The sequence below is a fragment of the Podarcis muralis genome, chromosome 6, assembly GCF_964188315.1.
Source record: "Podarcis muralis chromosome 6, rPodMur119.hap1.1, whole genome shotgun sequence".
In the NCBI taxonomy this organism is placed as follows: domain Eukaryota; kingdom Metazoa; phylum Chordata; class Lepidosauria; order Squamata; family Lacertidae; genus Podarcis; species Podarcis muralis.
Window position 1 is genome coordinate 28,683,641 of NC_135660.1, and position 121,896 is coordinate 28,805,536.

Genomic DNA, 121,896 nt, shown 5'->3' on the forward strand with positions numbered 1-121,896 from the left:
TATTTCCTAGCGAGCACCCAGCCTACACTATGTTAGATAAAAATACAATTGTGCAGTTTGTGCAGTACGAGGAAGAGAAATGTCATATGTTTTTATGCTGAAGAACTTCAGCGTAAAATAAAGATGCCCACTCTCAATTCCATTTATATTGCAAAGGGAAAATGAGACAACGCTGGGAACAATTTAAGAACTGCACAATAAATCAGTCAGATCCTGTATGAATAATGCAAAACCTTTGAAAATGTCATCATGGAATTACATGCTGAAAGAAGCAACATTGTTTGGATTCCTGATCTCAGGATGCAATAACAGATATGATGTTATTCCTAAAGTTAAAACACAGCACATTTGGAGGTTGGCACTTGCTTCTGGGCACCGACTTTAAAATCAGATATAGAACCTGGCTACCCCAAGACAATTTTTCTTCATAATGACAAGGTGGCACCCTTCCCTATTCCAACTGGATTGCCAGTTGAATCTGATTTCAATACAGGTGATGCAGTAACTTCCTCCCCTACACCTGAGGGCAGCAAGCAGGCTGTGTGGTGCGCACAACTCCATCATTTAACAGAAGGGAAAGGTTGGATTCATGGAAAACAGTTGGTGGGCTGCCACTGGTGCCTGAAGTGGTCACCTCACTCTGCCTAATGCCTGAGCTCACCCTGGTCTGGAAGATATTAGAAGTTAGTTATGAGAATCACAGAGGCAACGGATGTGAAGAAAAGAAGCCGGGTATGTTTAAATTAAAGAAGAGAAAATTAAACAGACATGGCGTTTCAAAAACTAAAAAATCTAAAAGAAGAGGGAGAGATGGTCTTCTGCCAAAGATTAGACGGCAGAACAAATTGTTGGTTGATCTCACTTCTGTATGAAGAGTGTTACTTGCACAATATTACCTGCTCTACATCCTAAGATTCCTGGGCAAGTGATAACAATTAAAACACAATGTTGAAAACAAGCTACAATCACAAAAATGAAGTGGGTCCTAAATATATACTCTCGGGTGTCAAAAGCTAGGGTAACAAGGTACATCCTCAGCATTCTCCAACAGCTGTATAATGAAGATGCCAGATGTACCTCTTTGGGGAGGCAGTTCCACAATTTAGGAACAGCCATAGGGAATGTCCTCTCCTGGGCCACCACAACTCAAGCTCCTGAGGCTGGTAGAGCAACCATCTATGGGGAAGGAGGCAGTCTTTCAGGAATTTAGGGCCTGAGTCATTTAGAGCTTTAAACACTAACATAAGCACCTTGAATTGGGCCTCATAACAAACTGGCAACAATTGCAGCTCTTTTCAAAACAAGGATTCTGTGAGAACTAAATACGGAACTGCAACTAGCAATCTGGTCACTACATACTTTACTCAAAAGCTCCTGATGACAAGTCCCAGGTACCAGGAAAGTGGTAGAAATCCTCCCTTGATATTATTTTCTTAAAATATTCAGCAATAAATCCAGGTTAATGCATTTCAAACCACAGGATAATGCAATCTATAGTGCTTCCCTCTTATACACCAAACCTTGATTGCTCTTTAATTAAGTCAGTTTATGGAGAGTCAGCCTTTATAGAATGAAGTTCTCTAGAGAAGCCTGTCAGCAGATGGTGCTGTTATGCACAAACAGGAGACATTACAAAAAGCGCCCAAAGGCACAAGACCATTTGAAAAAATATATCTTGATTGGAAAGTCTTGTTACTAAAAGCTTTGGAATACTAAGATCCATGCTAGCAAATGGAATGAAGATTTTAGAATGCTTGTTGAAAGAGAAAACAGTGCTAAAAAGACAACAGAGAAGGTGCCTGTGATATGCAGTGGGAGATAGTTCCAATGGGTATGTGGAATTCCAACATCATGCAGAACAGATTTCCAAGATAGGATAGGTATCTGTTGGATGCCCTCTCCTGCAGAGCTCAGTGAACAGTTGGGTATGTGGGAGATGAGATGGTCTTTTAATATTGCTGCGTTGATGTTATTGAGTGGTTGTATGTTATGGTTTTATTTGTCTGTTCTACTGTCTATGTTGCCTAGGGATTGAATAAATGAATGAATGCATAAATAAATAAACTCTTTTTCTTATGTACACTGTGTATTTTTGGAGATGCATGTGCTCACCAGATATCAAAGCTTAACTGAGATGGTCCTTGTTTTGACCACATCTGTCAGGTTTGGAATCGGAACACTCTACACCATCAGCATTTTGGGTAGGAGCTTGTTACATATTTTTCTCAACTGGTTTTATTTTCCCAAGGGCAACATTGCAAGGATGCTTTTTCTTCTTTTTAGGAAGTTATAAAGGAAAGTTTCTCTCTCTCTCTTTCACAGGTCTTTTGCTTTAATTTACTTACTTAAAAAAAATGCAATTGGTTTTCCTTTGAAAAAGAAATGCTGTCCTAAAACTCCCACACACGTCTATTTCCATCAGTTTTGCCTCAGGCTATTTACAAGGGTGAAAAATACTAATAAAGAATGACTCTTGCTTTGTAATTATGAGGGACAATGGTTATTTCTGAAAGTTTTCCCTTCCAGACAGAATGGTTTCACACCCACACATTGAATACGCATTTGAGGCCCATTAAAAATTTGGTGGATAACATTTCAGGCCTTGGCTGAAATTGTAAGCGAGTCTCGCAGGTGAAGTTAAAAGAAATCACTATATTTTGAAAGAGCGTATCTGAAGAGGCTAGTATTGGTACTGGCTCCATATTAACTGTGGTTAACAAACTTGGAAGGGAGTCGCACCTGTAGGCTAAACAAAGTTCTTCTTAAGCTAGGAGATGGGAGCTCTTTGGCTTGGTTGGCTATTGTTCCCTTGTTTGAAGGGAAGCTGATCAGGTCAGTGATTGGAAGTACACAGAATCAGATGTTCAGTGGGAGGATCTGAACCTACATGGTGCTGGCGCAACCCCCTCCCAACTTTTTTTAACCCCTATTTTAACACTGGGTGGCCTTTGGAGCAGCACAGGGCATATCAACCTGATCTAGAGACCATAGGGCAGATTAGGGCTTGGAGGTCAGAGTGGGGTCAACGTACAGCCCTAATTTTCATAGCTTCTCTGAGCGCTTTTCATTTGTAGCATGCAGCATTTGGAAGACAGCAGAGAGGCAAAGAGATTAAACAACAGCTGCCATGGGAAGACAAAGCCACCTACTGTTTTGTTGTGCCCATTAAGAATATATAGTTTAAAAATACATAAGTTTGTCCCATTAGGAAAGAAGTCTCCCTTATGTATGCTGTACGCAGTGCTCAGTGCAACACTTCAGTAGCTCACATGCTGAGCTGCTTCTTGCTATCTGTACACCCAAATGGTTTCTGAAGGAAAGCTTCAATTAAAATGGTCATTTTCAAGGACACCAGCTGGTGATCACCACATAGCCCTGGAAATGGAATTATTAGAGTAACTTCACTTTCTCTCCCATAGGATTCATATGCAACACTTGGGAGTCTGGAGAATTTTTAAATGTCTGAATTGTTATTATGAAGGCCATATGTCCTACTTTAAAGAAGACATTCCTCTATTTGAAGAGTTGGCAGAAGACAGTCCTCTGTGTGAATGTGTCCTCTTATCTGAAGTCCAGGTTAAAGTCCAATCTAGTTTCAAGATGAAGAAGTATAAGAAAGAAAAACAAGGGGCTTAAAGCTTAAATTGTTGTTGCTGCTGCTGCTGCAACACATGAATTAAGGAAATAATGACAGCCCCTCAAATAGAGGACACCTTCAAGTAGAAGACTGCCCTTTGCCAAGCCTTCAAAGTGACTAAAAGTAATAATAAAATGCAATAAATGTGATATAGACAATCCAAGTTGAACTTTAATCACCTGGACAGAAATTACATTGTGAAATGTAATTCTATTTAAATTATAGTAATTATTTCTTAATTTCTATTTATACATATAATTTAACACATGCTGATTTTGTGCAAATCTGTGTCCTTTTTTGGCCCCCGCTTTGGTGATGTGTTTCCTCTTTTTTGATGATGCATAAGTGGCCAGCCTACATGTTATCAGTCATTTTATACATGTAGATAATGTCTGGTGTGCCTCTATTGGCCATTTCAGGTCATGAACCTATCCAGATTCTTTTAGGTTCACATTTAGAACAGTCCCTAAACCAGCTGCCTCTGTAATGTGCACTTACTATAAACAACATTCAGTCTGAGTCTAGGGTTTGCTCTGCCCAGCTGAACGACTGTTTGGTATGAGCTCAATGATAATTGCACCAAGCCTTCTGATAAACTCAGACCACGACAATAACTTAGTCACATGCCTCCATGCTACTGTACTCGGATGTCAAGTGATTCTCCTGGCTCTTGTTCCAGAAGCAATGGCACTGCTTCCTCCTACGTGTATGTAAGAATTGAAGCTTTATTCAAGGCTTACAACAATTCAGGCCAGGCAACCAGTACAGATCAGCAATGACACAACTAAAATTTCAAAAATGACACGAGGAGTTCAGGACCAGACAAATGCTGCAAAGATGTCTCAACAACTGATTATGCCCCTCTCGCTGGCATTTAAAGGAAAGTCTCTCCCAATAAATCCAGTGCACTTAGAGGAATGCACTTCTCTGAGTGGGGCTGTGGTTCTGTTCCCAGTGGTGGAGATCATGCTAGGTTGTTGTTTTTTGTTTTGTTTTTGGCAACAGCATGTGAGTCAGCTGTCCAGCCTCCCCTCCTGATTGGTTGAAGCCCTCCCGTTTCTATGGAATCCTTCCGCTTCTTGGATGGGGCCTGACAGGGAGCCAACCAGACTGCCTCATGAAAATACTTCAGCATTTTAGTGTGAATTTCTCCCAAAAAACATAGCGTTGTTTGTAGTTTTGACTAATATAACACATTTTGGTATGTTTATTTTCACCAGTGTGTTTATTTTTATACACCGTTTAACCTAACACATGCACTTTTGTACACCTTTCTTGGCTGGAGAACTGCATTGCAAAATTCAGAGAAGTGTGAATTATGAAGGATGGAAGAGCGAATTGGATGCATTCAGCTCTAAATGCTAATTGAATTGAATTTCTACCCCATCCCCACTTCCAACTAATATTTCTAAAAGACACTGGGCATAAAAGGTGTCAAGCGTAAGCTAAAGTTAGATACCACCAAAATAGATGGTGCGTCTGTGTGTCCCCCTCCCCCCAAAAAAACTTTTAAGTTAGACTCTCCTCCATCATTTCTCCTTATTAAAACATGGCAGCTTTTTAGTGGAAGCAGTTATCACAGAGCTTTCTTTTTAATCTACTTCAGTTGGAATACTGAGTCAACCCTCTTTGAATTCAAGTGTGCCCAGCACAAATCAAGCTATGTTGCAAAATATGTGCCATTACATGGACTAGTAAAAGCTGCAGTTGGTTTGATATCCCTGTGATGTCGATGCAAATTGAAAATTTCACCGAACACACAACAGTCAGTTCTTATGGGCATGGAGACTCTGTTATCTTACCCTTTCTGAAGAGCTCTTGAGCAGCTGAGTGTTCTGGGTCATCTTTATTGAATGAAACATTAATGCTTTCTATAAAAAGCTGATTAACAGGACGGAGATATATTTTTCGGTGCCTTAAGTGAATCCCCTAATAGGATTTGCTGTTTTACAGCTGTTCGGAGAGCAAACATGCAAATCCAGTTGACGAGGAGTTGTTTCTTTCTCTTCTTCTTACAAAGCAAGTCATTCTGATCACGTAATGCGGTTGAGAAATTCTAGAGGCGGCTCACAAGTGCATTGATTTAATATTTACCTAAAACCTTTCATCAAGGAGAATAGAGACACTGCTGGGCATGGGGAGAAATCTGGCATCGTACGTGGCTAGGTGTGGTCGCACACTGATAGGTAGGAAGTACCAAAACCGGGAAGCAAATTAGCGCTACCAGGAATGCCTTTGGGATTCATCTCTCCATCACCACTGCTGTGGACTTTTCGGTGCCACTATATTTCTTTCCTTATTCTACCCCCTTTCTGCCCCCCTCTCCTTTCTTAGCCCTTTCTGACTCTTTGTTGTGCCTTTTAACTTTTTAAAAACTTCACTTGCCCTCCCCTTTTCTTGCCCCTTTAGTGATCCTCTAGTGATAAGGAATACGATTCAAGAAGATGTCTAGAGAACGACAAATGTTTTAAGTTGAGATAGGTGGTGTATGTTTATACCTTGGGTCAAATGGAGCCTATGGGGCCGGAGGGGTGTGTGTCAAATGCAGCCCTGCTGACCCTTCTGTCTGGCTCTGCTTCACACCCAACTTGTGTTCTTTTGATTGGCTGGAATATGTTCTTAAACTGATGATGCTTCTTTCCTGCCTGGACGGTGGATAGAGAGGGGTGTTTAGAAACTAGCCTTCATTGCAAAGGTAACATTTACAGTCATTGCTCTACTCCATTTTAACTCTGGTCCCACCCTCCATTGGAATGTGGTCCCTAGAAGGGAAAGCAGCTCCTGGGCTGAAAAACTCTCCCTATCCCTAGTGGGTTTTTTTTTTTTTTGTTTCTTTTTAACAGAAGAGAGGATATCAAAAACACTTCTGCAAAATTCAGATGAAGAAAACTCTCCCCACACATGTACGGTACCAGTTTAATCATTGGTTATTTCCCAGTTTCTGGTTATTAAATGAAAACCAGCAGTCAGATGGGGATTTTGAAAAGGACTGAGCAAATTATTGAGGGCATCAATCGCTGGCAACAGAGCCTGTTTCAATCTGGTATTTAGCTGTTATCCAATGACACTTGGAATGATTCCCAAAGCTGTGTATATTTGATGGATGCACAAAAACAGTGTCATGGGTCGAAGTGCTCTATTAGATTCTACCCCCCTTTTTTAAACCCACCTTGCTCGTGATCAAACTTTTCCTCCCCACCTAGTTATTAAAAACATTGTGTTATCGCCGCTGCTGCATTGTGTGGCAAATCACCGTTTAAATCCAAGAAAATAATTTGCAATGTCATGTGGGGAAGGGAGGAATCCTGCTGTGTCGATGACAAGATAAAAATGTATTGTTCTTGCCATTAGCCATAATACCAACAGCCGTAGCAATAGATTTTCAATTTCAAATGATAAGAAAGCTGCAGAATGAACGTTAGGCTTACACCCACTGAATATTTCATTAAGGCAGGAGGTGGCCCAAGGTGTGTTCATCCATAAATTTTTGTTTAGCTTTAACAAATGCCAGCACAAAAGAAGCTGCCTTTTAAGCAGACTTTGGGTCATTATTAAGAGCGCTCTCTCTCTCTCTCTCTCTCTCTCTCTCTCTCTCTCTCTCTCACACACACACACACACAGAGAGAGAGAGAGAGAGAGAGAGAGATATTCCAGTGCTCTTGTTGTTGCAATAACTCTGGGGTAGGCATGTCTCACACCGCTTTAGGCAAGAAAACAAGTAACGGAGTAGATCTTCACTGTCACCTCTGCCAAACATAGTGCTGTAGGTCATTAGGTGTTTTTTCAAACTCTGCCTTTGGGTAAGATGGCAGATGGCTTTAGCTGAAATCTAAGTAATGAGAATGGTTCTTTTTTTCAGGGAGAATTTACTTCCAGTTATTAGCTAATCCTCCAAACCATGCTGATATTTGAACATAGAGTACCAGGAGTAATTTTGGCTGAAGCTACAGAATAACGATTAAAAAAAACCAACAACCTGTTTTTACATTCGCCCTTAGCAGCCAAATTCCTGGCCCCAAAAGATAATTTTCAGAAATGTTGGCGTGCTGAATCATTACCTAAGATTTCTGCAACCAAGTTGTTTCTGCTACTTGGTATCCAGTGTAGGCATCAGGGGTGCCAACATGAATAATTATTAGGGGGCCCAGGTAAACCCCCAACCACGTAACACGGCACTCCCCCATTTGAATGGCAATGTGCATCAACCTGGGGGGGCAGCCCCCTCAAATATTTTAGGGGGGAGGCCGAAGGGACCTCAACCCTTAGGTGTCAGCTCCTATAGTAGGCATCAAAGTCAAAAGTTACAAATACAAAGCTGAACTCTCATCACAATCTGAAACATGTCAGTTAGCACCCTATCTAAGAAAAGCTGAGGGTGCAAATTTAAGAACACCCCAAGAGTACAGCTGCAATACTTCTTCACTGAGCAAGGGGTTGGACTTGATGACTTTCAAGATCCTTTCTAAAGATCTCATTGCAGAATTTTTCAGAAGTAGTTTTGCATGGAGTGCCTTGCCTTCGGAAGGGAGGTTCGCCATAAAATGTGAAAGACAGACAAGTCTCTGTAAAGGTACAGGAATGTTGTTATTATTATTAGTAGTGATAATAAATTCAATTTCTTACTCTCCCTTCCTTATGAGGTCCCAAGGTGGGTTACAACAATTTTAAAAAAACAACAATATTTAAAAACAGTTAGAACCTGTTAAAATCCATAGAAAGGGGTGGATCCTAAATTATACATCTCAGGTGTCAAAGGTAAAGATGGTAAAACATCTGATGGAAACTACATCATGAAAGTGCCAGATACACTTCTTGGGGATTCCACAGCTTAGTGGCTTCCATGGGAAATTCCTTTCTCCAGCTGCCACCCCTGAAATTCTGAGAGTGGGGGAACTGCCATGCAGGTGGTCCTTTGATTTTAACTCTCAGGAGGGGTCTGTAGGGGAGAAGACCCTTTTTCAGATATTTGGGGCCCAAGTCATATAGGGCTTCAGACGTAAGCTCTAGAGCACTGCAATTATGTGAGGATTACTGTGCCGACTGCATGTCCCATTCCTTTCTGTTATCTTCACACTTCATGGCATACAGCATGGCAAATACGTACGCACCTGTCACATGAAGTGTGAATTGCCCCTACGCTTCCCTGCAACGCTGAATAAAGAACAGGTACTAATGTCATCGCTGGAAGTGCACGTATGCCATGTACTGTGTAGCCCGCAGTGCTTTCCTTCAGGTGAATGTTAAGCTGTTCTTGCACAAGCCTCTTGTCTGTTCCTAAATTAGCGAGGTCACTAAGCCGCATTACATGGTTCATAGGCTATCGGGCTGCTATTTTGGTGGCCAGAATAGATCTTCTGCACTGTACACTCAGTCAGCACTGCTCTGATTCCTGCAAGAGCCTGCTAGTCCAGCATCCTGATCTCACAGTGCCCAACATGATGCCTATAGGAAACCTGCAAGCAGAACCTAAGCACAAGAGCACTCCCCACCCTGCCAGTTTCTAGCAACTGGGATCTAGAAGCATTTCTGTTTCCAACCATGGAGGCAGAGCATAGACAACATGGCTAGTAGCCATTGCTAGCCTTATCCTCCATGAATTTGTCAAATCCTCTTTTAAAGCTGTCCAGAATTCGGCATCATTGGTGATCCAGCTGTGCCCCTATCTGGACAGGGGTAGCCTCTGTTGGAAACACGCCCGGGGAAGGCCCCCAACTTCCCAAGACACTGGGCCATCTCTCCGGTGGTCCTCCCTGGCCGTAAATCTCCCTCAGTCCAGAGAGACCAGTAATAAGCGACCCCTCCCTCCTGAGAGGAGCACGCTCGTCTTCTGGCATATCATAGCAGAAGAAAGAATCAATCGTAGTTCTAAAACTCCTTTATTTACAGTCTATATATACAGAGAATCCATCAGCATGTCTGTGCTCTTTGAGCACTAGTACAGAAAAGCATCACATTCAGAAGTGAAACTAACTTCCAATGCTACTGAGACTTCCTGCCTCACGCTTTCTCAGACACTCACATGATATATACTAAACATAGTGCTACTGCTGGAGCACCACAGATGGATAAAAATCCTAGCAGCCTCACCTGTCTTCTTTGCTCTGGTAACCTCTAAATTAGATTACTGCAATGCTTTATAAGTATGGCTGCCTCTGAAGACATTTTGGAAACTTCAGCTGGTACAGAATTCAGTGGCCAGGTTACTCACTGCGTCAAGACAGTTTGAGCATGTAATACTGGCCCAACTTCACCGGCTGACAGTTAGTTCCTGGACCCAATTCACAGTACTGGTTCCAACCTATAAAGCTCAGTACTGCAGGACCACAAGGACCGCCTCTCGCCATATGAACTGATCCAGACCCTGCAACCACTACCTGAAGAGGATGTAGGTTAGGCTTGGCCATTGTGAATGAATGGCCCAAGGTCATCTCAGCTTCATGGTTGAATGAAGGGTTGAAACTTGGTCTCCTTATCCTTCCTCCAACACTTTAGCCAAATGAAGTCTGGTATTTTCTGAAGTTCTTTCCAAAGAATATGAACTTATAAATGACTGTAAATTAAAGCTGTGTATACTCCGGCAATTACACAGTGTCGATTTTATTTCTTTATTCTTAGCAGATGTGTTTTGAATGAGGAACAACCTTGGTGACACTCCGAGTGTAAGGAGTTTTCGTCTGGTGGGAGGAAAATTCAAAATTGTAAAATGGATGGCATTTAAGCCCTTGCAATTTCATCTCAAACAACATGATTTTGTCTACTGAAGCACATCTTAAAATCAGCACTAACCCATCATCTTTTTATCTGCTAATGGATGGTAATGTCATTGGCGCTGGTGTACTTTGCCGTGTGTGGGATTTGCAAATGGTGACAAATTGAGAGTAGTGTGGGAAGTGCTAACCCCGCTAACCTCTAGTGACTGAGACCCTTCTGCAAACTCAAAGTTTGCTCAGTTGTATTGATATGTTAAAGGAAGTTAACGTAAACTTATTTTTAAACAATGGATTCTGCAGGGAGATGCTCATTCCATTCTAAGCCAAGTGAAAATGTGTGTGGTGTCATTTTCAATTGTGACTCTTCAAAAAACCACCGAACTGCATTACCACATAAATTACACTGGCCCTGTTTTAAACACTGGCCCTGTTTTAAAGTTCTCAGTCAAAGCTTTACTGAAACTATAAGGTGGGATTAAGATGGATCTGATTTTGTTGTTGTTGTTTAGTCGTTTAGTCGTGTCCGACTCTTCGTGACTCCATGGACCAGAGCACGCCAGACACTCCTGTCTTCCACTGCCTCCCGCAGTTTGGTCAAACTCATGTTGGTAGAACACTGTCTAACCATCTTGTCCTCTGTCGTCCCCTTCTCCTTGTCCCCTCAATCCTTCCCAGTATCAGGGTCTTTTCCAGGGAGTCTTCTCTTCTCATGAGGTGGCCAAAGTATTGGAGCCTCAGCTTCACGATCTGTCCTTCCAGTGAGCACTCAGGGCTGATTTCCTTAAGAATGGATATGTTTGATCTTCTTGCAGTCCACGGGACTCTCAAGAGTCTCTTCCAGCACCATAATTCAAAAGCATCAAGTCTTCTGATTTTTATCTTGCTTAATTAAGCAATTTTGAAACAGCTCCTGTTATTCTGATATTGCAATAATGTTAACTAACACATTTTCATTTAATGAAATAGTTCTTTCAATTTGGATTACTTGAATTCCAAAATGCTTCATGAGTATCTATTGCTTAACAAAGTAGACTCTTAAATACTTCAAAACCTTCAGAAGTAAGCAAAGCCCCACCACTTTTGAGATTATCTTCATATTTTAAATTTATTGAATCTGTGACACCATCCCAATCTTCCATATTTAAATAGTCACAACACATAAAACACCAAAACTTGGCATTTAACATTATTGGAGTATATTCATTCAGTTCAGCATAACAGGTTGAGGGAGAGAGTTTTGGAAGCTAGTGACTCCACTAAAGCAAGGACATTTGACCTATTAAGATGTGCAGAACTTTACACAGAAAAAAGACTGTATAGACTCTAACAAAGCTTCTATTAATACTTGGCAATTTATGGCTGTGATGCTATATCCAACTGCCTGGTAGTAAGCCCCATTGAACTAAATGAGACTTTACAGTAAGCACAACTAGCTGATTAAGAAAAGAAAGTATGTGGAAAGGACACTCTAATCAATAAAAATATTTTCCAGAATATTGTATCTCATTCCAAAAGCACTATTACATTATATGGAAGACAAGATAGCAAGAGGGGACCTTCTCTGAGCGCCCCCTCTGTAATGAAATTTGGAGGTTTTTTCTACAAGGAAGAGGACCTTTTGGGCAGTGCATTGGTAGAATGCTCACCTTGAAGAGGCTCACCTGTCATCATGCAGTGAGTCAGCTCAGCCCCTTTCTGGAATAACCTCTTTCGGGGCTTTACATTAGCCTATGCCAGCAGAGAACATAAGAACCTGGACCTGAGTTGTCTTGGCTTCAGAAGTGGTCCAGATGTCTCCAAAGTAGAGCTATTTGCCTCGGACTGTTTCTATTTTCTTACATTTGTAGCCAAAGCAGCATTCACACAGTTCCTAGGTGGTTACCCAGCCAGGCATTGAGTGGACAGGGACCTACTTAGCTTCAGCAAAATGGCGGCTTCAAATCATAGCCTGGAATGCATGGCCCATCCAAGACTTTTACAAAGCCCTACTCCATACCACAGCTAGATCTCTACCCTTGTTGCTCTGTAACCTAGTAATATTGTCAAAGCTGATATAAACTGTAACATCCTCATTTAGGCTTTGGAGAGAAGCATTACAATACCACAGGGCTTATCTATATGTTTTCAGCAGTTAAGCTGTCCAGAAGTCAGATGGGTTTGTCAGTGATGGATAACCAGTGGGGACAACGGATGCCTCTGGCTCATTACTAGAGTAACCCTGTCATCAAAGTTTAATCAGGTTACGATAATTTACTGACACTAAAAGAGCGTGCTGCGGTCAGGAACAAACTCTCTCAGGATGAACAATTGGAATCCATCCTGGCTTGGATGCCTAGAAACAATACCAATTGTTTTTGAAAAGTGTCCCTTGTTGCCATCTGTATTGATGTGCTGGGCACTGCACATGTTGAACGCAAAGAACAGCTGTAAGTAGGTAAAAAGGGAGTCATAATAAATATGGCTTCTCCATATTCTTCCACATACTTCTAGTAGGTTACTTGTCCTTTTTAGTGTGTCATTTTAAGTGCTTATTGAGGAATTGAAAGAGTGGCTTCATAGTATGACTAATACGCTATCCATTCCTGGAGGCAGTAATTAGCACTGTAATCCTGTCTCAGAAACTGGCTTTTAGTGAAATCTTGGTTTGGTCACATCTAAAGTGGCAGTCCATAATAAAATAGGAAGATTTTTACTTTTCAGTGCCAATTCAATTTTGAATTTCCTCTATCTGTTCTTGAGGATGCAGCCTTATGGACACGTTTGATGCTAGCAGTTCGGGAATTCCAGGAAACCAAAACAAAGTGCAGTTTTGAAATCAGTATTTAAAATCAGTGTAGTTTTGAAAGGTTCAGTTTGCCACCTTGATTCATAATGGTTTCCAATTGTATCCAAACATAGATGGGGGAAACTACTCCTTGATGTCCAGGACATTATGTAATATTTAGTTAAAATGAGTATCGTTTTGAAAGGCTTAGTTTTGATTCAAAATAGCATCTAATTGTATGCAAACATAGAAAGAACCTGCTCCTTAATCTCTGGAACATCATGCACAACTTTTATTCAATATATTAAAAAGTGTCCAAATGCATAGCAGACAAACTTTCCACAATACAGTATACAGTAGATGTAACTTGATTTCCCATGTTTATGCTTGAGGATGCAGCCCTAGATCATAGCAATCAAGACTTTTTAAAATTCATTGATCATAAACAGTGCCTTGATCTGAATCTAGAAGATATAGTTCACACAGTACAATCTCTGGAGAATTGGAGTAACGACCTCGGAGAGACCAGTCTCTGCAAAGAGGCAAATTACCATGTTTGGCATCAGCTGAAACCTTTAAGGACATCAATGGCATGGAAAGGTATGTGCTCTACATCCATCCACTTTGAAGACAGGTATCATTATGGTGTTGGTGTCCACCTTCAGAGGAACAGTGTGAGCATGGAGACTACTCATTGCTCATCTTCAAGATCTGAATGCAAGTATTATTATTATTTGTGTGCTTTTTCATTGGCTTCTTGAAGGCATTTTAAGCTAAATTCAAATCCAAGTGGGGAAAAGACACTCCCATCAGAAAGTACAGTATCTTGGGGCGGGGGTGGGACTGTAAGCATAAAAATGTTTACCATTTACCAAAAAAACTGAAGTTGAACCTACATAATCATATTTATGAGAAATACTTTGGCCATATTACGTTTTACGAACAAGCAATGTACCTGGAAAAATAAGCCCATAAATAAAATCAGTACCATTTTTAAAGCACGTAAGTAGCTTTTTGCAATTACAGGGAAATGTGCCGCCTCCATTCATCATGGCACAGCAAAGCAGCTGAAGTTGAACTTTGCCTGCCAGACACCGAAACCAAATCTTGAGATCACAAACGCACTCATTAAAAAATGATTGCAGGCTAGCACAATTTATCAAAAAGCTGAGTTGTGGCCCAGTAGCTAGAGAATGGGAACAGCTATTTGAGAACTACGGGGAATTATGACTCTTAAAGGCAGATCTACCCTACAAACAGACATACCAGTTTAAATATAATGCCTTTCCTCAAAGAATCATGTGAATTGGAGCTTGGTAAGGGTGCTGAGAATCCTCTGTTGGACCCTTCCTAGTACAAAGAAAGGGAATGTGTTGTAGGTGAATTTCCTGCTGAGACGTAGTTAACAACATAACAAAGATTTGGGAGGAATAGGAAAGCCATGGCAGTGCACTAGTAAAAAGACATCCCAAATTAGCTTTTAGCATTGATGCAGAGGATTCTTCCTGTCCAATGGCACTTTTGTTTCTTAGAGAAATAACTTAAAGGTAAAGGGACCCCTGACCATTAGGTTCAGTCGCGGACTCTGGGGTTGTGGCACTCATCTCGCTCTATAGGCCAAGGGAGCCAGCTTCCGGGTCATGTGGCCAGCATGACTAAGCCGCTTCTGGCGAACCAGAGCAGTGCACGGAAACACTGTTTACCTTCCTGCTGGAGTGGTACCTATTTATCTACTTGCACTTTGATGTGCTGTTGAACTGCTAGATTGGCAGGAGCAGGGACCAAGCAACAGAAGCGCACCCTGTCAGGGGATTCAAACCGCCATTCCGATCGGCAAGCCCTAGGCACTGTGGTTTAACTCACAGCGCCACCCTTAGAGAAATAACTTAGAAAACAAAAAACCCACAAACCATCCATATTACATTTTGTGCTTCTTTTGGACCTAGCTTCCTCAATATGAACAATTCATAACAATTATGAACGGGTGAAATCTTGTGAGGAAAGCTGCTATTGTATGAGAGCAGTCAGCAATGTTACAGATGGAGATGGCAGCTTTCGTGACAGCAGGTTTCATACCGCATGAACTAAAAAAGCCAGAGAAATGGAGAAAGGAAAGGGGATGGTAACATGCACATGATCCAGCAAAAATGAAGCACTTGCTCACCAATCACATTAACTGCAGCTGGTTTTTAAAAAACGTGTATAAGGGCATTTGTGCTTCTGTGGAACAATAAAAAATAGAGACTGTGAAACAGAGCGTGTGAAAGTTGACTGCAAAGAAGCTGTGTTGCACAACAAAACTGTTGTACTGTAGCCTTGCTGGCAGGTTCCAATGGCTTTTGTGTTGGGCGGCTAGTCTGGAGACTATGGCAATGACTTCCGGCCGTAATGGCTATTGGAGGCAATATGCTGTGAATCACAGGTGGGGAAAGTGCTGTTGCACTCAGGTCCTGCCTCTGCTTTCAGATGGGTATCTAGTTGGCTCATTGTGAGACATTGGGACATTGGCCTGATCCTACAGGCTCTTCTTATGACTTTCATGCTTCACATTAGGCAAGGCCAGGTGAAACCCAGTCACTTGTTTTTGTGGGTTGGGGAGTGAGACTATGCCTTGCTTTCCTTTGCTCGTCTGACCTCTGATGTTACAGATGTTCGTTTGATGAGCCTAGCATTCAAATAGAAGATATGCACATAAATTCCAGTGCAGATAAACCCACATTGCACAGGTGACCCCTGGATTTTACTTCGGAGATGGATTTTGCAATCTGGGCCTACTACACACACTGGATTTTAGGCACTTACAAATGTTGCACCACATGTCAACATCCACATGCTTTTTGTCATTTCAGTCAGACTGAACTGCGCCCAAATTTCAGTCTAGCAATTTTAATAGTTTTGTCACGATCTGAGTTTTCAGGCTTTCAGAAACATCTGCCATTGTTAAGAAACTGATAATTAAGTTACAAGAATGGGAATCCAGCTGCAGCATGGCTTTTCAAAGAAAATAAGTCTCAAAATATTGGCAGTTCTCTGCAGGGCATCTCCCTCCCCCCCAAAAAATGGGAGTATATATTGAATATATCCTATTGTGCAAAGCTTTAAATTGTTGCCTGCAGTCCTGTCTTGATCCCATTGCATGTCACAGAAGTCCCAATGGCTTCAAAGGATCACAAAGGCTATGTGTGCAAAGGCTCAGCAAGGCAAGGCCTGTGTTTTTCTGCAGCTATTATTGGGTAGTACAGACATGGCTGCAATAGAAACAGAGCATACACCAAGTATTGAGTAGAATTATACAGCACATTCAATAACAATATGTCACAATTTACACTATTTACATTGAAAGAATTAAACAAATCTACCACAACCAAGGAACCCAGAACAGGATTTTGTTTCTTTGGGAAATAAAAGCCATTTGGCATTTGTATTCCCCAACTATACTATAATTAACTCTTCCCCCTCTCTGCCCTCCTTTATTCATATAGTACAAAATGCAATGTACTACAATTAAAGCACCTAAGTGCATACCCTTCAACTTTTCTCCGATGAAAATAGGGATGTCCCATTCATTCCATAAGGATAATTTTACTATTTATACCCCTCACATCTTACTGAGTTGCCCCAGCCACTCTGGGCAGCTTCCAACACATTTAAAAACATAATAAAATAGTAAACATTTAAAAAACCTTCCCTATATAGGATTGCTTTGAGATGGCTCGGGGGGTCAGATAACTTCTCCAATGAAAATAGGGACATCCTGAGGAAAAGCGGGACATTACAGGATCAAATCAGAAACCGGGACGGCTCCTCTAAATCAGGGACGTCCCTGGAAAATAGGGACACTTGGAGGGTCTGTAAGTGTAGCCTGACCCCATGTGTGCTTTTTTGAAGGTGGGGGGATCTAATTGAGTTCAGTGGGGCTTTCCCCCTCCCTTTAACATACAAGGGCTGAGCAAGATACCTTTTGCTACTTTTTAGTTTCATTCCTACACACATTCATTTCATATCATTCATGTAGTCAATTCTGCCCACATTTGACAAAGGGCCACAATCCCTTTGAGCTAAATGGAGAACCGTGGTGCCCGTATTTATTTATTACAGCTATTATTACAGCTATATATTGCCAACAAAGGTCCATATAGTTAAAGCCATGGTTTTCCCAGCAGTGATGTATGGAAGTGAGAGCTGGACCATAAAGAAGGCTGATCGCCGAAGAATTGATGCTTTTGAATTATGGTGCTGGAGGAGACTCTTGAGAGTCCCATGGACTGCAAGAAGATCAAACCGATCCATTCTTAAGGAAATCAGCCCTGAGTGCTCACTGGAAGGACAGATCGTGAAGCTGAGGCTCCAATACTTTGGCCACCTCATGAGAAGAGAAGACTCCCTGGGAAAGACCCTGATGTTGGGAAAGATGGAGGGCACAAGGAGAAGGGGGCGACAGAGGACGAGATGGTTGGATAGTGTTTTCGAGGTTACCAGCATGAGTTTGACCAAACTGCGGGAGGTAGTGGAGGACAGAGGTGCCTGGCGTGCTCTGGTCCATGCGGTCATGAAGAGTCGGACACGACTAAACGACTAAACAACAACATATATTGCCTTTCCTTCATTTTGCTCAAGGAAATTGTTATGGAGGGCTTGAAAGATGCACCAGTTAGGAAGACAGACAAGAACTGTATTGGTTCTCTCTCCAACAATAGAAATGACACCCAGCTTCATCCAGGTACAACTAAGTCCAGTGCCTCCTAGTTTTATACACACACACACACACACACACACACACACACACATGCCAACCACCCAGTTTGGGCATTTATTATATATACTATATTACATTTATTTACCACCTTTTTCTGCCAATGAGCTCCAGGTGGTGTACATGGTCCCCCTCCCCAATTTCATCCTTACAACAAGCCTGTGAGGTAAGTTAGGCTGAAAGATGGTAAGCTCCATAACTGAGGCTTAGAGGTATAGTCATACACTGGTATATTCAACACGTGTACAGGATTACACGGAATCCATACTCCATGTCCACATATCAACTTTTAAATTAACCACGTGTAAAGGTAAAGGGACCCCTGACCATTAGGTCCAGTCATGACCGACTCTGGGGTTGTGGCGCTCATCTCGCTTTATTGGCTGAGGGAGCCGGTAGACATGGTTTCGAACTGCAGGAGCAGGGACCCAGCAACGGGAGCTCACCCCGTCGCGGGGATTCAAACTGCTGACCTTCTGATCGGCAAGTCCTAGGCTCTGTGGTTTAACCCACAGCACCACCCGTGTCCCTTTTAACCCCGTGTAGTCATTCGCAATAGACTTGTTCACGTTGCACTGAACACAGGCACAAGATCCCTGTACGCAAGAACCTAAAAAGAGCATGCTGGATCAGGCGAATGACCCATCTAGTCCAGTATCCTGCTTTCACAGTGGCCAACTAGATTCCCGTTGGAAACCTTAAAACAGAACCCACATACGAGGACACTCTCCCTTCCTGTGGCTTCCAGAAACTGGTTTTCAGAAGCATTATGGCCTCCAGCTGTGGAGGCAGAGCATAGCCATTTTGGCTAGTAACCATTGATGGCCCTTATCCTTTACGAGTTTGCCTCATCGCCTTTAAAGCCATCCAAGTTGGATGCCCACGAGTTCTAGCATCAGGAGAGAAACTTTTCTGGCCCCCTTTCTCCATGTCACTTTCACACACACACACCACAGAAGTGTTTGTACGAAAGTGTGTACACTTGTCAATTTGCACGGCTCAGCTATTGTGTATACAAGCACGACGACCGTACACTCCCTGAATGTTTGCATGTGAGTAATTGTAAAACTCACTGCAGATAATGACAGCAGTCACGAAATTAAAAGACGCCTGCTTCTTGGGAGAAAAGCAATGACAAACCTAGACAGCATTTTAAAAAGCAGAGACATCACCTTGCCGACAAAGGTCCGTATAGTTAAAGCTATGGTTTTCCCAGTAGTGATGTATGGAAGTGAGAGCTGGACCATAAAGAAGGCTGATCGCTGAAGAAATGATGCTTTTGAATTATGGTGCTGGAGGAGACTCTTGAGAGTCCCATGGACTGCAAGGAGATCAAACCTATCCATTCTTAAGGAAATCAGCCCTGAGTGCTCACTGGAAGGACTGGAAGGACAGATCCTGAAGCTGAGGCTCCAATACTTTGGCCACCTCATGAGAAGAGAAGACTCCCTGGAAAAGACCCTGATGTTGGGAAAGATTGAGGGCACAAGGAGAAGGGGACGACAGAGGACGAGATGGTTAGACAGTGTTCTCGAAGCTACCAGCATGAGTTTGACCAAACTGCAGGAGGCAGTGGAAGACAGGAGTGCCTGGCGTGCTCTGGTCCATGGGGTCACAAAGAGTTGGACACGACTAAATGACTAAACAACAACAAATTGTAAAACTGTCAGCGAGCTGCTGCACACCCACTGCAGGCTCGCCGAATGTAACGCTTGAACAGCCTTAAGGACGACATTCGTGCATGCCTACAGGCTCCTCGCACGTCTCAGCGTAACGTGTGAACAGCCCTAACCATAGTGGCTGACCCACAGGGTCACACCCAGTGAGCTTGGAGGGCTGGAGTGGGGATCTGAATCCGGGTGTCCCACTGGCCTTCGAGCTCTTCCCTCAGCCAACAGCAGCCTCTAGAGCGGCTCTTGGCGCCAGAAGCGAGCGACTCCCATGTGGCTCCTTCTGCCTCCTCCTATTCGCAGGAGGGAGAGCCTGAAAAGGAGGCGGGCGCGGAGAGGGCGGCAAAGGGCAGGGCTGTGGTGTGCCGCGTACTAAAGCCGGCCAAGTAGGACGGGGGGAACTACCAGAAGTGGCGGAGCGTTGTCTGCCTTGCCTCTCCTCCTCCTCCTCCCTCTGCGGAAGAGCATCCCGCCCTGCTAATGGCTGGGAAATCCACGCTGAAGGTCCCTCCGAGGTAAGGAGCCGCGCTTTCCTCCGCGCCCGAGCCCACCTCTCGCTTCTTCCCGCTTTGTAGCCCTTTCTGCCCAGCTGCCTGCGCGCGGGACCCTCCCTCTAGTCTAGGGCGCCCGAGGAGGAGCAGCAGCCGCCGCTGGATCCGCTGCCCCGTGCCCTCCTCCCAGGGTGAGGGTGGCTGGGTTGGAGAGAAGCTCGCCTCCCTTTCGCCACTCCTGGCCAGCAGCTTCGGAGGAGGGTTTGACTTTAAAAACACGCAAGACACGCGCACACACACGCACACACATCCTAGCTGAAGTGCTCAAGTGTCTTGCGCGCTGCCTGAGGCGTTCTTCAAGGGCGCATTTGGAGATCCGTGACGGAGACCAGCTTGCGAGGGGACGGTAAGGGCTCCATGCGTTCATGGGACGGTCGTGGGAGTTGTGCTTGAGTGTGTGTGTTTGTGTTTTGTGCAGAATGACGAGCGGGAATTTAAGGTGGGGGGGGGGAGCATCGAAAGGCTCGGCCATCTTCCGAATTTTAAACTAGCTGCTGCCCAACTCAGCCTTTTCTTCCTTCCTCATCCCCAGCACGTTAGGAGGACACTGCTGATAAATAAGGTTCTTGCTGTTCGCCTGCATCGAAATCCTTCCTAAACACGCGAGCGAGCGTTCACACACGAAACACCCAGCCTGGCATTGCAAGTGGGACGGTTCATTAGAAGAGCTGTGTTTCATTCATGGTTGATCATGTTGCTCATAAATGCAGGAGGAAGCTTTGCTTTTCAGAGGCTTGAGGGAAATGCGACTCTTGGCCGCAGAGCACGTGGAAATGGAAGGAATTCGGAACAGTTGAGCAAAGCCGTGGTTGTTACATGTGATATGTTTGTTGAGAATGTTCTCTGTTAGGAGGTGAGCCCTCCAGGAAATGAATAATAATTAGGTTGGAAAATTGCTTCTTGCCTTGCATGAGGTATCAGAGAATACTAGCAGTGGACAGCTTCCCTAGTAATACGGTTTTGTTTTTGGTTTTTTTGGCGGGGGGGGGGGGTGCCTGTGATCTTCCTGCGAAATTATTTCCATGAATGGGATTGGCTTTCTCCTGGAGCACTCCTTTTGAGACTGCTCTAATGATATGCCCATGTGCCAGAGTGAAGTTAACGTGAATTTTGATGTGCTTTAAAACCGGGCAGGCAAAAATGACAACACCAAACACACACCTGAAATGCCATCAAGTTCTCTTCTTGCTTTCAAGTCTCAGCGTTAAAAAAAATGTGTGAGTGGCATTTTGGTAATAGGAACTGATAGGATACTACCCTGGTTATTTATCTGTGCCACATTTTCATTAGATGTAGAAACCATAAGCAGCATTGCTTTCAAAAGCTAGCCATCACCATGTAAACAAATCTTGAGTTTTAGTAGCACACACATTCCCAGGTGTGAAGGGCACTGCAGCAATAACGTTTTCTTGGGGCTCTAAGGGAATGCATGGTTTAATGTGTCATTCAGAATTAAGCAGGTGGAAGTGATCTAGGTTTTCAAAGTCAACATCACAGAGTGTCTCCTTTTGAGTATTTTCTTAAAAAGACAACACCCTTGTGATTTTGTGATAATCTATTTTTTGCCTTAAATGTTTTGTGCAAACAGTACTAAGGACACAGATAGGAAGCCAGGCACTTTCTAATGCATATAAAATGCAATGTTAATGTCCATTACTGTTTAGTTTTGTTCCAAACAATATATTGTTGCTGGCCTACATACATCTCTCTCTGACCTACATACACAGGTTGTGAGCACAACTGCTACAAGAAGCAATGGATTTATGGTGTATCCTTTTGGCTAATGAAACAGTTTTCACTGCTTTGGGCTAACCCAGCTCATCTAGCAAATATATAAAATCGTTGTGCAGGGTTAATGGTGTCTTGGAGGTGCGGTTAAAAATAAACAACCGGACATCTTCAAGCCTCTTCATCCCTTCTTAATGGACAGCATCTGTCTCATTCATACACACTGCAAGTAGCTGAACAGAATACAAGGGCAGCAGTCCTGTGTGTTTTGCAAAACATGTCTCATATTTGAACAGCAGAGGGTGTAAATTAAGAGCCAGTTTCCACTGTGAGAACAAAACTGATAAGGGGAAAAATGGGATATGGTTGCTGCAGGCTTTTTAATGGCTTCCTTTTTCAATATGATTTAGCTTTTTCATTTTGACAAACCAGTATTTGAAAAGGCAGTTTAAAGACTAACAAACTGTATTTGCTTATAAGCAGTGAGATCTCTTTCATCATTCCATCACAATTCCTTAAAGCGAAAGAAAATTAGCTTTGTAGTAAAACAACTCCAGAGGTAAACAGAAGATAAAACCATGAGATGCCTATAAAGAGCTCAAGGAGGCTGTGCTCCTATGGATTTGAGAGATTATGTTAATATTGCTGTTAATCGCTAGCTTGTTAATAGGATCAAGAACCTTCCCACTTATTTCAGATTGTAGGGAGCCCTAAGCAAGCACCAGCTCACTGGTGTATTTATGTGTGTTTTGTGTCCATATCTGTGTCTGCCAAAGCACACACATGCCTTTGTTGTGCATTATGGTTTTAGCACATGCACTGTGTGTACACATGAAAAATGTAATGTATGCAGCGAGACTGAGATACGGCATATTGTGCTTATTAACTACTGTACTTCAGTTCAAATCTCGAACAGCTGTACAGTGGTACATCGGGTTAAGTACTTAATTCGTTCTGGAGGTCCATTCTTAACCTGAAACTGTTCTTAACCTGAAGCATCACTTCAGCTAATGGGGCCTCCTGCTGCTGCCGTGCCGCTGGAGCACGATTTCTCTTTCTCATCCTAAAGCAAAGTTCTTAACCCGAGGTACTATTTCTGGGTTAGCGGAGTCTGTAACCTGAAGCGTCTGTAACCTGAAGTGTATGTAACCCGAGGTACCACTCTATTCAGAGCCATTAAGACTGCAATCCTATGTTCATTTGCCTCAGTGGACTCAATGGGGTTTATTTCTGAGTAAGTAGACATTATGGAATTTCAGTGCAAGGCTGCAATCCCAAGTAAAACACTTGCCAGAGAGTAAGTCCCGTTGAACTTAGGGGGACTTAATTCTTAAGTCCCACCGATTTCCATGAATCTGTTTAAGGTAAATGTGCTAGTCCCTTTCACATCACTGATGTCAGGTTAGGGGTGAGGAACCTGTGACCTTTCAGATGTTGCAGGACTACACCACCTCTTATCCCTAACCATTGGTCTTGCTGGCTGGAGGTAATGGACAACAACATTTGGCTACCCCTCCCTAAGTAGTAGTTGAAACAATTTCTGGCACGAGAAGGTTGTTGTTGATCAGGCTTCTAGAATTCTGCATTCTCTCATCTATGTAGTGTCACTCCTCGACATTATTGAAATTCAGTTGAGTCACATTTAAATTTTACAACTTCCTTATAAAAAGTGCTTCTACTTGCCTTGGCAAAGATGTAATTGCATGATAAGCCCTAAAAGTGAAACGATTCATCTCCCTATGATGATCCATGCCCCTTTACGTGAAGATACCATATCACTCTAAGGCAGTATAAAACATAATCGGATCCACAAATCAGTAAAGTTGCAATAATTGGATTTAAGCAACTTGTGTCTGGGTGTTATGACTTGCTGCACCACCTGGAATGAGAGGTATAAAACTGCTTCTCAAGAGCAGTGTCACAAAGGGTGATTTTATTAAACTGCTGCTGCATGAATGTTGTGGTAGCATAATAGATATAAATCTCTGCCAGAGAATTAAAGTCCTTGAATCTTACCGTGTTTTTTAAGTCAGCGGAGTAGGGACACTGTCCCTGTCACACAAGTATTTTCTCCACCAAATCCTATGCAAACATCCTTGCACCAGTGCAGTGTCACAAAAGTATGGTGTTGCACTGGTGCGGTGATATATCCAGCATGTTGCACAGATGCATTAGCACTTAAAAAGGTAAAGGTACCCCTGCCCGTATGGGCCAGTCTTGACAGACTCTAGGGTTGTGCGCCCATCTCACTCTATAAGCCGGGGCCAGCGCTGTCCGAAGACACTTCCGGGTCACATGGCCAGCGTGACAAGCTGCATCTGGTGAGCCAATGCAGCACACGGAACGCCGTTTACCTTCCCGCTGGTAAGCGGTCCCTATTTATCTACTTGCACCCAGGGGTGCTTTCGAACTGCTAGGTTGGCAGGCACTGGGACCGAGCAGCGGGAGCGCACCCCGCCGCGGGGATTCGAACTGCCGACCTTTCGATCGGCAAGCCCTAGGCGCTGAGGCTTTTACCCACAGCGCCACCCGCGTCCCGTTTGCATTAACACTTGGGTTGGGCTATTTCTTGGTATGTGCATGTTCCTCTTATTTATATTATTTTTTGCATATTATGATTTGTGTGGAAAGTGTGCAAAGTGGTTGTGCACTTTTTGATGTTTTATTGTTTATGACTACTTTTGTTATGTTTGTAATTATGTGATTTCCCCCCATGTTGCATGCCACCTTAAGCATGGTTTTTACTGGAAAGGCTGCATTCAAATAATAATTTTAAATAAAAGATTGTGGTGTATGTAAGCAACTTGTGACAGAGCACATACAACTGTGGAACTGCCGGTTGTGCAAAATTTGCACATATTAGATATTGGGGGCAGGAGCGGCAATACCTAGCACAATCCTACGTCAACAGGTACAAAGAATTTCTAGCTTATACAAGTGCAAAGATGGGTCCTCCAGGTGTGATTGCACTTCAGCTTCCATCATCTGTGACCACTGATCATGTTGGCTGGGGGGCTGATGGGAATTGGAGTCCAGTGACCGCTGGAGAGTCATAGGTTCCCCATGCCTGTCCTCCTGGAATGTTGCAAGAATGTAGAGCCGAAATGTAAAATTTCAGAGCCAAGGCAGAACTCTGGATGCTGACTTACTTGTACCATGCAAGCTGGTGGCCAATACCAGTAAGACTGGGTTCTTGGTGTCATTTAACTCAGGTGTATTAAGATAATCAGCTGCTCCATAAATGGTCATCATGGCAGAATGAGCCAACAGTTTCTCCCATATGTAGGTTAACTGCCAAGCAGTAAGCACCCAGTTGTTAAGAAATTACAGCTAAAAATGCCATTTAATCGTGGCCTCACTTTGCAAGCTCTGGTAAGTGGCTCTTTCCAGCGTGCCTCATAAATCATACTTAATGATGTAGTGTTGTTAAGTCCCTTTTTCACAACATGAACTATGAGAGCAATTTGTTGTGAAATTGATTAATCACGGGAGAGCATACAGCCAATTGTTGGAGCAGAGGAGGTAAATCAAGCTTTGCAGCATTTGCTTTTAGAGGTTAAGCACTGAATGTTTTCCTACCTTGATTTAAGTAAGGTATGAACTAATGCATCCAGATCTATAATTTAAATATGGTAGTTAATTTATTTAATTTAGTGCATAAGTTAAAACAGATATTCATTTATTTAACGTGTTTATAGCTCACCCTTCACCTGTTCCAGGGGTTCCTAAACTCTGGTTCCGTTGGGCCACCTATGGCCTGTGGGCTTGGTTCGGGTGGTCCATGGCATGTCCTTGAAGAATACTTCTGATCTGAATCCTGTAATATTCTATGGAATTCAAATAGCTATAATGTCCCTTAGTGTCCTGAGCTGTTCATAAGGACCTTGTTTGTGAGGACTGTTGTGTGTCATAATGGAATGCATATCTCTCTTGTCCACTGCATATCTTTTGCGTCTGTTCATTTGGGGATTATAGGGTTCACTTGTAAAGCGTGGCGTTGCTCCTAAGGCTCCTTGGGGAAGATGGGATTTTATTGCCAATGGGTAGGAGTAGCATGAGACTCTTAATCACAGGGTTGTGGGTTCGAGTCCCATATTGGGCAAAATATGCCTGCATTGCAGGGGGTTGGACTAGATGACCCTCGTGGTCCTTTCCAACTCAACACTTCTTTGATTGTATTATTCTGTGTTGCGTGTCTGAGGGGCTCCATGACTTCGTGTAGCCTACCGGCAGAGCCTGTGATTGGAAAGCAGTGTCTATATCTGCAGTAGCCAGCCTCAGAGATGCCTGGGAAGAACAAGTGATTGCTAAAAACCACTCTAAAAATTGTAGCTCTGTGTGAGGAATAAAGATTCCTAACAACTCTCAATACCCCTAAACTACAGCTCCCAGAATTCTTTGGGAGAAGCCATAAAAGTGCTGTCTTAGTGCTTTAGATGTATGGTGTGAATGTGTCGAGAGAGAGAGAACAGAATGGCAGAAAGAGAGAGGAATGTTTTGCTTTGGCTCTGCCCAGAGTTTGCTTGTGGCGCTCTTGAGAGAAGAAAATGTTGCCCACTGCTGGCATTAGATTGCCAAATAGTCTGACCTGGTGTGGCAGCTTCCTACGTCAAGCATTTAGAGCCAGCAAAACTATTGTTCTATATCTGCAGAATCTGGGTAGGCAATAACTTTCTCTCCATGTGGCCAGGCTTGTGCTCTCAAATTATTTTATTCCTATGGTGTTCAATTTCAACCCCATTATAAATTATAAAGAAGTGGGATATGCCGGAGGCTGTTTTCTTAATGGAATAATTGCCTATGGCATCAAACCGATAACAAGCTGTATGTGTAGAGTTTAGCTTGATAGTTTAGGAGCAGAACTGCAGGTGGTCATAGAAACAATATCTTATTAGCTAGCAATGCATAGATAATCAGAGTGCAAATTAGAGGCAGGTGTTCAGTTGTTGTCCATCTTGCCTAGGTTGCATTTTGTACTGACCTCTGGCCTCAGCTGTAGGACAGAGAGATTGCAAAGGAGCTGAACACTGTGTATTACTTCCTTTGGATTTCATTGTGGAAGATAATCCACACCTGAAGCATTTATTTCCAGGGAGGGTAGCTGAGGAACTGAAGGAGAAGTGAAGAGACATGAAGTTCTGGGGCTTATAAGTAGACTACAAAATTAACAAGTCAGTGGATCCAGATGGCATCTACCCAGGGTTCATAAAGAGCTGACCTTCTAAAAAAAATATGCAGCTTGCCATAAAAATTGGCCTCGTTGCTGAAAGTCTGAAATGTAGCCAGCATAATGGCTGTATTTGCATGTCATGATAAGTTGCAGATCCTCCTAGTGGTGCAGCAATAAAACTGATGGCACATTTGCAAAGCTAAGCAGGGTCTGGTATGGTTTCAGATTGGATGAGGATTGCATTGCAGGGGGTTGGACTAGGTGATCCCTGTGGTCCTTTCCAACTCTACCATTCTATGATTCCATGGTTTAGGTTGTTGTTGTTTAGTCGTGTCCGACTCTTCGTGACCCCATGGACCAGAGCGTGCCAGGCACTCCTGTCTTCCACTGCCTCCTGCAGTTTGGTCAAACTCATGCTGGTAGCTTCGAGAACACTAATTGCTCCTTCCCATTCATGTTGGGAAGCAACAAACTGTCTTAGCCTTACGTGTGAACCAGGGGTTGTGGTTTGTTTTACTCCCAAAAAACAAATACCCACCACCAAAAACGTGGTAGTTCTTGGTTTACCAGTTGTGGTTCATTTGAGCAGAGCAAGCTACAATCTCTGGTTTGGATGTAACACTCAGCCCGGTGATCATGGCTTGTTTTCTCTGCGGATGAGTGGGAAGGAAAGGGGAAGGGTAAACTGGTCACCATTGCCTTGTGCCGCAGTTTATGTATATTGGGATGCGCTAATCCAGCCAATGCCAGCTTTTTAAAAGGGATATATGGGAATCCATGAATTTACAGGTTGGTTAGCTTAAATGTTCATTCCGGGTGTATTAGTGGGAAGCATGATTAAAGATAAAATTACTAAGCATACAAAAGAGCAAAGTTTGCTGAGGAAGAAGCGGCGTAGCTCTGCAGAGGGTGGCTCGATGAAATTGTTCACTCAGCATGTGGCCACATTGAAAAAACAAATTCCACGCCAGGGATTATTAGGGAAAGGGCTGACAGAAAAGCTGCCAGTACCATGCCTTTATATAAGTTTGTGATGCAGCCACGTTTGGAATGCTGCATACATTTCGTTCAGCCCATCCCCAAATGATGGTATAATGTTCCAAAAAGAACATGAAAGGACCCCCCCCCCCCCAAATGATCCAAATGTCCTCCATGAAAAGGCTGCAGCACCTGGGGCTTTTTTTTACATTTAAGGGGAAAAGTGACTCAGCAGGGGAGGAGATGGTAAATGTTTAGGAAAAATTGGTTGGGGATAACTTTCCCCCATCCCCTGTCTCATAATGCTAGGGATCATCCAGTGAAATTGAAAAGCAATAGAGCCAGATGAGGCAAGAGAAAGCACTCCTTTGCACAATGCAGGCTTGATTTATTATGGGATTCACTTTCGTATGCTTTGATTTCCACTGGCTTAGAGGGATAAAGAGAACCCATGGGATAAAGGAAACTCAATCAACAGCTATTAGTAATGATGGCTTTGTGCAGCCTCCAGAGTCAGAGGCAGTATACCACTGAATACCTGATGCTTAAGATCAACAAGGGGCAAGTGCTCATCTGCTTTCAAACCCAGCTTTCAGGCTTCCTGGACTGAAACAGCAGGGCTCTTACATTTAGGCACATATGAATATGTGGGCTGATGTTTTAATTTTGTTGTTGTTTAGTTGTTTAGTCGTGTCCGACTCTTCGTGACCCCATGGACCAGAGCACGCCAGGCACTCCTGTTTTCCACTGCCTCCCGCAGTTTCGTCAAATTCATGTTGTTAGTCATCCCTTAGAGAGAGTTCAAACTCAGCTACATTAGTAAATATGTCACAGCACTGCCATCAGATGGCACTATAGAGTTCCGTCTTTTGCCAACGTGAATACGCATTTTCCTGAATTTTTTTTTATGTGTCTAGATCCAGCCCTGCTGCGCTGTGTTAGAGGAGTCAGAATAGGTGAATCAGTGAATCTTCTTTCTATCGATTTCAGATGGCCTCACTGTCCTTTGTGGCTTTACACCTATGCCAGTACCAGTTGAAGGCATAGAACAAGTTGAGCAATGTATGTTTTGTTGCCATTTCTAGAGTGATGCGTATTATTAAGCCCATGAATACACCTGGCTAACCTTACACCTTTGACTGAAGGAGGAATATAAAAGGCTCTTGATCTTCTTTCAAGAAATGCCAGTGAGTTAAGGCTGTGCTTGGTTATTTAAAAAAAGATTTGATATCTTGTGAAGCTGTGTTGAAACATACACAGCCAGAGCTATTTGTAATCTTGACATTTTGACTTGGAAACACCATTTCTTTTTAAGATTTTGGTGGAATTCAAAATATGATTGACATGTAGGTAGTTGGTTAGAGTGTGGGGCTGATAACACCATGGCTGCAGGTTCAATTCCCCTGTAGGACTGCTGCATATTCCTGAATTACAAGGGGGTTGGACTAGATGATCCTTAGGGTGCCGTCCAACTCTACAATTCTATGATTCTATAATAGTAAAGGTAAAGGTACCCCTGCCCGTACGGGCCAGTCTTGACAGACTCTAGGGTTGTGCGCCCATCTCACTCAAGAGGCCGGGGGCCAGCGCTGTCCGGAGACACTTCCGGGTCATGTGGCCAGCGTGACAAGCTGCATCTGGCGAGCCAGCGCAGCACACGGAAACGCTGTTTACCTTCCCGCCAGTAAGCGGTCCCTATTTATCTACTTGCACCCGGAGGTGCTTTCGAACTGCTAGGTTGGCAGGCGCTGGGACCAAGCAACTGGAGCGCACCCCGCCGCGGGGATTCGAACTGCCGACCTTTCGATCGGCAAGCCCTAGGCACTGAGGCTTTTACCCACAGCGCCACCCGCGTCCCCTATGATTCTATAATACTTAGAAGTAATAAAGAAAGTGTGGATGACTGGCATGGAGTTGCACCACTCCTTATTTATTTGTAACATTCTATATGCGCTGCTTGTCAACCCCCCAAAAAGACCCCAAGCCATCTTGCATTGAAAACAACAACTCTTCACCTGCAAGAAAAATCCGAAAAGATCTGATGTTCAGGTTTTACTTGTGATCTATGGGTCATATTTGGGGTCAGAATATTAGTTTTTAACTAATCTTTGCATGTGCAGGGGTTTTCCTCCAAACCTCTGGAGAAGATTTCAAGGTGGTGCAGGGACCAGAGAAGAAGTTCTGTTTCAACCAGGCTGTTACTTGCCTGACAGACCCAGGTGCTTCATTTTATAGTTGCCCTGTAAAAGAGGCTTTCTTGAATATGTTTGAAAATTGCATTGCTTAATCAGTCACACGGGCTTAGTACTGTTTCAGTTCTGTAAAAAAAAGAAGAAGCATCCCTTTTAATCCAGAAGTATGCCATCAAGATGAGGTCTCCCTTTTTTATTTAATGAAACAGAAGCAGGCATTCAGGGTCTGGAAAAGAAAGAAGCAAAGAATGTGTGTTAAACTACAGTTACAATGGCACAACTTTTCTATTCAATGTTCTCTGTTCTGTGTGCTTTCCAAGACGATGTGTAGCTGAAAGGTGGTATTTCAGCAGGTGCAGAACTCTGACATAGACAAAATGCTTCTGCAAAATCCCATTATGTGCACCTAGTGAAGGCAATGCTACATTTTTTAACAGAAAGCTTGTGTTTAGTAAAGGTTGGTTTAGCCTTGACCTGTAATACCAGAAGGGCATATCTTTTTATTACTTACATTCTCTCAATTAGACCACAGACGTACCCTTGAGAACAAGCGTACAATAGCCGTAGTCTGCGATCTGAAAATCTTACAGAATTGGGCCGCAGCTAACATTTACATTATGCATGGGATTCACATCCAAAACAAACCATGAAAACATTTGCTAGAGGTATTTATAGCTGTCATTTTACTAACCATCTGTGCCTTCACGGGAGTATACACATGGTTAGGAGCGAACAAAGCTCATGATAGCAGTCGGTCTTAACTTTAAAATCACAAATGCAACTGTGGAAACACACACACATTTCATTTATCCAGACTTCAGACGTCTATATCATAGAGTCGGTGTTGTATAGTTTATAGTTCTGGATATAGACTTGAGAGACATGGGTTCAAAACTTCATGAGGGCTGCCATCATAAACACCTTTCCTGGGGATTAAGTCCCACTGAGCTCAGTGAGACTTACTTCTGAGTAAACATGTGCCAGATTGCACTGTTAGTTATAAAACTCATCCAGTAACCTCACACCAGCCATTAGCATAACCTACCTCACAGGGTGATGTTGTCTTATATCAAACAATTTTATCCCGAGAAAATGAGTTTGTTTTTCTAAGCTGGGGCTCCTACCAAGCCACTTGGAACAATCTGCTTTCCTGAGAACAGAAAGCGGAATTCACTTTGAAAGGTGCTTTAGATAAAACTCTCATAAGTAATTTGTTCTGCTTACAGCATACATTACCTTAAGCTGAAACAGTGCATGAGTTAGCACACTAGCTTCCCTCCACCCCTTAGATCCTGAATTTACATTCTGTTTTACCTAAATAAACCTTACCAGGGACTTTCCAAATTAATATTTTCTTTTGCCCTATGGTTATTCAGAGGCTCTTGTACTCACAAAAAGTCTACCATCTAAAAAAACAATTTGGTTTTGATATAATGCAGAGGAGAGAAAACATACCTCCCTGCATAAAATAAAACAGGCATGCATAGGTCTACTTTAATTTTACTCCTGAGTGTTGGAATATCCAGCAAACTTTGTTCATGTAAGTGGAAAGAAAGTAGTGTTTCCTTGGAATGAGGGACAGTGGAGACTGTGGTGTCTTTATGATATATGGTTTATTTACACATATATACAACCTCCAAATCAGTTTAATGATACTTTCTGATAATGTTCTGCAATTGCTGCAACCTGAGGAATGCACTCAGTTTAACACCATGTGGCTATTATAATTCTTAAGGCAGCTACTGTCACGGTCTACAGTTTTTAATCTTTTAATTATCATCCATAACCTTAGCATTTCAAAGAAGGAACATTGCTGCACCATGAAAGGGGATATCTTGATAAAGTCAGCTACTGAATCCCAGTGAGCATAGTGCTCTTTTAGAATTAAAACCAAGATACAATGGATCTTGCCCTGGATCACATTCATCAGTGGAAAATGAGATGAGAAACAGCACAGTTACTTTGCAGACATGGAATTCCAATTCCAGCTGAGTTCACTGTTCTAAGAACAGTGACGAGTTCACATCTACAGACTTCTGAGGGTCTTATAAACCTTTAAGGCCCAGTTCCGATGTAATGGGGAAACAGTGGTTTTTCACTGTATTAATTAACTATGACAGGTTTTGAACTCTTGCACTCCCCTTTTCCCACTTTGCCTTCTTGCAGGTCAGAGGAAGAGCTTATTTCCAGTTCCCAGGTCCGCTTGCACAACTAAACTCCTCCCATGGGACAGTCCCATTGCATGGACAGACTTCGTTGAATTACACCCACTGATGTATCTTTTATTGGATAAATTATATTGTGTTTGCATTGATGAGTAGTCTGAGACAAAATAATTCCCTGCCACTATTCTCTAGCTACCTGGAGAGGGGGAGCAATGCTGTTAGGATCCAGTGGAGCAAACAAAGAAACAGTTTGTAGTGAGTTTGAAATCAGAAGCAGAGTGAGTTGAGAATTCAGAGCTGTGATTTTTAGTTGTTTTGTTGTTGTTGTTGTTGTTGGTTTTTTTTTTTTTTGCTGTCTACTTATTTTGTACATCAAGCAACCAAGAAAACAATCTATGTGGGCATTTCCCCATCTCTTGGAATTAAGAACATACTGTCTTTTCAGGATTCACGTTCAATGTATTGGTCCACATGCAGCCAGTCCATGTCTCCAAACATCTTTCTAGCACTTTAGACACCACTGCTGATTCAGATGGAATAGAGAGATAGAGTTGGATATTGTCTACATACAGTACTGGTGACACTGCACTTCAAATCAGAGACAGAGAGAGAATTGTAGAGCTGGAAGGGACCACAAAGGTTATCTACTCCAACTCCTTCAATACAGGAATCTTTCACCCAACGTGGGGCACGAACCCATAGCCCTGATATTAATAGTCTCGTGATGTACCAGCTGAGTTATCCTGACTGTGTCTCCTGATGACAGCTGCCAGCGACTACATACAGACAGTAAATAGTATGAAGGACAAGATGGAACCCTCTGAGATGCCATAGGAAAGCTCCCATGTCCTTGAACAGTGCCCCTCCATAACTTCTTGCTGGAAGCAGCCCTTGAGGTAGGAACAGAACCACTCACAACCTCCAATTCCTTGATACCAAAAGCTGCTGAGAAGCCAAGAAGAATGAACAGGGTCCCATGACCAGTTCTGAAGACAAACTGAAATGGACCCAGATAATTCAGCCTCCACCAAGCATACCTGAAGCCACCTTCTTGAGTACCCTGACCCAAAAGGGGATGTTTGCCCTTTCGTTAGAGAAAAGATACAAAAGCATGCTCTGCTGGTCTATAGTTCTGCATTAAAAATTGTGGGATATGATTCTCCTGCAGCTTTTATTACATTACATATAATTTTGGCTTTAGGACATTGATATTACATCTTGTTTTATATATAAGCATATAATAGCAATACTATAATTATGTCACAGATGATTAGATGATTGCTTTTTGAACCTTTGCAGGATTATAATTATGCCAATTACGCCAATGGTGGAACTATGTGTTATGAGATGATAGGTTCAAAGTGTATGACTGACAGTCACCCTAATGCAGCAAGAGAAATCTGCAGTTGAAAGTGGGCTTCCGCTCACAAATCTTCCCACCAGCCACTCCACTCAGTGAATGGTCAGCACTATCAGTACTGGCAATGGTGACCAGCTGTTGTGGAAGAGAGGGAAGCAGATGCCACGCTCTGTTCAAGTGGCTATTGGGTCTCAGGCATCTGACATGCAATCAACAATGTCACTGTTTGTGTTGATGGGTTGGGGTCATTCTCTCATCCCTTAACACTTATCATGGTCACAGCCCTACCTGACATTCACACTTTGAAGTTTGCATAGACATCTACATGCATAAAGCAAAGTGTTTTGTTTCCATTCACATGACCCAATTACCTTTGTTTTTCACTGTGTAGGTTCCTTGGATTAAGCCTATGTATGTTGGGTTTCATGTATGCATATCCCCTATGCATGCTAAGCCTAATGCAGGCATAGGCAAACTCAGCCCTCCAGATGTTTTAGGACTACAACTCCCATCATCCATAGCTAACAGGACCAGTGGTCAGGGATGATGGGAATTGTAGTCCCAAAACATCTGGAGGGCCGAGTTTGCCTATGCCTGGTCTAATGCATAAGCAAGGGCCGGGATGCAATTTCCCACTTCATATAGGATTTGAGATCAGTGTTGACGTGTTCACAAAATATAGATCTTTTTTTGCAATCCTTCGGGTACAAATTGTGGCCTTCCAATATTAAGGCTTTAAATTCTCCTTGGGACTATACAGTTTTGGATTATGCCATTGATTAGGAAGCTTATCTTTCTCTATTAGATACTTTACATATTATATCTTTATTTGCTTATTATATCTTTCTTTGAAATTCCATACTTTGTGAAGCATTTGTGAGAGATTATTGGGGACTGGAAGTATGAATGATAATATAAAAGATAGCTAAGGGCAGCAAGTGTGAAGCAGTGCACAAAAAAATAATCTAATTGCATGAATGTTGTACCATTGTGGTTAAAGTTGCCAGCTTTTAAGACAACATTTACTATTTAACAAGCGTTTGGAATGAAGAATATCTTTGACATCTTTGACACTTGTCAAAAAGGGAGTGTCATGAATAAATACGCAAAAATAACCACAGCTTCCCAACTAGGTTGACATTTATGGTAATCGAAACAAAATAAAAAATAAAAAAATTATTTCCAGTAGCACCTTAGAGACCAACTAAGTTTGTTATTGGCATGAACTTTCATGTTCATGCACACTTCTTCAGATACAGCTACCTACTTGTAACTAGATTTATGGTAATGTTAACAGTGCTAAGAAGGATGTGCCCAAAATTGAAATGCAGAATAGGAGCTTTCATTATGGTCAGCTATGAGGAAATCATTTTGAGCAGCCTTAGCCAATCTGGTGCTCTCCAGATATTTTGGACCACAACTCTCATCGGCCTCAGCCAGTTTTGTAGTCCCATGCATCTGATGGGTACCAGGTTGGCGAAAGCTGATTTAGAACATTTTGTCCAGAAACTGCTCAAAGGACCAACACACTGCACATACACAGCTTCAAGTAAATCCTTATTAAGAGAAGATTGACTCCACAGAGTGGTGTTGTAAAGAGCTTGTCTTAAAAATGGTTTCTCAGCTTGCATGAACAAGTCACATTGGGTGCGTATTGAGAATTGTTTGTCGAAAGAAAGGAACACTTCCATTGCTCACACAATTAGTCACAGCACTAAGAGCAGCAGGATACTTACTTATCCCCATGGCTAGAGAGCCTAGATAGCACCACATTTTTCCAGCGGTGTTAAATGAGCAAGGATACAGATTGCTTAATCAGGATGAGCAATAGGAAAGTGGATTCTTTGTCAGCAAGGGAAGCTGAGCCATGGAGACTTTGCACATCATAATAAGGGCATGTGATACTAATTCCAGTGATTTGTTCTAAATGCTCGAAATACACCATATGTGTACATGTTGCCTCAACTGGTCTTACAACAAGCTTGTGAATAACCTTCCTAAGTCCAACCAGTGATTTCACAAGCATTGGAACTTGACCTGGGAATATCCTCCTCTTACCTGTGAAGTTACGTTAACTTGTGGCTGACTGGTACACCAGCAGTGTAAAAATAAAAAATGTTTTGTTGGGGGTAGCCAATAAATAAGCAGGGAGACAGTACTCCTTTCCCAATTTTGAACCAATCAGTTGTTCCATATCCAGTTCTAACTGTAGCTTCTTGTCCCACATAGAGATTTCTCAGGAGACAGATGAGGTGATCAGGCACTCTCATTTCTTTAAGAGCTTGCCATAGTTTGCTGTGGTCGACACAGTCAAAGGCTTTTGCATAGTCAATGAAGCAGAAGTAGATGGTTTTCCCAGTAGTGATGTATGGAAGTGAGAGCTGGACCATAAAGAAGGCTGATCGCCGAAGAATTGATGCTTTTGAATTCTGGTGCTGGAGGAGACTCTTGAGAGTCCCATGGACTGCAAGAAGATCAAACCTATCCATTCTGAAGGAAATCAGCCCTGAGTGCTCACTGGAAGGACAGGTCCTGAAGCTGAGGCTCCAATACTTTGGCCCCCTCATTAGAAGAGAAGACTCCCTGGAAAAGACCCTGATGTTGGGAAAGATTGAGGGCACAAGGAGAAGGGAACGACAGAGGGCGAGATGATTGGACAGTGTTCTCGAAGCTACCAGCATGAGTTCGACCGAACTGCGGGAGGCAGTGAAAGACAGGAGTGCCTGGCGTGCTCTGGTCCATGGGGTCACAAAGAGTCGGCAAGACTAAACAACAACAACAAAGCCAATAAATAATATGAAGCCACAATGTTTCCCTCAGGAGTTGTGGTGGGCATTCCTACCAACCCACCCAGTATGCAGATTGCAGGGCTTGAGCCTAGGCATATTAACTCTCTCTCTCCCCCGCCCCATGTGTCATGCTCCCATTTCTGTTTAGCTCCCCTATGGCTGCTATCGTTAAAGAAAAGAACACATTTAATGCATTCGTGAATTTAACATTGGGAGTGTTTTGGCCCTCGGGCTCTTATTTTCTCACTTTCTCCAGTTGTTAAAATGGATGCTAACTTTTTAAAGAGATGGCTTTTCCACAAAATTGTTTCTTACATTTAAAAATTGCAGTCTGGATATGTTCTCGTGTTGTCAGAACATTTGACTGACAACAGCTTGCGCTCCAACACTCTTGCCATTGCTGCCAAGGGGAAGGGCAATAGTAGAGGATTTGCTTTGAATGCAGAAGGTCCCAGGTTCTGTCCCCAGTGTCTCCAGCAAGGGCTGAGGAAAAACCCTGTCCGAAACCTTGGAGAATCTCTGCCATTCAGTGTGTAGATAATACTGAGATTGTTGGACCAGCGGTCTAACTCAGTATAAGGCTGCTTCCTTTGTTCTTAATGGAAGAGCTGTGTTCGTGTGCACATGAGACTGCATTACCGGATCAATGTGCCAGGCCTGGGAAACTGGCTCATGGTCACTATTGCAGTTGTTAATTTATTTTTACCCAAGTTTGTGCCGTGTTCAGTTGCAGTCCAGTCCAGCACTGGATGTTCATACAGAGAGCCTGCCAGTCACAAAGCAGAAAAATGAGGATGCATGAAGAGGAGAGTCAAAATTCTGCACTTCTAATTCCTTCAGAGACCAAAGATAGCAACCCTACTTCACCTTCAGAGGGTCTTAACTTTTTTCCTCAAACAACTCATTTGGCCCATATCTTATCATATTATCTGCTGTACTTCTGGCCAAGTGGAAGACGTATCTGGATTTAGAAGTTATATAGCCATGAGCTTCAGCAGTGCAAGATATATCTCATTCTCCAGTGACCCTGAAAACAAGAGATTTAAATGTCACTCTGATCTTCAGACTGAGATGTGGCCTGCTTCTTTCAGTGTCACTCACAAAATACACTGACATTTTAGGTTTTCTGCTATCATATTGCTCTATCACTTCCTATTAATGCAAACTTTTCTCCTTTTTTCTTTTCTTGACTTGCCGTTAAATGAGTTCATTTGTTATTTAAATCTGTGGTAGAAATTATCTGAGCCAGAGGTTGCCAGACTTTTTGGGCCTGTGGAGACAAACCGAAGAAACTATCTGTTGGCTATTTCAATGAAAGAAGGGGTGGGAAAGGGTAGCTCATGGGCTCTGAGAAAGGCCTTTGTGGGAATATGTGGGCCCACAGAACCTCGTTTGCAACCCCTGTGCATATACATGATGACTGTTTGACAACATACCTTTAAATGTAATATCATGCATGTTTTGTTTCTTCATACGTACCTCTTGTCAATTAGTTTGTAGAAGTGCTTTGTTCTGGGGGGGGGACGCAGGGGTATGCATACCCCTAAACATTTTGTGAATCTAAGTTTGGCCTCATTGAGGGGCAGTATTTCAATATGAGTAGGAAAATGAGAGTAGCCCTAAACATTTTTTTAGGAAACAAAAGCTCTGGTTTGTAGAATACGTATAGTATTAAACTACAAGCAGCAGCAGCAACACATCTGCTCCTTGGGTGTCTCTGCATCAGTCCTATGGATTGACTTAAGCAGCAGTGGCCCAAGCCCTCAATTCCACTATAGAATAAAAAGTTTGATCCCGATCTTAGAGAGATAGAAAGACATTTATTCCAATCTTGGTAGCTTTCTTCGGTCAGGAGCGTCCATAGGATTCTGTACAAATAGTGTAGGCTCTTAACTGCCCATTGCAAAAGGGTACCTGTAAAGTTCATATACTTAGCAGAAGTATATTAAAGGGGGGGATCTGTCCTGTTTCAAGGGAATGTTGCCCCTTTAAACCAGTATTAAACCACTTAGGAGTTGCTGTGTCAGACCCAAAATCCACATAACACCTTTTAATTTTTATCCTGTTCCGTTCCGTTCCGTTCTGTGCTGCTTTATTACCGAAGCCACTAAACTGTAAGCTGTAAGCCAGGGCTTAATGTGAAATAGCAGCATTCTGGTTTGCACTGCTCATTTGTTTCCACCAGCTCTTCCCTGTGAGGAAATAAAACAGAGCGGTGGCTTAGTGTTACATGTGAACCAGCACTCATTTTTTGTTTGTTTGTTTCTCTCCTAGCAGACCATGGACAGAAGCCAAGGTTTATTCCGGAATAACAGATTGTGGTTTCTCTGAAGGGAACAAACCATAAGCGCTTGTTCACAAGTAATGCTAAGTTAGTTCTCCTGGGCTCCCCCCCCTGCTTGGTCTGACATGGAGAGGAGAGGGGTGGGTGCAAATCATTCATAGCAAGCCATGATATATTTTAAGCCATGGTTTATTGTTACATGTGAACTGGGCCTCAGCAGGCCATTTTATAGGATTGAATTGAATATGTATATGTTTGAAATAATGGTAGAAAAATTCAGAGTACTAAAGAACAGATAAACTTTTTTGTGTGTGACTTGTATTGTTGGAGCGTGTTTGTTCCTTGATTATGGTCAAACCAATTCATGGTATTTATCATCTTTCCTCATAGAAAAGCAATTCATAACTTTTAAAAAAAGCTGTATCTGCTTATATTTAAGTGTCTGTACGGACACATACATTTGTGTCAAGGTAAAAAGAGCAAGTAGCTGTAATGTTGGTAAAGTTTGACATTGAAATTCAGCATATTGGACTGTGATAAGAAATGTGAAACATTTCTCACAGCCTGAAGACAGAAAGTGTTGTGTGACTACCACCAAGTCTTAAAGGCCAAACTAGACAATACGGGGGCAGTTACGTATGTTTACCTGTGGAACTGTTCCAGTTATGTAAAAGGTGTGATAGTTCAGTTTTTTAAGAAAAAGGCATGTCCAGGAGAGGAGTACAGAACTATCCTTCCACTTTAGCCCCTTTTAAAGTGTTTTAAGGCCATTTCCAGAATCTTAAGTTCAGCTGAGGAGAAAAGCACTTGGCAGAGAAGCTGTGGGGAAGAGAGCTGCAGGTGGTGGAACCATTCTGAACTTGTCCACACACCCCATTTTTATTTTAAAACTGAATCTCATTTTCTTTCCTACGTGTGGCTGAGTTCCATATTAAAACAGGTGGAACTGCTGCTATGCCGCCAAGTCACATCCACACCATATGCTTAAAGCACCCCTTTAGCAGTCATGGCTTCCCCACAAAGAATCCTGGGAGCTGTAGAGAAGGGAGCATGCTGAGAGAAGGGAGACCTCTTGCAAAACTACAATTCCCTGTACTCTTAGCAAATACAGTTCCCAGGATTCTTTGGGGGAAGCAATGACTGTTAAAGTGGTGTAATGATGCTTTAAATGTGTGGTGTGGACATAGCCCCTGTTTGGCTGGGGAGGGGGAAGTTGTCGTTTCCCCCACTTCCTGATTTCCTTCAACAAATGATCCAACTATCATGGTAGTGAGTTTGACTTTTGCCGGCCATTGCAAGTAAGGATTTGGAGATTCTGTTGAAACATGGTGCCAGAGATGAGTCAGAGCAGCTGAGAATAGCTCAGCCAGCCATGGAAAGCTCAGCATCATTATAAAAGAAGTCAGAGAAAACAAATGAATGACTAAGATGAAAAGCATTGGCAAGCAAGACATTTTGCTGCCCGAGGCAGAGTAGCAAATGGTGGCCCTTCCCTGCCCATCTTCACTCAAGGCCAACCAGATTCTTTTGGCGCCTGAAGCAGAAAATCCTACAACTGCCTCTCCTGCTTTCTGGCAAGTAAAAATGCAGTTGCGATGAATAAAACCACCAGCGGTTTTCTGGCCCTTTGTGATACCAAAATCAGCAGTCTAAGGTGGCAGCCTCACTCTGCCTGATGGTTGGTCCAACCCCGACCTGGAAAGGTAAGATGATATGCAAGGGAGTTCTGTGGAACAGATAATCAAAGGGCTGCAGCCAGAATACATAGCTTGAAACAAGTGTTTGAGAAAATTAATGAAGGGGCATAAGAAGAACAAAAGGAGAGCTCTGCTGGATTCAGCATTATGTTCTCACAGTGGCCAATCGGATGCCTTGAGGAAGCTCACAAGCATGGAAGGAACACAGAATCACCCCTCCCCATTTGCTCCCCAGTGTATCAGTACACAAAGGCATTCTGCATCTGATACCGGAAGTAATATACAGCCATCATGGCCATTGATAACCTTACCCTCCATGAATCTGGCGAATGCCCTTTTAAAACTATTGAAGTTGGGGTAGTGGATACCATAATTTAACTATGTACAGTGTGAGGAAGCAATTCCAAAGAACTTTGCTGACTGGTCTGAAGTTCTAGTGCTATGGGAGGTGTAGAAAAATAAATAAACACTGTGGACGTTCGGGTTGCGAACGTGATCCGTGGGGGAGGCACGTTCGTAACCCGAAGCATTTGCAACCCACAGCGCCATGTCTGCGCACGCACGGGTTGTGATTCGGCGCTTCTGCGCATGCACAAAGCGCAATTTAGCACTTCTATGCATGCGCAAGTGCCGAAACCCAGAAGTAACCTGTTCCAGTAGTCCCGGGTTCGGCGCAGTGCGCAACCTGAAAACACACAACCCAAGTATATATAACCCGAGGTATGTCTGTATCTGCTCCTTAATTCCCCTCTCACCCATCCCCCCATGTAAATTTGCTCTCCAAATACTCCAAAGGTTAGGAGGCAGAGCATCCCCAAGCAATGAAAAAACAAAGAATGTGGGCAGAGCCCTCTGGCAAGAGCCACCTCTACAGGTTCATAGGGGACGTCATGTGACCATTATGTAGCAACCGTGAGTGTATGGTGAAAGTGCCACCCACAGCGCCAAATCAGTGGAGTGGGTTTGATGAGGGCAATGATTTATAGATTTGTTCCATGGGCTGCCATCATGAGTTGCTAATCCATCAGTAGCAACATTTTATGACTGGCGTCGGCTCTGCATGACAAGCTGTGCCTGAGGATGATAGCTCCAGACTGTCCTCTATGTCTGCAAATTCTGGATTTCACGCTTGCAACACTGTGTACTGTACCACCACACCACATTAGCCATGATGATGAGGAAAGCCTGCTTGGGCTCTGTAGTCCAGTCATTCCCATTGCACTTTTTGTTGTTGTTTTGTCTCTGAATAGCTGTACAGTAATTTGTCTTTTTTTCCTGGTTGTGAATCAGGGGACTGGGATGAGGCATAGGAGCTTTTGCCAACCTTGTGCCCTCTGATGTTTTGGGACTATGAGCCAGTAGAGCTAGCTGGCTGGAGCTTGATTGTAACATTAATCCAAAATATATACCAGGTTGGCAAAGGCTGAAGCACAGCATGAAGTTTGTTTGTTTTTATCTTGGAATCTGTCAAGCTGAATGAATGCTGCCACTACATATCAGTTGCGTCCCTAGAACTGTGCTTGAGGGGGAAGGGAACACTTAATTGTATTGTTGAAGGCAGACAGATGCCATTATGTCCAGCTAAGGTCTTTATTCTCAGTTTTTAAAAGGCACCAGGGAGTTATTTTAGAGCATACTTCCAAAAGCAGCAAGATGAACCAGTCAATAGACTTGCGCTGCTAACCTAGAAAACAGCAGGGATTGAAGTGATCTGTGTTGGGTAGGACTTAAAAATGAAGCCATATTTGATTTATTTATGCCAATGAGTCACTGAATGATTTTCTCTCTTCAGCAACTTTGAATCTCCGCTGATGTATGAAGTTTCAGAGCACCAGAGCAGTGGCACAGATAGTTCAGGAAGCAGTCTTGGAAGCTCGGTCACAGCATGTAAGAAGGTAACTTGCGTTATTTTTAATCAGATTGCATTATTAAAATAAGCTCACGTTATTCTTAACCAGCAGGTTGACTGTACTGCTGAGCTGTTGTCTCAATAGTGCTTGAAGCTATACGGTAAATAAAAAATATGAAATGGAAAAATTAGCATGAACATCTGGATATGGGCAAAAAAGATGGCAAGTCTTGCATTGGCTGGATATTCCAAAAATGTTTGGTGTCTTGTGGTTATGGACAGCCTGATCTTGCTGTGCTCCTTTTGCTGTAGAGACAAACTGTGGCTTGTGCCAGTGAAACTCTCAAGGGCAAATGGTTCTAGGAAAGTGAACACAGATGCTCCACCACTGGAGTTTCTGTGACTGGGCGTGGACAGAAAGGGTAGACTTGAGTCGAGGAGATGAGTTGCCCACTCCATATATGTCTGGAACCTCTGAGCTGAATCATACGTATCATCAGCTTGATTTGAATGGGTCAAGCATTAAGTGTACTTACCAGTGATAATATTCACAGTCGTTAATCTTCTATTTTCGGTTAGCTGAAGTAAATAAGATGGAAATTGATTTCCTGCAGATATCCTTCTGAGAAAAAACTTGCTAAGTGGGAAAAGCTCCAAATGTAATTAAGATTTAAGATTAAGACAGGCAATTGAGCTAATATCTCAACTTGTACTCCACATTTCGAGTTCAGAAAATAAAAGGAAGCAAGGCCAAATAGACACGTGGCAAACTACGAGTGAGCTCTAGAGCGAAGGAGCACGCATACCACATATTTGCTTTATTTGAGTCAGGCAATGGATGAAGCATTTTATTATTATTTTTTGTTTTCTTACATTTATATTTCACCTTCCTTCCATCCATTGTGAAACCTGAGACAGTGTAGATGCGGTACTCAGGTAAGTCTTCAGTCCGGGCACTGACCAGACTAACGCTTCCTAGCTTCAAGGTGGTGGTGGCTTCCTATGCCTTCATGTCATGCCCTGGACTCACGTTGCTCACGTCTAGGTGCAACCAGACAAGATCAGTGGAGGGCAGAATCTTTCTCTCCTTTGGCAGCTTCTTTTAAGACAGCTCAACTGAGAGCTATAATGGTGCCTAAGCAAATCCTCACAGTGGATTCAGGTTATGAGTCATATCTGCAGCTAGCTTTGCTTGAGACTGAGAATTCCATTTTTTAAAAAAAAAGCTTGACATTGGTCTGCACTGTTTTGTTAGCTATCTACAATTTGTCAGATACTTGAAAAGGATTTCTGCTGACCCATGCACATCTCTGAGGGCTTTAGTTTCATTCTGACATTATGAGGCCCTTCTTAAGTTCTCCTGCCTGCTGAGGTGAGCTGGCTGGCTGACCGGAGAATGGCCTATTCTGTGATTTCACCCTACTTACAGAATGCTATTCCTATTTCACTTTGTGATGATTGATCCTTGGGCCAGTGTTAGAAGTGATCTGAAAACTTTTCTATAGGGCAAGCTATAGATCTCCAAGTCCCCCATACTAGATCTTACCTGTAGATAGTTAGTTGCATTCATGCAGGTTTCCTAAATTTCAGTGCTAAAGATGTTGGCATCTTAAAGCTCTTCAATCTCAATTGAATTTTTTTCGAGCTTTTGAACATTTTAACGAGCTTCGAGTCTAGTGGCACTGTGGTCTAAACCACAGAGCCTAAGGCTTGCCGATCGGAAGGTCAGCAGTTCGAATCCCCACGACAGTGTGAGCTCCTGTTATTCAGTCCCAGCTCCTGCCCACCTAGCAGTTTGAAAGCACGTCAAGTGCAAGTAGATAAATAGGTACCGCTCTGGAGGGAAGGTAAACAGCGTTTCCGTGTGCTGCTCTGGTTCACCAGAAGCCGCTTTGTCATGCTGGCCACATGACCTGGAATCTGTCTGCGAACAAACGCTGGCTCCCTCGGCCTATAGAGCAAGATGAGCGCCGCAACCCCAGAGTCGTCCGCAACTGGACCTAACAGTCAGGGGTACCTTTACCTTTACCTAATATTCCAAAGTGAGACATGGACAGCATTGCAGGGGATTGGACTAGTGAGTCTTGGGATCCCTTCTGAATCTACAATTCTATGATTTGATGCTCTGGGAGAGGAACATTCTATCCCCACACTGGGAGCACATACATTTCCTTATGAGGGAGATTCCCAAGCTCCTTTTCTGTATTTTACAGGCAAAGCATGGAAACAGCAAAATGTGGCCAACTTTGACCCCTGTTTCAGTGTGGGAGAGCCTCTCTGTTTTTACTGCAGCCTCTTGACAGCTCATTTAATATTCTGTGTAACCAAAAATAAATATTCCAATCCACATAAATATGATTCACCTGCATTTTGACAATAGCAGGAATTGATGTAAATTGAAAGGGTTATTATAAGATGTGTTAACATGGGAAACATCTCTGAGTCCTCATCATAAGCTATTACAGTCCATCAGCTTCTCTCCACACATTTTATTAATTTAATGGATTTCTTTCATTCTTTAAAAAAAAAAGTAGATTTATCATTTGCAATGGACTGGCACTGGCAGAGAATAAATTACACATCCCATCCAATTCACTTTTTTAAGCATTTGATTAGTTATTCCTGACATGAACGGTGCCTTTTACGCAGCATTCAAGGTGCCAAAGATCAGTTCACTGTCCCCATTTCAAAAAATGCTGAGAACAAGCCACCAAGCTCTCGTCTTGTTTTGCCTGTTTTATGCTCATCTCTTTTTGATGAGCTTTAATTAACTATAGCAATTAAGACATCCAGGCAAAAACATGCTGCTATCTCCTGTGTGGAACAGAGCCCCTTTAGAGCTCCATTACATATTAAAGCTGTGATTCTATACTGATTTACCTGGGAGTAAGCCCATTGAATTCAGTGGGACTTACTTCCAATAGACATGTGTAGGATTCATCTGTAATATTAGTCACTTAGAGAAAGATGAGGTTATACTTAATTTATGGGCTGCTTTCCCTCCCGGGCAAAACTATTAAGTTTTCATTGCATGTATTGTTAGAGACTGTTTGTGTTCACTGATTGACAGTTGACAACACATTGGATAATGGTGACAGTTTAGTCTAGACAGAAGTGGCAAAGGGTTTTTGTTTGTTTTGGGGGGCAGTGGAGACATTGTCACTTAGACTTCTCAGCCATGAATTCTCTTAATGATCTTGGAAAAATAACATTATGGATTCTCAGTTTTCTGTTTGTGGAATGGGAAGATAATTGCATACAATTTTTGAGAGGATGGAGATGGGATTTTGATCATGGAATCATAGGGTTAGAGGTGTCCACAAGGATCATCTAGTCCAAATCCTTCCTCTTAACCAGGATGTCACCTTTCTCAAACATTTCTGAAATGCCATTGCATGCTCAAGGAAGCAGATTCCAGACTCTCCTAAGCATCCCATTTCATTGCTTCAACCACAGTACCTGGGATTTGAAATGCAAATAGTATTTCAGCAGGAAAAGCTCTCCCCCCCCCAAACACACACCTTTTCCCAGGTCTTCTGAAAAAAGCATCTCATTCAACTGATCTATTAATATGAAGAGAGGAGTTAAGGGATTATATTAAGCAAACCAAGACTGAATCAAGCCTTTTCCTGTTAGGTTTATGTCAAGGTTCGGCCTTTGAGTTGTTAAAACTTTGCTGGTTTGTTTGAGATAGGGAACCATTCTGCCTCAGAAATAATGAAAGATTTTATTTGGATGCTCATACTCAGATGGGATTGTTCTACTAATTTCTCTTGAAAAATCCTTTCTTTTCTCAAGCAATTGTCTCAAATTTTTGTGGTTAAAAACCCCCGGGGTGTGATGAATGCGATACTATTTTGTGCAAAAATGCCGACAGTGGGAATTAATTATTTGATTAGGCAATACCATCGTCAATTTGATATAGTAAGCCTTACACTCTAGATAGCTTTAAATGGGAGAATTGTTGTTGGAGAAGCAGTAGCATCAATTGTTTAACATGCCCTTCTGTTTGAAAACCTTTTATTAGACCATAAAGGCATGGCAATTTTTCAGAGTAATATCAGGACAATATGGGACGCGGGTGGCGCTGTGGGTAAAAGCCTCAGCGCCTAGGGCTTGCCGATCAAAAGGTCGGCAGTTCGAATCCCCGCGGTGGGGTGCGCTCCCATCGCTCAGTCCCAGCGCCTGCCAACCTAGCAGTTCGAAAGCACCCCCGGGTGCAAGTAGATAAATAGGGACCGCTTTCTAGCAGGAAGGTAAACGGCGTTTCCGTGTGCGGCTCTGGCTCGCGAGAGCAGCGATGTCACGCTGGCCACGTGACCTGGAAATGTCTCCGGACAGCGCTGGCCCCCGGCCTCTTGAGTGAGATGGGCGCACAACCCCAGAGTCTGGCAAGACTGGCCCGTACGGGTAGGGGTACCTTTACCTTTACCTTTATCAGGACAATAACAGAGCAATGCTAACAGTGAATGACACCACTCAGCCTACCACCTCGTTCTATAAGATAAAAGAACCCTGAGTCTGAATTAGGGGGAGGGCTTTAGCTTAGTGGAAGAATAACTGCTTTGTGCTGCAAAGATCCCAACTTCTCATGGTAGGGCTTGGGAGAGGCGCCATATCTGAAGCCCTGGAAAGCCACTGCCCATTGGTGTAGATAAGAATCCTGAGCCAGATGGACCAGTGGTCTGCCTTGGTATAGGACAGCTTCCTGTGTTGTACTTAACCTGAGAGTGAGCCCCATTAAACTGAATGGGACTTATTTCTGAGTATATACATGCACAAGGATTGTTCTTGCTTTCTGGAGACAGGAGGAGGGCTGCCAAAAAATGCATGTTTCACCAGCTCATATTCTCCTGACATTCCCCTCCATCCCTAAAGAGCCAGGTCATTTTGTTCAGTCTTAGCCAGGTGCAGGTACCCTGAAGGCAACGAAGGACTGAGACGTGGTGGGAAGGGAACTTATTTCCTCCCTTCTCCGCTTCACCCTAGATAACCTCCATGCAATCTGATTGCCATTCGTTAAATATCCTTGAATCCTCGTGCAACAGTTCCACTTGGGAGTTACCTGCGTATTACCGGCGGCAAAAATAATTTATCATTAGGGTGCCTAGGATGGCTTTTGACATGATATGAAATGATGGGGGTTGGCTGTGCCAATCACTTTCACATAGTCTCTCAACCTTGATGTCGAATGTAAGGCAGCTCTTAGATTTAAGCTGCCTGGAATTAATATTCTTAAACAAGACCCTCTAACTTGCTTCTGGATCAGGCTGATGGCTGTCACCATCAGGAATTCACCCATCCCTGTAGCACCAAGGAATAGTTTCAAAGCAACAGGGCAGCAATTCCTTCCCATTCTTATTGCATGTTTGAAAACTGAATATTTCACATACTTTATCCCAAAATCTGATGTGTTGTGATCGAGTATGAATATATATATTTAAAGGGAGGTATTCAGCTATGCTTTAATCAGAGCAGACGTACTGAAATTAAAGCCACATTCATTAATTTCAGTGGGTCTACTCTGAGTAAAGCTTAGTTGGCTATCATGAAAATCCTTATAATTTTATGTAAACGGCATTGTGCAAACTGTGGGGAAATACATCTATTTTTCATTAGGATTCCAGTGTACCAGGTAAAGGCTGTGTATGCATATTAGCATATTTTGCAAATAAAAAAGTTGCCAAGAGCGGATTCAAGGAGCAAATCCCATCATTCTTGCATCATAAACTGCTTTATTATAATGAAGTCAAACGACTCAGCTCTCCTACGCAAACAGGTAACAAATAGCCACATCTTATTTCCATTACCATGATTGGATGAATAGCTGACCGTTTATCTTCCGGCACTTACTCCATGTTGATTGCCTATTTTAAAGAGGCATTCATTTACATGAATTAACACATGTAGGTCCATGCAAATTGCTGCTTCCCTGAAATTAAGCTGAAAACATTGCTCAGTACAGACACTTGGAGGGAGATAATGAATAGCATTATGAAGTCTTTTTCAGTAAGTGTCCCTGCTGTGGCTGTTACTCCTTTAGTTAAATCATTATTAGAGAACCTGTAGCCTTCCAGACGTTGTTGTCGAGCTACAGCTCCCATAATTCCCGGTTGTAGGCCATGTTGGCTGGCGTTGATGGGTCCAACAACATCTGGGGGACCACAGATTCCCCACTCCTGCTTTACACCATAGGACCATATATACTCCTATGTGGAAAGGCAGACTTTTTTTCCATGGCTGGGGGGATGTTATGTCTAGTGAGAAACTGATTATGAGAGCTAATCTTGCTAAGACTGATATACTGATGTGGTATCCGACAAAACTGCCAGGTGGAAGTTTCATAATTATTTTGCATCCATCTCTTAATTACCATGCTGCTAATGCAGCAAAAACAATGCAGGAGGAACTTACTAGATACCAGTCTCTGCAGCCACAGCAGGCGCTGTGATTCTCCAGCGGTTTCGCCCCTGGAGGCACACCCCATTGTCTTTCGAGACAGACAGGTGCTAACAATAATAACAATAATAACCTCGTAATTATCTCTATGCACATGGATTTCTCCCCAAACAATTATTTCATACATTTCAGATTTTCCTTTTTTTTTTTTTAAATATTTATTAAGAGTTTCAAAGTTACAGTTCAGATTTTCCCATGCCAATTGATGGTTCAGGAAGGGTTTCAAATCAATCCCTGCCCCCCGCTGTATTCCAAACTCAAAGTGAAATGCATGAGAGAGACAGTTACATCCCTTTATACAAACAGCAAAGTCATTCTCCAAGTTGTGGATTCTTGTGTAACCAAAACACTGCAGCAATATTTTTTTTTACAGGAACCATTTGCTTGTATTATTTGTATTAAGCACGAGTCATCCTGATTATTTGTGCCAAACAGAATGATTACATGCTTATTAGTTCAATTTATTCAGTGGGACGTACTTCTTGAAAAGGCATGTATAAGATGTGCCATGAAGCTGCTATGCTACCTGTACTTACCTGGGAGCAAGTCCCATTGAATTCAAAAGGATTTGCTTTTGCGTAGACATATTTAGGATTCCAGTGTTCAAATGTATAATTGCCTTCAACTAGTGAAATCCCTAAAGAGAAAGGACTTGCATCACATTGTTTATATCTTACTAGCACATAATGTTCAGTTCATTTCCCATCACAGTTCATGTGTATGAATTTTTATGTACATTTCCAATCACTTTAATATGGTGTTATTTATTGTGTTTATTTTCAAAGGTGGCAAATGGCATCCCATTCACATTATAGAATCAGAGCCTAGAATAATAAGTATACTTTATTACAATATGCTTAGCACCAAATATATGTGTGGTGTCACTGCCTGCAATTTTGAGCTAGTCACCGTTTTTTAAAAAAGAGGCATTTCAATGAAGCGTGGCTTTAAAAGGAGGGAAACCTATTTTAATGCAAAATGAGAAAATCTCTTGCATAGAAACATATAATGAGCTGGAAAAAAATTATTTAAAGGTATCAATGCATTATTTAAAAAAAGTTTTGCTTTAAAGAAACAGGGACTGAGCATTCTTTGCTTAGTTTGGGTTCGAAAGTGAGCTTGGGCAGGCTCCACGTTTGTGCTCACAAAAGCCTCGCCAAGAAGTTCAGTCCTTGAGGACACAATGAGTTTTTGTTTTGAACACTAGCCAGATGATGGATAAGCAAGGCTGAAACATGAGAAAGATAGAGCTGAAAGCAAATGAAACCATGGTTTAGTAAGCTAGGAATTTAACATTATGCTTACACATTTGCCCTTCTTCCCCATCCCTCATTCCTTCCATGGCTTTAGGTCTCGTATCATGATTACTTTCATTTTTTATTACATCAAAAATGATGTAAATTCGAGTTTTAATCTTGGATTGTACACTACAATCTGAAACCATGCTAATGCCCTAATGTAATTTGAAGTCCAAAGATTAAACCACAGTTTCCCGTGTCAGGTTCTAGTTTAAGGTAATCACAATTCAGGCGTCAAAGTCAATGTACAGGAATTGAAGGGAAGGAGCAAGGAAGGAGCATGCAGGCACAATGTTTGTTCCGAGTTGAATAAACCATGTTTTATTAAGCCAAAATATTGTTGCATTGAGATGAACCCAATCGCAGCGTTCAGATACATGAATTGTGCTAGTCATAGTTAAGAACCTACATGATGGTTTGAGCTTCCAAAGTGAAATTTTGGAAAACGAGCCTTTAAAATAAAGTTTGACTTACACCACCAGTTTTCCTGGTATAGGTTCTGCTGGGTTGCCACGTCATGTCACCGAGATGCAAGAGGATTGGATTTTCTCTCCTTGCCCTGCCTCACCCCATCCCTTTTGGGGGGGACTTGCCACTTTAAATTGTTTGATGACTCAAAAGCAAAATTGATTTGAAAACTTCCACTGATGCAGGCATCTAGGCTTCATGACTTTGATGGAAGGAGGACTATGAAATCTTGTGTTTCCACAGGTTCTCTGCAGTAACAGCCTGCTAGAATCAACAGACTACTGGTTCCAGAATCAGAGGACACCATGCCAGATTGGCATCGTGGAGGACCAGTTGGAGAAGAACTATGCCTCTGTAAGTCCTTGAGCGATCCAAACCCTAGCAGGAGAAGGAATGTGCAGTCAGAACAGCGAATAAATCGTAAATCTGAAAATGTATTGGCTTGTTGTTTGAAAACCACTGCCTATTAGCAAAAACACAGTCAACTATTTAGGCAATCAAAAATGAAATTTCGCAACTCTACTGCGTGTTTCTGATTTCTGCTATCAGTGCTGGTTTACATGAAATTACAGGATTACAGAGCAGGAGAAGGGGTGGCATGTGAGATTGATCTCAAGAGAGAAGACTACCCAGAGTAGAAGGGAAACAGTGTCAGTAATGTGGCTTTTGTTAAGATGAAACTTATATAGTATCTTGGCCGCATTCAACTTTTAAAATGTTACTTTTAGGACTGCTTTTCATATTACATTTCTCCTCTAATGGAGTTTGCTCTGTAGAGTGATACATGTTTATAACCCAGTATAGAGAAATTGTAACATGAAGAATGGTTATTTGGCTTGAGAGCTAGTTAAGCAACCATAGGTATACCTTTGCAACATTAATATTGGTAAAGAGAACTGTACTTATTCTTCCCAGATTACTTGTTTAAAGATGCTTTCCTTATGCAGCAATGGGGGACCTGTGGCCCTCCAGATGTTGTTGTAGTCCAGCTCCCTTAAACCCCAGCCAGCATAGCCAATGGGCAGGGATGATGGGAGTTGTAGTCCAGCAGTATCTGGACTGCTACACATTTCCCACCCCTGTCTTTAATGCTGTGTTCATGCTATCTCTGAACCACTACCAGTAGCAACTATGGTTACTGTAGGAATAACTTAATAAGGCATGCATTTTGCTGCCCACTTTTTAATCAACAAGAACAATTGTTTATAATGGGGAGTGGAAGCAAGCTGTGCATCCCACAGGTCTGTTTGTGTTCTTACATTGCTTTCAAGCATTGTTCCTAGTACTTGGCATGCCAACTGAGAATTAGTGGTGTGTGTAGTTACTTTATCTTGCAACAGTGAGTATGAGTCAAGCTACCCTTTATTTTTTATTTTATTTTTTAAAAAAAGCTTTGCATCTTTGGGTCTTTGTTTCCTCCCCAAACCTAAGCTGTTATTACTAGAGAGGTATTTTTAGTTTAATCCCTAGCTCAGTCTTTAAAACACCTTAATTATATTCTGCCAAGGAAGAAGAATAAGTTAGCTGGTGGTTAAAACCGTGGCAGTAACAAGCCACAGCCCTTTTCCAAATATGGTACATGAGTGAACACAAGGCCTTTTAAAGGCGTGTCATCACGTGGCCTTCTCATTAGTAAATGTGAAGGAATACAGCCAAGATACAATGTCCTCTCTGTTCCAGCGTTGCACATGTCCCTTATTATTATTAGATCACAAAATTGTTTACTAGCCCATCTGCTTCACACATGCCTGTGTTAATCATTTGCTGCCTGTAACAGGGAGAAAATAACCAAATTGTGCTTGACTCGTCGCCTAGAGACAGTTCTTACCTGCTTAAGTGGCCAAGCAACAGCTTCCGTATAATTCTGGGTTGTTTCCGCTAGCAAAGGTTCTCTGTGTCTCATTCCACGGTGTTGTGGCCATCCACGGTGCCATCCTCTCAAAGCTGGAGTGGCTTCATGTCAGCAAAAGATTCTCCCCTGGGTGTCTGTAAAGGAGAGCCCATGGCTAGGGCTCAGCCTGGCCCCATGCATAATCTCCAGTCCCAACAGATGATTAGGGTGTTGTTTACCTGCTGTGCCTTCTTCTCTCATGCAAGCCAATATATATATGCTTGGTGTGGTGGTTAACAATATCAGGTTCAGACGGGGGAGACTCCACTTCAAATGAGAGCTCAGCCGGTGAATTCTCCTGCCCCAATCTCTCACACTTACTCGCTAGCCTGTTGTTATGAGGGAGGAGGAAAATAATTTATCCCTGATCTTTGTTGTGGAAGTTTGCATTAAAATGTAAATATTGCAAACTCTAATACATAAGTAATCAAATAGTGCTTTCATACCCTGCTTCCCTCCCCCCCCCCAACCATTCAGTGTGAAAAGAAACAAGTAGTTCAGGAGCAAATTTTGCACATTATGCTTAACATATAGCAGGCAGAGGGGAAAAAGAAGTTCTTCATTTCTGCACAGATTTAAATCTGTGTTGTTTAAATACAGCCTCAGTTGTTATTGGGACCATGAAATGCAGAAATTTGGCTCTTCCTTCCCCAGCTGTGACTCCCCCCCCCCCGCCTCCATAAAACTCCTGTCCCCAGACTATGTGAGTTAGTAAAAAGGTTCCAACTGGCCCCAGTGGAGGTTATTTTACTAGCCTTCATAGCTGTTTAGGAGAAAGGCAATGTTAGAAACTGAAATATGAAAGCTAGGAGCTAAATGGCACCATAAATCGAGGTTATGGGCACAACAACAGAATGTCTAGGCACACTTTTTTACAACAAGAATACAAAGCTGAAAATGAATGAACTGCAGCTAAAATCTTATGTTCATTTTTCACATGGTCTAGTTCTCATCTGAAGACTGCAAAAAAAGCAATACTTCTCCTGCTGCCCCCCTAATATTCTTATGAGGATCCTATCTTCAATCTTCAGAAAGTGGCTGGAAGTAGGGAGGCAGAAAAAGGTCCTCCTTTCCTTCCAGCAGGGGCAGTTTTAATCTGAAATCTTAGGCGCAGTACTGTACCCAGAGCTCAGAAATTGCCCGCATTAATGAAATTCCCTGTCGCAAAACACAGCTAGAGCAATGGGAGTTTTGAATGCTGGGGAAAGGACAGTTTTTAGCTGGTATCATAGATGGGAACAGTACTATTAACAATCAGGTTTTCCCTTGTGCCTGTAAATAAAGAAAGAAAGTTGGAGATGTAGCTGCCGTAAGCATAATGTGCAGTTTGACACCTAGTTCTCCTCTCAGGCAACTTAACTGCTGCTGAGTCTGGACAGAGCCAAAGTTACTGCTGTGTTTGCCCTTCCTCACTGCAGATCATGGCTTCTGTTTAAAAACAAATGGTCATCTCATAAGGCTTAAAGTAAAGGTAAAGGTACCCCTGCCCGTACAGGCCAGTCTTGCCGGACTCTGGGGTTGTGCGCCCATCTCACTCAAGAGGCCGGGGGCCAGCACTGTCCGGAGACACTTCCGGGTCACATGGCCAGTGTGACATCGCTGCTCTGGCGAGCCAGAGCCGCACACGGAAACGCCGTTTACCTTCCCGCTAGAAAGTGGTCCCTATTTATCTACTTGCACCCGGGGGTGCTTTCGAACTGCTAGGTTGGCAGGCGCTGGGACCGAGCAACGGGAGCGCACCCCGCCGCGGGGATTCAAACCACCGACCTTTCGATCGGCAAGCCCTAGGCGCTGAGGCTTTAACCCACAGCGCCACCCGCGTCCCTAAGGCTTATGGAGAGCAAATAGATCGGCACTGCATAGACCTGCCCTGCTTACCAGACAAAAGATATCTCTTGGGCTGTTGCAGCACAATTCCTGCCATGCTTAAGTGGCAACTCATGAACTGGAAGCTTATGTTTTATCTGTTTTAATTTATTGTTCCCCGACTGTTCAGGATTGTGGGGTACACTGGGGAAATATCCCAGCTCATCCAATAATTGCTATTCTACTGGGTTTGTTCTCTTGCTTGTTTGCTCTTGCCTGTTAAGGGTGTATTTGGAGACCACTTTTGACAAATCCACTTAGTAATAAATAAATAGGAAACTTGCAAAAGTGCTATTAGAAGAACTGGGCATATAGCCCGGGACTGGTAAGGCTGTAAATGATGCTCCATAGGGCCAGGTGGTTGATGTGGAGCATGATGCGTATTTGAAGATACGGCCTTTACTTTGCACCTGTGATCTATCACAGCCCTTAGAAACGGAATCCCCAATGAGTCTTCAGCTTGATGTTGCTTATGCATTGGCACGATTGCTTGCTATCATGAGTCCAGGGTTTACTGTGACCCAGATGACGTCAGGTATAGAGAAATGGTGCCTTGCTAATCATTAGCATATTGTACAAAAGGGTAGCAGATGGCTTGCATGACATAAATATTTATTGGCATATTTTCTTTAAGTTTAAATCACAAGTGACAATCAATTTAGACCGAAACCAAAAAGGAGTAATCCTTAATGAGAAGAAAACATTTACAGCTGTTTCTGAAGCAATGAAATCTGAAGAAAGGGACTCTTGGCAATGCAGCCAAGTAGTTAAACTAAGGACAGTTTTTAATGTGCCTATAAAGCCACTGGGATATTATTTTTCTTACAGGCGCTTGATATATAATTGGCACTAAGTGTCAATTACATTCTTTTCTGAGCACTTTCCAAAATGTGGTAAGACACATAGTGGTGCTTCTTGAAATATTTAGGCAGGGAGTAGAGTGGGAAATCTGACCAAATCTGGTGTGTGTTGCGTTAAGGCAGCAACTTCAAAACCTTTTTAGGCCAAAGAGAGTAAACATTCGGAATGCTTTTAACTATTTAGAGCACTTTCCTTTTTTGAATTGTGGATGCGTTTGCTGCCCTGGGCTCCTTCAAGAGGAAGGGTGAGATATACATGCAATTAATAATAATAATAATAATAATAATAATAATAATAGCCTTTGCCCAATCCAGTGTCCTTCAGGTGTTTTGGCTAAAGTTATACCACTGGGGCATGGAAATGTGCATCATGACATTTTTTTCTCCCCAAAGGGCAAACATTAATTGGGTCAGGAGGAAACGGTTAAGTGCTTTGTCAGACTTCTTCTGTCAAAAGGAGAGCTATTCCCTGCAGCTGCCATGTTTTATCACCCTAAGCAGAGGAATGGGGAAAGGAGTGTGACAGCAAGGACCATGTGATTTTAGAATGCCAAGAGACGGATGGCAGGAACGAGGGCGTGACAGTTTCCATGTACTTCGTAGGATATGGTAACAAAAATGAAAGAGAGGAGAATAGGTTGCAAACCAGTTGGCATTACCTAGGGTTGTCATATTTCAAACAGTGAAAAAAATCCACGCAGAAAAGTTGTTGACCTTTTTTGGGCAAATTCACACAAAAAATGCCGATTTTGAACTATTTTTATGGGAAAACGGCAAAAACTGCACTGCCAACATGGGCTGCTATACATCCAAATTTTCCTGGAGATTTATCCGATTTCCACCCAGACGCTGCTGCTGACTGCAGTATTCCGGATATGTCTGTAAAAATCCAGGTGTATGGCAACCCTACATTACCTGCTATTTGAGATGAATCATGTTCTCTCCAACTTGCTTGAATCATAGAGTCAGCCCCTGCAATGCAGAAATATATAGCTGTCCCTTATGGGGATCGAACCTGCAACCTTAGCATCAGCACCCAAGCTCTAATCAGCTGAGCTATCCCGTCTGAACAATGCATGTAAGTGCAGCACTCACCTCTCACACATATTGTCTCTTTCAGATTTGTTGAGCATAAGGATAAGGTGAGGCGACTGAAACTGGCTAAGTCATCTAGTTAGCTAGCAGAGGAGGAGGAGCCTGTTCTAGAGATAACATCTACAGTGTTGCAGGAAATGATCTTTACGATTTAATAAGTAACTCTATTGTTCTTATTTAAAAATCGTTTATTAACAGAGAAAACAGAATACCATCAAGTTACTCGTAAGAGTGTAGGAGCAAGCTGTTTTGCTCTCAGCAGGAATGTTTATATTCCTATGGTTGCTGCAATTTAATGAGCAGGTTAAGAAGTAAATAGAACAATTCAGGGAAGGGGGGATGATCCCTCAGTTATTCTTGTTTTTATTACATTGTTGTCTTGTGAATTTCATTAAGAAATAACTCCTAAATCCACAACAAGGCAACACCTTTATTAGGAACAACCAAAACGTCAAAATAGTGGCATGCTTTGGAGTTCTACAGAATTCTGTATTAGGCAAGATGTTATGCAGAGCTGGAGGTAGAAGGATAAGAAAGTGTCTTATGACATTCAAAAAGTGGGCCTTCTCAGGAGTTGCACCATTCCACATGCCACAGAATGTTCATGGGTCAGAAACTGGTTCAATTTAAATGCCCCCTGAAGTCTTAACTGGGTTTGGTTGCAACGTTCTGCTATATTTATGAATCTAGGTGCATATTATGAATCCTAGATGCATGTTGCTATGATACATGTAGTTTATTTGTGGTGGTGATGATGATGATGATGATGATGATGATGATTTAAACGTCTTGGTTATTCTGCCTATTGAGTGGAATATAAATATAATTAAATAACTAGCAAAGTAGTACGAAACTTAGGCTAAATGTTGTAGCCATGTGACCAGCTTATAGCCTCAGTTCCAAGCTGCAGACTCCAGACTGAATAATAAGGGAGCAATCCTATTGCGAGATTCACTGGGATGAGTGGGGTTAGGATCCAGTGGGTCTCTGGCTGAGCTTTGCTGTCCCACGCCCTCAGCTGAGCCGGAAATATGCTAGCATATCTCCCCCATCTTGGCTTAGCTGCTTCAGCTGAGCCTGGTGGATCTTAAGCCTGAAAATTCCACTGGCATGGTGGAGGCAGAACAAGAGACAGGAGACTTAGCCTGGATCCTATCTGTTCATCTCAGTCATGTGACCTGTCAACCCGGTCTAAGATATGTCGGCAAAAAAGGTGGTGTAACTCCAACTGCTATCTGTTTTTCCAAGACACGCTGCCTTAGTGCTTCTTATGAAGTCTTTTCAATTGTGCTTCTAATGTTCACAGGGTAATAATATCAGCATGCTCCTGTTGAATTCCATATGCTTCCTTTTATGGCAGGACACTCAGAAGACCTCAGTACTCTAGGCCTCAAAGCTCTATATACGCAAGCGTTCTCTCCACTTCCATATTGGGAAGTGATCCAGAGATGCTGTTCCATGGTGCAGGATTCCATGGGGGCATCAGAGCCCCCTTCGTACGTATCTGTTGTGCTTGTAAAAGTACATGACTGCACAACCGGAGAAACTTGCAATAAATTAAAATGGGTCACATCAAAACAAGGTGCCAAAAGATAATAAATATCCCACTTGAGTGGCTCTTTTCCTGTCACAATATACAGTATTGTCTTGAAACCCCATAACTAAAGTCAAGGTTCTGGAAGTGCTTCCAAGAGAAACTTCAAAACGTCTCTTGTTTCCTCATTATATTTTCAGTTCCATCACCATGAGCATGATTTTATGAGATGAATGAAAGGCCATTTAATCCAAATGTTTTCATTTCCACTCTCTGTAGCTGTTATGTGTATGGTTTCCCCCCCTGCCAACGAGGTTTTGGCATCTATGAAAATTACCATGAGATGCACTCCATCAATTTCTTCCAAATAATTAGTCTGAATATGTTCCAGTGAGATGGGTTTCATTTTCTGTAAATATTGTGCCTCTGTACATTTCTTTGTTGACATGTTTTGCTTAAATAAGTCATCCTTGCATTACTTGGCATTATGTAGTCTCTCTTAAGAGCTATATTCTTATCCTGGAATACACAACTAATGGGGCACGGGCATCTGTTTTTACCTATCAATTATCTACAACTCAGGGTTGAGTCACCCATGAACAATATAATACAGCCATGGGAGTAAAGACACAGTTTCAGTGATAATGTGGGTTCTGTATAAGTGAGCAGTGGTGAGAAAATGGCAAAGTCCTGTCAGTGCATGGGGGCAGTTTTGCATAAGATTGTGCCTCAAGGCATATTCATATGATCATAGAACCATAGAATTATAGACTTGGAAGAGATCCCAGGAGTCATCTAGTTCAACACCATGCGTGCAGCAAATTCTGCTCACATCTACCCCTGGGTGGGCTCAAACCTGCAACCTTCTGGCTAATAGCCAGATATGCTGACCTTTTGAATCCCCGAGTCATGTTAAAACTTTTTAGCATTTTTGGAATTCGGAAGTTGAAAAATTCAGCTCGCCCAAATGGTCACGAGTGATGGGAATTGTATCTTAAAACATCTGGTGTGTCCCAGATGTTGTGGTTAGGGAAGGTAAGCAGTAACTTGAAGCTACTAAAGCAAGAAAAGATGGTCACATGCAGTGCCCATATACAACACTTCTGCATACTTGTATACTTCTGTAGACATTTGATATACATATATTTTTTAAGTTTAACCATAAGAGGGGTCCGTGGTATACGAATGTTCAAGCCATATTGTGGTTATTAAACTGAGATTAATTCACAGTTTCCCTGTTCAGATACATCAGGAAACTGTAGTTTAAAGTATAACCAGACCATGGTAGAAGTCCCAAAGCTGGTTTGCAAGGAAAGGTTTGCAAGGCTGATTTTCAGCCTAGTAAATCATGGGATGTTGAGTTGAGATCATTATGTGTAATTCGTTGTTGGAGTTACAAAAGGTTTACAATTCCCGTCCTCTTTAGTTCTCTCCTTATCAGTGTTCTTTCTTCTCCATTGTACTTAAACCCCTATAGATATATGTACCTACTGTGTTCACACCATCTTCTTGGCTCTCTTCATGCACTTAATTAAATAGGTTGTTGCCTCCAAAATCTCATGATGCTATGAGCTATTTCATTTTTAAGCAGTCAAAACTCCTTTTTTTAAATATAACGACTGACTTTTCATCAAAATTAGGTACTATTTTAAAACCTCCTCAGTCAAGCTGAGTGTGACAGGTGCAGACTTTGCCTGAAGTACAAATGCTGACGTACTGTGCCTCTGGTGATTCAGCTGCTCTCTGCAGTTCGCCTCAAGGTTTAGGCACTGTCTCCCGATGACAATCCTCTGGAATATGAGAGATGTTGATCTGGTTTATCTGCCACATATAACTAGCAACCGTGAATGCTGTGAGCTGCCTTGGGTCCTGCACTGAACATAAGAAGAGCCTTCTGGATCAGGCCAATGGCCCATCTAGTCCTGCATCCTGTTCTCATGGTTGCCAACCTGTAGGAAACCAGCAAGCAGGACTTGAGCACAAGAGCACTGTCCCCCACTCCACCCCTAGTTTCCAGCAACTGGTATTCAGAAGCATTACTTCCAGGGCTGGTATACACTGATAGTCTTATCCTTCATGAATTTGTCCTGTTGTCTTTTTAAGCCACCCAAGTTAGTACCCATCACTGCCTCCTGCAGGAACAAGTTCCATAGTTCTACGTACTGTGTTAAGAAGAACAGTGTAGAGCAGGGTTTCCCAAACTTGGGTCTCCAGCTGGTTTTGGACTACGACTCCCATCATCTCTAGCTAGCAGGACCAGTGGTCAGGGATGATGGGAACTGTAGTCCCAAAACAGCTAGACACCCAAGTTTGGGAAACCCTGGCGCAGAGGGTCTAGGAAAGCGGGTGCTGGCCTGCCACCAACATCTCTGTGGCCTCGCCCCTTCATCTCCTGAACACAAAGTCTGCTAGATGATTCTGACAGTGCTTAGCTGAATTATAGTGCCTGCACACTGTTGCTGTTTTGTGTGTGTGTGTGGAGGGGAGGAATACAGGGGCACACTAGAAATGCAGGAATGCATCATTAAAGTGAGTTAACTGCCCTTTCAGTGTAGTGTAGTGGAGGAAATCCACATTTAAAAAGGAACACAGACTTTTTGTGGTTAGGAAAGTGACAGGGGAATGCGCTGAAAAGTATGAGGTGAATGGATGATTAGCAAGACAACACATAAACACCCCACAAGCAAATCAGGATAAATGCTCTTTCAGCTCTGCTCATCAGAATGAATGCTCAATAAAGATTTGGCATAATCTAACCGCTGCATAAGTTTTGTGCAAAGCTCATCAGGATGGATGCTGAATAAACAGAGCTTCTGGAGGTGGCCCTTTGGTTGAGGGAATCACATGGAAGGTTCTAACTAGGTTCACGTGAATGTGGTTAGAATCCTGCTTCAGACCTTCATGCTAAGCAGTTTGGGGAAGAAGCTGGAATGTGTGGGGACATCGTGGGTGGGCCTTGCATGCCCTCTCCTCACTGTAAAGTCGTGTGTGTGTGTGTGTGTTGTAATGCCTAAAGAAGGCTTTCAGCATACTAAAACATCAAGACAAGCCACACTTTCCAACATGTGGGTGTGTAGAAAGCGGTGCAGGGTTTCTTTTTTAAAGTCACACATATTACCCTTTCCCCCCCCCCCCAAAAAAAGCAAATTTATAACCACTGCCGTGTGGAGAAAGCAGTTTGTGTGAGGTGTTGATATGAGCTGTAGCTGGATGGGAATGTTACACATGTGTATATAACATTATATCCTCAGAAATGGATCAAATAGACATCACATGTGCTGTGTGTATTACTTAAATGATCTAGTAGCTAGGAGAATTGTCTAACTAACCCTTACCCTGGTTTATAATTCAAATTTTACTCTCAGGGATATTGTTGTGAGATAAATTATAAATAATATGATAGTGAAGTCAAGCATGTGCTAAAACAATGGACTGATTTTAAAATGTGGATGTTAAAGTTCAGCTATGGCAACCTTTCCCTGAATTATACAGTGACATTTAAGGTTTCAAGAGCATATATTTAAGTTGTCAAATTAATTGAATTGATGACTTTAACGTAGGTGAGCAGGTTGACAAGTGTTGATGATTCATGACTCGCAGAGGATGCTTATAGCTGCTGTTTTTACAGACCTTTGATACAGTATGCATGTGTTTAAAAATAGGCAAAAAGTGTGGAAATAATAATTATCACCTCAGCAAAGCCTAACACCACCAGAAAGGGCAGGCAGATCTACAAGGCAGATACTACAAGGTTGTGGTTGTAACACTGAGATCACGTCTCAACGTGTCTCATTGAGATTTCAGAGATTAAATGTGATGTTAAAATGAAAAAATAGTGACTATTAGCAAATCACGAACCTTTCTCAGTTGACTGAGACAGACCCATTGGCACCAACAGAGTATAATAAAATTCTTAAATTTAGTCACTAATCTACCACTTCTGTACTACATCTGACAGTCTTAAGTACACACTAATTATACAGTAAGTAGACAAGAGGTTTCTAGAATGTAACACGTGTCCACAGGTTCCTTGTAGTGTGTCCTGTCAGTGACTCCTTGAAAGATTAACGGGACATTATGCATTTCTGTTAAATTACAGAGTTCACATGTGTTGTACCTTAATATCACAATGGTGTTCATTTATAATCCCAAAATCAAAACAAATAAATCGTAATTTTAAAATTCAGCATATCCCAGCAAAGCTTTAAGATCCAGTTTTCAAACAAATTGGAAATATTTTGCTGTCAAAATATGTACTGTTGGCAGGAAAAGGTCCAGTATTAGATGCTGTTGTACACAAAAGAAAAAGTTGGATGTATACTATTGAATAAGTTCCGTCAGTGGGTGCAGGACAACTGAAAGATGTAATGCATAAATGCACACATTTTTGCTTGCTGACATTGACTTGGTTCATGGCTTCAGGCTGATAGAGAGAGATGCCATTTTGGCTACCTTTCTCCTACAAACAAACAAGCAAACATTGCAAGTAAAAAGGAAAGGGGGTGGGACCTTAGTCCATCAAGGAGAAAACTCGCATCCAGTCTGAAGTGGTACAATCCACTCTGCCGCCTAAGTATTCTAACAGCACATTCTGCTGCATGGGCAGGGCTGGCTCACATATAGCAGAATCCTGAGGTCATAGAATGGAGCATACCATTTCAAACTGGAAGTGAGGAGGGGGGTGCCTTAAAAAAAGACCACATTTCCCATGTAAAAACTTGCTGCAAAGGTTCTAGACCCCCCAAGGTTCTAAACCAGCCCACTTCCCCTAGTGCTAGTTCTCTAAGGGGTGGGTGTGCGTTTATTTGGTTGTGAATCTTTGTACTTTTGTCCATTTACTGTATTTATTTTTCCAGATTTGAACTATAAAATGGTGATTTTCTTGAGTCAAAATGAGAGTACCCATAAACATTTTAAAGAAAAAAAGCACTGCATAAGCCTCAATTACTGGAAGTTGTTGGTAAAGCCTCTCCTCCTACCAGATGGGAGGTGTTGTGAGCTGTTCCTGCGTCGGCAGGGGGGCATCTTCGGCCCCCTGTGTCAGTTTCCCAGCTGCCGCACCACACCAGTCAGCCAGCCAATAGGGCTGGCTTAGGGCGGGGTTTAGCCGCATTTAAGCGGCCGTGTCGGCACCATGTCCTCATTCTGCTAATTAAACATCATCCACCCTCCAAAAAAAAAAAAAGTTACAAGAGGGCAGCTATTTGCATAAAATTTGCATATGAAGATTTACATGTTTTAGTGCAGATTTAGAAAGGGTTGTTTTAATTTGAATAGAAATGCTGTACATCTCACCATAGCGGGGAAGAATGACCAAGTCACCTGTTTGCTTGCTCAGTCTGCTGCCAGCTGCCTTCTGGTGATGTGCAGCTACAGGGCTCCTGTTCTGCTTTCTAATGGTTTTTTAAAAAATCTTTAAACTGGATGCAGTCCTTCAAAACAGAGGACTGCCTTCTGTGAATTAAGACTCCTGGCCATCCTAGCAAGGAAATAAAACACATTAGAGGAAACAGGAGCTGTAGAAGCCTATGTAAATCCCCGAAGACTCGTCAAGAAATCTCTGGTTTGAAGACTGCAGAAATGGTTCGCTCCCTTTAGGTGTTTAAACTGTCAACGGCAGAGGTTTGATGGACCCGTGTGGGGTGGGTAGCAGGGCAAGACTAGGCAGAAGGGAACGGTGTGGGTAAAAGAATCAAATGCAAGGTAGCGTAAAAAACCTTCCCCATGATAAGATTTAAGAAAGCTTGTGATATATAATTACTGCCTCAGATGATTAGATTACGGTTCAAGCATCTGAAGGAGAAGGGAGACTTCAGAGGCAGAGGCAGCAGGCAAGACAGGAGATTTATACCTCTTTTTATTACATATAAAACTAAGTCACTAAAGTTAACAGACCTTTTTTTTTTTTTCCAGTCACCTTTCTTTCTTTTTTGCAAGTGGCAAGTAAACATTTCACACGTGGATCTCCAAAGTTGTGTGTGTATTTATTTGTATATTTCTTTATTCAGGTACTTAGGTAGTTCACAAAAATGACTCACCTCCCGGTAGGGCAGTAATGTTATGGAAGTCATAATACATTGTTAACAGCTGGCTGGTGTTTTAAGACTCCTTCGGAAACTTAGGAGGTAATTCTTAGAGTTTTTAAATAATTGAACTTGTCAACACAGTCATGCACAGAGTTTTTAGAACCTTTTCTTCCTCCCTTTTCAAAAAATGAATGCTAGTTTTTGACAAAAACTGTAATGCAGCATAACTGGCTAGCCTGAACTGGCAGAACAAAGCCCAACATAAAATATATGATGGAAGTTACTGAAATAACAGTCACCTTTAAGTCAAATCTTACATAAAACCAACCATGCATACCTTTGGGAAATTGTTACTTAGGCTACTGATTTTTTTAAGTGTATGGCAACAATGAGGTAGGTGTTTTTCTCACAATATTCCTGGTTTGTCTAAAGTGGTGCTGCTTAACTGCCTTCGTTATAGGTCTGGTTCATATGAGTAAGTGGGTCAAACCGGTGGGCACAATCCAACATAGACGCTTGAGTTGATACAATATGAAATCATACTTTAGTGATACATGCATGAATTATACAGTAAGTCTCCAGCTTGTATTCTCCCTGCCCCCTTCTACATTTGCACACGAGGACAGGAGATTTCAAGCTGATATGTAAGCTTTGGAACAAACTTCAGTTTCCCATTTAGTCTGAATGAGTGGAAGACTAGAGTTTGTTCAAAGCGTTGTTTGAACAAGATTAAGACAGCATTGGAAATGGCTGCGGCATGTGTAAACAGCACCACCCTCTTGCACCCAGAACTCATGTACCACAAAGAAAGGCTGAGCTGGTAACCACAAATATGTGTCAGTCAGCTTCCAGAATCCAAAAGGTCAAGCAAGGGGGGGTAAGGGGGCTCGCTAGGCTAACTTAGTAGCTCCAAAAGAAGTAAAGGTGAAGGTCATTGTCATTTTTTTGCCTTGAACATCAAAATGCCTTGGGCCAGCCATGGACTATCCAGCCCAAATGGCTACAATGCCTATCTGCTGTGGCACAACTTTTATTAATACAAAGAGATATCCAAGGGCAGTTTTAAAAAATAGCACACCAAAGCAGCTCATCTTTATGCTGTAACTTCCAGAGATTGACTGTATGATGTAGTTGATAAATGCATTGTTGCTTTTCCGCTTCTACACTGTGGTGTCCCAACATAGCAGGAGTTTTGAGGTTATTCAGCATCTCTGCCTGCCAAGGTTATGGTTTTAATTTTTAAACGTGACAGCTTTATTTCATGAAGCCACTTGCATTTTAAAATTAGTTTTAACATCTCTTTTTTCCTGTATTGCTACCAAGTTTTGAAAGTGCAGAGATAAAGAAAACAGACTGAAACTTTTTTTAAAAAATCCTCTGTTACTAATTCTTTTCTTTTGGAATGGAGGAAGGCAGGTTTTAGTTCAATTTAGCTGCTCTTGCTCATACCAAAGCTCCTTTGCCGGGGCCAACACAAGATGCTTTGTCATCTGAGGAGAGGCAGACCAGCTACATCTGCCTCCGTGTGGGGTGGCTCCCATCATCTCCTCTTCCTCCTTCCCCCACTGCTCCCACTTTCTCCTCTGCTCCTCCCACCTTGTGGCCTTTGAGGTCTTATCAGCAATGTCTTATTTGGAAGAACATAGGGCCCTTTCTCAGATCAGCACATTGTGGGCAGGGTAGCTTTGGAGAGTGCCTGCCTGCAGTGACCGACACCTTTGTGGTTAAAGTTTGGCAGTTTAGTACTATTTGCCGTCATGAGCAATACACAAACAGACCTGCTTCAGGTCCAATTCGCCCACAATGTTCCTTGCTGAGAAAGGAACCTCCTGAGATCAAGGCAAGGCAGGCAAGAATTCCTGTAACTTCCAAGTGGCAGTAGCATTTCCAGAGAGGGAGCAGCAGCAGTCAGCCAATCGGCTAGCCAGCAAAACAGCAGCAGGTGATGAGCATCTGCAGGTGAATGAGGCTGTAGGCTTGTGGTAGCAAGTGGGTGGGCCTGGGGTGGCACTAATCCAGTGCCTCTTCCCATCTGCTGCCTGAGGCAAGGGGCTCGACGTGTGTGCTGCTACTGAGTTTCTGGCAAATTATTTCTTTCTTCCGAGTTGAAGGCTGATGGAGGAAAGCGCATTAAACAACATGCAACCTCGTTTATAAGGACTGTACAGTCTTTGTTCTGAAAGCTCATCATTGTGGAGGGCAAAAAGGACTTGCCGGGTCATTCTAGAAAGAATGTTTGAGGGAATTATGATGTTTCTCTTTGCAGGAAATGGCTCTTTCAATACTCAGTCCTACTTGCTTTCACAAATCTTTATGAGATTGATATTCCAGAGGTCACCTAACTAGCAATGAGCACATTTACTTGGCAGTACCTTCCATTGAAATTGGCGCTGTGGGTTAAATAGGGCTTGCTGATCAGAAGGTCAGCAGTTTGAATCCCCGTGATGGGGTGAGCTCCTGTTGCTTGGTCCCTGCTCCTGCCCACCTAGCAGTTTGAAAGCACATCAAAGTGCAAGTAGATAAATAGGTACAGCTCCGGCGGGAAGGTAAACAGCGTTTCCATGCGCTGCTCTGGTTCGCCAGAAGCTGCTTAGTCATGCTGGCCACATGACCCAGAAGCTGTATGCCGGCTCCCTCGGCCAGTAAAGCGAGATGAGCGCCGCAACCCCAGAGTCGTCCATGACTGGACCTAATGGTCAGGGGTCCCTTTACCTTTACCTTCGATTGAAGCCAATTTATTCATGATCCTTTACTCAGTGTAAATATTTTCCCCAAGAATCCTTATCAGTCACATGTTGCCCTGCCAAGCTCTCTTCAACTCCTTGCTTTTGTCCTTGAAGTGCCCTTCTCAAAATGTGCCAGTGATGCTGCTTAATTGGATGGATGGATTTGGTACGAAGACACAGTATGTTGCCTTCAGTAGAGTGTGAATGAGAGAATCTGAGTTCAGCAACAAACTTAATCCTGTTCTCCAGGCCAGCTGGCTAGTGTCTATTACTTAAGAGGCATAGATAGCTGTTTATCTGAAATGGGTGACCTATATAAAGGAAAGACTATGAAGCTACTTTTGTGACAGACTTCCTGCCTTCTCTTCCTGTAACTCAAGGTTACAGTTCCATCTGCCAGGAAGCAATGATATAAATAGACTGCAGTAAAAGTCATAACCCCTGTATGCTAACCTTTACCTTTGGAACTTGCACGTGGCAGGTTAAGAAAAGTCTGTCTTCCTGCTTCCCAGTTTTCACTTTGGACTGTTGGGTTTAAATGCAAATTTGTCCTGTTATGGATTGGAGACAGGGCCTTTTTTAAAGTTCAGTGTTCCCTGTAAGTCTTTGCAAAAGCAGGTTCCTGCAGCTGAAAGCTAGGATCAGAGTCAATGGGGAACCAAAGGTAAGGCAAGAGAAGCAAAGACAACTCAACATGGTTGCAGTCCTGTTCATGTTTACCTAGCAGTAAGCTCCATTAAGCTTGTGAGACTACAGGCAAGCAACACTTTGGGTGGCTTTCCACATTACTGAGGGTTACTTACACATCAGATGAGAAGATTTGCCACAACATATGCATTCAGTAGATGGCCTTAATCAAACCTGTGTCCTTTACATTTTCTTATTTGTTTATATTTTTTTCTGTACAAAGATTCATATTCTGTTTTATTTACAGATGTTTCAAGGTGGCTCACAATGGAAAAAGATAATAAAAGATATAATAGGCATAATAAAGTAAAAAATAAAAAACAGTAGCCAAGAGCTTAAAATTAGTAACATACATACCGTAAATCCGCAGCCAGTTTAAAAAATCCACTGCACTAATCACAAACCAAGGAGATGAGAAATCTTTAAAAGGACAACTCAGATGACATTAGCAGCCTGAGACGACAATCTTTTCCTTTTCCTGGGAACTGCAGATTTTTAAGTGTGCTCAAAGCTGGATACCCCTATTCTCTGCATTGGGCTATGATTTTCAGAGTGGTTTAACAATCAGACCCTCATAAAAAAATCCAGGTAACTCATAAAAAATCCAGATGTCAGTTATGTTACATACATCATCTGTTGTTAAAATATGATTGTAAACAAGAAAAGGACACAGGAAGTAGCATAAACATGGGATTTAAATTATAGGGGGAAACATAATTTTTCACTGAATACAGATGTAAGAAAAAAATTGGTGCAAAGTTATGGCACAGTGGTATTTAACTTCTGTAATTTACTGGAGCGATAAATCATTCACAAACAAGTTGGAGGTGCAAAAAGGAGAATGGAACATATTAACATATGCGATGGACATGTAGCTTTGTACAAAAATACTGGAAGGTGGTTAATAGAATAATAACAAAATGGGAAGTTTTCTTGGATCCAGTATTGATATTTCTAAACTACATGTCACCTGTCATAAAAAAGAACATAAGGAACTTTCCTCCTATTTGTTAACAACTGCAAAGATGGTATTGGCTCAAAATAGCATCACAAGTTGCATTACTCCCTCCCTGGGGGGAAAAATGGCTTAATAAAGTTTGGTATTTGGCTCCAATGGCAAAAATAACTTAGTGTTTAAGAGCGATAACGGCAAGTGAATATAGAAAACAATTGTGGGGAGCGATAAATAAATCATATTGTCAAGAAAATATTTAACCACCTGCAAAAACAAATCCAAGTAGGTTTAGAATTCTTTTAGAAGAAATATATTCTGTTAATTTACATTCACTTGCAAAATATTATGATGTGAAATATTATTATTTTTTGGAATAGAGTTTTGTTGATGATCGATAATAATTGTCAAATGATGAAATTTAAAAAAGAGAACTCTGAAGAAGAGAAGAGGAAGCTTTGATTTGGCTCGTCAGTCCAATGGACAATGCAGGAAAAGGCATAGATGCAGACAGTGCGAGGAAGCAGCAGAGAATTGTAATGAGAAGAGAGAGAAAGGAGAGCCCAAAGAGCAGTGAAACAGCTATCCTGTTGTTCAGGATATCCAGCCGTGGCTTCTTCCAGGAGCCCAGGTGTATGAGAGGCTGGTCCTCATTTCGGTCTCTTTTATTCCCCAGCGCTGGAACTAGGGAGACTTCGTGTGCCTAGTAAGTAGCCTTAACCCACTAAAGGCATCTTGTAATTGAATTGACCTGCATCTGGTCATGTCATCATCCTTAGGGGACCAAATGGAGACTGACTCATCTACCCTCATCAAACACTCCAAGGCTCAGCACAACATAATAGACCATGTTTGTGTTTTGGAGAACCAGCGAGAGGAGATTTGGCATCTGGCATCCTAGGTAGGAAAGGGGCTTGGCACAGGGCATGTGGTACTTAACTTCTGGCAATCTGGCAAGTGGAGGCTTGGTGTCAATTATCAAGGCACTACACAGCCAAGATTTATCAAAGACTGCAGATCCTGCACACATCTGCTCTCTTGCCTTTTCCCTATGAATTTCAATAAATCATAAATGCAATTCATTTTACTTGACAGGTCTGTGGCTCAGCACTTTGATGCCCATCAAAATGATTGGGGGCTGTTCTATAGGCTAGGGGAGCAGATGGCTCCAGTATAGCAATTTGCTGAAGACACCGTTTTGCATCATCCTAAGAGACAGCAGAAATAAGAACTGTGCTTCGTTTTCGGAAATGAAACACTGGAAACTCAATTTGATAACACTTGGCCCTCTGCCTTTCTTGAGTGATTCCTGGGGTTGGATTCTGCTTTCCCCAAAAGGAAAATAATGCAAAACAACATTTTCATTTCTAGCCTTTAGCTGACTCCAGCATCTGCAAAAGATGTTTGCCCAGACGCTGAAGGAGCTCAAGGGAGCAATGATTTTGAGAAGCTCAGTATTCAGTTATGATACTGTTGGGAAATCATTCTTATTTTAAGCCATCTTCCCCCACCCCCCTCAAAGTATAAAATCGTGCTGTGATCTCCCCCTACCATGTATCCAAATGAATTCAATTTGCTTCCAATCTGAACCGACAGAATTGAGATATGAAAATGAGTTGGCGAACACTCCGCTTAGCTGGATGCGGTACAAAGGAAAGTAACATGGTACCAGTCAATGTGAGCACACCATCATTTGGCTCTGCCAACTTGGTGCCCCCCAACTGTTTTGGAGGGCTGGCCATCAGCTGGCTGGGAGGGTACCAGGTCAGCAAAGGCTGGGCTAACTAGGCATGGCTGATGCAGACCTCTGTCTCCATTAGAAATGTGATGCTATATTACTATAGCAGGAGGTGGGGGCGATTTGAACCATGGAAGAGATCGGTGGGAGAAAGCCCTAGACTCTTCTCCAACTTTATCTTTGCTTTCCACCTTAAACTTTCCTTTTCCCCACTGCAAAGCTCCATGTCTAGCACTTCCCACCTTTCTGAGGAATTCATTTGTCAAATAGGCAGTCCACATTTCCCTGTGTCTATAAAACTGCAGTTCTAACTGTGTTTACTCAGAAGTAAGTCCTATTTAATTCAATTAGGCTTACTCCAAGGTAAGTGGGGTTAGGATTGCACCCTAAATTTTTAATTCTGTCTCTGTTTACAAGATACCAATTTCAGTAATTACCATTGCCATATATTTCAGGGTAGTACACAATTGAAATTATCAGTAGACGTAAGTTTTAATTCAGAATCCGAACCTCAGCCTTGAGGGACTAGAGAAGTCTCAATACCGCTGTTAAAAGAAACCATGACATCTTCAGAAAGTCCTTCCCTGCACTAATTTGAACAGTTAAATCCATTTTGCATACTATTTAAGCAGCAAATTGACAAATATATTATGTGATATTGCAACCAAAGGAAAGCAAAGGTCCAAGACACTGAATACCTGCAATGGGACTAATTTCAGCCATGGTGAAATCCATGGTCTCTAAGTCATTTGCTCTGAGTTTTTAACACTTCTTAACCTTTAAACCAGTGAGAGATTTTACTTTCTTGGGCTCCATGATCACTGCAGATGGTGACAGCAGTCACGAAATTAAAAGACGCCTGCTTCTTGGGAGAAGGGCAGTGACAGGCCTAGACAGCATCTTGAGAAGTAGAGACGTCACCTTGCCAACAAAGGTCCGTATAGTTAAAGCCATGGTTTTCCCAGTAGTGATGTATGGAAGTGACAGCTGGACCATAAAGAAGGCTGATCGCCGAAGAATGGATGCTTTTGAATTATGGTGCTGGAGGAGACTCTTGAGAGTCCCATGGACTGCAAGAAGATCAAACGCATCCATTCTTAAGGGAATCAGCCCTGAGTGCTCACTGGAAGGACAGATCGTGAAGCTGAGGCTCCAGTACTTTGGCCACCTCATGAGAAGAGAAGACTCTCTGGAGAAGACCCTGATGCTGGGAAAGATGGAGGGCACAAGGAGAAGGGGGCGACAGAGGACGAGATGGTTGGATAGTGTTTTCGAGGTTACCAGCATGAGTTTGACCAAACTGCGGGAGGTAGTGGAGGACAGAGGTGCCTGGCGTGCTCTGGTCCATGGGGTCACGAAGAGTCGGACATGACTAAATGACTAAACAACAACAACAACAACAACAACAACCTTTGAACCAGCTTTGCAGTCCTCCTGTGTTTTGGCACACAGAAAACAGTAGGTTTTAATTTGTGATTTGGTTACCCATTTCTAGATTATCACATAAACAGGACTTCTAGAATTCAGGTAGTACCTTGGCGCAACTTTGAACAGGGAGGGCAAGGAGAAAAAGCAGAGAAAAGCACTTAAATGTGGCCTGCTGAGTAACTATAGGTTAGCAACCTCTCAACTGGATCTATCATCCACTGGAGCAGCCTTTATAGCTGTCATCAGCCAATGATGTATAAAAGTACAGAATCTATTTCTGTCCTTTTATACTGGAGATCATTGGCTGAAATGGGTACACAAATGCACTTCAATGCACAATTTCATGTATCTGATTCAATATCGTTTTAGGTGTGCATACAGTGCATTTACTAGATTAACAAACCGGATGAAAAAACAAGAAATGAATTTATGTTTTCCCCGGGACATAATGAAGCATACATAATTATGCTTCACATTTATATAGTATTTCAGAGTGTTCAAAGTGCTCATCTTAGCCTGATTAATGCTTACAGCATTAAAGAAGTCCTGCTGCAGCGACAATAACAACAAAGTTTTCAAATAGCAAGTAACATCATCATCATTATCATTATCATCATCATCATCATCAATGCCCTTCCTCCTGAAATTGTCAGACCACTACCACCACCCTAATTTCCTGCTTGTGAATTTTGGAAGCAGGTTGTTTCCATTTAGCTCCAACCTACCCACATGATCAGGGATACAGTATCTCATGAAATAAGAACATAATGTCCCCAATCCAGGGAAATGTTCTTTTAGAGCAGACTAGCTGGTGCAGTTACTGAAATAAAAGCAAAATCAGCAGACTTCCTTATTTGTTCTGAACACAAACTGATTAAATGTAGAACTGAATATAGAGCCAATATAAAGACAGAAACTAATAACCTCTTTTTCAAGCTAGTGGATCTTCCAGACCAGAACAGACCAAAGCTTTGGTGCACATGTAACCTCCACAGCTTCATCCGTAGCATGCATCTATCTTTACAAAGAAGTATATGAAGAGGAGGCACACCTTGAGTTAACATGAGTAACAAATAACAAGGTTCTACCATTGTAAGCCCCAAAAGTCTGTTGCTTATGAAAGTGCCACCTGTTGAGTTAATAACGCAAAACTTTCTATACATGATTTACCCGATGAGATTGGTCAATGTGCCAAATTTCAAACCAATCTGCTAAAAATTACTTCAGGTTAAAAGGCACCATGGGTTAAAAGTGTTTAAAATGGGGAGAAATATATATATACTGGAAAGGACCATTATTTAATGGCAGTTTAATTGTTTCACCAACAGCTCACTGCACTGTTTCCTTGGAATTGTCACATGTGCATGTTTTTCACAGATTAGCAGTAACAGAGAACAGACTTTTTAAAAGCCCGTAAAAGAGGATGTCCTTATGAACAATGCATTTAGTACCGAGTCCAGTACACGTTGTAAATAGAGCTGTGTTTTATAGCTGTGGGGTATCTTTATAGCTTTGACATTTACATTTCTAACAAGCAGCACTTCCTGGAAGTTAGCCTAGCGTAAAGCCTCACAGTTACAGTGCACCATCCAACTTGACTCATATTTTAGTATATTTAAAGGGAATGTTATGTTGTTTATCCCAAAAAGTTACATAACTAATGCTGGGTGAGGGCGAGCGGGGAATAAGCTTTTAAAAAGATATATAAGGGTTTTTGGTTTTTTTGCCCTTTCTTGATTCTTCTTAGGAGGGTTGAATCTGGCCATCTGCTATGCAACCTGTTATGCAGATGGCCATGTTTTGTGCATGTGATAAGTTACATATTACACAGGCTTGAGTCAGTACTAGGTTAATGCAAAACCCAATAAGCAACAAATTGTTGCCATTGCTGCATTGTGAATGACATGCATCTTTTTCTTTGCCCTGCAGAAGCCCCTCCCCTTGATGTTCCTGTAGCTTCTTCATTAGCATGCTGTGATCTGCCTGATCATTGGTTTATTCTTTTGTTGTATATGATAATCTCTTGACACCATTTTGCTGTGGAATGTCCTGCCTCACCGAAAGGTATTGGATGAACTGACTTTCAGATTCTTTCCCACCATACAAGGTGTCATGTTGTAGCATCATTAACAATGTTCTGTCAGCTGGTATTCTAATTGTTCCAATCATTTTTGATGTGGCAAGGTCACTGCAAAGTAACTCTTCCCTTTAGTTTTGCTTTTTTGTTAGTATTGCAAAATACAAGTAGCTATGCTTTCAGACCAGGGACAAGGACAGGGAATTTTGAACTCTCTGGGTATTGGTGGGACTACAACTTCCATCATCCCTGACGATCAACCATACTGGCTAGGGCTGATGGGAACTGGAGTCCAATGATATCTGTAGGGCCACAGGATCCCAGTGCCTGATTAGGGTTTCCATGTGCGAGTGTGTATGTGTGCAAACCAAGTTGTGGAGTGACTCTCCATAGCAGCTAAGCATACCTGGTTGTTGGGAATAGTGGGCAGGACCTTTTCTGGTGCTGCCAAAGCAATAGAGCACCCTTGCAAAAGAAATTGTCCACAACCGTTTGCTGCTCTCCTTTCAGCTGGTAGTCAATGCTTTTCCTTTCCAGCGTGTATTTTTCAGGACTCATTATTTGCTGCCTTTCTCTCTGTTGTTTGTCTACTTTTAGCATCTTAATAGATTATTCATGTGTTTAGCTTATTGTTTTCATAATATGCACGCCATCAACTGCCTTGAGTTGAGGTGTATTTGTCTCTGTGTGTTTAGAAAGTCAGAATGTAAATTTGGAAAACAGATAAACAAACTCTTTTCTTACCTACCATTGTGCCGGGTGAGTTGTGGCTCTGGCAGTGCACACCATCGCTTTGACTCATGCTTAGGTCTCTTTTGAGCTTTGTATTGGATCATCCAGCAGCCCATCCATCTTCACTGCCTATGAACAGCTCTCAGCAGATACAGAACTTTCTCCCAAGGTTAAACAGGCTACTGGGTTGTCTTGTGCAACACAAAGGAGCCTCACCTGTTTGAGGTAAAGTAACTTGCTCTGATGCAGCACATCGGCTTGGCCACCACATGCCCAGTGCAATGATGACAGAGAGACAGGGAAAGTTCTGCTTCACTCCTCTAAGGAGCTATTTTGTGTCTTCAAACAGCATGTGGCAAGTAGGATTGCCTCACTGTTTGCGGCAGAGTTGGTAAATTGTCTTTGCCTAACTATAAACCATGCTTATGAGGCTAAAACTTGGGATCTGGTTAATATTTCATAAAATATACATCTGGCTTGATGATTTTTTTGTTTTATAACAAACCAACCAACCCTGAAAGCTGTTTACAAAAAGAGTAAAACAATGAAATCATCAGTATTTTTTTAAAAAAAGATTAAAAACAACTATTTTAAACCTTTTTAAAAAAAACAACACCCAGTGGTAAGTTAAAAGCCAAATTATAACCCACAGCATTCCACATTCTACATGTCTGGGTAGGCTTGCTGAAATAAAAATGTTTATCATACACACCAAGTAATTAGCTTCTCCCAAACACCCAAGGCTATACAGACTTCTTTTTCATTTGTGGTATTTCATAGATCATAGAATTGTAGAGTTGGAAGGGACTCCTAGGGTCATCTAGTCCAACCCTCTACATTCCAGGAATCTCAACTAAGGCATCTATGACAGAGGGCCATCCAATAATTCAGTGTATTGCTAAGGAAGGATAATGGGAGGAGGGTTTAGGTGTAGAAGTACAAAACTCTTCCCCTTTTTCCATTCCATGCAAGTGAATTTTTTTCCACTGTAAGCATTTTGAAGTTGTGTTTCCAGCTCTCTGTGTAATTTGCTCTTTTAGAGCAAGCTCAATTATTCTCCTGCAAAGGAGAATAAGGACACCCTTAAGGGGAAGTATAAGCATCATTGACTTTCCAAATTCCGAAAGAAACAAGAAAAAAAAGAGCTCCCGTTAGAAACACTGCAATATTTGTTTCTTAAGAGGCTGAGGAAATCTGCAATTATTGTAAGATGCACCATCAGATGGTAGGAGGGTGAAGGAAGAAAGCTGTGGGCCATAAACTGGCCAGCTTTAGCGTGCTTATTATGGGAAGCCCCTTCCCAAGAAAGTACAGCACAATGAGAACTGAGCATGCTCAGTATCCAAGGAGTGCTTTCTGGGTTTTTTGTAAGGGGAGGATGGGGGTGAGGGATGTGTTAGACTATCCTAGGAAAGGCACAGCTCATTGGACAATGCAAACAAATAAAACTAATTTGGTTTTCTATGTTCCAGTTAAACTGAATACTTTATTTCTTTCCAGTGTGATTCTCCCAAGTGATGAGCCACTTACCTTTGACAATCCTCTCTTTCATGGCAGAAGCTGATAGGTTGCACAATTTGTTTAGGAAAAAATAACCTTGGCTTAATTTCCAAATAGTTTCCTAGATACTTCTGTGGGAGTTTCAGAATCTTATCTGCTCTTTTCCTTCCTTTTTTCCTCTCCAATTGCAGGTTTGCTTTGTGAATCTGGATGCTCATGAAGGTAACTGCAGTGATGAACTAATGAAACAGGCAAGTGCTCTGCTAATACACAGTGTGTGCAAATACAGAAGTAGCTCTTGCTACTCACAGGATAGTCAACAGAAAGACGAAGAGATGTCTCAACCACTACCCACCTCTGAGAGGGGGAATAGAAACACTGCTTTGAAACTGCCATGTATAATTATTGCAATTCAAATAGAAATACAATGCGTCTCACCATAGTGGGAGCATACCAGGTGGCCTGTGATCCTGCTCAATCTTCTAACTCTTGGTGGTGGGCATTTTCTAAGCTCCTGCTCTCGTTTTTATGGTTTGTCACCTTTAAATCAGACTTGGACTGGACTGTCCTCAAAGAGGAGACACCTTAAAATAGACACTGTCCTCTGTTGAGCAGGAAACATGGCCACTCCAAATGCATGGGGCGTCTTTGTGAAGAAAACGTATTATTCTAATGTAAACTAGAATAATAATAATAATAAATAATAATAATAATTTTTATTTATACCCCGCCCTCCCCAGCCAAGACCGGGCTCAGGGTGGCTAACAACCAATAATAAAAACAAGTTGATTAAAATACAATTTTTAAAAAAGATTAAAATACAACATTAAAACATTAGGATGCAGCCTCTTCACAGGAGGAGAAAGGAAAAAGAAAGAGGGGGAGGGAATCAAACTGATTCTAAGCCAAAGGCCAGATGGAACAACTCTGTCTTACAGTCCCTGCGGAAAGAAATCAGATCCCGCAGGGCCCTGGTCTCATGAGACAGAGCATTCCACCAGGTCGGAGCCAGTGTTGAAAAGGCCCTGGCTCTGGTTGAGGCTAATCTAACTTCCTTAGGTCCTGGGACCTCTAGGGTGTTGCTATTTATGGACCTTGAGGCTCTCCGTGGGGCATACCAGGAGAGGCGGTCCCGTAGGTATGAGGGTCCTAGGCCGTGAAGGGCTTTAAAGGTCAAAACCAGCACCTTAAATCTGACCCTATACTCCATGGGAGCCAGTGCAGCTGGAAAAGCACCAGGTGAATATGCTCCCATGGTAGAGACCCCGTGAGGAGCCTCTCTCAGCATTCTGCATCCGCAGAATGGGACAGCTTCAATGTGAACGGCACTTTCAAGGGGGTGCCAGTGACTGCTTTTTCTTTCATGTTTGATAGCATGGCTAGATAGAGAAGTGTGGTTCGCCACTCATGCTCATGTTTCTTGTGCTTCAGAGGTTGATTGGTATCTCTCCAAATCTCCCGAAGCTTATCAGCTCTATGAATGTACAGCCTCCCAAAGAGAATGAAATCATCCTGCTGAGTGGATTGACTTCAGGGAGCCTTCAGGCTGGTTTTGAAGTACCCCAGGTACGGACGTTCAATCAGTCTTTGGGAATGCCTCAGTGCTCTGTTTGGATGCTCAAAGGGAAAATGCCAGAAATACGGCAGGATGCATTCTAGCTAGCTAGCATACAGAGACACTCGTGTATAAAAAGAGCATGGGCGTCTTTGGGGGGGAAAATACAAATACGTATTTAGATTCATTTACTTTGAAAAAAATGGATATTAGAGAACACAAAAACAAAACTTTTCCACAAACCCTCACACATACAAACTTAATAATTATATTGTTTTATTATTTCCTAACCCTCCAGAGCTGATGCTGAGGAGACAGCTGAGCTCCTTTATGTGCTTGGGAGTCCATTGCGTCCATTGCACTACAGCCTATAAATGTTGCTGGTGCTGGTACTGACGTTTTGTTGCGGAGCATAGCTAGGAGAAAATGAAAAGATTTTGATAAAAAGTTATTTCTTTTCCGTTTAATTGCATCACTGGAATTTGGGTGTTGTTGTTCTTTTCCCTCCAGTGTTCTTGGCTGGCAGATGTCTGTCTGGTTCAGTGTGCAAGAGGAAACAGAAAGAACAGCACAAACTGCATCATCTTTGAAATAAACAAGTTTCTGATTGGGCTGGAGCTTGTGCAGGAGAAGCAGCTGCACATCGAGGCCAGCATCTTAAAGCCTGAGGATGACACTAACTGCTCTGTGTCCTCAATAGAAGAAGATTTTCTTACAGCTTCCGAACACTTTGAAGATGAGAGTGAGGCCGATGAATATAAAAACGGTAAAATCTAGCTGGCTGAAAGTGAACATGTCACAGCCTGTGCAGTCAAATACATAAGGGCTTGTGCTCATGTAAATAGCACTCGGTGTTAATTGGTGCAAACATTTAATTGCCGCTTGAAAGCAATGAAATTAGAGGAAGATCCAAAATCCCTCATGCCGTTAAATACCATTGCTCGTGAGATGGAAAATGTGGTCATTATACATGGTGATTGCACACTTCCTCTTCATGCTACTTTGGCACGTCCACTTTTCAGGACACGACGGCTGGTTTTCTAAAGGCTAACGTGTTGCTTTTCATTTTCCAGGTCAGGAAAAACTGAATGTCGCCGAGTCCTCAGCAGAGTTCAAAAAGCACGGAGGGAAAGGACTCGAAAGCTTACAGTGCAAAAATCCCAGGTTGCCATTTGCTCTGGAAGCGAATTGTATTAACAAAGACAGCGCAGCTCCTGCTAGGATTTCAAGCTCGTCTGATGAGGACTTGAATGCTGAGGGCGAAGACAGCGTTTTGCGAACCGTGGACAAAGCCAATAAGCACTGGAAATCTGGTACAGCTGGGAAATCTAAGCCACCCTCTAATACTGATGATCTGGAAGACTCTTCCAGAGGTGATACAGACAATTCGGATGTGTTGGAAGACGTGTTGTTGGCCGCAGCAACCAAGGAGGAAAGTATTTCTCTGGATGATGCAGCAGAAGAACAAGACATTCGTTTAGACCCCTTGGATTGTAGAGATGAAAGAACAGATAATCCTCCCATGCAAAATGAACAGGCCACAGCAGGTCAGTTCGCTACAAATTTGGCAGAGTCGGTCCTGCAAGACGCGTTCATCAGGTTGTCTCAGTCTACTTTTACCAAAGAGGCTGCCATCAGCATCTCTGCTGGTAGCTCCTTAACTCCAGCTGCATATGCAGCACAGGATGCGATGGCTTCGCGGCCATGGAACGAACTCCCCAAAATTGTCATAGTTCAGAGTCCAGACGGCTCCGAAAACACATCTGAATGGCCTGGATCTAGCTTACCAAATTTGTGTCCTTGGTCTGACGCTGAGCGTCCCCGTGAAGCTGCAGACTGGTTGCAAGACAACAGTGGAGGCACTCAAAGTGCCTTGGAGGTGGCTTTGGCCTGTGCCGCTACAGTCCTTGGCACAATATCGAGCCCACATGCCGCAGAGAAGCTCAAAAGAGAACAGGAAGCCGCGGACTCTCAAACAATTTCTAATGAAGAGTTGGAGGGAAACTCTGCCCAAGGCGTCAGTAACAGCCCACCTGTGGATTACTCATTCCCATCTGCCCTGTGTGGCATGACTCAAGTAGCAAGTGCTGTTGCAGTTTGTGGTCTTGGTGACAAGAAAGATGATAAGTATCCTGCAGCCTCCGGTGGACTCTTGTCTGCTGCAGAGACGTCGGCAGCCATCACTCTTCACTGTAGCATAGCCGTAGGGAGCAGCATGGAGAATCTGAACAATAGCGTTGCACAAGCATTATTCAAGGAGGCATCCTTAGTGTTAGCCAAGCCAGAAACGTACAGAAACCTAGGCGACTTTATGGAATCTGTAAATGGGAAAATTGTCCAGGCTGTGACAAAGCCCTCAGTTCCCCCTTTGGAGGAAGTGATTGTTGATGAACTTGCTCAGAACTTGTCCAATGTTATTCTGAGACACTCGGTGGAAGAGGTCAGGAAGAAGCAGCTAAACACACGATCTGAAAGTAACGTAGACCTCAGTACCCAAGATGTTTTTATTGCAACTGCAAATAAGCTGCTTTTTGATGTGCTGTACTTCACTTGTAAGAAAATGAGCGATATCACACAGCTCACTGAGTCTTTAAGTACTTTTGCTGAAGATAATCTTAGCTGGCAGGTAATGGAGAGCCAACCAAGGGAGTCTACAAATGATCTATTACAACCATCTCCAGACAACTCTGATAATAAGCCTCCTAGTACTTTTTGTGGCAGTAGCCCTAACATTGGTGTTGTACCCACAACAAAAGACGTCAAAGAGGAAATTGTGCTGGAGACCCGGGAATCGGCCGCACCTCGTGCAGCTTCACCACCTAGGGTCAATGCCCATAGTTCTCCTTCTGGAAAAACGTCTCCCAAAAAAAGGTATTTGAAAAGAACTGCAAGAGAGTGCTACAAATCCATACATCCCAGTAGCAGCAATCATACAAAGAAAGAACTCCGGTCGTTTACCGGCAGAGAAGACACAACGCTAGCCAATGAATGCAGACATGGCATTCAGGAACGCCCATCTTCCAACTCTGCACCAAGTACAGAAAGTCATGAAAAGCATGTGTGTGGTGACACATGGCACAATGAAGCCCAACTCAGCCTCTCCTTATTGGGTAATCAGGGTTTGTTGCCTTCCCAACCTCTGCTACAGTTGAAGCATCCAGCAGATAAATACTGTGTAGCAGATTTTGCAGAGGAATTGGCAGAGACGGTGGTCTCTATGGCAACGGAAATTGCTGCCATTTGCCTTGACAATTCAAACGGCAAGCAACCTTGGTTCTGCGCGTGGAAAAGAGGCGGCGAGTATTTGATGCCCCAAGCTTTGTCATGCCGAACCATGAAAAGGAAGAAGGAGGCACAGTCCAGCGGATCGGTCGTGAGAAAGCATCGGCCGCCCAGGCTTAGTGAGATCAAGAGGAAAACGGATGAGCACCCTGAGCTAAAAGAAAGGCTTATGAACAGGGTGGTGGACGAATCCATTAACCTTGATGACACACTGGATCCATGCAATAGCTTTGCCAATGAAGTAGCTGCTAAAATTGTGAATTTGGCTGAGTTCTCTGTGGCTGATAATGCGTGGCAAAGCCCAAACCACCCTCGAAATAGACTGCACTGTGACAGGTGGAGCAGAGTCAACGCATCCAGCTGTGAAAGCATTCCCGAGGAGGACTCCGATTCCAAAGGCTCTGCAAATACTTTGGGTCTCACAAACACTTTAGGGCAGCCAATAAGCAGGACCAGCTCTGTCTCCAAACAGTCCAGCTGCGAGAGCATCACGGACGAGTTTTCAAGGTTTATGGTCAACCAGATGGAAAATGAAGGTCGAGAGTTTGATTTACTACTTGACTACTATGCTGGGAAGAATGCAAATAGCATCTTGACTTCTGCAATGCAACAAGTTGCCAAGAAAAATGGCCACCTCAATGTGAGGCCAAGTTGCCCATCCAAACAGTCCAGCACAGAAAGTATAACAGAAGAATTTTATAGATATATGCTGAAGGAAATTGAAAAGGAAAATAGAGAGAATGTGTCTTCTGCTAGGAGTGCCAAGGACTGGAGTAGCAATTTATTACCTCCTTCCCAACGCTCACCTTTTTGTTTCAGACAGTCCTCGATGCCCGATAGCAGAAGCTCAGCTTCTAGGCTAACAGTGAATGTGCCCATCAAAGCAAATTCGTTAGACGGCTTCTCTCGCAATGGCCACAGGGATTCTTTAAGTGTAGAGCCAATCAGCACAGCTTCCTCTACAGGGCTTTGCAAATCAGACTCTTACCTGTACCAAAGATGTAGGACTGATCAGGCAACCGACATGCTGATTCATGAGACATGGGCGAATTCCATCAAAGCTCTAATGTGCAAGAACAAAATAATAGCAAATGATGCAGAAGTTTCTGAGCTTGACCAGCATCCTCACGACTCCCCACAGCATGTTCAACAGTATGCAAACAGGCTGGCTGCTAATATTGTTGAAAGTGGGAAGACTTTAATTGTCCATTACCAAGATTCTGCAAACAGAGATCACGCAGCAGACAGCAGCCATGTCCCAATAGGGATGCAAAAAAACTGTAAACCAATAGGAGACAGAATAGATTTAGATGTGAAAAAACCACATTCTTCACCCCCTGGATTTTTTCCTACCAACCATACAAGCTGTTCTGTATGCCTAAGGGAAGTGCCTTTAATTCAGATAGAAACAGAGCAAAGAGAAGACTTTGACGAAGTCTCAGAACCATTGGCGGAAGTTAACGTGGCCTCTGGGAAACCAAGGGGGTATCTCAGCAAACAAAAACGTGCGGAAGCAGATTCAGGAAGGCACCTGGATTCCTCAACAAACAGCAGGTAAGTTTTATAACCAGGTTGAAAGCATGGGGCCCTGTGCCTGATAAACCTGTGGAGCACCAGACATCTCCCCATACGCAGAAATGTAGGCATGCACATGCACGCACACACACGCACACACACACACACACACACACACACACACACACACACACACAACAGCTCCCTCCATCTCTATTCTGCTGTACCCCTTAAAGCTGAATTATGCTTTTCAAATCTAAGGACCCTAATTTGCAAATTTGAATATTTTATGTCTTATGCTCCCTCCCCACTCAAAGAAAGTTAAATGTCATAACAGAATCTGTAACTACATATGACACATGTTTATAAGGCATGATTACTAGAATCCTGCACTTATTTTGAAGTACTGAACTCAATGGGGCTTACTTCTGAGAAGACATTATAAAATTGTACTGTAAGGAAAGCCATGACGGGTCATATAGCTAGCCAGTGCATGAGCACAGGTTGCAAGACATACTTTTTTGCTCTTCCATTTTGCTTGTAATCTGGAGCATAATCTCTACTCCTCAACCTTGCCAAAATAATCTGTTACATTCCCCCGTTGTAAAGATCTGGCTGGGCAGACACTCTGTTATTATTGTAAATGATCTAGACCTGGACCTCCATTATGACTAGATCCCTACTAAGTAGTTTATATTAAGTTTAATTATCAATTTATCCCTTTTTCAATAAGCTGCTGGTGACTGTAGATTCTGAAGGGCGCTGCCTTGCCCTGCACATTTCTTCTTTGAACTCCAAAATCACACAGACTTGTGAAGGCTAAAGAGCTCTCGGTTTCATATTTTGCGCAGATTTAAGACTATGGAAATACTCCAAGTCACCACCCACCGCACATTAGATATTGGAGGGCAAGCATTGTTACCGAGAGAAGAACTTCTAAAGATGAGCTCGGCTACATGCAGCAAGAAATAATGTTCCTGCTTTATGCTATGTTCCTTCCCTAGTCTTCTCCTTTTCTCTGCCCACTGAAGCACATTGGACTTGGATTTTGCCAGGCAACAGATGTAGAAGGAGGGTGGGTGACAGGGACCAGAAGGGAATGGATCAGAAGATGCAGCAGTGCAATCCCCATGATGCAATTTACCAGCCCTGTTGGCAGCATATTCTATATATGTGCCCCCTTTAATATCCAAAAAGGCAATAAAAATCTATTAGCTGGTGGTCTTCCATGACTTGGAAAAAATTAAATAAAATAAAGAATGGTCCAAGTGGTTTGGTTGACCGATACAACAGTGCTTAGGAGCAGGAAGAATTTCCCAAGAGATTTCTCATTGCTTTATCAGAATCTTTCCTTTCCTTTCCTTTCCTTTCCTTTCCTTTCCCTTCCACAATCAGCTTGACTATACGCAGTGATCCTGAACCTCAAGCTTCCAAGGAGGCCAAAGCGGTGGAAGAGTTTCCAGTCCCTCCCAGCAGCAGTGACGAAAGCACAGGTAGCAGCTGGTGCCAGCTGGCAAATGACGAGGACAATCCTGAGGATACAAGCAGCTATTTGCAACTCAGCGAGAGATCTATGAGGTAACCGCATGCCCCTTTTGAGCTGCAAGGGGTATAATCACCAGCATAAACGTTTTGATTGTCATTGGCTCAGAATGAATGTAGCTTGAGTGTGTCCAAAAGAGGACTAGCTTTCATACGGTGCTGCAGGAGGCCTCATTAAGTATTTGGAAACCATGGAAAGAAATTGCCACCCAACCCTAAGCAATCACTTCCTGTTCCTGCAAGGATAACACCATCTGAGAAGCTAATTTGAGTCAATCATGGCTCATTTGTCAGTTCCATCTGGGTCATTTACATCTAACACTGTTGTATTGAGTTCTCATTCTCTATTGGCGTGGACACGATAGAAAACTAAGGACTGGACAAATTACTGTAGCAGGACTTCTTTCTTTCTTTCTTTCCTAGCATCTAAGTATTATCATATCATTGCAAGCTCTTAGAGTCAACAGCACAGTTTCAAGATGGGAACTGTAGGTCCATATAGATTTGTTATGATCTTGAAACTGGATTCAGTAGAACTACTCAGTCTGTAAGGAGAGAAAAGCCCTGGAGAATCCAGTTCTCTTTGGGCAATTTGCCTCATTGCTCATCAGGTGTTTCTGGCTACTCAAATCTAAATCTCTGCTGTCACTGCAGCCTAAACATAATCGCCAAATTTACCACCACTAAAAGCCATTAGTTGGTTGAGATCTCACTATAGGTCATCTGTTCCAAGAAGTCATAAATGAGTTGAAAATCCCTATTGAGATCCCACTGTTGTTTTCAGTCTTTGCATGATATGACTCACAGCCTGTGTGGTGTACTGTTTATAGTGCCAGTGTAGGGCTTATGGGACCAGGGTTCAAATTTCCACTTGGCCATGAATGTGACCTTGGGCTAGTCACTGCCTCTCAGCCTAACCTACCTCTTAGGTTGTTGTGGGGATTAAGTAAGGAGGCAGAGAACTACATATGTTACCTTGAGCTCCTTGGAGAAAAAGATGAGATATAAATGCAATAAATTGATTTTTTTTAAAAAAAATCTTGTGTTTGAGGCTGGAGGCAATAAAAGGTGACAAATTATAAAAACACAACAAGACATCAAACATTAAAAAATTTCCCTATCCAGGGCTGCCTTCAGATGTCTTCCAAAAGTCGAATAGTTGTTTATCTCCTTGACATCTGATGGGAAGGTGTTCCACAGGGTGGGCACTATTACCAAGAAGGCCCTTTGCATGTTTCCCTGTGACTTCACTTCTTGCAGTGATGGATCCACTAGAAGGCCCTTGGAGCTGGACCTCAGTGTCCAGGCTGAACGATGTGGGTGGAGGCACTCCTTCAGGTATGCAGGGTCGAGGCCATTTAGCACTTTAAAGGCCTAAAGGCCTTTATCTCTGGCTACACTGTGATGAGTCTTAGGGTTTTATATAATATGGCAACCACGTGATGACACAGTATCAAGTGATAATTAGCACATATATGAAGCAGCCATCATGACTCAAATACCACCAAATGTTCACATTCCCTGACATCACTTTCAGGACAACATTCTGCCACTCATCAAGTGATGAGACATCAAGTGATGTAACCAGACTTTACATAGCATGTTTTGCTCTGAGCTGAAATGAAATCTTCATTTTTGCCTTACCAAACCCTCAACTTAACACTTGATTCTTTCTCTGTCAGTTCATAGCACCAATAGATGTGTAACTGTTGTGTATTGTTTGACTAAATACGTCCCCATCTTTTGTGTTGCTGGTAACAAATTGCTGAGTCCGGCAAGAACTGTGTGCCCTTGTTCTGAGAAGCAGAAAAGCAGCCGCTCTGTCCGCCGCTTTGCTTAATAATGTCTTCAAGTGCATGCTGGTGCAGACTGGCATTAATACTTAAATTTTTGCATCGTCAGCAATGGCAACAGCAGTACCACTAGCAGTCTTGGCATTATGGACCTGGAAATTTATCAGGAAAACATGCCATCTTCTCATACAATTAAGTAAGTAGCTGCTAAGGTGACCTCTGATCTTGGGAAGCGCTGCTCCATTTCAGCTGAAAACCATTCACATCATCCAGAATGTGCCAAGCGACTTCATTATTCATCCAGCTGCTCTCCTTTCTTGCTGCCGCTTTAACTCCCATCAGCAATGGTTACAATACAAAGTTAGTTATTTCCATTAAGTGGTGATCAATTATTTCCATAAAGTGGTGTCCACATTTTCCAGTTGCCCACCACATTCGCACTTAATTTCATAGTGTGCTCCAAAGTGCAGATTAGCTGCACTTTGCCCTCATTCTCTAAATATACTGTTGCAAACGCAAGGTGTGAATTTCCCCCCTGAAATGTTAGAAGCCAGCAGTTTCAGTTACAGATTCAGTAATTGCTATCTCTGGCAAGCAGCCATTTCTTTCTGATATAAACAACTGCCTACAGCAAACACAGGCCCTGGTTGAGCAGCATATTTGCATGTTTATTTCGAAGGTTTGCACCCCACCTTTCATTCGGATGATTTACAACAGGTTGTAATATATATATATATATATAACTATAAATCTCACGCACATGCACAGCCCAGCAACCTTTAGTTTTCTAGCTAATGGACAGGGCCAGAACACGCTTTCCTTTGGGCACCCAGCCCCAGGGAACTAGGCATTGAATCAGAAAATTCCTTCTGGCAGAGAGTGGGTTGCAAGGTTGCTTCTCTGACCAATGGATTGAGCAAGGCTGGTCTGACAGACTTCCTTATGGGCTCTGGGCAGTGGCAGAGACCTTAGTGAGCTTGCCCTAAGGTCTATGAACCCAGAATAAGATGAGCTGTAGTTCAGGGGCACAGCACATCATTTGCATGCAGAATGTCCCAAGTTCACTCCCAAGCTGGGGCTGATGGGAATTGTACTCTAACGTTTGGAGAGCTCCATTATGGCTTCATGGTACAACAGCAATGGCCTTCCAGAGTTTCAGACAGAATCTGGAGCTGCCTCAAGCCAATCTGGAATGAGCCCAGTTTGGTTAAGGTGTTGACCAGTTTGGGTGCACAGCCCTGCCTCTTAGGTTCCCATTGGTTCTGCTCCAGGTTTAATTGGCAGCTGCGTAGATATTTTTGAAAGGGAAGGAACCAGAATTCCTTTTGGGGGGAGAGATCCCCAGAGAATATTTGATCCTCAATGTTCCTAAAAATAATTTTTTAAGTCACCCTGAGCACAGTACATAAAGTGGGAGGGTAGATACACAATTTCTGAAATAATATCAACTTGATAGCCTTAAAACTGAGTACTGATGCTTAAACCTCCTGTCTATAAAGCTCTGTGACTAATGAGATTTCACAAGATACTTCAAAGTTTCAAAGGGCTTTGAGTTTGATACCTTGGTAGCAAATGATAAAAACATAAAAGATCCCTTAGTGTGAATGCTGATACACTTACCCCAAAAGCAAGTTCATTTTAAGTGTAGAAATCAAACTGAAGCGTCTCAGGTCCCTCTCTGAAATTATTTCAGCTTTCATGAATGGATGTCAGGCCATGTTGCAAAGTTATATACAATAATCTTTTCTTGTTCTTTTTGTTTCTTAAGTGAATTAGTAGATGAAAACACATTCCACAACAAAATGCCAGAAAAGGTAGAAGGTAAGTTGTATGTCGTAAAACAGGGTGTAGGAACTCGTTGTTTTGCCTGCAAGCACTGGGAAAATGACGGTGGCATTCTTTCCTCAGAATGCGCTTCTGGCTTATCCACCGGAACAGCCAATGGGCAAAAGGATCTCTTGGTGATCAACTTTGACCTGGAACCAGAGTGCCCTGACGCAGAATTGCGTACCACCCTTCAGTGGATCGCTGCATCAGAGCTTGGGATCCCCATGATCTATTTTAAGAAATCTCAGGAAAATAGAATTGAAAAGGTATGGATCTCTGTTGCAGGAGAAAAATGATGGCAAATGTGGTGTAGCACCCACTGACAGGCAGTATTTGAAGAACTAAGACTATCATGTTTTCCTGCCATAGGTATTAGAGTAACATTTTAAATATACTGCCCCGCCTCTAGTATTTTTATCTATTATTACTGCATTTATATCCCACTTTGCCTGCACAAAGGTCAAGGTGACATATATTATTCTCCCCCTCCCCATTTATCCTCCCAACAACCCTGTGAGATGGGGTTTGCATAGGGACAGTGACTGGCCCATGGTCATCCACTAAGCTTCACGACTGAGTGGGAAGAATGAAATACAAACCTGCGACAGAAAAGTCATTCAGGAATGATCTTATAATTTAAATGCCACTTTGTGCTACATTAAGGTATCGCAAAAACCTGTGCAGTCACAGATGTGGGGCACAGAGGCCCCTGTAAACTAGGCTTGCTCTAGTATCCCAAGCACTGAGATGCATAGCAGGAGTTTATTTAAATAAGGGCAATCAATGTGGTGCCTCCAGAAGCCCCGGCCAGCATGTCCAATGGTCAGGGGTGATGGAAGATGTAATCTAAGGACATCTGGGTACCATGTTGGGTACCCTCAGTTTAAGCCATCTTGGCTCGTGAAATTAGATGGGATGAAAATGTTTTGTATAAATAGATATGAGCAGCAAGTGGGACTCCTGCTCCCTCTTGCCTTCAACAGGGATGGAGCAGGTACTGCACAAGGTCTTGTCTTGGATCCTATGAGCTGCTGTGTCAGGACAAGAGCTCATAGAATCAAACCCTGGATCTTAAAAAAAAAGTGTGTGTGAGAGAGAGTTGGTATTAGGTACAGCTGAGGCATTGTTTAGTATTTTCTAAGGCAAAATATTTGGGAATCTTGAGCAATAATTTAAGCTGCATTCAGTAACAACTGCCGAAATTGTGTCCCATTATAGAAACAGCTGTCAGCTTTGCCATATGCCTCTGCAAATACTTTAACCAATTCCTAAAACACCCCAGAAAGTGATGAAACACATCCTGCCTGAAAGCCTGCCCTTGGAAACAGCAAGCCTGGTTGAACATCTTTAAAATATGTGCTTAAGTTTAAAAGACCACATGTAAATGGCAAATTGTCCTGCTAGCTACGGAGGCACAATCCATTTCCTCCCTTGTTTTGAAAGTGGAGTGATGAAGCCTAATCAGATATTGATTGTGAACAGTAAAAAAAAAAAGAAGAAGAAGAAGGAGAAAGCGCTAATTTCCATTTGCAAACCAAGGGCCTGGGTGTGTGGTGTGATGATGCTCTTTGTTTCAAATAATAGCAAAGCACAAAAGTAGATGGTATAATATTTTTCCCCAGCTGCTTGGAAATCTAAAGGTTTTTAAACACACACCAACACACAATTGGTATGCAGTAAAATCAATGCATTATTGTTCCTTCTAGATTTGACTTCCAATGACAAGGAGCTTTGGGCATTTTAGAACCCCTTCAAACTAGGATGTTTTTGCACATATATTCTGCAACACATCATTAACACAGTAAGAGTTGCATTAGTGGCAGATTTATACGGGATACCATTCCACTTTATTAGTTGTTCCGTGATGCTTCCACAATGCATCACTGTTATCTGGAAGGACACTCTTGCATTACAGCACAACAAAAGTGGGAGAGGAAATAAACGGGAACGTTTGTCGTATAAATACTTCCAGGAGTTCAGCAAGAAGTTACAGGACCCTGCCCTGATTGGAAATGGAGCAGTATGTCTGTAGGCACAAAGCATATTTAAAACAGAATTGTGCATAGCTACCTTGGCAACATCATGAGCACAAATCCTCATGAATGCACAACAAAAAATAATGTTTGGAGGGACCCTTGAAGATTTATGGGATACTCTGTACTTAATGATGATGATGATGATGATAATAATAATAATAATAATAATAATAATAATAATAATAATAATAATGATTTATTATTTATACCCCGCCCATCTGGCTGGGTTTCCCCAGCCACTCTGGGCGGCTTCCAACAAAATATTAAAATATAAAAATAATGTTTGGAGGGACCCTTGAAGATTTATGGGATACTCTGTACTTAATGATGATGATGATGATGATGATGATGATGATGATGATAATAATAATAATAATAATAATAATAATAAATAATAATAATAATTTATTATTTATACCCCGCCCATCTGGCTGGGTTTCCCCAGCCACTCTGGGCGGCTTCCAACAAAATATTAAAATATAATAGTCGGTCAAACATTAAAAACTTCCCTAAACAGGGCTGCCTTCAGATGTCTTCTAAAAGTCTGGTAGTTGTTTTTCTCTTTGACATCTGCTGGGAAGGCATTCCACAGGGTGGGTGCACTACTACATATACACAACTCTAGTTCTTGTAGCCACAGGCAGGCAGAAAGGGACTTCAGTGATGATGCTGTTGGGCCAGCTACCACATGCAGCCAATTGGCTGCCTTTAACATAATGGCTTATCAAATGTACAGACCCCTTCTACAGAGAAAATGCAACGTGCTTGGAGAGAGGACAGGGGTGAGGGTGTTCCCCTTCAGGCCTAATTTGAGGCATTTCTGTAGGGAATATGACCAGATGATCTGGTGCAATACAGATTTCTCTGGTCTGCCCATTGTTGAACCACCTCACTCCAGTACCTGAGTGGAAATATTCATGTTGGTGCTTTAGGTTTGCCATTAGGTGTTCTTTCATGTAACAATGCAACACAATGAGCCTGAGGAGTAAATGTCTATAATATCGACTGCCTCTCTCCCCCTTCACCTTCCTCGGGAAGCGTGACAATTTGAGGATTAGATTCTAAGTATGCTGCCAACACTGGGGCAGGCTGAGCACAAAAGAACTCTTATTTGAGACTCCTCATTCCTTCTGTTCCCCATGTTCAGGTGTGCGTGCGCCACTGCTCAAGTAGTCAAAAAGCACCACTCTCAAAAAGGAAGAAATATTTTTTAAAAAATTAGGGGGAAACTCCTGGGGGGGGGGGTCCAAGGCAGCTAATGAGAATGACGTGTACTCAGTTACCATGGAATTCTGACTGTTTGCCAGGCAAGGGAGTAGGCAGAATTGGAGGAGGAATGGAGTTTCCAGGAGGAGAGCAATGCTAGTTTGTAACCTGAACGGGATCTTCCACCCTGCAACATTTTGTGCAGAAACCACCGTATTTACTATTTGCATTGTAAATTCCTAAACATAGCTTGCCTCCTATTCTTAAACCAAAGCGTTTCCCTCAGGACTGCTTCATACAACCATTTAAGTATCAATTGATTTCTCATTACTTATTTACTTGTCACTTGATCGACAGCTGAGTCACTGATTCCAGTCAGAGGTTTTGCTGTGGAGGTGGCAGGAAAGATCAAACATGATTGGCCTGTGGTCACAGGATCATAGAGTTGGAAGGGACCCTGTCATCTAGCCCAGCCCCCCAGCAATGCAGGAATATGCAGCTGTCCATACGGGGAGCGAACCTTAAATGTTGGCATTATCAGCAACCTGCTCTAACCAACTGAGCTGACTCATTCTCACACACACAAGTCCTCACTTGATTCTGTAGTCAATGAGTGATGAACAATTAGAGCAGTGTGTGAGCCATCCCTCCTGGATTCATATAGTTACAGTGAAAAGGAGAGAACCTAATTGGATGAAACCAACTCTTATGAGTAAACATTTTTTCCCCCTTCCAGTTTTTAGATGTTGTGCAGCTTGTCCACGAGAAGTCCTGGAAAGTGGGCGATATCTTTCATGCCGTGGTACAATTCTGCAAACTCCATGAAGAAAGCAGAGAGCGGACTCCGAGCCTGTTTGACTGGCTACTCGAGTTGGGATAAGAAACCTTGTTACACTTGTTTTCATTTTTAATCCATTTTAAGTGGCAGTGATTTGTGAGTGGCCCTCTTTTTCAAAACATCAGCACGTAGAACTGAGCAGAAATCCACAAACTCTGCCGTGGGTCTGTTTTAGAGCTGTGCACAGGAAAGAAAGTGGTGGGTTGAAAGGAAAGATCCGGAGTATACAGTTGTATCACATGGGGAACCTTGCGTTGGAGGACAGGGGCGTGCGCATTTTGAATTGACATTTGTGGAAACCGGAGGAAAAAACAACATCTGTTTCCCGTAATCAAACATACATACATTTCTGTCGGCTATGTGTATTGACTGACAGTGAAATCACACAGTAACAAAGGCATTTTTAAAAGAGAGAGAAAGAGATGTTAGTATTTGTCGTTTGACTACACTAGCAGTTTGCAGAATGCGAGGCAAACGAATACGTAGGAGGATATGCCTCTCAATGAATTCTGTGTAATTATGTTTTCAAATTACTCCAGAAGAATAGAAAGAGGAGCCTGAGCTCTTGAACTGTGTCACAAAGAAGCGACATTCGCAAGCTGTTGAAATTCCTTTTTAAAAGCCGTTCGCCATTCGGCAGGCGTATATCTTCTGCTGAAAGGAACAAAATTCAGGTTGGCAGGTTTTCATGCAGGTCTTTAAAACTCCTTGTCGTGTTGTGTTCTTTCCCTGCAGTTTTCAGAGGCTCTGTGCTCCAGTGAATGCTAATATTGGACTGCTCATTAACAGATTTGAGTCCCACACACAGCTTTACTAGCAACTCGCTGTGAGACTGTGGGCAGGTACTGGCATTTCTAAGCCTCCCCTTTCTTTCACCTGGAATGGTGATTCACGTCCTTTGTAAAGTTTGTTGCAATCTGCGAATGAACAGTTGCTTTTAAAGGAATTCAACTTTACTACTCAAATTTTACAAATTGATGCTATGCAGATTTATTCAGATGCTAAGTCCCACTGAGTTCAACAAGCCTTACTCCAAGTACAGTGGTACCTCGCAAGACGAATGCCATGCAAGACGGAAAACTCGCAAGACGAAAGGGTTATTGGTTTTTTGAGTTGCTTCGCAAGACGATTTTCCCTATGGGCTTGCTTCGCAAGACGGAAACGTCTTGCAAGTTTGTTTCCTTTTTCTTAAAACCGTTAATACAGTTGCGACTTGACTTCGAGGAGCAACTCATAGCACGCGCTGTGGTAGCCTTTTTTGAGGTTTTTGAAGACTTTGGTATTTTTGAAGCTTTTCCAAAACTTTTCCAACACCGTGCTTCGCAAGATGAAAAAATCGCAAGACGAAAAAACTCGCGGAACGAATTAATTTCATCTTGCGAGGCACCACTGTAAGTGCTCATGATTTACAATCATTTGGTCTTAACTGCTGCACTCAAATTGGTTTAGCTTAGGCCAGCCTCATAGACTGTACCCTCATATAAAGGGTGTGACTGTGAAAGCTTTTTATCCTAAAGAGGGAAACACCAAAGCAAGGAAAAAGGGGTGCCTATTAGGCAGGAATATTTGTTCAAACTGCCTCAACTATTCTACAGAATGTGAAAGCTTTAAGATTGCTTCTGACGGAACCTGGGCTCCAAAATATACTGAGCTGTGATGAATTGTATTAGATGGCACTTCTGAGAACAAGTTTCTCCTTTTTCATTATTCTTTTTATACTGATAGAATCATGTGATTATCAACACTTTAAAACCAAAATTTTGATGAGGTTAAATGTTTGGGGTCCCTGTGATCTTTTTAATGCATAAAAACTTGCCTGATTGTCAGTGTACATCCCCAATACCCTGATTTTCAAATAACTAGTAGTTTTTGCACCCATACTTAAAACGTTCTTTGGCTTTGGCCAAAAATACTGCTTTTAATTTAAAGTCAGGAAAGGGAACTGTGTTGCAATAAAAATCTTCAGCTCATTACCCACTAAATATCTCTATTCCAAATTGTCAATATCCTTTACTAGCATCTTTGCAAAGCAGCAATTCTGTCATTTGCTTTTTTGAAAAACAGAATTTCAATCGTTTGGCCATATACAGATTCTGCCTGTATGTTCCTGAAGACTATGAAAGACATCTCTTATTTTCATTAAGATAGTATATGATTCTGTAATGTGTCCAAAAGTAAATTATCTTTTTACACTATTTTTGCAGTACTTTTAAATAAAATTATTAAGAGCCATAATTGTCACCACTGCTTCTGTTAAATCCACTTCCACCCATGCCTGTTCTTTCGCAAAGGTGACATTTGCCAGCATATTAATCTAAGTGTTCAAGCAACTTTGCTGACTATATAGTTACTCCACAATACATGTAGAGGAGTAAAGGTCGTGGTTAATAATAGAAAGGCCAATTTATACTGCAAGCACTAGCTTTGGCTGAACAGCACCTGGGTCCACTCTGGAGATGTGCCACAATCCAAAAAGCCTCTCAAAACCAGTGTGCACTCAGGACCTCTGAGAAAACAGTAATAACGTTATGGAGCATTATAGATTGAAATTATACTGTTGGAAAGGTTATTTATTTTTAGAACAATTCCAGTTAGTTGTGTGTTACACAGACGTTTTGCAGTGGTAGAATAAATGTTTACAAGCACAAATAACATAGCTAACATGTGAAAGTGTGATGCAATTCCTTTCTGTATGCTACTTTTTAGTATTGCAGCCTGACTTGAAATAAATTTATGTTAACAGTCTGTGTCCTCTTTGCCTTTGTAAAACCTAATTTTGAATTAGCCTTTCTACACAGTAGAGAGGACATAAAGTATTTTCATATAGCAGCTCAGCAAGAAAAAGGATCAGTGTGTGACATCAGACAAAGAGGTATTTTACAAAAGTTCTGAATTGCTGTGAAATGCATTCGGTACAAGCTGAAGGGAGTACATAGAATTGGAATGCCAACATACCCTAAAGGCTTCAGTTTTCAAAGTAGCTGGTCACCTGTAGCTTGAAGATTGATGGAAGGCCGCTAAAAGTACATAATCCAAAGCACAAATATCTCAACATTTAGCAGGAGCAGGCTATGAGACCAGAATTCTTAATGTGTGGATCAAATAGGGAGACATGTACGCTCAAAAACTTATCCCAAAATACTACTTCTGATGTATGCCTTCATCTGAATTGGAAGCCAAAGAAATACTGAACTGCTCTTGGAGTTTTAATCTTAAATGGATAGACAAACAAGCTTTTAAAGAGGGAAGCGGGGAGCATTTGAAGTTTTTTCTTTTTAAAAAGAATAGTGAAAGATCAATTCATTTTTATATAAAATTAAATCCATATAATTCTAGATCAAAACTGCACAGCTTGTGTCTCAACAGGCCCAGCAAACGTAGCAGCTTACACAGGGGAGGCTAATTTGTAGCCCTTAGGTGGTATTGTACTGCATCTTCCATGACCACTAGCCATACTGGCTGCCACTGATGGGAGACTTAGCTCAGTGACTTCTGAACTCCTGCATTAGGGGTTTGATAAGCCTGTTTTATGTGGGGCAGCAAACTCAAAGAGTTATTAAACACCCCATTGTATGTTGTTGGTGGACTACATGTTATGGACCTTTAAGGTATTGACATCCTAAGCCATCTCTGCTAATGCAGAGATCTCACAATGCTGATCTGGCCCCACTCAAATTAATAGGTGCATCTGAGTTAGAGGAGATAATATTTCAGATCGAGAAAAACAGGTGCACATAACGAAGTGCAAGTAGAGCTGGATCAGAAGAGAACTGCAAAAAAGTGGGTTCACCAAAACACATGTCTGAGGCTCTAGCAATGTAACCCTGAGTTAAAGGTTACCTCGCCTCCATGGGGGACTTAAATACTGTTGTCAGGGCAGCCTCAGGTCCCAGCTCACAAAGGACCAACGCCAGTGTCTCTTTATATACAAAAGTCTTTATTGAAGTTCATTGTTGGTTTTACAGCCGCGGCGCGCAGCCCTACGTCTGTAACTCTAGACCGTCGAAGCTCCATCTGAATCTCCTCCCCCCATACACCAGTTCAAGACCCTCGCCTTGCTCCACCTCCTCCTCTGTTCCTTTCTCCTCTGGGTCCTCCTGCCCGCCGAGGTCTCACCCTTCCTCGACTCTTCGGACGCGGATTCCTCTGACTCCTCCCCCTGCTTCCGGCGGGCTTTGGGACCTGGTTCCCAATCCGGATTTTCTGCTGTCCCGCGCGCCTGCACATTTGAACTTGGCGCGCGCGCCCAGCCTCCCACTTTCCTCCTAACGGCTACACTGCTCCTGTCACTGCTTCCCCCTTCGGGGGGGCTGGCTGGAACTGACCTCCCCTCCGCTCCTCCACTCCCCGGCGGAGGCGTGGTCAGTCCTGACTCACTCTCCCTCCCCGCTGGTCCTGATCTGTGGGCTTCTTCCCCCCCCCGCTACGCTCTGGTGGGGAAGTTGGCCCTGATCTCCAGCTGCCGCTTTGAGCCTCTCCGCTGGCCCCCCTTGCCCTGACCCTGGGCGCTTCCTTCTGGGAATCTTCTGATTCGCTGGAGAGGCTCATGGAATCTCCCTGGTCACTCTCATGCCCTCCTATGCTTCCCTCAGATCCTTCCTCTTCGCTCTCCATCTCCTCTTTCCCCTGTGGCTCTCTCCCTGAGCCCCTGACAACTGTAAATGCCAATAGCTTCAAAATATTGTGAAGTCTGCAACAAAAGTTTTCTTTCTCGGGAAAAGTATCTTCACGTATTTCTGAAAAACAAAGCTACACTTTCCAGAGCCTAGAGGTATTGTGCATTGCTCTGTAGCAAATACCAGTGCTTTGCTTCATAGCAGATCACACCTAGCACTTCCGCTGCCTTCATGGGAGGTAAACCATGCATAATATCAGAGACTCCTTAGGATAAAGCTGAACAGGGAAATCAGGCTAGATTATATTTCAGTTCAGTTGACATTTCCAGGGCAGCACAGCAAATAGGCTCTCATAGTGAGGACACTAGGAATTCAAAAACACTTGGAAGCTAGATTTCATGCCAGTACCAAGGCAGCATCTGGATATTCAGGTATACACACACGCTGAGGCAAATCACTTTAATCACTTACTGCAGTTAAGAGGACAAACGGGATTGGAGGAAAAAAGAAAATGGATGTGAAACGACAGGATGAAAAGCTGTGAACTACACATCAACAAATCATGGTTCATACATTCGCAAAGGCTTGATTAAAAAGGTGTGAGCCCCTCTCCTCTATGGTGCATGCTACTTCTCCAGTGTGGGCCAGACAGACCTTTTATTGAGGCCCAATTTTCATGTAATTATTCCTGCTCAAAGCGGCAGATCCCAAGAGCCAGGCTTCTTTGAGATTGGGCACTCAGTTTACAAGGGAGGGGTAGGACTTCTGCAACTTCCCTACCATGACACAGTAGTACCACTCCCAAGCTAAATGCATGAACCCATGCAGTGTTTTACACTCCAGAACCTAGATAATATATATTTTTATTCATATAGCACAAAGGAAAAGGTTAAAAAGTGAAGCATCCTTTGTAGCAGTTGAGAAAAACATTTACCAAATGTTTGGTGCATACCCACTACCATCCATTATGCTGCTTCGTAGTGTGTGGCCTGAAGTTTAGGAACTAAGTGATTTACGCTGAAGCTTAATACTGCATTTCAGATACGGTTTTTTAATATATTTTGTTGGTCACTCTAAGGCTTCAAGATGGAAGAGACTATAAATCCAATAAGTTTTTTTTTTAATTTTATGAGTAAATATAGAGCTATATGGCAGATTTATAATTTTTTTAAAAAAAATAATTAATAAGCACTTTATCCAGAGGTTTCAGGCAATACTTGAATAGACAGTTTTAATATATGCTCAACTGTTAATACTACATAAAAAGCTGGACTTTTATAGTGTTTTAAATATTTTTATTAAATAAAAATTAAGTATAGTAAAAATTATCCAACCAAATGTGAGAGGCATTCAAGTAAGGCAATGCATTGCTAAATAAGATCACGGTGCTCCCCCCCCCCCGTCCCCCTCCCCAACTGGCCTAAAAACCATTACAAAGAAAACAATGCCACTTGTCGCAACTAAGTCACTAACACTTATATCAATGCTATTAGAGTAGAACCTATCACATAACTAGCTAACATTGCTAATTTCATGAGTCCAGGATATAAGTCTTCTTCAGTAACATTTTTAAAAAGGCAAAAACAGAAAACAGGTTTTTGAAGGGCTTAGTAGTTATTGCCTGTATAATGAGAAGCTCCTCATACAAAAGCCTCTGGGAAGTCGGGTCAGAGATTGTCCTCAATTAGCGCCATATCCTACATGTATTATCCTTGCTACCTAGAAAGAAAAGTAATAGATTAACATTTCAAACGTCATTCATATATCTATAATATAAAACTACAGCTTCCTGTTATTTGGGGCAGGAGATATTTCAAATACACCCCTCGCTCTCAAATTCATTGGCAATCTTGTCTTCCAACTCTGATGCAGTTGAATGAATTAAGAGTCTAGCAAACGACACTTTGAGCCAACTGCACAGTAATAGAACACATGCTTTGTATATAGAATGTCCCAAGTTGAAGCCCAAATATCTCTAGATCAAAAAAATTCTCAGGTAGGAAGGCTGAGAAATTTCCATGCTTGAGATCTTGGAGAGGCACTTAGTTTTAGAAAAGACAGAACTACTGAGCATAAGGCAGTTTCATGTGTTCTGGGCTTTTAACAGGAACCCAACAGGCATACATTCAAAAGGTGCACCTTTTCTCATCACTAAATCTCTGTGCATCCCATGAATATTTGTCTGCAATGTTGTTGTTAAAGGCATAGAGCTTCTATCAGGAAAAAGGTGCCAACGCAGATTGCAACCTACAGATATCAGTATCTTCCGGTGAATGCGAGGCCACCATCTAAGAATTGCCAACCTAACTTTTGTACATATTCTAAACTAGTTGTGTTGAAATGCTGTAGAAAAGGCGTCTTAAATTTGGCTCTAGGATTTCAATTGCCTTAGTAATGCTGCTATGCCCCCATTTCCCTCTTATTGCAATGTTGGAAAAACACCTCCGCTGATGAAAGAGGAAAGCACCACCAGAATCAATGAGATACTAGCAAATAAAATGTATATAGCACAGGAAAATGTATTTAGCTGTTCAAATTTGCAGGTTGCCTTAATGCATCCTCCCAGTGAAAAGTTTAAAAAGTGGAGCCATATCTATTTGTTGAAACTTCTTGGTCAATGGCTGTCCTGTTCCCCCACCCCAGCCTACTTACTTAACCCAACTTCTCTAGGCTAGTACACCGTTTTGAAACAATTCAACTAGTGTGGAAAAGCAATATGCCACAGAAATAACTGTTTGATCCAAGTTTTCAACGGAATTGGACTGAATGAGGCATGACAACAGAAACCAGGAAACTGTCCTTATTTGACATCACTTTAGCGTAAACAAGTAGAAGGACAATTTTCAATATAGCTGTTAGTTACCTGTAATGATTATATTGCCCTTGTAATTGAAAGCACACGAAAATATTTCATCAGTGTGGCCTTCTAGTATTTGAATGCATTGTCCTGTCTGAGGCTCCCAAAGTCGAGCTGTCTTATCTGAGCTGGCTGTAAGAATACGACTGCCTTGAGGATTGAAACAGATCTTTTAAAAACAAAGAAACAATAATTATTTTTTAAAGAGGCAAGGAAATGTCATTACTTATCTTAAATTTGTCCACCATGGTTCACGCAGGTTTGCAGTGTCTGGGACAACAGCCCCTAAATATATTTTGTCTCCCAGTTTCTATCTACACGGGTAGATTCAGAGGCTGGAGTGGGCTGATCAATAATAAACCCTCCAAAGCAAGGAGCTTTTCTGTCTTTCATCTTAAAACAAGGGTCATGTCACACATTATCCTGTGAAATACTTTATCCTGTGAAACACTGTGAAGTAGTTGACTCCAAGTAGACAAATATTCACAAAGTGGCTCAATCATGGGTGGCTTCTGTGAATAAATTTTGATTTTAATGCTAAACACGAGCCTTTCAAAAATTACAACACTCGCTGTACCGTATTTTATATTTGGGGTTCCATTTCTGAGAACTAAATAATAACTTATGAAACATTCCCAAGGAAACAATAGCAGAATTGCTATTGTTATTCTCAGTTCCACAAGCCAGCACAATGACTTAAAGTGATCCAAGACAGTACAGTGGTACCTCGGGTTACATACACTTCAGGTTACATACACTTCAGGTTACAGACTCCGCTAACCCAGAAATAGTACCTTGGATTAAGAACTTTGCTTCAGGATGAGAACAGAAATTGTGCTCCGGCGGCGCGGCGGCAGCAGGAGGCCCCATTAGCTAAAGTGATGCTTCAAGTTAAGAACAGTTTCAGGTTAAGAACGGACCTCAAGAAGGAATTAAGTACTTAGCCCAAGGTACTACTATGATCAAGGAGCTTGCTCAGGTAGGAAGGAATTGCCACCTCAAGATAATAACTCTGGGATTATTTAGGATTTATTTGTCAAATTTGTATTCCGCCCTTCATCTGAAAATCACAGGACAGTTCACAACACAAAAATACTAGATGAAAACACAAAATACATGATAAAAACAGAAACAAAAACAAACCAATAGCCCCCCTCCCATAAACACATTTAAAAGGCCATAGAATATTCAGCCAAAGGTCTGGTTATAGAGAAACATTTTGCTTGGAGCCTAAAGATATGCAGTGAAGGCACCAGGTGAGCAATGGAGAGAATAATGAATTACAGTTAACTAGTCACATATGCAATGAGGAGTTCAGTAGCCAAATATAATTGTGACGTTAATATTCAATTAGTGACTAGCCTCATGTTTGAAATCAACATTCCAAAAATTTAAAATTCTTTCTCATCCGCCTGCACCTTTATTCAATAATTTCTGCCCTTCTTTCTCCTTTACCAAATAGGTCAGTTTAAACCTAAATGTTACCCTGGAGGTTCCTTGCAGGCCTCCAAAGGCCTTACTGCATCTCTTTAGTGCATAGATTCATGAGCCACATAAACCGATTCTTGAGAGCAGTCCTTTAACCTTTATTTCTGCCTCTCAACTTAGGGGCACATCTGATAGCTGAATCGTGACATTTGTCATTTCATATGTGCACAGCAAATGGGAAACATTAATGAAGTACATATAAAATTGTGGGATGTAGAACTGTTATTTCCTTAGGAAACTCATAAAAATAACTTTTAAAAGAAGGAAGCAAAATCCAAAGACAGGCATTCCAAAACCTTACATGGAAACCGTTTTGTATTCTGTTTGAATAGCTTTCTGCTTTTTAAAAAAGTTATAGAATCAGTAGCAATTCTTCCTTTCTTATTGAATCTACAATGTTTATTTATTTTATGTAAAATAACTATAATTACTACTACTCTTTAAGCTTTTGGAACTAAAAAAGAAATTGGAAATTTTAATCTGCAAATACAATTTTATCCTTGCTATATTAGATTCATCATATCACAGTGCTGCCAAATTTCACCACACAGACACTAATATTTTCTTTAATCATCCAAACAGATACTGAACCTGTCACTGCTCTCCAAAAATTAAATGACAAAACAGAGTATCTAGCCAACAACACTGCCATAAATCAGGAAACATATGTATGGGCTGCCATCGTCTTGCTCATGCAGTATGGATTTAAGAACAACCTAAGCATCTGTCTCTAACATATATATACATTTATGCAAATATTCTCAATTTTTTTTACCTTCAAGGTTAAACTGGCCTGAGGAACGATTCTGTTCACCATATATAATATAGATAATTTAAAAGCTGACCTTCCTATGCTGCCCAAATCCCCTTTTTAAAGCACTATTAAAAGTAGGCCTACATTCTGTTGCTTCTGGTTACTATAAAGGTGCATCATCCAAGGATGTAAGAGAGGTGTAGTTTAGACTGTAGCTTTCTTATCATGCACACATTACCATATGAAACATGCATGAAAAACCACACTAAATATTGCAGCTGGAAAAGCCCAACACAGAGATACAGTCTTATTTAATGTTAAAAGGTAAAGGTAAAGGTACCCCTGCCCGTACGGGCCAGTCTTGACAGACTCTAGGGTTGTGCGCCCATCTCACTCAAGAGGCCGGGGGCCAGCGCTGTCCGGAGACACTTCCGGGTCACGTGGCCAGCGTGACATCGCTGCTCTGGCGAGCCAGAGCCGCACACAGAAACGCCGTTTACCTTCCCGCTAGTAAGCAGTCCCTATTTATCTACTTGCATCCGGGAGTGCTTTCGAACTGCTAGGTTGGCAGGCGCTGGGACTGAACAACGGGAGCACACCCCACTGCGGGGATTCGAACCGCCGACCTTTCGATCGGCAAGCCCTAGGCACTGAGGCTTTTACCCACAGCGCCACCCGCGTCCCCCTTATTTAATGTTACTGTACTTAAAATTATAGGATAGGAGGGTAGCAGTAGAGTATCGCCCATTTTCACCAAAAAATCTTTCTATTCAAGTTAATAGATAACCTGAATGCCCTCAAAAATCTCACATAAATCTCAAAGGCTGACATCCCACCTCCAGTTATTCAGGAGTAAGTCCCACTGGTCAGTGGTATGTACTTGCAGGATTGTTCACTCAAACTGCAAGAATAATGTTTTTCAATTAGCAGCTTTTATAACAGAATACTAACCTCTGTACTTTCCTAACACACTGGAGACATAAAGTGATAAAGCACTATAAAAAACAGCAAGGGAGAGAAGTTGCTTTCCTGGTCCATACTCAAGAAGCGAGAGATCATACAAACAAGCAAAATGGCCAAAGCTAACTGTAATTTAGAACAACATTCTACTCAGGGCAGCAGTACAGAGAAATAAAACAACAGTCACCTTTGAAATTTCTCCTCCATGGCCTTCAAGTTTTGATATACATTTTTTTGTTTCTGCATCATAAACTCTTGCTGATCCTTAAGTAGAAAACAAACAAACAATCATGTGTTTAGTATAGGCATTTACCTGTTGTGCTTAAATACATCTGCAATTTTGTCAGGAACCAGAGAAGGCAAATGTTAGAAATGACTGGCTGCAACTCAAAGCCCACTGATTTAGAGAAGGGATGGGTGAATCTGTCAATTTTGGTTTCCCTTAAGTTTCTCATTTTTCAAATCTTAAGTACAGTTCTCAATGTTTCAGTATCAGTTGGCAGATTTTTTTAAAGTTCTCATGAAAATTCATCAGCCTTTTCAAATATATCCTAATATACACATTTTTGTATACGATTTCCCTAATATAATGCATTTTTGCAAAAAAAAATTCACTAATATAATGTAATATTATTTTCAACAAAATATGTTTTTATATGTACACTTTAGTATATGCATTTTTGGTTGGACAGCTGCACTGCAAAATTCAGAGTTCAAATTTTGAAAGATGGTTGTGTTTACATTCTTGTATTGTTTGGGAAAGTACAAATTTGGTGGGTTTGCCTTGAAATGTAAACTGAATTGAATTTGTCCCAATCCCTATATGGGAGTACTTACAGTTGCCATGCATACTCTTTCACCATAAACTTTTGATGTTCTGTGGTGGCCACTGAAAGCAGGTTAAAATTGCATGGCCTTATGAGAAGGCGGCACTCATACGAAAATGGTTTGGAAGCTTCTAGACTTGTTAGACTGATCCGATATATGAGATAGCTTGGGGCAGAAGACTGAGTTAAATATCACAGCCCTGTCAGAAAGCTGCCAAAGAGCACATCACATAACACATAAAAAATGGCTCACTATATGGATATAATCGTTCCTTGGTGCTATTATGGAGGTTTTCCACAAGATTGGCTGTATTAGAAAACTTAGCCAGTTTCCAGAACATGCATTCACCTCACCAGAGTTCCTCTCTTAGAGGATTCTTTCTTTGCCCTCATGTGGAGTCATCCATGATGCACAGAAGGAGCTACTGGGAGTCGCCATGTTACCCCTCAAGAAATGCTCTTCAAATCAGCTGACACGGGATGAAGACATTTTAATAAAAAAAATCAATTTCACCTACCATCAGCTGAGGCAGTTGCAATACGCTGGCCAGTGTAATCAAAGCAAACGTCTAATACTTCATCATCGTGGCCTGTTAATGTTGCCACACGCTTGCCAGTCAGTGCGTTCCACAACTGCAATGTGGACAGAAAGCAAAATTGCAGGCAAATAATGACAGGGAACCCAAATCAGCTTCTTTATTTATTTGACTGAACTGCCTGCGGCCTGTGTAGCTAGTCAATCACTATTTGTTCTTTCGTATGAGCACACAGATTTGGCAGAAAGCAAGGTTAACAAATATTTTGCTTGATATGTTACCAGCACAAGCCAGATATCTCCTGGAATTGATTTCCATGCTAGCAGCTTATTCACAGATTCAACTCTTATGCTAATAAAGGCTAGAAAATAAAAGAAAAAAGAAAAGAACTCCCCAGAAGTCAATAAATGTTGGTGTTTCTTCCCTAAACCAGGCTAGCCTATAGTGTCCCTCTTATTTTCTGTATTTCTTTCTTTTGAAGTGTGATATTGCAAATGAACTGGCGGGGCATTTCTCGGAACAAGCTTTGGGCCTTTTTTTTTAGAAAGATGGAGTGTAAAGGAATTGGCCTTTACTGTCCTGGACTGTTTGTCTATAAAATGGGAATGCATCTTTTTACCTGTCTGCTCATTTGGGAAGTATAGGGTTAATGTGGAGTCTTAGCTGGTGCCCCAAAACTAATAAACTATCAAGGCATAGGGTCCACCATTGCTGATGTGATTAACTGCACACCTGTCTCTAGGGGTGGGAAAATTAAAAGCTCCCAGCTTCCTTGTTCCTGCAGCCTCTGGACGGATCAAATAACAGACAGGGAGAAGCTATATAAGCAGGTGGATAGCCAAGAGGTGGGTTCACCAAGCAGATCTCAGGTGATACGCAGAGATTCTGGAGAGTTTGAGAGGAAGGCTTCAAGGAAGAAAGGCCTCCTTGTGAACAAGGAATCCTACTTAGGCAAAGTGGATCACATTTAACTAATTTTGTTTTTGCTCCAAATGAAATATTCTGGTTTTCTGCCTCCAGCACTGAATGCATATTATCAGGCAGTGTGTACATGCCCTTTGTCTATTATTTTAAAGAGAAGTAAGAGTAAACCTACACCTTTATTCTGTACCTGCTCTGAGGGAAAAGCTAATTTTCCCCACACTCCTTCATGCAGGCCAAGAAGAATGTATTCCTGGATTCAGACCTACAAATGTATGGATTAGTCAATACTATGATTATTTTTCGTATACTACCAAGAGCAATAAATCAGGTTAATAGGGATCCAACTATCTTACCATGCATGTTTTGTCCATTGATCCAGTGATTATAAGAGTGCAGTCCCAGTTGAACTGTGCACTACTTATTTCCGCACGATGCCCTATTAAAGTATGCATCCTCCTGCCAGGAGAGAATAAAAAACATATTATGTGGTTGATTCAAATATAAATGTATTATGCAAAGGGGCATCTATAAAAAGAAATAGACAAAATACTACAGGTTAAATCTTTAATGTTTCCCCAATCATTTGCAGTGCAATCCTATGCATGCTTAAAGGTAAAGGGACCCCTGACCATTAGGTCCAGTCGTGATTGACTCTGGGGTTGCAGTGCTCATCTCGCTTTATTGGCCGAGGGAGCCGGAGTACAGCTTCCGGGTCATGTGGCCAGCATGACTAAGCCGCTTCTGGTGAATCAGAGCAGCGCACGGAAACGCCGTTTACCTTCCCGCTGGAGTGGTACCTATTTATCTACTTGCACTTTGACGTGCTTTCGAACTGCTAGGTTGGCAGGAGCAGGGACTGAGCAACGGGAGCTCACCCCGTCACAGGGATTCGAACCGCTGACCTTCTGATCGGCAAGTCCTAGGCTCTGTGGTTTAACCCACAGTGCCACCTACTCAGCAATAAAAGTCACAGTTCAATGAGGTGTCTTCCCAAATAAATATACATAGGACTGCAGCCTTTGTATTACAATTTGACCTACACATGCAAGTCTATGTAAATCTTCAGAAGCCTCAGCTCTGATATAACACAATTTTCTGTGGAAATTGTTAAGGAAATTTTTCCAGTGCTTAAACTTTCCACACATAAGCACACAAAAATGTTTGTAAGTGATTAGATGCCAACTGCAAATACAATATTAGGCAAACTTGACAGTTTCAAAGCTTTGCATTTGGTTACTAAACACAAGTAAAATAAGCATGCTAAATTAGATCACTCTCTAGGGCATCGGAAGATTTTCCAATGCAAACTAGAAATTTTCTGATGCCAACTAGTATAATTAGAATTAGCATCAGAAAATTATCCAGTGCACATTTGTACCCATATAATACACAAGGACACATGGTAGATACACATCTGGGAGTCTCAGCTGGTTATGACTCCCTAGCACCTATCCACTGCATGTTTAGAAATTGTATTTTTCAACTTAGATACAATTCAGCTGCAAAACAAGTCAAAAAGTCTAATTCAAGTATTACTGGTTATCTCATAGATAATCAAGAGTGGACAATTACACAGGCAGAACATATAAAGTCACAAGGCAATAATAGTTCACTCCTGTTGGCAGACCAATTCTGTGTTACAAAGATGTCTTCAAATGTGACATGAAGGATGAGAGCATCAGCTCCGCTGTGTGGGAACTCCTTGCAGATGATGAGACAGACACTGAGGTTGGGTATCCATAGCAGTGAGCAGAGGAGGAATGACTGCTGGGAGGAGTGCAGAGAGAAAAAACGAGGTGGTGCATCTGCATCAGCACAACCAGATGCTTTTATCTGCCCCAGCGGCAACAAAAATGGGGCTCTCCTGTTTCTACAGCTACAGCAGGCGCTGCAACCTTCCAACAAACTGACTTTACCCACAAAGGTACACTTCTCCTTTGTCTCCGAGACAGACAGATGCCAAGCTGTTGCTACAGCACAAAAGAACTCTAGGGTGTTGGTTTTATAGGCTGCTATATAGTTCTCCATATAAAAAATTAAAGAGAGTTTTGAAGCCACATGGGCAAAGAAAAATGCTTCACCTGACATCATTTTGATGCCAGGTGATTCACAGGTGGGCAGCTCCATCTACCTGACCCACTGAAGACAGGCTAATATATATTACACTTTGAAGAAAGTGTGAAAATTAGTTGTCAATGACCATTTAAGATTCTATAGGTTAAACCCTAGAAAACTTTAATGAGTGTGTATACTTCAGAGAATGTAAATCAGTGTGTTTTGGGGGTCACAGAATAGTCATCACTGCAATTCAAGAAACCATTAATGAATACCACTGCAGTCATAGCACTCTCTCATGCATCCGTGTTTTTGTGTTTGTGTGTGTACACAATCAATCTTTAACATGTGTATTCATTTGTTTCCTATGGTTCAGGGCTTTATAACCTATACAACCATTCATGGGTGTTCCCTTATATAATACGTGTAACTTGTGGTCCTTCATAGACTGCACATAAAGGTAAAAGGGTAAAGGGACCCCTGACGGTTAAGTCCAGTCTCAAATGACTCTGAGGTTGCAGTGCTCATCTCGCTTTACGGGCTGAGAGAGCCGACGTTTGTCCACAGACAGCTTCCGGGTCATGTGGCCTGCATGACTAAGCCTCTTCTGGTGAACCAGAGCAGCACACGGAAATGCCGTTTACCTTTCAGCCGGAGCGGTACCTACAGTGGTGCCTCGCAAGACGAAATTAATCCGTTCCGCGAGTCTCTTCGTCTTTCGGTTTTTTCGTCTTGCAAAGCACGGCTATTAGCGGCTTAACGGCTTAGCAGCTATTAGCGGCTTAGCAGCTTTAAGAAAAAGGAAACAAACTCGCAAGAACTCGCAAGACGTTTCGTCTTGCGAAGCAAGCCCATAGGGAAATTCGTCTTGTGGAACGACTCAAAAAACGGAAAACCCTTTCGTCTAGCGAGTTTTTCGTCTTGCGAGGCATTCGTCTTGCGGGGCACCACTGTATTTATCTACTTGCACTTTGACGTGCTTTCGAACTGCTAGGTTGGCAGGAGCTGGGACCGAGCAACATAGAAACACCTTAATTAATGGTTGCACCAAATGAAAACATCACAAAAGCAAATATTCTGAAGGGGAAAAAATTCCTATTTGCTTGTGATAATTTCAAAAAAATTATTATATATTATATATTATATGTTCACAAACCAATTACACTATTTAATTCATATCATGTATTTATAATTATATTGACCCTTCAGCGATAACTTAAGATGGGGAATGAATGTTATTCTGGGCTCATATAAGTTATTGCTGATCATCATAAGGCTTTTAATGTTTCCACTGTATCAATTTGACAAAATGTTATTCAGATGCATTAGTTTCATGATACCAAAAAGGCCCATAGTTTCCCATGAAGGCTAGGGGTGGTCTCTTTGCAGACCTTGAATAGCTCTTGCTAGTCATATTTGAGTTTGATGGACCATTGGTCTAATTCAATATAAGAAAGCTTGTGCCATGATTATTCAATGCAAGCCTCCCAGGCGATGAAACAAAGGTCTAAGATTAATATCACAATATATATCCTCCACTGCTCTGCTATATCCTACATAACTTGCCAACACAGAGAACTATTATCTTAGCTTTCTGGCAGATGGAACTTTGAACTGTTGCTAGGGAGAATCGCAGAGAAGCAATATGCCTAATTTTTACCTTCCTGATTTCTAGAAGCTTATTGTTGCTTGAAATGTATTAAATACGAACAAATAAAGGCAGATTTATAATTTGAACAACTCTAGAGCCTGTATAGAATTATTTTAAGAGTTCTGTAAAGCATGAAATAAAACAAGATTTAAAATAGTACCTGCCCGTGCCAACATCCCACACTGCAACTGTATGGTCAAAGGAACCAGTGATGATTCTGTCTCCTGTAGTATTAAATGATAATGCAATAATCTCTGCAGAGTGCCCCTGAAGTTATAAAAAGAAGGTTTAAAGTTTAAACAAAGATCTTTATGTAGAAATAATCTAGGACAGGCATAGACAAACTCGGCCCTCCAGATGTTTTGGGACTACAACTCCCATCATCCCGGACCACTGGTCCTGTTAGCTAGGGATGATAGGAGTTGTAGTCCCAAAACTGTTAGGATATAGTTCCATTCCACCTTAAAAGGGTACAGGCATGACGATTGTGTATCACATGCTCGTTTACATCCAGCTCTGGTTGGGAACTCCAGTTCGGGAGGGCCGAGTTTGCCTATGACTGATCTAGGATTTATAAAGATGTACAAACTTTAATGATTCTGTGTTTTGTTTTCTTTGTTACTATTATTTTATGGAAAGCGATCCTGAAAAAAAATCCTTCCAGTTGTCTGTAAACATACAAACTTTATGTTTTATTCAAAAAACCATTTCCCCCCAAAGATTCAAAAAAGAACATAGAAAATCCCAGTCTGGATGGGCAAAGTATCATGTAATGTAAGGTCCTGGGTCACTTCTAGACAACCCGCTTATTGAGCATTCAGTCTCAGTTGCTTTCATGGAGGTTAGACAGTCAGCTATTATACTGAGCATTCATTCTGATTTCTTTGTGGGAAGGTTAATTAAATAACACTGATATCTGGGTTCAAATCATTACATTCAAATCATGAATCTCACTCAGTGACCCTGGGTCAGTTGCTGTCTCTCAACACTAGCCTACCTTACAAAGTTGTTATATATTTTTAAATATTTCCCTGACCTCCTTGGAGGAAAGGCAGAAGAAAAATGAAATTTTAAAAATTGAGCATCTTGCAGGGATAGAATTATACCATCATCCAAAGTTTGTGCAGATTTTTAAAAAGTGTGAAGCCAATAGCAATACCTGTCTACATGTATTTGTGATATTATTAAGAGAGCTCTCTTCAATCTTACAGGGTATATTATAACCCCTTTATTTGTAATCCCAGGTAGTAGATCTGAAAGCAATTATACAGTGCTTTTGACTGCAGGAGAGGTTTCAAAGAATATTACCAGTCCATTTTAATTAATAAAGCAGGTCATTCTACCTTGTAGTAGTAAAGCCACAGAATTTGGAAAAAGTATGTTATTTAGGCTTCAATCCTATTTACACTTAGCTGGGAGGGAGCCCCACGGAACACAGTAGGTTTTCCAAATAAATATGCATAGGATTGCTCTGCACTTAAGATTTAATGGTTTTTAATTAGTATCACAGCTTTCAGTCTTCCTTTATGTTTGCTTAATGCATTATTTAGCTACATATGCTAAGAGTTCTGAATAAATTCTCGTCTCTGACTTTTGCAAATGATAATTAAGAACTGCTCTTTTAATTAAGAACTGCTCTTTTAATAGCACTTTCAAAAAAACACCAAGTCATCACTAATAAGAGCTGCAACCCACTGTTAATCTGACTACTTCTTCTCCAGTCTGTATGTCCCATAATTTAGCTGTTGTATCCATACTTCCAGTAGCAACCAAAGTACTTTGAAGATTAAATGACAAGCAAACCTGTTAGAAAAAGAGAGAGAAGGAAAACCCTTATAAGAAATTCTTGGATTTTCTGTTCTCCTAGGTACTGGTCAGTCACAATATATTAGAGCGTGACAGTAACTGTTTCTAGTCATTGCCCCATTGACTGTTTATAGGCCTGTAAAATAAAACATGACAGCCATAGGATCATAGCTGATAATAAACATTCACTCATTTGATTGCTTGGAATATTTTCCTTGGGGTACAGGAAGGAATTTTACTCTCACAATTAGACCATGTGGAGGGTGAATGTCCATTTTAATTACGGTAATAAAGCAGCCCATTCTACCTTGTAATGATAATTCCACAGAATAGGAAAAATATGCTACAGCAAACATGGAGCTACCACTGCTCCATATCTTCACTTAAAAGGTAAAGGGACCCCTAACCATTAGGTCCAGTCGTGACCGACTCTGGGGTTGCGGAACTCATCTCGCTTTATTGGCCGAGGGAGCCGGCGTACAGCTTCTGGGTCATGTGGCCAGCATGCAGAGCAGCACACGGAAACGCCATTTACCTTCCCGCCGGAGCGGTACCTATTTATCTACTTGCACTTTGAGGTGCTTTCGAACTGCTAGGTTGGCAGAAGAAGGGACCGAGCAACGGGAGCTCACCCCGTCGCGGGGATTCGAACTGCCAACCTTCTGATCGGCAAGTCCTAGGCTCTGTGGTTTAACCCACAGCGCCACCCATGTCCCAAATCATATCTTCACTTAAGTAGGTACAAATTTTCATGCCAGATTTTTTTAAGAATAGTAGCATGTATTGTGGTACTTGTTAGCATAGTTTCACTGAGAATAACAGAGAAAACAACACTTAACTTTTTAAGAATTAGATTATTCCATATATAGTGATGATAATTCCAAAGCTCCTGTACTCACTATTTCTGCTGTGTGTCCCCTAAAGGTGTAATAGCACTTTCCTGTGTCTACACTCCATAATTTGCAGGTCTTGTCAAATGATCCAGTCGCAATCTTGTCACTAAATTTTAAAGAATGAAACAGAGTACAAGGGGAAAGTAAAAAACGATTTACAGAGAAAAATTTAAATGATTTGGATGTAGAGTACGAAAGAAATAATGTGCTGAGGCCATCTAGGGCTTTAAAGATCAAAGATTCTGAAAAGTTGCATACCCATACGGATTATTGAAAGCAATTGCATAGACCACATTCCTATGTCCTTCCAGAGAACGTAACTCTTCTCCTGAAGCAGTGTCCCAAAGTTTGCATGTTCTGTCATAGCTTCCAGTGATAAAACTAGAGCAGACAAGAAGAATGGAAGGTTTAAGAAACATTTCTTCCCTATTCCTCACCCCACAATTTAAGCCACTGCTGACTACATTGCTAAAACATGTCAGAGGGATCAGAAAAAATACAACTTCTTGTGAATTGACTCTACTGCTTCTAAGTTCCTCTCAATTAATGATATTTTTAAAAACATGTTGGGTTGTTGTTGTAATTTACGTATTTCCCCTGCTCCTCATCCCCTTTTACTTTTCTCAGTTGATTTGATGAAGGATCAAAGACCAGGCAAGAAGAGTATAAGGAGAACAACTGGGGATTTAATAAAAGGAGAGGGAGGCAAAACAAGAGATATCTTACATTTTCCACTGTCATTTTGCTGTATTTTCTTTTACAAAATAAGAATTGTTAACTAAATATGTTGGATTTTGGCATTTCCAATCCTACTAATTATCTTAATAACCCTTTTTTGAACCAGAATCTCAGCAGAGGAAATTATAGACCGTAAAATACTATACAGTATTCAGTTTATATTTAAATAAGCCTTGGTAGATCATGCATAGTTTGAATTTAAACACCCAAACTTACCAAGAACCTGATTTGTTAAAGGCAACATTAGTCAGTGGCAATATATGAGCCCGGAGTACCTGAAATTAGAAAATAAAGGTAATATAATTTTCTTTACATTCCTAGGTATTTGCCTTCACAAATCTAAATACTTAAATATTATTTTAATCAATGGGAACGGCTAAACTAAAGTTAAGCACTTTTAAGTCACATTAATCTCAGTAGTGTTGTTTTAAGGATACATTTACTTTTCCTATTGAACTCAGCGGGGCTTTGGCGAGACTGGGCCCATTTGGGTTAAAACCTTATGCTATAGCAGCGTGTTGTATCCATGACACATTCAAACCCCTATTAAGTTATGTTACGACAGCTTGCTACTATGCTGGGAACACCACCAACAACAAAAAAAACCTTTATCACCCAGGAAACTGCAAAGAAAGGTATAGGTTTACACCAATTCTGTGTCTTCATTTAGGAGGTGTTGCTGGCAACTGCAATGTGCTATGAAGTGGAAATGCAACACTAGTCCTCTTTCCAATTATACTCTGCATACCCCTAATTATTCTTCACGCTCAATAGATTTGTGCAGTTCTTATTACTGCACAAGAAAATCACTATCAGCAGCACTCTTTATTACAAGGATGGGAACGCTCAGACCTTGGGGGCCAAATGCAGCCCTCCAGATCTTTCTATCTCACCCTCAGGACTCTCAGCAGGCCTCACCCCTTCCCCTGATCAACAGCGCTCGTCTGTAGCCTCCTTGAGTGCTTTGCTTCGCTGAGATAATGTTACTTGTCTGCCTGGGTGAAGGATTAACAGATGTATGTGTGGATACAGAAACCTGTTGTTACTGCATGGCTAGAATGTAGCATGGAAAGAAGCGCACTGATGGCTCTGGATTCCTCATCCCTGCTTTGTCACAATTCAGGTAAAGTCAGTTTTGTCTGTAACTTTCTTGTAACAAATCTTTGAGTAATTAACTATACAGGTAAAGGTAAAGGTAAAGGTACCCCTGCCCGTACGGGCCAGTCTTGACAGACTCTAGGGTTGTGCGCTCATCTCACTCTAGAGGCCGGGAGCCAGCGCTGTCCGCAGACACTTCCGGGTCACGTGGCCAGCGTGACGAAGCTGCTCTGGCGAGCCAGAGCCGCACACGGAAATGCCGTTTACCTTCCCACTAGTAAGCGGTCCCTATTTATCTACTTGCACCCGAGGGTGCTTTCGAACTGCTAGGTTGGCAGGCGCTGGGACCGAGCAACGGGAGCGCACCCCGGCGCGGGGATTCGAACCGCCGACCATGTGATCGGCAAGTCCTAGGCGCTGAGGCTTTTACCCACAGCGCCACCCGCGTCCCTAACTATACAGGTACATATCCATTATTCCTTCTCCCAATACTATTACAATCTCAGATATTCAAAGCTCAACTGTCAGAACTGGATCCATGCCTCTAGGTGAATTAGTGGAAGGTACTGTATAACTCTTAAAAGATTTATCTACAATGCCTGACTTTAAACCATCCTGACAAAACAAAAGAAGGGGATATAGATTTGGAATTATGAAGTAGCCTGTCTGTGGGGTCATGAACCAGCCAAGTTCAACTTTTTTAAAAAAAATAACAAAATAGCAGTCAATTTAACAATGTGAAAGTGTGGAGCACTGCAATGACATTACATCAGTGTAATCACCTTTCCAAAAATAAAAATAAGCCAGTATTCAAGAAGCTGGTATTAAGACTATGACTAGAAAGATAAACTATTTCTAGGCCAACTGTGTGAAAGCACTTAAAAACTCTTAAAGTCGAGTACAAATAGTGAGAGAATGTGAGAGACACCGCTTCCTTATACATATTATCAAGAGCAGATTGCACCAACATTGGATCTGTTGATCTGGGTACCAAGACAGAACATATTCTCAAGCATGCATGAGATGTTTTGTGAGTGTACCTAATTTGACATATTTTCATCAACAGTCAAACTCACTGCTGTCTTTCCACAAACTGCTTTTTACTGGTCTACAGCATGGAGCAGATCAACCTTCGCAACAGATTCCCCACCCCACCCTGCAGCTGCACCCTGTCCAGAAGCAGAAAGCATCCTTATATTGCTAGCCAAAGGATACAGATCACTTTTCAATGCTTGGGGAAAGGGGGGGGGGGCATGAAAGAATCAGCAAAAAAGAAAGCCTCTCCCAAACATTGACTAACAGCTTGAGTTCAGTGTTGTGCTGTTCTTTATCAGATCCCCAAATTTCAGCAACAGACTGTCTGTCAGCTGGCGCTCTAGAAGAGACAATGATCCTCATGTGTAGATAAACCTCATGCTGCTAGATGGAAGGTAGTGTGCTGTTCTTAAGAGATCTATCCACACTCTTTGACATCAAATGCAGATGAGGAAGGGACATCAGTAATAGCTCTGGTTCATATTTAAATAAGTTTTTCCCACACAGCTATTCTACATAGAGACCATCCCTTTATATAGTCTTCCTATGATTTCCCTCCCACCCACCCCCCATACAAATACAGGCATTCTGAGAGTCTGTGCTGATTGTAAATCAGCCACTTAACCACATAATGCAGCAAAGATATGTGCATCAAGCACTGCAACGTATTTTCCAACATGCTCAACTACTTGTATGTATTGGTCAGCTCCCAGTGCCAGTCTCTTTCAGTAGAGATAACCAAGGGAGTGATGAGTGAGCTCCCTGGAGAGGCTAGGCTCTGGCTGAAATCCTCTTTCTGAAAATCAGCAGCAATTAACTTGCTGGTTAGGTAACTCAACACTGCCATCTGGCACAGTGAAAAAGGTTCTGCAGATTGTGGAAAAGCTACAGAAACTGACAACAGACAAAACACCCCCAATTCCACTACCCACTGGAGTTGTGGTTGTTATTAAATGTATTACCTGCTCTGCATCAGCAAGTCTCAGGGTGGGTTGCAACAATTTAAAATCCAAGAATAAAAACAGTTAAAAACAACTTGCAGTCACAGAATTGGAACTGTGTGAGAATTAATATATTCATGTGATCTGTTGTCAGAACAGAATATTAGGTAAAAAGCTCAAAACCACTGCACTCAGGTTTGGCCTTCCATATGGCAGATTCCTCTGAGCAGTGGCTCATGGGGCACAGAGGCTGTGGCAGTGGCAGTGCTGTAGTCATCAGGGCAATGGCAGTGAGGCTGGGAGAGCTCCAAACTAACCGAAATGGCCCAATAAGTTTATTGTCACCACTGGGAGGACACTACTGCCTTCACCCCACTCACAAGTTACCACTTGCTTCTACTTGCACCTTTACAGAGTCTGTGGACTAGGGCTGCACAACCTGAGAGGCACCAACCTGAATGCAGCCCATATTCACGCATGGTGTTCCACTAGGAGCTTGATAAACCTGCTTCTTCTGCCAGCCAGGAGCAGCAGAAATTGAACTCGAGGCAAGCCATAATACATTGCTAATTGGCATTCTCTGGGGAAGTGGGACACAACCAGCTCAGGCCTGCTTACCCAAACACAGGAAACACCAACATGTAAATAACCACATTGCTCACTCATAAGCTGCTTCAGTATACTCAAACATGATCCTTAGAGTCCATATTCAATTAAACAACTAAAACCTGCAATGAAATGTTGCTGTGTATCCTTAAAAGGGTGCCAGCCAGCCCTGCCCTTCTCCAGAATACTCCATTCCATCCCTACAACCTAGTTTCTATTATCCCCCCATAACATTCCATGGCTACTGAGCATGCTCACTGGATTGTGTGAGGGTCTACTGCAAACATCTGTTTATGCAGCATAAGCAGGCTGAGATCTCCTCCTTTCTCAGCAACCCTGCTTTGGCTCCATTTCTGCCAGCTCTCACAATGACCTGAGAGCAGGACAGTTTAACCAACAGCCATTTAAAACCTCTAGTTTCTGTGTATTTACATAACTGAAAGCAAGTATCAGAAATTGTCTCATGGCTCTTACCTTAAAAAGATAGAATTTGTGGTCCACCTGTTGTCCGAGCTTCTCTTGTAGTCGCAGTATTAAATGTACAACCTGGTCTTTACGTGATGCTGTGATGAGAGGTTCTGCTTTTCTTATATCTGCTACTAAGGCTTCTACATCTGTACTAAAGTAGAATAATGTTTAAAGATATTAAAACACAATTTTCATCTCCTGAAGTTAAGAGAAAATGAAATCCTTCTGTTGCTTTTATCAACCAGGATGAAAGGGGGAAGGGGAGTCATTTTGATATTTTCCCATGTGCCAACCACAGAGATTATCCTTCAGAATAGGGGCAGGGTACCTGTGGGTCTCCACAGATGTATTTTTCTTATCTTTCCATAAAAACAGATGTACATTTAGTATTTACATTGAACTCTATGGGATTTACTTCTGAATAAACACATAGAGGATTGGACTGTGTCATAGAAGCCTCAGAGCACACATCAGTCAGGAAGATAGATACAAAATTTCTTGCCCCCCCCCCCCCACATAAGAAGTAGACAGCCACTGGAAATTCCTGAGTTCACCTAGAAATACCTAAGTCCCGTGTCAGCTACTAACATAATCCACACCAATTGTAAAACATTTTTTTTCTAGGTTAGGCCTTGCATCTTTTGAGTATAAGACAGGTTTCCCATTTTTCAGTCATTTTATTTACAATTTTAATGTTTTCTACTTGAATGTGATAAATTTTGAATATTCTGTATGTTTAGGTCTTTCCTAGTTACTTGTTCATGCAGGTTTTAAAACAAGTAGTCAGCTCTACTCTGCTGCTTGGATTTGAATAACCTCAGTGACAGCACTCATTTCTGTTTTTTGTTCTAATTTCAAACAACATGCTAATTTGTCAAAAAATATCACATAGTCTTAAAAAGTTTACTTTGGCATTGTGTTTCTCAGGGTTAGTCATGGGAGGTAAGGAGTTAAAATTTTCTTTAAGCTCAAAAAACAAATATTCTAAAAATAATCTCAAAGGTTTTGGTATGTTAAAAGCACAGCAGCATCACAGGGAACAAATAAACAATTTACAAAACTAGATCCTGTTTGTGAAGGATTTCCGTATGGATAGTCTCAATGGTGAAGGATGTATGTTCCACTAGGGAATAACATCCATTGAACAAATGGAATTTATCCAGTATGTTTTCCATACAGGTCACTGACATGCTCAAGGACTACATTTGTTAGGTATGCTAGCAAAAGTATATTACATATAAGACGCTGAGTTGGATCCAGATGGAAAGTTTAGTCCCACTGAATGCTTTAGTCCCACTGAAATAAATATAGGACTTAAAGCTAGCCATCATGACAACCTTATCCCAATTATTTCAAGGGGACTTCAGCATAATTAATCTAAATCTAACCCAATGTCTGTTTTCTGAAACATTTCTTTGACATATTCAATTTAGCCCAGGTAATCTCCCAAGGTCAAGTCTTAATTGTGGCTTTGAAAGACGCCTTTTGCATGCTCCTGCCAGTGCACATCAAGTAATCAAGGCAGAGGTGTGCAAGAGAGGTTTACAACAAATATGAACACCAAAGCCAATATATATCTTTATATGTCTAATTCAGATACACTTTATGAATGCTGGAGATCTTCTTACAAGGCATGAAAAGCATCTTATATTTGTTACTCACATATATCCCATTGTGGGAATACTAAGTTTTAGAACATAGGAAGCTGCCTTACACTGAGTAAGACCATTCATCCATCTAGCTCAGTATTTTCTATGTTGACTGGCAGCGTTTTTTCAGAGTTTCAGATAGAGTCCCTCCCAACATCACACGGAGGTACCAGGGATTAAACCTGGGACTTTCTCTATGAAAGGCTACAGCCTTTTCCAAAAATGCTGTAATTTCAGCAGTTGTTAAATGGAAACCACACACCCTTGAATTTTCAATCCTATGAAATTTTCATTGAAAGTAGCAGCCATATTGCTAGATATGCCACAGGAGACAGGATCACTAACACACTAGCACTAACACCTCAATCTTAAATGACTGTACTTGGAAGAGGGTGATTTGACAGCATGATTGTCTTATTCAATATGACCAAAAACACTGCAATACATTTCTTAGCTGTTTAGCAGATTTGTATATATCAGTAAAGTTGTTCTGTGTCAATATCCAGCAAAATATAATACTCACGCAGCACTGAGATCCAGTAAATCTATAGATTTCGTTTTCACTTCCCCACCTTGAACATATTCCAAAATAATGCCTTTGAAGAAGCAAAACAAGACAAGTATTAATTGAGAATCAAGCTAGGTTCTGATGGCACACAGTACAAAGACTGACCTTCCCTTTGATAAAAAAATCCTATTGATTTCAGTAGCAACACATCTAATTTAAACCATATAAGGGAGCAGAATCAGGCAGACATCTTGTCATTTTCTGTAGTGACACATGGTAAGACACAGGTCAGGGGCCAAAGAACTGTGAAACCAGATGCATATGCTAAAGTCTCTTTGAACTTATGGTCTTCAAAGGCAACCCCCATTCCACATGGCAAGCTGCTTTTCAAATGTGAAGGGTGTTGTGATATGGCTTGAGGATTTCCTGTTCAAAGGGGAAATGCCCAAAATTCCACTGTCCATGTACAAGCCCACACAATCCTACATCTTCTCAGATGTCCCTCTATGTGCAAAGGATTCCCAGTCACTGAAGCAGCTCTTTTGAACTTCAGCTAGTCTTCACATAGAAAAAATAACTACTGACTCTTATAACCAATGTAATTATTCATGATAAATACAGAACTGTGGATCATCCGATAGAACACCACATCATTAACTTATGGAATTCTCTGGCACAAGATAAAAAATGAGAATAGGAAAACGGTCTGGGAAACAGCAAAAGTACTGCTGTAGATGGAGGAGGAAGCTTTGCTAGTGTTTTGTTTTTGTTTTTAAAGAAAAAGGTAGACCAACCTTGCCAAGGTGAATGAAACATAACAAATTTAAAGGCTTTGTAAAATAGGGGACAATAGTTGTAACTGTCACTAATGATGTTACAGATACAATCATGTGCATGTAGCTATACACAACACAGGAGAAGCTCTAGTTAGTAAAAGAATCCAGTTTTCCAGCAACAAAATTGAGTGGTTCAATATGTGATGCCCCTGAAACAGAAATGCTTCTTTTAGGAATATCAGTGTGGTTCCTGCTACAGTTGAGTTACAGTAGCTTGCATAAGCCCACTTGTGTTTGTTCATGGCAAAGGCTCAAACACTTTAAATGGCTATTTGCTGGTCTGAGTAATTGACCTGGGAATTCAAAGCTTACCCTCTAAGCCACTATACTGTACCACTACCTAATATATACGGTAGTCTGCTTGATTAAACCATCATTAGACAAAACTGAGTACTACTTCAGAAGTCCCATGGGTAGATGCCAAGACTCTGAAGATGCTGAGAGTAATTAATATGTCCAGAGATGCCTTTTTAATATTAAAAAATGCAGAGACACATTGGTGTAAGGTAGTTTAAGTAGTTTTTTCCTAGTTTATGCATCAATAAAATTCTCAACTAGTACTTTAGTGTTAGATGCATTTATCTGAAAGCAAGTATTAATGCTTCTATTGCAAGTTATATCCAAATAAGTTATTTAGAAGATTTCTGTTAAGTGAATGGTCATGGCCTTATCTAAGACTGATACTTTCAGATTACTGTAGGATCATAGCCCAAACAACTGATAGTATAGAAAAGCAGAAGCTACTTCACCAACTTAATTTACCAGTTTGAGATCTTCCAAATATAAAAGTGAATCTGCAAAATATTACACCCTGTCTAATATATATAACAATTGAGATATACATAGAAGCAAACTGACTGCCACATTACCTTTATTGCATTCTGTGTGTAATCCAGTTACAAATAATTTGTGGATTCTGTATTAGGCTAATACTTTGGTATTAGTCTGTTGTTCCCTATAGGAAACAGTATGATATACAGTATACCATTATTTGGCTTATGGCTGAATTGTCAACGTTACACAAATGTTTGTAACACTAGGGATTTAGTAGAATGCAGCTTTTCTTCAAGTCACTTCAGACATCAATTCATAAGTAATAAATCATTTCAGCTGACAGCAGCTATGGCTTTTTATCTACCCATGGTGCACAACCATGAGCCGAGTACTTTGTGTTCCTACTGTCTGTCATATGCTAAAGTTATCTTGGTTACCATAAGGTACTTTTAGTTAAAACTCCACAACTATTAAATGTCAAAAGCCTATGCACTGACTTCAGCAGAGTGGTCAATGTAACTGTCTATCAGGACCATCTAAATGTCATCCTAGGCAACCACAAGATAAAGCTGTCACAGATAGAAAGGGTCAGACAAATAGGGCCCGGTTATTTTATTTATGACATTTAAATTGCATCATTTCTCCACAACACTGAATGCAGCAAACATGATTTCTTACCCATCTTATCCCCACGACAACCCTAAAAGGTAGGTTTGGGCTGAGATAGTCACTTGGAAAGCTTAATGGCTGAGTTGGGATTTGCACCTGGATATAATAAACTAGCACTCTTAACCATGACACCACTCTGGCCCTCATTGTGCATTATTCCGGTACATCTTCAGTGTGGGGGACTCATACACAAAAGTGCATTTCAACGGGGTAAGTTCCATCTTTGAGCACTTGCAAGTGACTTTTCTTTTTGAAACCCTTCCTGCGTTTGCCTTTGATTCCCCATTAACTATTAATGTAATTTCTAAAAAGCACAAGAACATGTTTGAAACAAGTTTCCCCAAAAGAGTAGGCATGGTTACTTAAGAGTTAAGAAAAAGGCACTCTGCACAACCTCAGAGAAACTATGTTTCCATTGTTGTTGTTATTTCACATTTCATGGTCGAGGCTGCAATCCTGTGCTCACTTATTGATTTTGCTTGCTTGCTTGCTTCTTTAGAAGCACTGCCAGTCCGACTTTCCATGCAATATGTTCAACGTATTAAACCTACTACGGAACAAGCTCTCACTGAAGACACAACACAACGGAGCTTCTTTTCCATTCAAGAGACCTGCTGAGCAAATAGGTTCCGGGGCTCAACCCTTTCAATTAAACCTCCCCCCCCCCCCACTCTGCGACTCTTTCCCCTCCACATTTGTGTTTCTCGTGTGTGTGTGTCAATCATTGTATATATCTATATCCGTTAACCCTTTCTTCCCCGACTCCACCATCCCCTCCTTTCCATCGCCCACGCTTGCCCGCCGCACGTAAGGCTTCCCCGTCGTCATTCCCCCGTTCCCCAACTTTAACATTCACCCCCCACACTGCCCTGCCCTTCCCTGCCCCATTCCGCACCCGGCGGGTAATATCTTAGCAAGAACCGCTTCAGCTTCATCTCGTCCCTGGCGGCCGAGGCCTCCAAGCCGGCGCCGTTGTCATAGGAACCAGACAAACCGACGCTCTCCGCAGCGCGCACGCGCGGCCCGGGACCACCCCCGCCCGCTCTCCTCCGCCGCCCGCAGCTACTCCGGCTCCGCCCTCAGAGGGCTGACTAGCAGGGGTCGGGCTAGGGCTCCCATTGTGCGCGAGCGCCGTGGGAGCTTGGCGCGTTTTTTGAGCCCGTTGCTATGGCAGCAGGGCGTGAGGGGATAAGTCACCTGCTTCCCGTTGCCTCACAGTGGGGTTTTTTTTGGGGGGGGGGCGGTGTCGTAAGAGGAATTCGGAGAGGAAACCGCGCAAGAGGGTAAGGGAGGGGCTTGCATCGCGATCCTATGAACCGTTATTGCGCCTAAGACGGAAGCTGCGGTGCGCGAGCCTGTATTATTGCGTTTTGTCCCGACACAGCCATAGAGCCCTCTGGGTGACCTTGAGCCTGTCATTGTCTCGCAGCCTGCCCTACCTCACAAGGTTGTTGTGACGGAGAGGGGAAGGGTCTTGTTGTTCTCCACCTTGAGCTCCTTGGGGGGGAGATAAATGTAATAATAATAAAACAAATTATTACTCAAAAGGCCCAACTGACTTCAATGAGGCTTGCTCCTAGCTAAATGGAAGTAAGGTTAAAGGTAAAGGGACCCCTGACCATTAGGTCCAGTCGTGGCCGACTCTGGGGTTGCTCATCTCGCTTTATTGGCCGAGGGAGCCGGCTTACAGCTTCTGGATTATGTGGCCAGCATGACTAAGCCGCTTCTGGCGAGCCAGAGCAGTGAACGGAAACACCGTTTACCTTCCCACCGGAGAGGTACCTATTTATCTACTTGCACTTTGATGTGCTTTCGAACTGCTAGGTTGGCAGGAGCAGGGACCAAGCAATGGGAGCTCACCCCGCTGCAGGGATTACCGACCTTCTGATTGGCAAGTCCTAGGCTCTGTGGTTTAACCCACAGCACCACCCACGTCCCACCCGCAGTACTGTAGCATGATCCAAACCAGGAAGAAGCCC

General features: G+C 42.1%; 2 protein-coding genes across 5 annotated transcripts; one reads left to right on the forward strand and one right to left on the reverse strand.

The window, feature by feature from the left end:
- Positions 1–19,762: 19,762 nt before the first annotated feature.
- Positions 19,763–93,973, forward strand: SPHKAP (SPHK1 interactor, AKAP domain containing). Of its 4 annotated transcripts, none has more exons than XM_077929908.1 (12): positions 19,763–20,049; positions 42,241–42,343; positions 50,766–50,876; positions 75,826–75,885; positions 77,066–77,200; positions 77,700–77,955; positions 78,263–82,025; positions 83,382–83,564; positions 85,431–85,517; positions 87,090–87,142; positions 87,230–87,414; positions 91,127–93,973. In XM_077929908.1, the coding sequence occupies exons 1-12, from the start codon at positions 20,015–20,017 to the stop codon at positions 91,268–91,270; spliced, it is 5,115 nt and encodes a 1,704-aa protein (XP_077786034.1). In that variant the 5' UTR covers positions 19,763–20,014; the 3' UTR covers positions 91,271–93,973. The 4 variants fall into 4 exon arrangements, with proteins under 4 accessions (XP_077786034.1, XP_077786036.1, XP_077786035.1 ...); XM_077929909.1 differs by lacking the exon at positions 19,763–20,049 and adding an exon at positions 20,333–20,431; XM_077929910.1 differs by lacking the exon at positions 85,431–85,517 and having other exon boundaries at positions 19,764–20,049.
- Positions 93,974–96,289: 2,316 nt separating this feature from the next.
- DAW1 (dynein assembly factor with WD repeats 1) lies at positions 96,290–120,969 on the reverse strand. Its single transcript, XM_028731150.2, has 13 exons — positions 120,813–120,969; positions 117,654–117,726; positions 115,488–115,632; positions 111,550–111,608; positions 110,854–110,976; positions 110,602–110,701; positions 109,592–109,699; positions 108,057–108,163; positions 104,544–104,646; positions 103,249–103,363; positions 102,091–102,167; positions 98,708–98,870; positions 96,290–97,563 (listed from the first exon to the last, which is right to left on the reverse strand). The coding sequence occupies exons 1-13, from the start codon at positions 120,850–120,852 to the stop codon at positions 97,529–97,531; spliced, it is 1,248 nt and encodes a 415-aa protein (XP_028586983.1). The 5' UTR covers positions 120,853–120,969; the 3' UTR covers positions 96,290–97,528.
- Positions 120,970–121,896: the final 927 nt, after the last annotated feature.

Bases quoted from the DNA above. Each gene is read 5' to 3' on its own strand.
- DAW1 (XM_028731150.2), bottom strand. From the start codon at position 120,852: ATGAAGCTGAAGCGGTTCTTGCTAAGATATTACCCGCCGG. The intron at 110,702-110,853 runs GTATGCAACTTT...TTTAAAATTTAG, and splicing joins GCTTTCAATAATCCGTATGG to TGACAAGATTGCGACTGGAT. The intron at 98,871-102,090 runs GTGACTGTTGTT...TGTTTTTAAAAG, and splicing joins ATGGAGGAGAAATTTCAAAG to ATCTGTTTCAATCCTCAAGG.
- SPHKAP (XM_077929908.1), top strand. From the start codon at position 20,015: ATGGCTGGGAAATCCACGCTGAAGGTCCCTCCGAG. The intron at 82,026-83,381 runs GTAAGTTTTATA...TTCCACAATCAG, and splicing joins GATTCCTCAACAAACAGCAG to CTTGACTATACGCAGTGATC. The intron at 87,143-87,229 runs GTAAGTTGTATG...TTCTTTCCTCAG, and splicing joins AATGCCAGAAAAGGTAGAAG to AATGCGCTTCTGGCTTATCC.